This window comes from Struthio camelus, chromosome 22 (genome assembly GCF_040807025.1).
Source record: "Struthio camelus isolate bStrCam1 chromosome 22, bStrCam1.hap1, whole genome shotgun sequence".
Classification (NCBI taxonomy): domain Eukaryota; kingdom Metazoa; phylum Chordata; class Aves; order Struthioniformes; family Struthionidae; genus Struthio; species Struthio camelus.
In genome coordinates this window covers 7,815,825-7,956,453 of record NC_090963.1, presented here as the reverse complement: position 1 = coordinate 7,956,453, position 140,629 = coordinate 7,815,825, and the positions used below count along the sequence as shown (strand labels likewise).

The 140,629-nt window shown below is 54.2% G+C and overlaps 1 protein-coding gene and 1 long non-coding RNA gene across 11 annotated transcripts; one reads left to right on the top strand and one right to left on the bottom strand.

Annotated features, from left to right (window-relative positions):
- Window positions 1-58,581: 58,581 nt before the first annotated feature.
- Window positions 58,582-136,015, bottom strand: ETS1 (ETS proto-oncogene 1, transcription factor). Of its 10 annotated transcripts, none has more exons than XM_068916565.1 (10): window positions 135,922-136,015; window positions 129,911-129,993; window positions 127,610-127,754; window positions 83,320-83,439; window positions 82,434-82,634; window positions 78,873-78,950; window positions 77,918-78,166; window positions 73,974-74,234; window positions 62,504-62,622; window positions 58,582-61,983 (listed from the first exon to the last, which is right to left on the bottom strand). In XM_068916565.1, the coding sequence occupies exons 1-10, from the start codon at window positions 135,986-135,988 to the stop codon at window positions 61,768-61,770; spliced, it is 1,539 nt and encodes a 512-aa protein (XP_068772666.1). In that variant the 5' UTR covers window positions 135,989-136,015; the 3' UTR covers window positions 58,582-61,767. The 10 variants fall into 10 exon arrangements, with proteins under 10 accessions (XP_068772666.1, XP_068772667.1, XP_068772668.1 ...); XM_068916566.1 differs by having other exon boundaries at window positions 127,610-127,751; window positions 135,922-136,003; XM_068916567.1 differs by having other exon boundaries at window positions 135,943-136,003.
- Window positions 105,728-116,648, top strand: LOC138061888 (uncharacterized). Its single transcript, XR_011135886.1, has 2 exons — window positions 105,728-105,868; window positions 107,306-116,648. It is a non-coding gene; the product is annotated as an uncharacterized lncRNA (long non-coding RNA).
- Window positions 136,016-140,629: the final 4,614 nt, after the last annotated feature.

The window sequence follows — 140,629 nt, the reverse complement described above, 5'->3', positions numbered from 1 at the left end:
CCCTATTTATTTAGTGTTTTTGCTTTTACATTATTTTTCAGGCAGGAAACTCTTATTCAACGGACTTTGCATCCTTCCTCCCACCTTCGGGCATCACTGCAGCACGCAGCTGCGGACGACGAGGCGAGGACAAAGCAAAAACCAGGGAGATCTTCAGCTTTTGCCAAAATCTTCACCACTGAAAATGAGACAAAAAAAAAAAAACCTAGAAATAACTGCTTTTTCCTTGCGCTGTCCTGCTCAGCAGACGTCGAGCTGGAGCAGCACGAGCCTCTTTTGAGAAAAATCTCCGTCTCCCCCTGGCACGCCAGGCCCTACAGCAGCTCTTGAGGACAGGAAGGGGGAGAAGGTCAAGGGAAGGGATTAAGCAAACGATCCCGCACCAGCGGGGAAGGTGCTGATAGATAACAACAAAGCCCAAAGCGAGCCAGAAGCGGGTCAGGGCAAGAAGTAGTTTCTCTCCCGGTAACAAATGCGTCTGGCCCGTTTCCACGCTGAGATCGTATATCTGCCTCGATCCTCGCCGTAATGCTTTGCAGGCCGCGGGGATATTATCATACCCCAAGGCTGAACCCTCCAGGGAGAGCGCGGCGAGGCGATGCAAGCGCGCCGGAGCGAGCGCGGCCGCCCGCCCGGGCACCGAGAGATGGCGCTGACAGCCCACCGTCCGGCAGAAAAATCCAAATTATTATCGGGCCGCCGCGGAGGCGGGTGCTCAGCGCCGGGGCGTTTTTAGCCCTTCTCGGCGGGTGGATGCGGCACTTTCCCGCGCTCGTCGCACCGTCCCCAAAGGTCCCAGGAGCTACCGGGCCAGGGGGGCTTTCAGGTCAGAAGGTCCCGGATAGAGGCGGTTCTCATTAAGTTAAATGGAGGGAACTGGCTTTTTCCTGCTAAAGAAAGCACGGTTACTTTGCTGCAACTCAGGGGTTTTGAGCGGGGATGAAAAACGCTCGCTGCACACAGGTGGGAACGCGGGGTATTTCTCCGCTTGGAAGTCGTCCACCTAAAGGAAAGGGTGGACTGATGGACGGGCAAAGTAGCTCCCGCTGTTACCTGCACGGCCGGAGCTGGATACGGGCTCCTTCCCATGCTGGGTGCCTGGAGCTGAGCTCCTGGAGACCGTGCTAACGGAAATCAGCCTCCAGGGCAGTTTGGGGCGGACAAAACGTGCCACTTTTAGCGGTCGGAGCCCTCAGCTGCCCAGCAGAAAAAAGACACGCTGGTAAAACGTGTTGGGCACAGATTGGAGGAGTGGAAACCTGGTGCCCCTGAGCTCAGGTGCTTTCATTCATCATGACACAGGCAAGATTTGTTGTTGCTCTAGCTGTAGGCACACCTGAGGCGTTGCTAAGACATAGGAAGTCATCTGCTCCTGTTTTTTGCTGGTTTCATCCCTAATAATCTCACGTCTCCTGGGCTCAGCTTGGGACACTTCAGGCTGTGAGCGAGCCTGGGCTGCCCAGACTCACACGCAGCCGTCGCGGGCCGGGTGCGTTAATCGACTCCCGGCAGTTTCGCAGACGTGTTTGCGGTGCACTCTAAGAAACCTTCCTGAGCGCGTTTTCAGAGAAAAACCCAAAATTTACTCCGGGTTGCAAGGCAAGTGTGATAAGCAGGCGACTGCAGGTAAAAGCCAGTCCCGTTTGCTTCAGCTCACTTTTCCTCAACATCTTAAAGCGTTTCTGGTACTAGATATGAGTCACTGGAAATCCCCACTGTCTAGTGATGCTCTTCCTCTGGGGCTCTTCTTCAAAACACCACTTAGCGACCAATGATGTGATTTTGAGTGCGATACCACAGAGTCCATGCTCAGTCTTTCCAGCACACTCAATTTTTGGGAAATAAGAGGAAAGACACAGAGAGTACCTATCTGGGGCAGAAAAACGCGTGTGCTACCGATGGGCAGGTTTGCAGAGAGCCCAGCTCCCTCTCGTATCTCTGCAGTTCAGCTATTAATGGCCTGAGCTATGTTCGCAGTTAGAAACTCCTTATATCTTTCTTCGGGAACCAGCATGGGAGAAAGTGGTGGATACGTTTCATGCTGGCATCTGGACAGGGTTAAAATTCTCAGGATTTCCCAAGAAATCCTGCGCTGAAATAGGCAGCCTATCTCCAGATGAGCAGGGCCGACCGCTGCAAGGGGCGAAGTTGGGGGTCTCCTGCCTACGTAGGTGCTGCAGCGTCGTGGAGGAGCACAGCTGCAACACCAGGATGCCGTGATTTAGAGCAAAATCCCTGAAATCAGTAGGGTTGACTAGCAGGCAGTCTAAACCGGTCAGTGAAATGCATCTATTTTAATCTGAGTCTGAATTCTCATTTTTGATGGGTAAATGTGAAGGAGTCAAAGGCTTGGATTGATTTTTAAATGTATGCACATTTTGGACAAAGGCATCATAAATAAGATTGAGAAGGGAAAATCCCAAACTGATATGTCTGTGGGAAAAATAGCCAGAAACAAGTGTTCCTTTGTGTCAAAGGCCTTGGGGAATATCAAGGCTAGAGAAAATTTGGGCATTGATAAAAAAGCAGCAAAATTCATGTTCTGCATACAGTGACATACGACCTGGCAGAAAAATCAAATCTTACAGGTGCCACATCCACACAAACCAGTAATGAGCCAAAAAAACAACAAGCCCTTGACTATGAGGGAAATCTAGCCCCAGATGGAGCATGCCGTTTCATACACAGGTACCTTTCCTTGGCAGAGCCGGGCAATAATTTTGCCCCTGGATTCGAGCACTCAAGCAGCAGGAATAGCAGGTGCCCAACTTCTCAAAATTAGAGCCTTTCTCTCTCCGTTGGCTGGTATTGAAGGGAAATTTGGTTTCCCTCCCCGGAGGACACCAGGCCTCTATTGCAGTTCATCACCTTGGTTCCACCTTCTCCATCTGGCCACCACAGTTGCCTCTGCAAAGCATGCAGGCTACTCGCGGGTCCCGCTTCATGGGCATCCTCACCTTAAATCCTCAGCAGCATGCCACAACTTAGAGAACTTGTTGCAGACGGTCTGTGGATTGACCTGCGAGTCGTCAGGCCCATAAATAACAGGCTGCGAGACGTCTCGGGTTTCCAGCAGCAGGTTTGGGATGGGTGTGATTGATAACCCGAGGAAGGAGGGAGGACACTGGGGTGAGGGGAGGTTTATGGCAGCTAGAGAGACGTCCAAGCTGCTCGCACCACCGAGGAGGTTCGTTGTCCCCTATGCTTGTCATGGGACGTGAGGTATATATGAAGCTGAGCAGGAGTGAGGGGGAGCTCTTCTTCAGCTCCTTCAAAGGAATTGCTGTGGCAGCCCTACCTCAACACGATGTTCGGTGGCTTCGGCTCAAAGCTGTGGCACCTCAGAGGAACCTTTTATTTTTCTCTCCCTGTTCTTCACAGAGACCAAAAGAAACCTGAATAAGTCAAGTTTCTCACAAGAGTTTGGAAAGGTCAAGAAAGAGGAGGTTTTTATTGCGTTAAGACAGATTGGATAAAGATGTAAACACAGGTGATTTCTTTCAAGTATTTAGATTGTCCAAAGGCCTAATTGGATTCAGAGCTCTGTTGAACTTGGTGCTGGACACCCACATGTGAAGGGCCAGCTTGAGAAGACCCAGTTGCACTACAACATCATTTCAGAGTCTGGTTCCAGACACTTTCTGAGGGATCAAGATTAGAAGGGCTGCTTTGCATCAGGAGACACAGTGACAGAAAGCAAGTGAAGGTGTGGGGAACTGCAGATTATTTAATTTTCTCTGTGCCTTTGAGTGTGGCTGCCTCTAGCAGGAGAACTTTCTAAGTGGCAAAGAGAGCTCTGGCAGGAGGATTTGATGGATCGAAAGATGGTTACAAGGCCATTTTGGAAAGAGCGTTTCAGGCATAACAGGCAAGGCAAGAGAAGGTGCAGAGATATTAGTACACTTCGTACCACCCTTACCTGGTGAGGGCCTGGGGTTGGAATAAGCTTTGAGGCACCTCAATAGGCAGGGAGCAGGTAGACATGACACCTCGGCAGGGTCTGCAGAGAGAAAGCAGACCACACCACCAGAGGCTACCATTGACCATATGCTTATTGTGGAAAGGAGAACAAAACGTCAGCTTCAGGAAAGATGTGAGCAGTAACAACAAGCTCCCTTCACCCTACACCATCTAACTAATTTCCCTAAAGCATCTGCCCAAGATAAGGTTCTGAGCTAGATAGATATGCATCTGCTAATGTTCTTGTGCTCCAACGTCAGGGCCAATTAAGTTTCATCTTTAAACACATCTTTCCTACTCAACACGGTGCTCGTGTGCATTCAACTAGAAGCAATGGGCTATGCGGTCAAGGTCATTGTCCCTTCCATCTAAGGATCTCAAAGCACTTGATGAAACTTCACTCACTGCCTGTCTCTGCGGTAGGTAAATTTATAATGTTATTTTAATGCCACGAACCTAATTTATCAGGATAAATTACAGTGGGAGATAAAGAGCATTTTTATCCATATGGATAAAAATAAAAAAATCCATATTGCCCCATTATCTGGCATTGGTTAAGCTTCTGCTTGTATGAGTTTATTTGGCTAATTTTGCTCCTTTTTTTTTTTTAAATGAAATGTTATTTATTTATAGCGAAACGCCAACTTTGAAGCCAGAGCCAAGCATTTGGGGAGCTGTTCAGATAGGGCTCTTGAAAAGGAGAACTATGTCCGTTTCAGATGTTTTCAGAAGTTTTTGTTTAAAGGCAGTGAGAACTATGACATTTCTCCCAGTGAGCGATCCCTCCCCTCGGCATTTCTATAGGCCGTGGGCAGAGCAGATGTCTGGAGAGCTTGGAGAAGAAGTAGTGACAAGCGTGTGTGCAGGGGGGAAAGGCGTTTGGGGAGGGGAAGAGATGAAAGGGGATGTTAGACAGGACGCCTCAAAGGACCAACTCTCTGCTTTAGTCAAGTGCTCCTTGTTACCATACAGAGAGCCTCAGCACCCTGCGTGCTCCCCGGGGCCTGGGATGGGAATACTGGAGGTGCTCCAAGGTGGCCAGAAGATGTTTGTCTTCCCAAGCACGGCCTGATGCCTCAGCCATCCTTCCCCAGTCAGGAAGAAGCTGGGCCACCTCTTCTTTGCGGTCTTCCTCAGAGAGCGTTGAGCCCATCTGCTCTCGAAGCCAACAGGAGGCTCTTATGAAGCAGAGGCATGAGGGACAAGAGACATTATGCAGCCCTCTGGCGCAGCCAGATGCCATTCGTTGCTAAAAATGGCTTTTTACAACGGAAACTACCAAACTAAGTAATTTAAAGCTTTTATTTTATTTATTTATTTTTTTTACTATGGGTCATCAAATGACTGCGAAAGAGTTGAAAACTAGGCAGCTTCCCATGGATGCGAGGAAGCAAACTCAGGGAAATGAGTGAAAAAACACAGTATAGTCTAATTTAGCTGATCGGAAATGAAAGCCACAGGGAGAACACCCCATGGAGTGGTCATAGGCTTTCCCCGCTCCAAAACGCCCATACCAGACCTCCAATTTAAAGACAAAGAATAGGACAGAAGAAATATAAAGAAAACAAAGGTAAGTTTGCTGCATCTGCTCATTTTCATTTGAATCCACGCAGAATCAGACATGTTTTCTGAATTTTGAAAACTAAAAATAGAAGGCACTGTCATTCTCCTTCCTCCTCTTCTTGAAAATAAAAAATTGATCCTGAAATCTCCCTTAATTATTGCAAACCTGCAAGTTTCAAAGGCAGGTCTCTTTTGTTCTAGTAAATTGATATTTTAGGATCATAACTGTGCAAATGTATAGATTTTAGCTTGATACCACTCAATTCTGTAAATCAGGGCTCTCCATCAAAATCAGTAGCATTTATACCGCTAAAAGATCAATGTGCACGCACTTAAACCTAAGACCAGACCTACTCACACTATAGCTGCTGCTAAGGAGGAGGGTGAAGACAAGAAAGAGGGAAAGAAATCATTAGGAAAGGCAGGCTGGCAAAACTTTATTGCCTTTTATCCCCTAGTTTTCAGAAATTAAACTTGTGCCAGAACTCTAAAACTGGTTCAAATTGTCACAGATGAGAACTCTTTCCCTGTTGAGTGCTTCACTTCCAGTGGACAAGCAGAGGTGAAGGCAACCTCGGTAGTCCTTTCTGAGCAGGTTCCTCCACAGAGGATGAAAGAGAGAATTGAGACCACTAGGAGGACAGCCTGACTGTCTTTTAGAGGTGGTTTTCTATCACCTTATTTCACGTCCATTTGCAAGGACCTCAGCTGAGAAGGTGGTAGCTTCCATCCTAGGTGCATGCCCATACCTACTGTCTCAAGGCCACCACTTGAGCTCTCCAGCAAAACTCACAAATGCCCACAGCACATACCATGGCAGGGAAACCCAGGGCTTCAGGCTGTTGTTAGCAGCCTTTTCCATTCCCAAGCCATGAACTGGGACCAGGCTTCGCCTGCCCACCCAATTTTGAGGTGACACAGTGGTGGCCTTCATGCTTGGGAGGACTGATGGCCTGTGGGAGGCTATTTCTGGCAGCTTGTCCAACAAACAGGCCATCTGAGTGTCTGTGAGAAGCTCTTTGCTAGAAACTGCCAGATTTTTGACTGAGAGACGAGGGGATTATTGAAATACTTGCTTTCTCTGTGGCTCCTGCTTTGGTGTCTGAATTACATCATGCCCTCTAGCCTTGTGATAAGGCAAGAGGCAAAGACCATGACAGAGAGCCTTTGATAGCGTGGGGGACTCTGGCCCGCTGCCAAAGATGATTACAAGTGGGACATACCTTAATCTACTTACATTTGCCAAGCAATTCCTGGAGAGTGATATAACTTCCTCCACCGAGAGAGGCTCATGCGAGGCTGAAACAGAGACAAACTGGGACCCTATCTCTGAGAGCAGCGATTGTTCGCAGGAGGAGAAAGGAGAAGGAGGGAGCGAGCATCCTCCCAGCCATGCTTACGAAGCAGGCTGGACAGACGGGACATTATGATCGATCTCCTGGAAAACAAGGCGCTGCGCTGCTGTGAATGCAAGCACAAATTGCATGGTGCTTCCCCCCACCCCCCGAGAGCTTTAGAGAGGGGCAAGCAGCGCGCACACCCATATGGCTAACTAAGCCCCGGCTGAGGTATGCTAAAGCTCATAGGGCATTTATTGGGCTGCGTGGCACTGTTCTCATCATTGTGAACCAGGAGGCAGAGACGGAGAGAGCGAGCTCTGTCATTTCACTTACCAAGAAAGATGCAGAGCAATGTTTTCCAGGGGAGACGCATCTGCTACCAGCAGTGCCCTCACCAGTTCTGGAGCGCTTGGTGGTGGTGGGGGGGTGTATTCAGTACTCAAGCCAGTTTTATCCCAGCTATTTTAGCCTCTGCAACCTTCTGCTCTGCGTACCCAGACTAAGGTCCTGTCTCCTGGCCATAAAGATTTCCTTGCAGACAAGCAGGGACCCACAGCAGTGGGCTGGCCTGGGCCTTAGTCCTAGACATGGGCTAGGGTGGATTTCAGTCCTAGCAAGAGAAGCACTTTACTCTCACTGAGATTTTGATTGCTTTCAGGTGTCCCTGAACAAGCTGCTCCTCTGGCCAGCCACAAACCGAGTTTATGCACCCCAGAGCCTTGCAGAGCTTTTCTGGTTTCCTTGCAGACACACTTCTGCCAAATTATCTGTGGTCATTTGCAGCTCCTGCTCTCCTTCCCTTCCCTGATACTGCCAGGGACTAGGCAGCTTAGACCAATGTTTCCAGGTGCTGCTGCTCTCTCAAAGCCCACAGCTTGAGCCCAGCTGGGCATCCCTGCCAGGCCACCCAGAAATGCCCACTTCTCCAGGGCAATCAGCTAGCAGCACCTCAGATCTGGCCTGTTAACAGCCAGCAAGAGCCTTTGAAAGCCAAAGCAGAGCAAAGCAGCATGCTGGCCATGGGCAGAGATGTGCAATCACAGCCTCTTTGAGGAGGCATTCCCTGTTGGAGCCTGCCTCACTGATGCCCTGGTCCTGCAGGGCATCTTGGTCATTGCAGCCCCACACACAGTAGATTAACACACTGCCTGCCCCAGCAAGACCCTACCTTCACTCCTCAGCAGCCACCTGAGGCAAGAGAACATTGCAAGATGAAAGGCTATTTTTTTTTTCCCCCAAGGGATAGAAGTTGCTCAAGTCAGGAGTAAGCCTCTTTCTTCTGGGAGACCACACACATCTGAGCTAATTTCAAGAGGAAAAGAGGGTAGATTGAGCTTCCTCACCAAAGGCCTTCCTGCAATGTCACTATTTTGGATAGGACAAGATGCCTAGCTCCCCCTCAGCTCTGCACTTGCAGAGCAACATCCTGTACACCCTGCCTAAGAGCCAGCCCCAAAAAGCAGAGAGAGCAACATCAGCCTGGCAATTAATTGCTGCTGTCCCTAATTCTGGTCCTCAGACTAGATCAGAGGTCCCTCATAAGCTATGCCCTGGTACAGCATCTGCTGAAGCTAGAATCACACTCCTAAATAGCATAGCTTTCCCTCCAGCCCTCCCAAAAACAGCCCTCCCCCCAACCATCCCTCTCCCAGGGAAAGGGCAACACCTACCTTATACAGCCCCGGGCCCTCCCATTCCCACACCTCGGAGGAGACGGGGCAGTCCGCACCAGCTGGCCCCTTCCCCTTCCCAGCTCGCCCAGCAGGTCCGTGCCCTGCAGCAGCAGCTGCCAGCAAAGCCGCCCCGAGCTGGGGTTGTCCGCGGGAACGAAGGGCTCGGTGTGACCCTCAGCATCCCCCCCGGCGATACGGGCAGAGTGTCAAACCCGGAGTGTTTTCGCCTGCCGTGTTTGTAAACAGTTTGCTCGGTGAAGCATGCCAGCATCTCGGCTCTTTGCCTGCCACCTTTGGCATGCTCAGCGCGGGCAGGAATGGGGGCTCTGGTCCCTTTTGAAGTGCAAATCTCAGCTCACCCTTCACTCCGGAGCCATTAGCAATGTGTCCGTAATACACTAAGATCTCCAGTTGTCCCCCTGGCAATCTGAAAGCTATTAGCACGCTCGAGAAAGGGAGGTAAATGAAAATGTGTTTGCCAGTTTCACCAGATGTGAGGCCAGTGTCATGGATAGATTTTATTATTCTATAAATACCAGGGGCAGAAGGTTGTTATTAGCCACTCGGTAATTAATACAATGTGCAATAGCCTCAGACACGGCCCGCCACTTAATGTCCAATTAATAGCGTGCTGCCCTCCCGAGCGTGTGTTAAACTCCCCAGATGTTGCCCAAAGTTGTAAGAAATGTAGGCATCGTGCAGAAGCATCCCGGAATGAAACCTCGAGCTCAGAAGATGAGTTTATCGGAAAACAGATGATGTTAAAGACTGCAGACATCAAAGTCTGCATGAGCACATTTCTGCACATATTCGCTATGCATGCAAAGAATGCCTAATGCGAATTCAGAAACCAGAAATCTGTGTATTAAGAGAGAGCTAAGTGAACAAATCCCAGATTTGCAGTTACCCACTGCATGCTAATAAGCTGCTTTCATGCACTATTAGCAAGCAGAAAGCCCCAGCACATCTGCACACCCAAGGACGCTGCCTTCCTAGGCAGAAAGGCACTGCTCTCTGCAGCACAAGATGTGAAAACGTTCTACTAACTCTCACTGATGCTGTTGAAAAAGCACTGAAATCATTTTATTAATGGGCGCTGTTGCTCCTTTTCCAGCAAGCCAGAAATATCTAAGGTTAGATACTTGGAACAGTGCTCAACAAAACAAGGAATTATGGGTTTTCAGAGCCAGCCAATAAGTTATTTGAGATTTGGACCTTAGGATGCTAGTGCAAAGGTGGCTGGGTTAGCGCTAAGCTCCTGATGAGACGGGTTAATTCAGGGCTGGGTCAAGGAGCTTACGAATGGTATGCGAAGGGAAAGCTATTCCCACAGCAGGTCAAAAGTGTTCTTGTGGAAAACTGGGTAAGTATCTGGCCCTGATATGGAAAGTCATGAGCTTTAAGCACTGGCTGTATAGAAAAGCCTAGTGTGGAGCGTGAGAAATTTATTATTTAGTGCATTTGCCTGCAATAGCTGGGGACCAGAAACAGTGACCCAGCAAGGCACCTCCTGTCCTATATTACTGCACCCTTGAGACTATAATGGTCAGAAGGAAGGATTTCAGGAAAACTAGGTGTGAATTGCAGCCGTACGATGTCAGCATTTTCCCTAACACAGGGCATCGAAGCGCCCGGCCGTGGTCGGTAGAAAGGCGGCAAGGTGGGAGCTCTCAGCGAGGAAACGGCCGGCAAAACCTCTGCGGCCGCTGCTTCCAACCCAGCACGCAATAAAAGTGTGTGCATGCACCTCTGCGATCCAGAATAAATCTGGAAAGGACCGGCTGTCCTGGCCGGGTGCCTCTGCCCCGACCCGTCTGCCTTTTCCTTGTCTAGGATGAATAACGCCGGCCAGGGAGCCGACGGTGGCCGGTGCGAGGGAGCCCTCGCGAAACGCCTACCGGCTGCCTCTCCAAGCCGCCGGCGCCCGGGTCGCTTGGCAGAGCGCAGCTGCGCAGCCCAGCAAGTCGACAGCCGGAGGCTTTTACAGCTCGGGCTGCAAAGGCACGCGGGCGCGTTCCCGCAGCCAGCCCTCCTTTATCCGCCCAGGATCGTGCTGGCTCCCGGAGCAGGGCTGCGCGTGCCAAGCGGCTGCCGCTGCTCCACCTGGACCCCAAAGCGCCTTACGGAGTCAGCGGGAGACGAGCGCCCTCCGCCAGCCCGTGGTCACGGCCCCTCGGCAACGTTGTGTGCCAAGCCAGCTACTTTTCCAGCAAATTTGGGTCTAATGCAGCTCTTTGCTTGAGGGAGCAAATACGGCCCTAAAGTTGGTGGCTTGGAGCTTAGCACCTACCTGTATCATCCAAGTCTCTTGTCTGCTTAAGTGCCCTCGATGTTTTTGCATCACCTGCCCCTCGTAGAGATTCTCTGCCTGCAAAGATCAACTCCGAATGGTTTAACTTAGCTTAAGGGCAAGGAAAGAGCACAGGGGGCCTTATAATGGTTTGTAGTGAAACGACTATAAAATCGCTAGCCTAGGAGGCCGAGAAACCTGCCAAGCACCCGCATGCACGCTGCTCTGCGCACGGCCGGTGCGAGGGGCAAAGGCCAGCTCGCAGGTTGTGCAGCCCCCGGGGATGGCTCTGGGCTCTGGCCTCCTGGTCCGAAGACGGGGGAGAGAATAAGCCGAAATGCAACGAGCTCAAGTGATTTATTTTATTGCATGTGTGTAAAAGAGCCTTGGCGCTTGCAGAACAGGTCACCGCCAACTTCAGGCTAGCCAGGCTATACCCTGGTGTAAAATGAAATGGATGAACAAGAACATTTTTCCATAATAACAGAAAGAGAGATGCAAACGATACTCCTCTCACATCCATCTCTAATTCCCTGACCTTTGAGCAGTCTGGCAGCCGGCCCCTGAGATGAGTAGAGGTGATAAAATCGCTTGCCAAACCCTCGTTTTCCAGCTCCATCTGGGCTCTCCAGCAGCAAGCCCTTGCATCCCCCCGCAAGACTGAAAGTTTTAGCTCTGAACTTCTCTGAAAACATATGCCAGAAGGAGACTGGGGCATCAAGTGACTGCAGAAGAGCACGTAGACCCGTGTATGCTACAGCCTTTGTGTGCACATGGGTGCAAGGAGGCAAAGGTCCATGGCTGCAGACGCAGCTCTTCTGCCCACTAACCTGAGATGTGTCAGACTCGACTTTTCTCCTCTTGCGGTTCCTCCAGGTTTGGTTCCCCTTGGCGTGACGGTGACCCCCTCTGCATTCAGCACAGCTTTCTCCCTTGCACGGGGTATTTGGGAGGCTGATGCAGGATGTGTCAGGGCGCTGCGGTCTGGAGGGCACAGGGCGCCTCAGGGTTTGGGGTCAACGTCATCTGCAAACGGCGGTTTGGAAATCTCAGCCGAGGCCGTCAAGAAAACGGAGGACTTTCCCAAGCCTTCTGGGGAATCCGTGTTGTTTCTTGCTGTGCTTGGACAGCATTGAGCGCAATGAGATTTTAGTCCAGAGCTCAGAGATGCTACTCCAACGGATAATAAATAGCCTGCTCATTATCCCGCCTGCAGTTAGCCTCATTACTTTTGGCTGACTCCAGTGACGGACCGTTTCGGCTGTTTTCCCCTATGTAAAAGGCAGGTGGTGCTTTGCCATGAGCCCTTCACTAATTTATATTTCTTCTTTCCCATCCTCCTGTGGTTTGCACAAGCGTGCGGGGAACCTCCTCGCAGCTTTGCTGCACCCAGGGCAGAGCCTTGCTCCAAGCCCCTGCTCTCCCTTGAGCATCTTCATGGTTTAACACAGCGTTAACATAAGCCAGTAGCTGGCAAACGCTTTCCCTTGGCTTTTCCCGTCTGGAGGCTGCTGCAGGGCCGAGACATCGCGCAGCTCCTTCGGGAAACAGCATACGGCTCCCATGAGAGGAGCAGACCGCCGAGAGGGAAGGCAGGCGCTGTGGTGCCGCAGGGTTATCTTCTCGCCCGGTTTCTCCTGTCCTCCGAACATATGTGCCGTCACACATCTCTGGAAAATATGTGAGTGGGTGAGCTTGGACTCGGCTCTCTCCCAGATGCGATGTTGCACAGCCCACATCACAAAACCATCAGCCGCCGCTTGACGGGGCTGCCAGCAGCCCCCATCCCTTTATCAGAGGCCCAGAAATGTCCAGATGATCGCTTCTCTCCCCTAAAACCTCCTATGTGCTCTCATTTGCAAGCAGGAAATATGTTGGCAAAAGGGTTGGACCAGAGGGTGGGAGGTAAAAAAAAAAAAAAGAAGAAACAGGGGAAGGAGAAGCGAAGCTCTGTCCTTCAAAAGGAGAACATGCAAGAGACACATCTGGGGGCTGCTGGGGGGGGGGGGTTGATATCCTCAGGGGTGAAACATGGCAGCCTGAAAGGCCTAGCTAGCCGAGCTCAAGTCCCCCAGGCCACCAAACCAGGCTGGTCCTTGCTGGCGGTGAGAGGTCCACCTTGCCCAGCTCCCTGCCATGTCCCTCCTCTTGGCAGGTCCGAACCCTCCTCTTCTGCCAGGGAGGGTCCCCAGGTAGGATGAGAAACACGGACTCCAATGGAGAGTTTTGCTTTGGGAGGAACATGAAATTTATCCCATTTTCCAAGCGTCGCTGCCTCGGGGCTGCTTTGTGCCGCCGTGGCCAGCAGCATCCTCCCCGACCCCTTGTGCAGCACGAGTAGACTCACACCTTGTCCAGAGCAGGCCATTTATTGCAAAATTTCTGCTTCAGAGATGTTTCTCTTCTGGATCTGTATACCACCTAACCCTTCTTTTAAGGGCTGTTGCTTAATACTAAGCGCTCTGACAAATAAGCCCGTTTGCATCTGCGACTGGGGAAGGCTTTTCTAAGCCCAAAGCGTCATCTGAATTCGACAGGCAACAGCTGGGAAGCATTTCACCAGCCCCAAAGATTGTTCGAATGTAAAGAGCTATTTCCCTGCAAACAACCGAGTGTAATTCTTAGGAAAACCATCTGAGTCCTTGGCCTTGGCTCAAAACACATTAGAGAATCAAAAGCATTTATTTTATCCCATTTTTTCTCCGGAGCTTTGTTCAATACTATCCAGAGCAAGTAGGCTTAATAGACTTTGTTTTGTGACTGCAGACACCTCTCATAGCTTTGCTTTTTCATCACATATGAGCTTAGATATTAATCATCTGAAATCTGGTTAGTAACAGGGTCTAATTCACTATTCCTATATTTGCATTTTGTCCTCTGTTTCTTAATTAATTTAGTGTGCCATGGCTTATAAATCATTAAATTCATTAGCTGTTAGTATTTCACTTTGCCACCAAAAAACTCAAAATGCCATGCAAGCATATAAAACCCACCGGGGGGGTATTGTGTGGCCTGTAAGGTGCTCAAATTTGGTAAGAAGTGGCAGGTTTTTGCGGAGGCTGGTGGGGTGGAGGAAGGAAACGTCACAATTTCAGATTGAACTTAGTTCTGACCAAATTTGGCAAAATCATCTAAACAATCCGCTCTCTGTCTTACCGTTTTCTGAAACGGTGTTTGTATTTTTTTTTTCCCCTTACATCTCCGGTCCTCATGCTCCAAAAATGGGAATTGTAAGCACCCAGGTTTGAAGGGGGTATGAAAGCCACGCTGATCCTAAGGACTCTTCCTCCTGGGCATCCCTGAGTGCTTCCAGGGCTAAAAGCTCTGCAGCACTAGGTACAAGTGGTCCTAAAGTCTAGTCTTCCCAAATCTCCCATATTTCCTAAAAAGCAGAGTTGTGTTCATTTTGGAGGATAAAGCAGGATCGCGTTGCTAACCAGGGCCTGCAGGTAACAGATGCTGTTATTAACGGATTTTTCCTGCACAAACCTGGATTCAAACAGTATCAGATGAGTCAGCTCTGCATGTGATCTGAGTTCAGTGGGATTTTTTTTCCAGTGCAACACCGTCTTTTGAGACATCGAACACCTTGTCGCTTCCTAAAGCAGGCAGTCTCAATTTTACCTTTCATAAATCAAAAGTCCCAAACTTTGAATATGGGACTCACTAAAATCTATTGCTTTGAAGCAGATCTGAGTTTGGGGGTTGGTTGGGTTTCTTTTCCCCTCCATTTGTCCAGAAAATTATTATTTTTTAACAAACTCATTGCCTACCAAAAGTCAAATTTTCTTTAAATGTCAAAAACAGGATGTTCTTGACAATTTCAAGGCATTCTAAAAGCTTTTTTTTTCTCTTTTCTTTTCTTTTTTTTTTTTGAAACAGGAAACTTGTTCAAAAGCCCTTTTCTGTGAACAGTTTCAGTTTTGACAAAACTAGTGCTTTCTGACTTTTTTTTTGTAAATGCCACCCCCCCCCCCCCAAAAAAAAAAAAACCTCCACCAGGCAGCTCTGCACTGAAGGTGGGATCCGTACACTGTGCCCGGCACGTTCTGGTGGCCACTTAACGAAGGCCCTGGCCAGGCTAAAGTGCCCACGGAATAGGAGGTGGTTGACATGGGGGGATGGAGACAAGGTCCGGACGAGTGAGTGAAGTGGCTGGAAAGTAGGGCATGACACCTATTGCAGCCCAGATGTTTTCCACAGCACCACCAGGTTGGGGCAGATAGCCTAAACTTCCACCTGAAGGAAGATGAACGTCTGGGGCTGCTGGGCCAACACACCAACCCAAACTCTTCTGGCAGTGGGGACCTCTGGGAGTAGTTGCGTTGGAGATTCCTGAGCTCTGAGCCTGACGTGCACTACACGAAGCATTGGACATGTAACCTGGCCAGCTGTCCTGCGCTGGGCATAGAGCCTCACAGTTGTGTTGGTGCACCTGAAGCACTGTTTCTTGGTATGGAGCAACTCAAAATGAAGCTGCTCTGAAGAGAGGAGATCAAATCCCTTTCTCCAGCCTGCTGTGCACAGGCTTCTTTTCACTCATCCACTTTCTTCACCCCACTTTGGTCCATATGAAAGACCTTGCTCCAGCTGCATAGGCGGTGGGGGGACCAGGGACTGCAGGAGGGGCAGTGGTGGACAGCGGAGCAATTCTAGTGCAACACCTCGCTACTCAAAAGGCTGCTTTCTCAATGAGGAACTGAAACAGTATTTGCAAGTCAAATTCTTTCCCTCTTTGCACACAGAGGGAAATGTGTTGAAGGCAGGTCAAAGGGGCTAAAAGAATAATTGGGGGGTTTCCTGGTAGACTAAAACATAGGACCTCTTGCACAGGGCAGGAAGATGGCCAATGCTTCATTTCACCCTTGCTCTTATTGCTTATTTTACTGCTAACTGTGATGTTGGAACATGTCACTTCCTTGAATGCCCTTGCATCCAGTCTCCTGGTACACAATTCACAGATTGTTTTGAGAGCCAAGGTGATGTTCAGGCCTTGGGCTGCTTCAGTTTTGATGAAGTAGCACTTTCTGACCATTTTTTAAAAAATGCCAGCCAAAAAAAAAGATCTGAATCAGTGCTCCTGCAACCGCATCCTCCATGTCTGACCTTTCCACCGAGAACCTGGGGGCCAGGTAACTGCAAAGACCTTGAGCTGTCCCCGACACGCGCGCCCAGATGATCTTTTGGAGCATCTCTCAGATAGATCTCAATGAATCTGCCCTGGCAGCTTAAGAGATTTAGCCCGTGGCATATTTGGCCCCGGAGCTGGAGGAGAAGCCATCCCAACCTGCTGCGCGCAGGAGCATCTGCTTTGTGGCGATGCTGAAAAAGGCTGTGTTTGTGTAGTATCTGTTACAGCCCTTTAACCTCCCAATGGATAACTCTCAGCTGGCCTGCATGTGGGATTCATTAACCCAGCTGCAGATGGGATCCCTTTCCAAAGAGTTCTCCTCCTTTCCTAGCCTGGGTCACGGGAGCCGGCTGTTGGTGGAGCCAGGACATCTCCAGGACAGCAGTACCCCCAGGCAGTGTTCGGGTGAGGGCTTGTCCAGGGCTTTTGTCTGTCAGGTGAAATGCAGGCGCTATGAAGGACCGGAGCAAGAGCTCACGTGAGAGTTGAGGTGCGGAGCATCTGTATGCTGGCTCTTTGTGGTGGAGGGTGAATGCTACCCCTGCTTGCCCCAGTGCGACAAGTCACCTGACGCCAGCAAGGCGTGCCCTGCCCTTAGGGTGCAGCAGTCTGGCAAAGGGATAGCATGGCCTGGTCACACGTCTTTGCCAAATCTTCTGGGTAAAGGAAAGCAATATTCGGGGCTATTATTCCTTTATTTGCTTAGAAATGGGATCAACAAATCTGGCCTGGTTTCAAACCATCACCGCCTTGCTCAGCTTGTATCTGGTCTTCAAGAGGAAGAACACCTAGCTTTTCCAATGTGGAAAACCTCGACTGAGGAGGAGCCGATGCTCCTTGAGGTGTCCCCCCCGGAGGAAGCAACGCTACCCAGGACAGACCAGAGACTGCTGCTAAATGTGGCTTGAACTTTGCATCTGCGTGGCCACAGGACACCAGGAGATCCTAGCTCTGTCAAGCTTCAGTGTCACCCCTTGTCCTTGGGACCACAATAAGCCAACAAGCAGCAGCATGACCCCCAAACTAATAAGAAATGGAAAGGTTAAACCATCATTCGATATCAAGTCTGTATTATTGGGTGGTCTGAAAGTTATGGGTTTAATGTGATGCATGCACAATATTTTGTATTTGTCTTCTATATTTTTGCCAGGCTTTTGTGGTGACTTGCAAGAGAATTCATTGTCAGAAAGAATGTAATGAAATATTCATTCCTTCTGTTAAGGAAATTCAGAAAAAAGCAGAAAGAAGGAACCAAATGTGAGATCAAGACAGGAGGATGTGTCCCGCTCTTTACATTCGCATTTCTGTAACCCAGAGCAGGAGAGCAGGGCACGGAGAAGTCTACATCTTCACCATCACACTGAAGACCTTGCATCCTAAGCAAGGTCTTAAATAGCATAAGCAGGATGCGGGCTCTGATGGGAGAGACGAGAAATCCCTTCTTAATCTAAGAGGAAGAGAAGTGTGGGCTTATTTGCATTTTAGCAAAAGAGAGCATTGCAGCAAGAGATATGTCTTCATGGGCTACATGTGCCCTGCTAGGCAGATGCACGCTGCAGCCATAAGCGGCAGCCTGGTCCTCACCTGTCATGGTGAGATCTCAAAGCTTTTTTAGGACCCTTCTTCCCATCCTAACGAGCTGCCTTGTCCATTCCCAAAGTGGAAACGGTGCTCATCTCCATGCATTTACCTCGGGCAGTGCTATTGCTAAGTGCACTGAACGGACAAATTAATGCCTGAACTCTTCCCGTCAAAACGTTCCACAGGAGTGCAAAGCACTAATAAAATTGTTCCCCATATGGGATTTTCAGCCTCCTTTTTCCTTGTCTTTCATCTAATTTGATTAACTTAGCTCATTTCCTGTTCTCCCTGTGATCTAGCTTATGAGATGGGCAATCACAGGTTTTATTGCCGCCTGATTAGCATCAGTAAATGACAGCAGGGAGTTTTGCAAGCCCGACCTCGGCCCTGCTCAGCGGCTCCATTGGCTGCTGCCGCGTCCTCTGGGTGCCCTGACGCAGCCCCGGTTGCATCTCCTTAAGCGAGTACCAGGAGAGGAAGCAGCCCAAGATGTCACGGCCAGGTTTGGGGCTCCTGGGCCACCCATAGAGCGTGGGATCCTTTCCAGAGATCCTGTTTACTGTCCCAGAACAGCAATGCCCTTGAGCAGATCCATTCCCGGCAGCGATTAAAGCTGTAATCCCCATGATTAGTAATAGATGGCTAGTTTGGATCGCTCCCGCATTTATTATATCAGATAGCAAACCGCCACAAATAACACGCTGATGGCTTGGACAGACCTCAACTTTTCTCCAGCCATCCTGCTTTTTCGGGGGGTCACCCGCGCCGGTTTTGCACTGCTTCGTGCGCAGGATCTCCACGCCACCCCGCATACGGAGGAAGCGAACTGGGCACCTGTGCGCTCAGCCCGGTTATCTGCTGCGACCTTACTGTTTAAATACCTCTAAGCTTTGGAAAATAAATATGCTGGGAGAGTCGGGCTTTTCTCAGCTCGCCGCCTGGCAGCCCTCCTAAAACATCCAGGAGTTCTCGCGCAGCTATTTAGCATAATATTTGACACTTCCCGCGCGCCTTTCATCCTGAAGTGCTTGACAAACCAAAGACCACCGCTGGAGTCCGGCCTCGTCTGGGAGAGCCTGGGTCTTCTTTAAGAAGTGGGCCAAGTTCTGGGAGGTTCGTGCGCGGTGCTGAGCACCCTCCGTCCCCATACGAATAAGTGAAATCTCAGCACGTTCAGCAGTGCAGCAATACGCTTGGAGCGTGCACGCTTCCCCTAAGCAGCAGCTTAGGAGGGGAAACATCCTTGCCTTGCCCGGCAGCGAGGATGTAGCTGGGATGTTGCATCCCGGCTGCAATGGGGCTGGGACCTCGCTAACAAAAGTCCTGCTTTGGGACAACCCTTGCAAGGATTTAGGGCCGGGGGCTGTGGTCCGAGGCGAGTGGGTTTTGATGGCGGGGGGCAGCCTGCATATGGAGAGGAGGGCAGGATCGGTGCCCGTCTCCTGTTTTCTCAAGCAGCGCGGTGCCTTTAGGAGGGGGAGACAGGGCAGCCCGGCTCCCCGCAGAGCTGTCTGCCCCCAGGAGAGCTCCCACTTGTTTATGTGCCGTCAGATCAGCCTCCGGTTTTGTTTGCCTCTTTTTGTCCGTCTGCGTGAATATTTGGCCCGTTAGTCACTCGATTAGCTCGCTCCGTGACGTGGTGCTGTTCCTGCTCCTCGGCTGCATGAGTGACACCTTGTAAACCTAAACATCCTCCCGGAGCTTGCAAACCTGCCGTCATCCCCGTGAGGCCTTTGACCGCTCTGAGTAAGCAGCCGAGGATGCGTTCGCACCACGCTTTCCCACAAGCGGCCTCGTGGAGGAGAAGTCCCTGCTTGTGCCACTGAGAAAGGACTGCGGACTCCAGCAGAGGGTCCCAGAGAGGGGCCCTCGCCTGGCTGAAATGCAGAATTAAACTGCCGGTCCAGCGCATGCATTTGCCCAAATGCCCCTTAAAGCGAACAGGGTAGCAGCTCTGCGGGTGGTATCAGCGGCCTCATAACGGCTTTGCATGCTCTGCCCTTTAAAACCCGCAAGGGCACCGCCGCCAGGCTTGCTGGGGCTGAGCATCCCCGGCACCGCCGGGCTTTGGGCTGCAGCGAATGGCATTTGCAAAACCTGCATCTGGCCCCCGGCGCCTGAAGCTCAGGGCTATGGTGACGTGTCCTTGGCCGGACCCCAAGCATTTAAGCTCCTCTTTCTACCTTCCTTCAGACGAGATGAAGAACCTCACCCCCCACACAAGGCATTTTTGCAAAGTTGAGCTCTTCCTGTTACACTGTTTATCAAGAAGCAGATAACACCTTAGATGTGGGCGATGAAACGCTCCCTTTCCCCATAATTAAATCTGACGCTCGGCAAACGCCCGTATCGCTCCCTTATGAAAATCCTCCAGCTCACGGGCAGGTCACGGCAGTCGCACAAAGAGCGCTCAGTGCGAAAGGCTCCGTTCACATGTTGCGCTTGGAACTCAATCCTTCCAGCTCGGGCAGACTTTCATCTTCTGTTTTCCTGAAAACCGCCACCAAGAGGCGATCGGCCCCAAAGCGTTCACTCTTTCAGCACCGGGCTGCCGAGAGGGATTTCCCGCGGGATGTAGGCTGGGAGAAGACAGCTCCGGGTGCAGCAGGACCTTGCAAACAGCCACGTGGGGATAGCTTTTGGCTCAGGGAGCTGCTGAGCTGTTCGATGCCTCTTTAGCCCCGCGGCAACCCTGAAAATTGGCCGCAGCCCCTGCCGGGCCCTGATTTTGGGGCAGGCAGCTTGCAAGGCGGCGCAATACGGGCTGAGCGGGCGCTGGGAGAGGGTTCAGCCGGGCTGAAGAGCCGTTGCCGCAAAGTTTGGCAGAGAAGGATGACGGCTCGCCGCTAATCGGATTGGCGATGTGGAATATGCAGTGGGTGCAAGAAGGCTTGCGAGCTGCCTGCCCGGCCCATGCCGAAGATAAAGGGAAGGCAATTATCCGATTATCAGCTAATGAAGTACAATGGAAATGGATAAGCCCTGCTCGGGAAGGCAAATGAGGCCGGCCGTGGAGTTTCTAGGGAGACAAAATTGTCGTGATCTCATTCAGCCCGACCGGGAGTTCACTAGCCACCTGACACGCTAACTTAGAAAGCAAGCTGCCTTTTTGGACTCGGTATCCTCAGCTGTGAGCCGTCTTGCAGATGTTTCCCCAAGCTAGATCTGCCCCGCGTCCTGTTTTCCCGTCTGCACGAGCATCCCAAGGCTGCCGCCTACGCGACGCCCAGGTTTCCCCGCTCTCCTGGGTCTCAACTCGAGATACCCCACCGCCCCTCGCAGCGGTGCGAGCCTGCATCCTCCGCAAACACCTGGCCCGCGGGGATGGGAGCTCTGTATGAGTGGTTCCACTTTGCATTTCGAAATACACATTTTTGGCTGAAAAACTCCAGGGCTGGGAGAAAGCTGGGAAGCGGCTTTAGACATCTGGGCTGAAATACAGGGTTATCTGACAAGTAACCCCTGTTTAGGCGAACCACCGTAGCTCTGCAGGTACCCGCTCACACACCCTTAATTCACAGTTAATGCAAGGTAGCACATCTCACTATGGCCTACACTAAAGAGGGAGATGCCAAACTGCGTTTCCTCCCCACACGCCCCAACAGCAAATCCTTTTCCCCTGCCGTGCAATCAGTACTCCAGCTCCCGTAACTCCAGTGGTGCGTCCAAGCTCGCGTGGCTCTAAGTCCTGCTCCAGAACTACAAAATAATGTTGGAGGTGTCCCGCTCAGAGGAAGGTTGTTAGTTCATCCAGGGGCACAGCGGCACTGTTTGCGCCGCAGCCCAGCGGTGCGCTTTTCATCCCGGCTTGTGGCAGCGAATCCACAGGTGCCTGGAAGAAGAGCCACCTATTTATTTTTTTTCTATTTTTTAAATCAATACACGTAATCGCTAAGCCTTGACTGGCCTCACAGCCTAAGCTAACCTCCTGGATGAATAGTGAGCCTGTTCAGGAAAAGCCTGAGAGCCGAAGCAGTGTTTGATGACTAAATGCGCGGCCCCAATTTGCAGGAGGAGCCGCAGCTGGCCGGCCACAGGGAGCTACCCGGAAAGGGCACCATGCCTGGTGGGAGATCTTCCTGGTGCCTTCACAGGGTGGGGACCCAAAGGCTGCGCTGAGGTTTTACAAGCTCATCGCTGCATGCAAAGCTGGGGAAAACCCCTCTGGAAGTGCGAAGGTTTGCAAAAAGCTTTCGCTGCCTTCAGACTCCGATGCCTTTCGAGAGCCTCCTTTGCCTTTTCAGTATCTCTGTTTGCCCTTTCGGTGATCTCCTGCCACCCGAACCCTGGTCTAGGACATCTCACCCCAGGCGGCCAGCCCTGCTTCTGGCCGAGCTGGGCAGCGCATCCGACCCCAGCGGTACCCGGCCTCACGCATCCTTCCATGCGGGTGAGGATGCTGCGATGGCTCGTCCGCGGCCTGGGAAGACGTCAAGGCTGGGTCATCCCTCCGCAACGCGTGCCTGAGTTATTCCTGCTGCGGGGACAGAAACGGCTGTAAACGCGTCTCAGCCAGGTGTGCCAGAGAGAGAGTTCCCGCAGACGGGTGAGACGCGGCGGCGTGTGCGTATACACCGTGGGGCTGGCGCTGCGGGCGATCTCCGGACGGAGACCGCGGTGCTCCACGGCCGGCTGCACCGCCGAGCTCCCCGGCTCGGGGTGGACACCCCGGGGAGCGCGCCGCACCTTCCCTCCTCCCATCCCCTTTCCAAATTGCCGCGTAAGCGGAAAAAATTAAGTGATCCAGCCCCAAGGAAACGAATGCTGGGCAGACGCAGGTACTCCCCCCGCATCTCCGCCAAAGGGCAGACGTCTGGCGAGGGGGGAGCCGGGCAGAGCTGATAACAGCACCGGAAACCCATCAGAGACACCCGGCCCGGACCCTCTGCATCTCGTCAAAATTACCTGCCAGGGGAGGCTCCGCTCCAGCCCTGCACCTTGTCAGCTCTTAAGCTAATGGGAACCAGCTGCCGGCGGGGGATAGCGAAGCATGAGTGAAAGGGGCCAGCGGGGGGAAGGAGCCATTCATAATTTTTGCTCTTTGCACGAGGCTTCGGTGGGAGCCGGAGGAGGCACGTCCGAAAGGCCCCGCAGCAGGGATGCTCAGGCCCCCGGGAGCTGAATTTTGCAGCCTGCCCAGCCGGCCAGCGAGCAGGCGCCGCGTGCCGTTTCTGCTGGGAAAGATGCCCCGTTGGTTTCCCCTTTTACCCTGAGCAGGTAAAATTTCCTGAACTACAGCCGAAAGCTGGGGAAAATGCTGTGCTAGAGCCAGGTCTGCATTTTGCAGACTCAAGGTCACGCTCTGGGGATAAACCTGAAGTTTTGGGGTACTTTGGCTGAGGCCCTCTGTGCCCAAACCTTGCTCCATAGCTCAAATCACTGCTCTGCACAAACTAGGACAAACTGGGGGAATTGGGCCCACAGGGAGGACCGCCTGCAAAAGCGGGTGGGGGTTGTAGGGTCTGCCTACCCTCCACACCGTGTCTTGTCCATCCGTCTGCCTTCTCCTTCCTTGCCAAACGTGGCCGCAGCGGCTGGCACAACCACAGGTGTCTCGGTCCCTCCCTGCCCTCCTCTCTGACCGCGTCCAAGGCCCCGGCCGCCTCTGGGAAATCTCTGCAGCACCCAAAGGCCCAGCTTTCCACCTGTCTGGGATATCAGACCCCCTTATCCTTGGGAACAGGGTCCCTGCGGAGGAGGGCGGCGAGGTAGGTGGGCGCTCAGGACAGGTTTCTGGGAAGAGCAGGATTGTTATGGAGTCAGCTCCATAATTGGGTTAGCCACGCTCATTTTCAGTAACAGGTTGCCGCTAACGAGTTTTAATTAAAACCATCTTCACGGTGTCAGCAAGTTGAAATAAAGGGCAGCTATTAATATTAGCGGTAATTCTCTCTGCTGGATCGGCAAGGCAGACGGCTGGTACGATGGGCCGTCTCCTGGCATTTCGGTTTCTAGGAAAATAAAGCAAAACGCTGAGCGCGCGGGGAGAAGGAAACCGTGGAGCAATTCCAGCATCCTCCAGAAACGGGAGTCCGTTCATCCTGCTCACCTCAGCACTGCGAGTCATGAGGCTCTCACGTACTCTGAATATGCAGACCCAGGAAGAGGGTCTGTAGCACATCTTGGCTCCCAGCATCATGCAAAACTGGTTGAGCTGAGGCGGCATGAGCACCTGCACAGCCCGTGCTGTAAGACAGGCAGATAAAGCTCCTTTTCTGACCATTTTTAGCTGAGCCTTCCCACTTCTGTCAACGTAGACACTTTCGCTCAGCTATTCAAAGCTTTGTCCAGCCTAATTTTAGAAACCACTTTCCACTGGTCCCACCACAAGGTTCCTCCAGTGCTTGAGCTCATGTGGGTGGGGGAGAAGGAGGAAGAAGTCTAATGTGGTCCTTTTTTCAACAAAATGCAAGTTTTAAGCCCTCTGAACCTCTGGAACAGATTTTCCTCTTGCTCTTTCCCAATCCTGGCACCACCCTAAGATTTCACAGCTCATTTCAGTTGAGCTTTGAGTACATCTTGAGTGTTTTAAAGACAGCTCTTTTATACTCCCTCCAGTTTCTAATGCACAAATGTAGCTGTAGGGTCCTTTCCTTAAAAGCGACTGGTGGCCTGAACACCAAAGGGCTGTGCCGAGCAACATGTCACCGCTGTATATGCTCTGCGGTGGACCTGGGGGGGGGGCTGCAGCACAGTCCCTTGCCACCTCATAGGGTCCACATTGGTCTAGTGGCTCCAGTCTTCCTGGCATGGCAGCTCCCTTCGCCTGCCCCATTCTTGAACTTTCTCGGCCCAAAAGGCGCCCGCCCAGGGAGGGCTTTCCTGCAGGAGTGTATAGAGCGTGTGACCCTAGATGCTCGTTTTGTCGAGGTTATCTGTCGTGAGGATGAAGATAAACAGCTCCTAATGAGGCCTTTTGGCCCGGGGCTGATGTGCTGGCTGCACACGTGGCTAATTTGGCTGACGCTAGGTGGTGATGACCTTCACGGGCTGGAGTGGGAGGATGTCAGCAGACTGTGTGGTATCAGCAGCGGGCAAAGGATGCTGCTTAATGTCAGTGGGTGCGGGAGAAGATCAAGTTGAAGGAAGTGTGAGCTTGACATGTCTGCTTCCTTCTTGTGGAGCTGCATAAATCCACCGTGACAGAGGTCCGGAGCACGGAAGTATCTTCTGGGCATGTAAAAGACCTCAGTCTTCTTCCTTGCAGCTCTCGCTGATAGTTGCACAATTTTCCTTTAGTCAGGCTCACAGGTCTTCCAGATAAAGTATTTTACTAACCAGGAAACAGAGTCTGGAACAATGCAGAAATTGCATTTTGTGGAAAATGCATTTCGAACTGGAGGGAGACTTTCAGCCCATGCCATTTTCCTATGCAACCCCCAACACAGGAAGAGCTGAAACACTCTGCTTCTCATTTTGGAAATGAAACGTTTCCATTTTATGTTGTAAATCAATGTTTCAAGGCCAAATGTCTTGCCGCTGTTGGCTTTTTGTCTCCCTCTTGTGACGGGTCTGGAAAGGCTTCAGCCAGTGCCTGGCTGGAAGGAGGCTGCTCCTGGCACGCAAGGTCTCAGCTCTCACTCTTCACTCTGCGCCAAGGAAGTGTTGTGATGAAATTGCTACAGTTTTTCCTTTAAGAGCATTAATGCATGAGGGAAGAGTGCAGAAAGGACTCGAATGAAAGGCAAGTGATGGCTGTACACGACGCACCGAACGCGACAAGTGTTAACTACAAGCCCGCCTTTCTATCGATTCCCGTTGGCTGCGAATGCACGCTTAGGCCTGGTATCTTTGTGGACTATGGTTTGGATTAAACATATTCTGTTTTCAAACGCGTTTGTTTTCTTCCTTACCTCCCTCCCCTAAGAGCAAACCTACGCTCTGCCTGCTGGTGTTGGATTAGACCAAAGACCCGTCTTCTCCGTGGCTTTGCGATGCTGTTCACGAAGAAGTGCACAGGCACGGCTCCTGCGAGCCCGCAGGCACGTGCATCGCTTGTCTGCTGCTGGGCCCAAGGATCCGACTGGAAAAAAATGGAATTTTTCAAAGAGCCGAAGCAGTTCTGTACTGATTTCCCAGGACAGAGAGAAGAAGAACCCCCCACTTTGGTGTTAAACGAGGGCAAAACCTGCCGGTAATCCCCCGGCAGCACGATATCTTTTAGCGCAGGGTTGGGAGCCAACGAAGGCGTCGGGTTTAGTCCGCCCGCGGTGCCTTTAAGACCTCGAAGCGCGGCGAAAGCGTCCCTTTTCCCAGCGCGGCTCCAACGCAGCGGCAATTGGAAGCAGATGTCGGCGGCGGCGCCGCGTTGCGCGGGGGCCAGCGGGGCACGGCGAGGGGCTGCGAGCGGCAGGGGCCGGGGCGAGCGGCAGCAGCCCCGCGCTCTCATCACCCGAGGGGGGTCTGCACCCGGCGTCCCGTTCCCCCCTCCCCTGCGCCCCACCGGCCGTGCGCGCCGCGAACGAGCTCCTAACCCGGACCAGATGGGAGGCGACGGCTGTTTTTCGGGCAGGGAGCGAGAGCGGGGGAGAAGGAGCGGGCGCACGCACGCACGCGCGCGGGGCTCTTAAAATAGACGGGCTGCAGAAAGAGAGGAGAGGCGCCCCGGGAGGGGAAGAAAAGGTGGGGAAGGACATCCTCGGAGGGATGCGCGCCGCCGGAGCTGAGCACCCGCTTCCCCGAGGGCGGTGGGCGCCGCGGGGAGGTGCTGCATCAGGCCCTCCGTCTGCAGCAGCCGCCGGCCGGCTCGCGGGATGCCAGCAGCTCCGATAAATCACGCCGGCTGGAGTCAGCGCGCGCCTCCTGCTCCTTTTCAGAAGGGCTTTTGTCTGCAGCTGGGACATGCCAAGCCGTCGGCTGCGGGGGAGGAGGGCTGGTACGGGCCAGCGTCTGGACGGTAATAACTCCGGGGCTTTTTCCACCCTGGGAACCACAGTTAATCCACTCTTGTTTCCAAAAACCCGACTTATCGGAGACTTGACAGTACCCAGGTCTGAGTTTGCGTTTTTTTCCCGCGCCTCCCTACTAGGCCAGCGGCCCCGAGCAGCTTCCCCGGGCCCATCCTGCCTCCGCGGGGCTCCACGGCACCAAGGTTGTGGCGTTGCTGAGATGCCAAAGTCTCCTGGCTCCGTTTGCACGCCGCTGGGACACTTGTCGGGTTGGCAGAAGTGACATCTTGCTGCATAGGATGCCAGGTTCTCGGCTCCTCTTACAGCAAAAGCCCCCGAAACAGCGTGGTGAAGTTTCCTCTTTTCGCCTTTTTGTGCAGCAAAAAGGAAACACAGCGCGCGCCGCTGTGTCACTGCAGTGGCTGATCTCTGATCGACACCGCCCATTTCATGGGCACCCACCTGCCAGCAGGAGAAGCTGCTATTTTTGCAGTATTTGCAATGTTTCTGGTAGGCTGGTTCGGGGGGATACGGCGCGCTGCCTGCCGCGCTGGCTCTGCGGGAACTTCATCCTGGGACCCCCTAGTTCAAAGGCGTCCTTTAATCTGACGTGCAATGAAAATCCAATCCTTACCTAGCAATAGGTCAAAAAGCACCTTATAGAAGACTATCTCCTTATTTTCTGTGCTACCGAAAGGGAAAGTGACATGACCCGGGCCGTACAGAAGCCAGTGGCAAAGCCCAGCCCTGGCTCAGGGACACCCCAGTGGGAAAAAAAGGTAAAAGGAAGGTTTTTGCATTGCTAGACTCTTGCCTGGGGCCAACTGGACGTTGAGGCCCACGAAGTGGTGGCAGAGAGGCTTTTTTTCCCCCAATACCTGCCTTGGCCTTTTTTTCTGCTGACGTGCTCCCTGCACAAGGAGAGCCCGGCTTGTTCCCCTTGGCGAGCTGGTGACTCGACTCTCTGCTCGCAGAAATTGCCCGGCCTCCCTTGCCAAAGCGGCCTCAGAAAAGCACAAAATCATTGAATTAGCCAAGCTAATCAGGTGAGCGTCTGACGCACCTCATTCATCTTTCCTCCGAGGCTGAGCCCGGGAGACCCAAAAACGGGATTAACCGCAGCGATAAACAAAAGATCCCAGACGGCCGGGAGATTTGTGGCTTTTCCCCTGATCTGAACTCCGGGATGCGCAGTCCAACATTTGTTTTTTATTTTTGAATAATAGGAAGCGCTGGAACTGGGGTTTTCTGCCACACTTTAGCAACCGATTAAAATACCAGAGATGGGATGGGAAGACGGACCTCTCCCCTACCACTGGGGCTGGCCAAAGACACCACAGGCGGCCCAAGAAGGTCCAGATATGCTAGTTCATGTTAACGGTAGGTAATGTGGTGCCTTCTCCCCTCTTCTAGGGATCTCCCTTATCCCTCCTGCCTGGATCTCCCTCTCCGGAGAGCATACGGGACCTCTCTTTTGGGTTATGCAGAGTGCAGGGCGGTGATTGAAACAGGAGAGCATCACGAAGCTTTCGCAGCCTGCAAGCAGACGCCCTTGGCCACAGCCATATATCACGCTGGATCTAGCCTCTGCGGATGATCCATCACTTACGGGAGTCCTCTCTGCTCACAGCATCCCCCTGACGGGTTGCAGACACACGGCTAAATCCTTTGCTGCCTCCTCCAGGCCCCCAGCCAGCTGCCTTCGCTGGAGCCAGCAGAGTCCGGGTTTCTCCTGGGGGTCCCAGCACCCACAAGGGCTCAGTCAGGACTTCTGCTGGGGCGGCCAGACACGGCCCCAGGGAGCCAGCTTCATGCAACATCCCCAAAGCGGGCTGCCAGGGGAGAGTTTGGGGACAGGCACCGTCTGGTTGGTACCCAGGGGCCACCACGCTGCTTGGGAGCCCAGGGAGAGGTCTGGGTGCTTCCGCAAGGCGGATGGCCGATGGTAACGCCACCATGAAACGCAAGGGGGTCCAAGGAGTTGACGTGTTGCACAGCATCCCCCTTTGAAATGCTAGTGTCGCTTCCTTGGGTTTTGCCTCCTGAGAGCTGGTGTAAGGCAGCACAGTCCAGAAAACACAGCTCGGAGTCCCCTGGGGAGAGCGCCTCAGTTTACCCAGCTGTAGCATGGGTGTAACACGGGACAGAGGTCACACGCAAGCAGCAACCCCTTCACCAGCGCTATGCAAGGTCTCAGAGCAGGCAGCAGGTGACACGGGAGCGCCGTTACCCATCCTTTCCCCTCTGAAATTTTCCAGGACATTGAAATATTTGTCTTTTAGGCATTTTGGATTCTGCAGAAATGGCATTTTCTGTTACAACAAAGCCTTCCTTCGCAAACGTTCCCACCATGCATTACTGTTTCCTAGTTCATCTGGGGATTTTTGGAGCTGCAGAGCTACTGTCTGCATCGAGAGTAAGAGGCAAAAAAGCACCGAGCCCCCGGTTGCTCCGTGTCTGGAGGATGTCACGTCAACTGGAAATGCATTCCCAGGCCTCTTCTGCCTTGCTTATGTTTCGGGAAGAAGTGGAAGCTCTTGGCTGGGATTATAAGAAGTGGGAGAGATAAGGATTCAAAACCCACCAGCTGGGTGAAAATTTTCTAGCAGCCCTTTTTCTCCTTCTTTCTATTTGGCCTTCTCTCCCCGGATGAAATACGTTCCTCCATCTGACATTTCCTACGCAGCAATCCACACCCACGGTTTGACAAATAGCAATTAATCTCCTCAGTTCCGTGTTTTTAAGGAAAGCTTTTTTGCTGGATATTTTTAAATGATCCATTAAAAAAAAAAAAGAAAAAGAATCCCACATGGACAACAAGCAGCATTTTTCCATTTTCCTGGCGATTAACTCCTACAAAATCTTCTGAAAGCTGCAGCCTTGTTCCTAAGGCTGCTAATGCAGCACCAGGCACAAGCACTAAATGCTGGAAATACATTTTTCTGAGGAGGTGGGCTCTTTTTTTTGCTTCCACTTTGGAGATGGGCTTTAAAACTTACAACGTTCCCAAATGCCATCCTTTGCTGCCCCGGAGCAGGAAGGTGGCATTTTGTGTGGGCATTTTGGGGCTAATTTGGACCTTACCAGCCCTCGGTTGGGCACCTTCAGCCCAAATCACCTCCCCTGGAGAGGCAGGGAGATGCGACCCTCAGCATCCCATCTCCACCATGTAACACTTCTTTTTGGTAAAAACAGGGCTTCCTAGCAAGGAAAATCAAAGGGAGCCTGTGGAGGGGGCTCAATTTGGGCTACTGGATGGAGGGAGCTAGGATGCCCTAAATTTGGTCCACAAGGGTTTGGATGGAAACGCGGTCCTCAAGAGGTGCGGAGGTGATCCGAGGTGCCGTGGCGAGGAGGAGAAGCCACCAGTCCCGCCGGGCAGCAGGGTGCGGAGATGCAAAGCCCCAAGGCGGTGAGGTTTGCTACAAGCCCGGATGAGGTTTTGCTCTTTTTCTTTTCTTCTTCTTTTGCATGCCCAAGTTTAACCCCGGTTTCGAGGGCACCTTGGCCCCGAAGCAGACCAAGGCTCTCCGTCCCTACAGCCACTAGATGGTGCCAAGAGAAAGAGCGTGCGTGCACCAGGGTGAGGAGGACGAGGGGTACTACCCACACCACCCAAAATCCCGCTCCGGGCAACCTCCGGGCATCCCCGCACGGCGCCGCAGGAGCTCAGCCCCGGCCGCGGCCGCTGCTGGGGGCCGGTTGCAGCATCCCGGGAAATCTCAGCCTCAGCGGAGCGACGGCAAAACACGGACGATCCCTTGAAGCTCCCCTGCTCTTCCAGTTTCTCCCTAATTCATCAGTGCCAGAGTAGCCTCCAAGCTGCTCCTACGCTGAATCCAATTCCCGGCTTTCCCTCAGCGTATCTCTCTGTCTTCGAGGGTCGTTTCTTGACGGCAACCCTGCTCCCGCTCGCAGTCGAAGGCTAAACGCCGCAGAAGTGCCTCACCAGCCAAAAATCCCACTCAAGAAAGCAGCCTCCTATTGCACGTCACGGCGGATTAACGACTTGGAGACCGAGGGTAAAAGCTCGGAGGGCGTAAAGAGGTAAAAGCGGAGCGAAATTTCTCCGTATCTGGCAGCTGGCTGGATTTGCCCGCCTATGCCACGTTGCACAGTTTGGTATGAGCGTCTCACGCGACTCAGTATTCCTCCCAAAAGTCTCAATTCCTGGAATCCGGTCACTGAGCATGGACAGCCGCTTGCTTTTTCTTTTTTTTTTTCCCTTTAATTTGGGATGCTGCCAGGCTCGGTTCCAAGGAAGAAACTATCAGATCCCGCTCGCTAGGGGAGCCGGCGCGTGGCCGCGTTGCCCAAACGCGCCGCGGTATTTCCGGCCTGTTTCCCCCAAGTGGCGAGGCGACTTCGAAAGCCAAATATCGCTGATTCGCGCAGGACGGAGAACTGCTGAATTCAGTTTGGTGCCTTCTCACCCTGGTTTTTTTTCCGTGCTGGGGTGGGGGGAAAAAAATCCCTCTATTAATAAGCGAGAGCGTCGCTTTTCCTGCGCCACGTTGCCTTTCCCCAAATTCCCGCAGGCCCGGGGCGCTGCCCTCCCGGACCAGAGTTATTCGCCGTTGTCCCTGCACGGCCCTGCTGCTCTCCTGCCCCTTTATCCCAGCCGCTCCGGCGCCACGCGCACCCTTCACCGGCGGGTCGGCAGCCCGAGATACTCTTGGCTTTATTAACGCCCCGCTCCAGGGCAACGCGAGCTCCTCCTGGAGCGATGCGGCCGACCGCCACGTCGGCCGGGCAGCAGGGACCTTCAGCGAGGAAGACGAAGGAGACAGAGGATGGAGGGCTGAGGTTTCGACGTGGTCGTGCTGGCCCAGCCACCGAGCACGGCCCCGGCTTGGGGGGCTCACGCAACACTTGGGCAGCGGGCAGGAACTGCTCAGTTTAGGTGAGAGCAAATATTCATATTCGGCCTTTCCAGCACGCCAGGGCCCGCGAAGCACCTTGGAAAGAGGTGGCAGCAGCGGGGCAGTTGGCAGCACTCACAGCTGCCTGCCGCTCCAGCTGCAACGAACCCCCTTGCAGAGAGGTGGCTTTTAAAAATAGGCAGAAGCAGGAATCGTCATTTTTTTCCCCCTCCCCAATTAAGTTCAGGCGTTTGGCCGCTATTGTTGCCTCGCGTTCGCCCTCAGCCAAGAAGTATTGTTTTCCAGGAGATAACACCCTCGGCGGCCGTTCGTAGGCGCGTAGCACCCGCCGGGGCCCTAAGGTGCCCTAGAATAACATCAGGTGCGGGTGGAAACTCAAGGCTCATGCTCATATTCACCCGGGGAGCTATTCCTTGTGGAATGCCTTGTTTTGCCAGGCAGGGTGGGAAAAGGCTGGAGGAGTCTTGTTCAATGTGTTCATTAATGACCTGGAGGAAGGCACAGAGCGTGCTCTCAGCAAGTTTGCTGATGATACTAAACTGGGGGGAGAGGCTAACACACCAGAAGGCTGTGCTGCCATTCAGAGGGACCTGGACAGGCTGGAGAGGTGGGCAGAGAAGAACCTCCTGAAGTTCAACAAAGGCAAGTGCAAGGTCCTGCACCTAGGAAGGAATAATCCCCTGCAGCAGGACAGGCTGGGGGTTGACGTGTTGGAAAGTAGCTCTGCCGAGAAGGACCTGGGAGTGCTGGTGGACAACAAGTTAAGCATGAGCCAGCAGTGTGCCCTTGTGGCCAAGAAGGCCAATGGTCTCCTGGGGTGCATTAGGCAGAGTGTTGCCAGCAGGTCGAGGGAGGTGATCCTGCCCCTCTCCTCAGCCCTGGGGAGGCCTCACCTGGAGGACTGTGTCCAGTTCTGGGCTCCCCAGGACAAGAGGGACATGGCACTCCTGGAGAGAGTCCAGCGGAGGGCTACCGAGATGATTAGAGGGCTGGAGCACCTCTCCTAGGAAGGAAGGCTGCGAGAGCTGGGCCTGTTCAGCCTGGAGAAGAGAAGACTGAGAGGCGATCTCATCAACGTGTACAAGTATGTGAAGGGGGAGTGTCGAGAGGATGAGGCCAGTCTCTTCTCCGTGGTGCCCAGCAACAGGACAAGAGGCAACGGGCAGAAACTGAACCACAGGAAGTTCCATCTGAACCTGAGAAAAAACTTCTTCACTGTGAGGGTGACAGAGCACTGGCACAGGTTGCCCAGAGAGGTTGTGGAGTCTCCTTCCCTGGAGATATTCAAAAGCCGTCTGGATGTGATCCTGGGCAATATGCTCTAGGTGACCCTGCTTGAGCAGGGAGGTTGGACTAGATGATCTCCAGAGGTCCCTTCCAACCTCAACCATCCTGCGAATCTGTGAGCAATACCGGCTGGAGGAGGCTCCTCCAGCATCTTCAGCCCTCTCACCGCTTGGGGTCACAGTGCCTGGGAAATAACCGCAGGGCAGGATGGAGGAGGAAAACGTTGCGCCGGCACCCAAGCTCCGGCGACACGGTGGCATCGGAGTCGGGGACAGAGCCAGGAGCCGTGGAAGCGGCACCAGGCTCGGAGAACCGCCGGAGAACCCGCGCTTTCCCGCGCCCGCCTTGCCGGAGCGCAAGCTCTTTGGGGTTCGCTGCCGCCTCCAGGGCGTCTTCGCTCCGTTTGCAGGCGCAGGCAATGGGCGGGCTAGGAAAGCCGTGAGAAAGGGCAATCACAGGGCTCAGCAACATTAATTCCCTTCGTTGTGTTTCAATAAAAGAGGAGGCGCTTCCCAAGCAGCAGCGAATCGCAGCCTTAAAAATTCTCGCGTTCGGACCGTTTTCTTTCTTAATGAGCTCAAAACCTTCCGAAACCAGATAATTATTGTGCCTCGTTTCCGGCCTCACCGAAAAGGCTGCGATGGTTTGATGCGCTGGGCTCAGCATCACAGGTTCGCCCTCAGCTCGGCACCTCCCTCCGTGGCCGTGCTTGCCGCCACCGAAACGCCGGGCGGCTCTTTTTATTCTCCCCGTCCCATCCGGTCAGGCAGAAACGCGATTGATTCAGGAATTGCCCAGAAGAGTCTTTTTATGAAGTCCGAGCAGGTAAATCAGCGGGTCACTCCAGGAACGGAAATAAAACCCTGCAATAAAACCCTGCAATAAATCAGAGGTACGCACAGAGACTCTGCCTTTCAAAGGCGCGAGGTCGCCGAACGATTTAAGGGCTTGCGTCCCACCAAAAATGTGCTCCCAGGTCCACACGGGTCTTTTTTTAAAAAAAAAAAAAAAATCCCTCCCGAAGTTGCCCCGGGAGGACGTCGGAGGCGCGAGCGGCAGTCGGTCGCCCAAGCCCGAGCGACTCGCATTGATCGCCGCTGCAAACCCCGCGCCCCGGAGCCGGCAGCCCAGGCGTTGAAAGAGGTCTGCCTGGCACACGCGCCTTCGGCAGCTCAGACACCGCCTTGCAGGTGATTTGCTGGCAGGAAAAAAAAGGGTGACAAAAGAAGAGGCACGAAGCGGGGTTGGGGTTGCAGCGGGGAGAAGGCTCGGCTGCAGGGAGGTCGCTCGGGCCGCGCCGCAGCGTCGGGGACGCTCCGCTCGGCCCGGAGGCGAAGCCAAGTTGCAAAAGCTGCAGAAGCGGGAAGCCTTGCCGTGCCCCCAGGCGCTTCGGGGTTTTTTGGTTTTTTTTTTTGTTTTTTTTTTTGTTTTTTTAAATCTGATCTCTTAACGTTTCACCTCTCCGCACATCAGATGCTGCAGATGCAGCAGAGAGATTGCTCTGGTCCTCTTGAGCTCAGAGCCTAAACCTCGCCACGCAGACACACAAAAAAGCCAAAGAGGAGCTCAAAGCTGAACATGCAGCCGCCCGCGGCCCAGAGGCTGCAATAAGCTTTCTGTAGGCAAGTCTGAATCCACCTGCAGAGTGAAGCCTTCAACGGCATTATTTTTCGCACGAGGGTCATAGGGAGGGTGAAAAAATAAATCGCTGCCAGGTGCCAGAAAAGAAAATGGGAGAAGACGAGAGAAGAGAGAGCGGCCACTTGCAGCACCCTCGCCCCGGGCATGGTGGGGCCGGTTGCATCCTGCGCTGGCCGGTGCCCAACCGTCCCTGCGGCTAGAAAGCTGCAGGAATCGGTCTTCAGCATCATCGGAGCCAAAAAAAAGGCACTCTGCAAGGGTTTCTTCAGCATCTTGGGAGGCAAAAAAAGCACTTTGCGAGGGTTGCCAGATGTGACAACCCCTATCGGGCAAGCAGGGACGGTCCCGGCAGCGAGGACGCCGTTTGGGTTTCCGAACGTCAGCAGCTGGGATGGGGATTTGGCGAAACAATCTGGGTTTTGCACAGAATCCAAACTGGCCTTCTCAGCAAATTTTGTATCCGGCGCACTATAGCCTAAGCCCATGAGGAGTCTGAGGTCCTCACTGGTCCTAGTCCATGAGCCTTAGGTCCTGCTCGGAGGGGAGCGCTCGAAAACACGGCTCGTGGCAGGTCTCGGTGATAATTTGCATTTACTAGAGAGCAATTTCCCACTGAAATTTTTTTTTCCCGCTCAGCCACAAGGTTTTTCGGTGCCGGGAAGCTATTTCAAAGGCCTCTGAAGGAAGGCGCTATCCGGGCTAAACAAAACACAGGTATCGTCTTGGCTGCTCCGCACGTTAAGCGGCAGTGTTTTAACGAAGCTCCGGTGTAATTGCATCCCTGCCCCGTGCCACCCTATCCCCACCGATCCCGCAAGCACAGGGTTAGCGGGTCCGAGCCCCGATTTTTACTTCCCTCCTCCAGCCCTAAACTTGCACCCCGTAAAAGGATTTCTCCCTGAGAAATGCAGTTACGGTTTTACTGATGAGGTCAGGACCTTTTTTCTTTTTTTTTTTTTTGCCTGTTTTATTGCCCTGCCGGGGAGCGAAGCTTTCCTTACGGGCAGATGTGTAACGCAATCCAAAAATAACAGCGCTGAAGGTCCCACCGCCCTCCCCGAGGGTGAGGTGGAGGGAATATCATCACCCCCATCTTTTTATACCTATATATATATATAAATATATATATAAATATAAATATATATATATATATTAGAGGGGTGTGTGTGTGTGTGTGGGTGTGTGTATATAAGGATCCTTGGTTATCCCAAAGCCGCTGTTCCCCCAGTGAGCTGGGCTAAAGAAACTCTCACTTAAGGAAAAGTGAAGCCAGGAGGGGAATTTCTTAAACTTGGCCACCGAAGAGCCTTTTGCATCGCTTGGGTCCGGGCTTCCTCGGCCCTCCCGTGTGCCCTTTGCTGGCCGCCTTGGAGGCACCAACAATTTCTCCTCTCCCAGCCCCGTTCAGCCCGATGAGCGGTGAGATCTGCTGCCGTAAAGGCAAAAACTCCCTGCGCTTTTCTGCCGGAAAAAGAAGAGAAAAGCTCTTGCTCGCCTTAGCAGCGTTTTGCCTTCGGCACGCCTGCGTACTCGGTGCTGGTTTTGCACCACGGCCCCATTTGGGGCAAGGAAGGGGATCGAAAACAGCCCCTTGCTGCAGCCCTGCTGGTCCTAACCGGGAGGGGGGACCCGGGGAGGGTCCCGGGCGCGGGAACAGGACCCAGGCTCGACAGGGACGGGCGCAGCACGAAAAGGTGCGTCCGCCTGCGCTGGCTGCGCCCGTGAGAAATTGCTATTTCTGGCCCCAAATCACTCCCCCCCACCCCCCGCAAGTGAGAAAGTTGCAGCAACATTATATATCCACACATATATATGTATATATCTGTATAGTGGGGTGTGTGGAGTGAGTGGTGGAGGGTCAGAACAAAACGTGAGCGTCTCCTGTGAAAAACCAGGCAGGATGTGACACACGGGGATGATTTCATTATATACGGCTTGTTTCATAAACAAACAAAAAAAAAACCCAACGTAAGCGGGGAGGGGGTTTAAGTCACTTCCCCCCCCCCGCTTCTCACCTCTGTTAGAAGGCTTGCGGTTGCCAGCGCAGCCAGGAAATGCAATATTTTGCCCCGGCAACCCAAATAAACACCGGCGTATGGTAGAAGCACAGCTCGGGGGAAGAGAAAGCCGCTGGGCGACAAGCCCTAGCCCAACGGGCGCTCCCTCCCCCTGCTGCGAGCCCATCACCCTGGCGTCTGGGCTTCGGCAGCCGCCTTTCCCGTCCGCGTTCCCTACAACTCCTTTCAAACTTTTGGGAGTTCAGACTCGGATGGTAGCATCCTTTCCTTTAAGCATGGAAAAAAAGGTCAGGGTTGGGGTTGGGAAGGAAAAGCAGGTTGGGCCGAGAGGCTGGTGGCCCGGGCGGCCGCCTCCGGCTTTTGAAATGGCTTTTCGGTTCTGAAATGAGCGGCCGGGCGCCCTTCGCTGCTTCAGAAGGCGCAGAACGAACGTCTCCAGCAGCCGGAAGCAACGCTCTTTCCATACGTGTGTTCCCCAAAAAGAACAACCAAAAAAAAGGGGGTGTGGGGGGGAAATTGGGGTTTTTTTATCCTGATTTGGGGCAAAAGCATAGTCAAGCTACTGAAATCTTTTCCCCCCCCCCCTTTTTTTTTTTCCCTCTTCTGCTTTTCTCGGAACAAAGCCACCTTTTTTCCAACCAAATCCAGCACAGCACAAACCACTAGAGGGCCCAAACCCAGCGTGAACGGGTACTCGCGCCTTCCCACGCGCCGCTTCCATGACCGCTGCCTTAGAAATGGCAGTGCTGTTGGGGTGTCCCCCCCACCCCTCTCCAAAAAACACCAAAAATATCATTTTACTAGCTAAGTAAATATTAAGAAGAAAAGGAGAAAAATATAAGAGGTACCGGTGGTCATCGGGAAGGATGCAGCAACTCCTTCAAGTTTATAACCTTGCCCCATCTGCAACGCACTTAGAGGTTTTATACCACGGTTGCAATTGCGAGTTGCTAATTCTTGCAAATGCAAATCTGCAATTTGGCTGTATTTGCATCTGCATAAAGCTGTTTTGCATCTGTGCAACCTGCTCTCCCTTTCTCCAAGGCACAAATTCAGCTGTTCAGGCTGTAACTGCCATTCCCCCTTGCGCCACGGTGAAATAGCGGGACGCCTTCGGGACAAGGCCTCGTTGCCTCCGATCGGCTGCAGCTGAGAACCGAGAATTGTCACTCACGGGTGCTTTCAATTGCTTTTCTCGATTCCCTCCGTGAACTGCTTTGGCTTTTCATTAAAAAAAAAAAAAAGTGGGGGGGAGAGTGAAAAATGGAGTATTTTTTTACGGAACTATTTCCTTGCAATATTTGGCTCCTGAATCTGGTTAAAAAAAAAAAAAAACACATACAAAAAAAATTTCAGCTGAAAATATAGCAGAAAGTCACTTTTCCTCCATGGAAGAGAAAGCTTGTCCCGGTTAGGGGTGCCAACGCAGCAGCACGGCATCGCACCGCGGAGGCTCCCGAGCGTGCGCCCGCCTCCGCACGGCCCCAAGAAATGATGCTGCTATTCCCAGCCCGGACTGGTCGCTCCCGAGCTGTCACAGCTAATTGAGATCTCTCTCAGCGCCCTGGTCTCTCCCCACCTCCTGTCTCCTCGGCCCCATCCGAAATTAACCCCGTCATTCGGCTAATCCTGAGCGGGCGAGAGGCATTAACGGCGAGCGGCTGCTCCTCGGGGACACCATTAAGGGAGAGGAGATGGGAAAAGCAGTCTTTAATAGGGGTGGTGATGAGGGGCGAGCTGGAGGAGAGTGGCAGCAGAAAGAGCTTTAGATAGCTTGGAGAAGGCGCCCTCCGCACGCTCAGAAACGTTCAGGCCCTAGGGAGCTGTGGGCATGGGCAACGGCGCATGGCCCCCTTCTCCGAATGGTTTTGAACCTTGGAATAGTCTGGGGATCAACCTCAAAGCTGCCCTAAATCCCATCAGAAATGCCACGTTTTCAGCCGACGTTTTCAGAAACCTGCCTAATATCACACTCTCCTCCTTCCGTCATTGCGGCCCCAGGAGGACAACCCATCGCTTGGGTCCCTCACCAAAAGAGGCAGCGCGCAGCGTGAGGCCCGCTGACTTTGAGGATGCTTTTGCGTGAGAGCTCAGCACCGAGCTTCGCGTTGCGTTTTGGCCGGGTCACGCCGCTCTTATCTGCACTTCAGGCTTGGGGTGGGTTAGTCAGAAAGTCCAATTTCATGGCCCAAGGCCCGCAGAGCAGAACGAGAGTCCCGGCGCATCTTCTCATCTGAAGAAGGGGGCTTGCACAGTCAACTTCCTCCTGCTCCCAGCAGTGGTGCTCGGGCACTTTGCCGTGAGGTGGCACGGCCTTGCAGAAGCCCCGGTGGACATGTGGATGCCCCACTATTCCCCCGACCCGTCCCACGTAGTGCCGCCCCTCTTTGAAAGGCCAGAATGGCGCATGGATGTCTAGGAGCACCTTTGAGGGTGAAGACGGCTCCCAGCCAAGCGGCTTTCCGAGCGTCCCCGCTGCTGACGTGCCGGACGGGTCCTGGGTGTGACGAGGCTGACGACAGCGGTCGGCGCTGCCTGCGTCTCCTCTCGCCTCTCCCGCTTCGGGCTTGGCAGCGCCTGCAAGGGCGTCTGAGGACCACGACACCCATTTGTCTTAAGAGCAGACAGGCCCCGCGCAGGAAGAGGCCAACGTCGCCTTCCAGCGATGCTCCTCCGGCGGTCACGAGCGGCGAAGACGCTTCCTGCCATTCTTCCCGCGCCGGCCAGCGCCCTGACCTTGCTTTCGCCACGGAGCGAGGACCGCGCGGTCGGCCGGCGGCGGCGGCAAACGGCGGCCGTGGACCTTCAACCCTCGGTTGAGCGGAGCCGGGCTGCGGGGCGCCTGGCCGCCCACTCCCTTGCAACCCCATAGCTCCGTGATGGGTATTCACAGTTGCGTTGGTTTGGGACCGCGGCGAGACGCAGGGTCCCGCGGCGCAAGAGCCACCGCAAAGCCCCGACGTAGCATCTCCAAAGGCAGCAGCAGCCGGAGGTGGGAGCGTCGGAGCCGCCCGCCGGCGGCCTTGGCCGCTCTCCGTCCCCTGCACTCGGCCTTGCCGGTTTTTTCCGCCCCCCGCCACCCCCCAACCTTTCGCCTATTGTTTGCCGGGGCCCGGCCCTGACCCCGTGTATTTATAAACCCCCCGCTTTCCGCCGCGGGTATTGTGCGCCGGGCAGACGCGGCGCGCGCCCCGCTTCCTGCCCGCCGCCGGCTCCGGGATGAGCCGGGGCTCGACTCCGCGCTTCCTCGCCTTCCTGTTTACGGCGCTCGGGAGGAGCCGGCCCCGCGGCCACTCCTCGGAGGCCTCTGCCAGCCGTGTCCCCCCCCCCAACCCCCAAAACCCCGGGAACTGCGACGTTTGCACCGGGCCCATCCCCAAAATCTGCTGCCCTGCTCTGCCCAGCAGCGGCGGCGGCGGCAGCGCCCGCTGCGGGCTGCCACGGCCGGAGCTGCCCTCTTCGCCTTGCTTTCAGCCGGGGGAAAAAAATCGACGTTTCGTAAGAAAAGGCGCGCCCGAAAAATAAATTCCCGACCCCTAAATTGCAATTTCCTACAGAAAAAAAAAAAAAAAACACCAGGAAATTTGCTCAGCGGAGGCGAGACTTCGCCGGCCGTTGCCACCGCGCTGCCCGGGGCAGCTCGAGGGAGGGCGCAGGCAGCCGCCGAGCCGCCACGGGAGCGCCTACGAGCCGAGCCGCTCACACCCCTGGAGTGGAGACAAGTAGGTGGTTTTTGGGGAACGGCTGACTCAGCCGCAGGTAGGCAGCTGAAGCAGGGCAAGGGCAGGCGCAAGTCAGGCTGCAAAAACGCGCCCGCGGCGCCTCGCGGCGCGCGAAAGCCCGCCGTAAAGTCCCGGCAGCGGGAATTGAACGAAGCAAAACAAAAACCTCCCCGGCGTTAATCTCTGCCCTGCAAAAGCCGGGTGGAGCCAGCCCGCCAGGAAGCCCCCGTCCAACGTCATTCATTAGTCAAGCGCTGGATAAATAATTATCTTTGCAGCTGGACGCAGCTTCCCCGCTCAGCAACCCCGTGGTCCAGGTGGGGCCACCGAGCCCAATGCCCAGTCATCGCCGCGGGGCCGCGGGAAGAGGTTTTTTCCCCCCCCGCCCCGCTTCGGACGTGCAAACGGCAGCGGGGCGAACAATAGCCTTGCGTCAGCCGCCCGCCAGCTGGGGCGGCCAGTGGGTCCCAAAACTCAGCGCTTGGTCTTTTTTCTCCCTTTCCAACTCGCCGGTTGGGCAGGATCCCCAACCAACTCCACCTGGAGCCCCCGATGCGCCAGCCCCGCGGCCCCGGCGGCCGTCACTTAACACTTATCCTTTATCTCGCTGTGACAGGCCAGGCCTGTAGATCTCCAGATGTTTCCTACCCGGAGCCAGGCCCAAGGTTAGCGGGGATTTGCGCTCGCGGGAGGCCCGGGGGCTGCATCACGGCCGGGGTGGCCCCTGGGCCGTCCGTTGGGAAGGGAGGTGCTGCCCAGGAACGCAAGTTTGGCCAAAAGAGAGAAGCAAAGCAAAAAAAAAAAAAAAAACAGAAAAAACCCATGCGTATCTATTTTTCGCGTGAAGCTCCCCTTAATCAAGACTGAGTAGCAAAACAAAAATCTCCCGCGCTTCCTTACTTTATCAGGCTGGTTTGCAGGGGGTTTTTTGGGGCGGTCATCGCGACCGGTTTCCTCCGCCGCCACCTCCCTCCGTAGCCCGTGCGGGGCCGGCTCAGAAACGCGGCGGCAGGGAATCGGGCTCGAAAAGGTAACTCGGGCGTTGCATCACGAGGGCAGGGCAGAGGCGGGTGGTGAAGGTCGCTAGTCCTCCGTTGTTGATGGGAGAAGTGCCACCACGTCCGGATGGCGGCACCCCATCGGAGCTGGCCTTTGCACGCCAACCCCAATCCCTCGGCTGCGGACCGCACCACGACGGCGAGCAAGCCTCAAAATTGCACCTGGTCTTCCCGCTCGGCCCCGTGTTTCACGGAGATTTGGGAAGCCAGAGACTGGCTGACGTTGGAGCCTGCTGCTTTTGGCGAAACCGGATCTCAGGAGGAAGATAAAAAATAGACTTTTGACAACGTCCAGACATCCCAGGTTGCCTTTACTGGCACAAAAGGGTTTCTGCTCGCCCTTCAAAAGTAGCTTTCATTTCGAATTTCGTTTTAATTCTAAAGCAAAACGTTGTAGGTGCCTGCAAATGGGGCAGCTTTAATGAAACGGAGCCTTGCCATCTGCAAGAAGCGTTCTGGGGGGTGTTGCGCAGAGCAGGTCTCTTGGGGTTTTGGCTGGCTTCTAAGTGAAGAGGAAATGTGACTTGGCCGAATTTTCAGCAGAGGGCAAATTTCCGATGTTAGGCGCTCTTGAAATAAACAGTTCCACCGAGATCAGGCTAAGACTAAGGTGATGCTTAAGTGAAGCAAGATAGAAAAAAATGTTTCTCGCGCCATTTTTCTTAACTGTTCCATGTTTGGAATTAAAAAAATGCAGAAGGAAAGCTATTTCTCGCAAGCTTTCTCGCAGCTAGGCATCATTTCTTGGTGGAAGAAACTGCGTGGGTTGATACCCTTTTCTCAAGGAACGTAGAGTTAGCGCTTACGGGAGCTTATGGCAGGTAAATATGTGCTTTTTCAGGACAAAATGAAAGGCAGGTGTCCATGGCACATGTCGTGTGAAGCAGGGAAACTACAGTAAAGTTGATGTGGCTGCAGTCAAGATCCAGCTGCCCCTATATTTCATCTCAGATGGTGGCTTCAGAAAGAGGTGGGAGACTCCTGTGACAGGTTTATGACAAGGATTTTCTTACAGGGTTAATTCTCCCTCTGACCGTGCCTGGCTGGGTCCCCTGTGCCAATGCTCTGCCACTTTCTGCTCTCCCCTTGATTTGGAGAAAGCAGAGTTCATACCTAGATCTGAACCTTAGAGTCAGGGGACTTGAACCTCATCTCTAGTAAATAAGGAGAAGCATGGAGAAGTGTCATGCCTTAGGGATATAACCGAAAAACAAGCCTGTCCGAGTCCAAAGGAGACTTCTGGAGGCCTTCAGGCCCCACGGGCCATCAAGCTCAGCTGGGTTCATGCTAAGCATCTGCACAAGACCTGAGACAAAGTGATAGGCCAAGGCCCTTCTTTTACTACCCGTTGCTGTGGGGTTAGTGGAGGCAACAAAGCCATAGCTGCAGGAAGTGAGATTTCCCTTTATTTGAATTCAGGCCACTCAGACGAAACACCCAGAGCTGTATTTTTTTATCTTGTGGGCATCTAGATGAGCTGATAGAGAAACACCAGCTCTGAGAGCTGTGTGCTCACTTGCTAAGGGTGGGGCTTGTCTCGCTTGACGTCTGCCCCCTAAAAATTAGATGTCTCCTTAGACCTAATCCCCTGGAGACCTGGGACACCATTAGATTTGAGCCATGAAACTATCTGGGTGCTTTGCCACCGCCGAGGTTGCAGAAGCGACTAGCGTTGGCCTCCTCCCGGTGAGCGTCAGCGGCCGGGGGGACGGCCGCCACAAGCCTCCGTGCCGGCCCACCCCGCACGCTTGTTATCCGACCTGCAACCTCCCCGCGTTTCCAAAGGAGACGCTACAAGCCCGCGACGAATCCCGCGGCCGTGCTACACCCACGTCAAGCGTTTGGGTTGAATCCGTCTTAGGGGAGATCCTCCCGCGTGCCGCATCCTCGCCGCGGGGGTTTGGGCTCGCTGGGAGCAAATCTCCCGGGAAAGCCTCTACAGGAGCCCGATTCCCGCTATCCGCTCTACGGCTACCCAAAGCCCTGGGATGCAGGGGAGGTAAATTAATCTCGCCGGCCTGCCGTGCTGCCCATCCCAACGCAGCAACCGCCCGAAACCGTGTCGCGCCCTCCCACGCGCGCTCCTCCGAGGCCGGGTTTATTGCTATGACTCAGGAAACCGGCACTTCGCAGCCACGCTGCCAGCAACCGTCGCTTGTGAATGCAGCAGTTTTTATTAGAAGCGGGGCCTCAGCTGCCCTGAAGCGCACAAGCCGCTGGGTTGTGCGCGCGGAGCAGGAGGAAAGCGAGTGCGTGAGACCCAAAAGCCATCGGTGAGACCCACCACCAGCACCCAGGCCTGATTCTCTTCCCCCAAAGAGTTTTTTCCCCGGGCTGGTGATCACATCATCCCATTGTGCAGCTGGGAAAACTGAGGCAAGGCAGAGAGCGGTGCCGGAGGGCAACATTTCTTCCCTCGTCACCTTTTTGGCTTGTTTTTTTTTTTTTTAAAGAAAGCAGCCTTAATTCTGCATATCTGTCCCAGGCCGGCGGCTCTCGCGGGAGACGATCTGGATGGTTTTTTCTCAGAGCGCAGGGCCGCCTGGCTCGTGCCTAACCGCGCTCCGCTCTCGTTGCCACCGCCGAGCTCCCCGCAGCAGCGTCGCCCAGAGCGCGCGCCTCGCCGTGCAGGGCCCCTTTACTGCTAGGTATACGAACACATACGTATTTTAAAGCCGTGCATGATATAGCTGTGTTGCTAACAGGACCTTCAAGATACCGTCCGAGGTACAGGGCCAGGGGGAAATTTGGGGCGGGCAGTGAGACCCGGCGGTGTCTCGCAGACCTGCGCGAAGCGGCATCGCCAAGGGCGGGCGCTTGGGCACTGGGGGCAACGGTGGGCTTTTTAGGGCAAATGTGCGTTCTTTGGCCCCAAACTAAATACCTCCTTTAATTGTTTTCTTTCATTCACCGTTGGTTTTGGTGGGGGCAGAAAGCGGTCCCTTGGGAACCGATGAGATTGTACTGAAAAGCAGACCCCGGCCCCTCCTCAAATTCACCCCAGCCTCTTGCGTGGCGTTTTGCTGAACCGTCCCGCTCCCCACCTCAGGAAAAATAAAAGTCCCTTCGCAGCCTACATTTAACAGGTAACACAAAAGGCAACGTTTCTGACCGTAACAGCCCTCCCAGCAAAGCCATCAAAACACCGATCCCTACCCTCTCCCCGCCGCCTTCTCCCTTTACACAATGGATGTGCATAATAAATATTATTTTTTAATGCATTTTCCGGCATTTAACATCCTGGTCTTGGTAGCAGCGGAGCCAGGCGTTGCTTTCCGGCAGATGGGAATCGCGGCCGCACCGAGAGCCATTATAAATCCATTAGGAGACTCTTTGCGGGGGGAAGGACGGGCGCTTTTCGCCGTGCTCCGCCGTCAGACGGCCCCTGCGGGCAGGGCGGCAGAAGAGAGGGCCGTTTCGTTTTGTCTTCCAGCACGTTGCGTGGATAGAAAACCGTTTTACAGCCGCCTTTTCTGCAGTTGCTAATCCGGAGGACAAGGCGCCCTTCCCACCCACGTGCTGATCCAAAAAGGCATCCTTTATCGGCGTGTTATTAACAACATTAATAACTTTTTGCTTTTTTTTCGCCCTTTCTTTATGCCGAGCTATTCCATCCCCCTTTTTTTTTTTTTCCAAACTTGACCCCAAAACGAGCCAAACTCTGATTTCACCCCGGCTTTCCGTCGCGCTTACCACAAGCCGGGGCTGTTTGCGCAGCTCGAAACACTTTCCCGCAGGAAAGGCTTTCTCACACCCAAATATACGGGGAAAATAAAGAGCAGCGTGGGACCACGTACGGCCACCGCTCGCCTGCAGGTCGGTGGCCGAGCTGGAATAAAACCTTGGTGGTTTCCCCGTCCCTCGAAGCCTTTTTGGCAGGATTAAGTCCTTTTCTAGAAGTGGGATATGTATAACCCAGAGAGATATTATAGGTTGGTTTGGAAACCGTAGTTTCCTATGCAGGTCGCTTTGATCATCTCACCAGTGCATTGTATCCTTAAAAGCTTATAAATATATTAACTCGGGGCTGCTAATCTAATTACATCTGGTTGCACTTCCACCTAATAAAATATTTGTCATGTTAAAGGCATGCGGGAGTTTTTCTTCAGCTTAACCGAATCACCCTGACGGGCTCCCGAAGAGATTCCCAGCAGCGTTGTTGCCAGCGGTAGGAAAAATCGGATTAGGCAAGATGACAGAAAGGTGCGGCTGGGCAATTTTGCGGGAGCGCTACGTGCCTGCGCCTGCGCCCCAGCCCCGCTGCCGTCCGTAACGCGGCGGAGCGCGGCCGCGAGGACCGGACGGCGAGGAGATGCGGGCTTTTGCCGTGCACCGAAACGCTTGGGTGCAAGGGGATTCGCCACTTTGGGCGTGATTTTTTTTTTACCCGTGCTTTGCCGTGCCCGGGAGGGCTCAAGCTCACCCCGCGGGTTTTTTCCTGTTTGTTTCTTCGCCTCTGGGTACGCTTGAGCCGTGTTTAACTGAACGAAGTAAAGGCAGCCTTCTGCATCTAAAGACAGCTTTTTTTCTTCTTCTTTGTCCATCTTTCCTTGTTTTTTAATGGTCTTAATAAAAAAGGAGATGTATTAGCTAACTCCAGCGCATGTGTTTTTAATAGCTCAATTTAATTAACATCTCCCAAACTGTCTTATTAAAACTAAATTAAATCCTTCTTGGAGATGGTTAATACATCGCACAGACTTGGTGCAGAGACAACTGCAGCTGTGGGAGGGCCGGAAAAAGGAGTTGAGCTTTTTCCTTGCTCACCTTTGCGGGGCCAGACCTGCTTCTCCCCCTGCTTCCCGGCTTGAAGCCATAACGCCGACTGCCCCGCCAGGGTAAATCAGTGCTCGTTCACTGCGGCCGGCATCCTTAGGTCCTCGCGGCTGCTTTGCTAAGCCCCAAAGGACGCGTCGCAAGCTTCCCAGTCACGCGCTTGCTTAGAGAGTAACGAATCCAAAATAGGAAAGGGCGGTTTTATTTGCAGCCTAGTGCGATCTCCAAACCACCTGGCCGAAAAACAGCGGGTTTGGTACGTGGGGACCGTTCTGTTTCTAGAAGCGTGATTTCACTGCAGGTCAGACAGCAGCCCCAAATGTGCCTGATTTCCCAGGGAACTGGAAATTCCTTGGGTCCTACAGCGGCTCCGAGAAATGAACCCCGTAGGCATTTTTCTGGGCCATGCCTGCCTTCCTCTGCTGTCCATACAGTCCGGGAAGGCTGGAGCAAGGCAGCACAGCGAGGGCCAAGTAGCTGCAGGCAGCGCAATAAAAAGGAATAAACGGAATAAAAACTGGTAACATAATGAATCACGCAGAATAATATTTGCCCTCGACCACCGAGGCCGGCGGGAGAAGGTGAGACCCCGCGGACGGGTGGGTGTCGCAACCGGCTGCAGCTATTGCTTTTACCGCGGAGCTGCAAAGACGCCCCAGGCGGCCTGGGGCACCCGTCGCGGTGGGCACGGTCAGCCCAAAGGGACAGCGTCCGTCCTGCAAAACATCTACGCTGAAGGCAGGTCGCCGTTTCGCTTTAAGAGCCCGAGGAGCCAGCCGAAGGTCGTTTTGCAATTCGGTTGACGGCGATTTTCCAGCCTCTGTGTCGGTTCCCGCTGACGTTAGCGGGGTTGTGTTACCTGGGAACGCGGTCCAAATGTGTCTTGAGCAACGCTGCTCAGCGAAGAGCTCGGCTCTTCCGCTTGCAGCTTCCGAGCAGGAGGGGCCGCGCTGGAGTCGGCGAGGGAGGCTGCAAAACAAGGGACGTTGCTAAGTGGAAGCAGAAGCCGGTTTGAATCGCCCAGCGCTGGAAAGCGGCTCTCATCGGTTCGCTCGCGGGCCTGACAGCGCCACGAATAGAGGTCCAGCCCGGCCAAGCCGAGCCCAGCCGCGCAGGCTGCAGCCCAGCATCGCTTCAGCCGGGGAGCTCCGGCCAGAAGGGTTAGGGAGGGCGATGTGGAAGCCGAGCGTCGCGCGTTTCCGACCCGCTGCTATTTCCTCTCTAGAAAGCGTCCTTAGACGCCCTCGCTTCTTGGAATTAAAAGCCTGTTTTCCCCTTTCGTGGTAATTCGCATCGCTTATCGCCTTGGGCGTGATGCGCGTTATCCTTCCACCATCGCAGGGAGGCTGGTTCCTGGGATGAAAGCTTTGCAAGGCGCGCTTAACAGAAATTCAGGCAAAATAGGAGGGGGGGAAAAAAAAAAAGAGTAGAAATCATAAATCGTTTTCATCCCTTTTTAGGACGCGGAAGACGGTTGCACGTGTCTGGCACCTCTGGGTTTGGGGCTGGTCCTTTTGGTTTCACCAGGCTGCCGTTTCTGAGCTCGGTTCGCCTTTTCGTTTTCAAATTGAATGTTTCTGCTAAAAGGAAATCTCGAACGACCCCTTCCAGGAAAACGGCAGATCAAACCCAGTTGTTGCTGTTTGTTTGTTTGTTTGTTTTAGCAAAAAGAAGAGAAACCGCTTAAATGCCCCCCCCCTCAAAAAAAAGGCAAAACAAAGCTACACAAAGAACCAAAAAAGGAATTTTAGGCACGCAAACTCATTTTGGGTTTTGACCCTACGAGCTCGTCGGAGGGATAACGCCATAATCTGAGCTTCGCGGGGAAAGCACCAGAAACCATCCAAGCGGGAGGTGCCAGATGTTCGACGGAAGCTCGCGGCCTTGCTGTGGCCGGCGGGAGCCTGGCCCCGAGGAAATGACCCCCCGAGTAAGATGCGTTGTCACCGCGATGTCTTAACGCCCGATGGCAGCTCACTGAGTAGGACGAGCTGAGCGAGGGCGGCAGCTGCTAAAAATACCAGGAGGCGGAAAAACTGGCTCCGCTCGTCCTTGCAATCCCCCCCTTCTCCTGCCAGGGCCACCAGGAACTTCAGCCCCACCTTCGGCTCCTGCTTTTGTCGAAAAACCATAGAGAAGCGCCTTCTGATACTGGTTTTGACTGGGGAAACTGAGGCACGGATGGGGGGGGGGGAGTTGCAGTCCCATTTTAGTGGCCGACCGATGCCAGGCCGAGATGCACCGCCGTGCACCCATCGCCTGCCTCCCCACATCCTCCCTCGGCCCCTGGGACCACGCGGTGGCTCGGGCTGCTGTGAAAGGCTTGGGGCGCTTGGCGCAAGCCGGGGTGATGCCCCAAGAAAACACCTGGGCCAGCTGTTCTGGATGGGCCCGAAGCCCACCCGGCCGGCGGCCAAAGTTCAGAGATGATCCTCGCAGAAGGCCGGACCGCGGGGTTATTAGCAAATCCGCAAGCGGAGGGAACTCCTCGAGGCCACCACGGGGTCTTAACACGAGGAGCACGAGCAAACCTCAGCTTTCGGCTCCTGCCGCGGGAAACGGGCTCCGGCTGCTGATTCCTCGCTCGGCACCGTCCCGGCATGGCCCCGTGCGTGCCTCAGTTTCCCTGCTTGTCTTAGGGAGATGCCAAAACTTCAGGTCTAGGCGAGCTTCCTAAAAGCGGCGTTTCCGCTCTGGATGCCATCTCTAGCATGGCGCATGATGTTCCTGCCACCAGACTAGCTTCAGCTGAGCAGGAATTTAAAGAAAAAAAGGAAACTGCGCCGTACCGCTCCTGCTGCACACCGGGACCTCTGCTAAAGGGATATTTCCCAGGAGATGAGGAGCTGGGGTGGTTTTGGAGAAGCCTGCAAGTGAAACGTCCCTCCAGGGACCAGCACGAGGCTGGGATGAGGACTGGGATCGTCATTGCATTTTTCCCATTTCTATACAATATCCAAGTTTTCTTCTGGTGGGAAAACCTGCAGCAAGAGAAGGCGGGTTGTTTAGGCGACCGGGTTTTTTTTCCTTCCCAATTGCAATTTGCTTCATATGGATGAAGATCCCTGATGCTTCTTTCGAAAGGCTCCGGTGACTCCAGCTGCTTACAGATACTTATTAGCGAGCAATCGTTTCGCTTTTTGGCACCATCCGGTAAAACTGGGGAGAGATTTATCTCCCCATCATGACCCTCCATTGATCGCTTCCTAAATACTGGAGAAAGGAGACCATTTAGCTGCCATTTCAGTGGAGCCTCATTAAGGGTTTAGCGTGTCCATCTCTCTTAAGTGCTCGTAGAGTCTCTGGGACCGCAATTAGTCTCTCCGCAAGCTTTTTCTGAGGTCATCTGCACAACACAGCTGCAAAACAGGGATGGATCCCTGTTCCCACCGTGGGGCTGGAGAGCACCTCTCCATGGAGGTACGCAACATGCCCGAGGGCGGAGAGGGGAGGATTTAAACCCTCCTCGCTGGGCCACCTCTCTTCTTCTCACGGCATTTCGGTTGACGAAACGATTGGGAAGACAAATTTGCATTTCAAGCAAGTAGCACCTCAACTAGCCGGGGCACTCGTGAGGTCCTCAGGATGGTGCAACCGTAACGTCGTCTCGACACCCTCTGCTCCGGGGTACCACCGGCCCCATCTACCCCACCGAAATCACTTGCAAGCTACTTCTCTCATGAGCTTGTCAACCACGCTATAGCAGTCGTTTCTCTGTCACCGGATCCTGCCTTATTCCTCCCCCCTGCAAAAAAGTGCAACCTTTGGTCTTGGAGTCACTCGCCGGGGGCGGGACGAGGCAGCCAGGGAGGTAGAGGAGGGAGGTTTGGGGCCAGCAGCTCTTCGGAGGCCTGAGGTTTCTGTTGTTGTTGTTTCTATTTTTACTCCCTTTATGTTTTTCCAATTTCGAAATTCCACTGAAAAAAAAAAAAAACCCAAACCAAAAAAAAGCAAAAAAGCCCTGCCTGGAATTTCTTTCATGCCCTGTTCTCAGCCTGCGTGTGTGTGTTTCCCAACGCGTTTTCAAGGGTTGCATTGACTCAGCGGGGACAAGAGCCAGCTCTGGTTTCTATTACCAGTGATTAATGCCAGGGAACATGTTCAGACTCCCAGAGCTTACGCGCCGGCTAGGGACCGAGGGAATTTGGGTACCAGCCCTGATAAAAATCCTTGATTCCTAACGGGCGGCTGCAAGAGGGGCAGCCGGGTTCACGTTACCGGCCGGCGTTTTGAAGTCGGCTCCCCGGGAGGGTGGGAGCGAGCGGCGCGCGGGCCGTCACGGCGGGAGCCGCGCCGGGGACCGCTCCAGTTCCCGGCGGCTGCCAAGGCTCTCCGCTTTTATGGGGCTTTGCCGGCGACTGCTTTGCGCTCGGGAGCAGGCTCCTGCTCTCCTTCGTGGGAAAGGCGCCGGCGCGCGGCGGCGAGAGCTTGGAACCGGCCGTCGTGAGACGAAACAGGTCGAGCGAGACGCGTTCCTCCTGCCCCGACGCTTTCCTCGGCTCTCCTCCGCTAAGTCCTCCGACGTCCCCCCTTCCGACGGGGAAGGCTGCGAAGTAAGCCTCTGTGCAAGCATCCTCCTGACCCCGCAGGTCTGCTCACAGCGGACTTAAGTGCTGGAAATCCATATTTTCATCCTTAATCCCCCCCTCCGTGTCTCCATCCAGCCATGTACGAAATGAGGATAACGCCGTTGGCGCTCTCCTGGGACGGGCTGCGAGAGGTGTCCCGCGGCATTAACCCCGAGGGGCACAAAAAGCATCTTCCTCTTCCAGCTGTGTCTAAGCTTTCCCCTGGGCAGCCCACGGCTCAGTGCCGGTTTTCCAGGCCTGGCAGCACCTGCCGTTAATCAGCGGTTAATGAAATGCATGGCAGAGGGGCCAGCTTTGCCTTTTCCCGGTGGGAAAACCCACCCTTATTCTCCCTCGCCCGCCGCCGGTTCCTGGAGACATCACCCGCATCCCAAAGGGACCGGCGGGTCCAAGCGCCACGGAGAGCCCAGCTGGGTGAAGCTTTCTGCTGGAGCAGCTCGGAGTTGGGTTAATCGGATTAGCGTGGTGAGGAAACAGCCGTGTTCCCCAAATACCTTCAAAAACAGATGTTTAAGTTGCGGCGCGTTAAAAAAAATAATGCCCCCTCTTCCAGGTAGCTTTAGCTGTCAGCGATTCAGAGGTGTAGCTGATCCTTTCACTCTTGACGATATAAATCCTTTCCTGGGACTTGGGTCAAGCTGGCCAAAGGCGATGGGCTGAGAGCTGCCCGGAGATGAGACCTGGGAGCAAGCACACGTGCAGCTGGAAACTCTTATACATTTTCCATATTGAGAGATTGGTGCAAATTTTTAAAGCTAAAACCCCATCCGAGTAACAAATATATGCCTTTCGCCCCAAACAGGGGCTAGCAGAGCTGCAAAAGGAGGGAAGAAAGCGGCCCTGTGCCGTGCCGGGGAAGCTGCCAGCCATCCCGTTTTTGCCTGCGACGCTGCGTTGAGGGAAGATCTCCAGGAATGCAAATTGCGCCTTTTCCAGCCTTCGCTTTCATTCACTGATTCAAAAGACCTGAAAGTTGGCAGAGCCTCGAGAACCCCCTCCGGGCTGTGGGTTGGATGCATCCCGGGGCTGCAAGCATCCGGAGCGGGAGCGGAGGGGAAGTTGGCACCGCGGTGGCCTCCTTGACTCTGTTCAAGGTCACGGTCCCTCGCGCTCGTCCTTTCTCCACCTCTGTCCCTGGAAAGCAACCGAATACTCTCTTCTCCTTCCTGATTTTGAGCTCGGCTTTCTCCCCGCTTCCCATGTGACCCGCGCGGCTCTCGTGAGCCGCACTTAGGAATTAACCTGGAGCTTTGTCCCAGTTAGGAAAGGGAGGAGATGACTCTTGCCTTCACTGGCGGTGGGTGCAAGCAGTGACTTTGGCCAAGCCTCGCAGCCGATATTCCTGCATAATAACACATGCAAACACATGGTTCCCGCTGACTTCGGCGAGACCTCTCGTCTACTTCCCGCCACGGCCCTCATGGAGAGAGAGAAAGTGATGGGAAAGTTATTTCCCAGGGAGCCCAGCTGGCTGAGGCAATATCTTCAGGCATGGAACAATGCTTGGAAGGGGAAAAGGAGGAAAAAATAGCCTCAGATGACGGCGTATGGACTTCTCCAAGCAGCAGCAATGCATAGTTTGTGGTGGAAATGTCCTAGAGTTATTTCCTACAGTGATCTGGTTTAGTTTAGAAAGCCCCACTGGCTGGCGGGTTGAGATCTTCACAGCTCCCAGCCTGTTTGCGGGACTTTCATTCACTTCCCGCTGGCTGTTCTGCTCTGTGCCCTGCTTTTCCCAAAGGAGGAGATCGGCCTCCCTCCTCCCTGTTTCATTTTCCAAGGGGTGTTCCTAAAACCTCGTCTGCTGGTGGCCGAGAGCTCATCCGCTGGAGAACGCTGTGGGGTTTGGCACCTGGAGATGCAGGATGCTAGATCCCTGCAATTCTGCATCTTTGCTCCAAAACGATGCATCTTTTGCCCATAGATAGTGCGTCTTTTGCCTCAGTGGATCCTGCTCCTTTGAAGCCACTGATCCAGCATCCAGGAGAGCCCATGACTGTCCCCGTGGTTTCCTATCCCAGCTGCATTCCCATATTGGGGCTTCAGGACAGCGTCAGGGATCAACGGCCAAGGGCGTTTCGGTGGCTGCAGCGGGGGGAGATGAATCTTAGGGAGCAGCTTTGGCTGGTGGAAAAGGAGGACACGCACAGCTCGGGCCTCTCTGTGCCACCCAAGCCCAAAGAGAAAAGTGAATCAACATCTCCGTCTTACTGTTTCTCCAGGGACTCTCAGCATTTTAGGGAGAAAATAGGGAAGGCAAGACCTGAATTCCCATTTGCCAGCACTTCTACTTGGAACATGCACGAGTGGTGCTTTTTGAACCAAAAGCCCTTGCAGATTGTCTTCATGGCTTGTAAAAAGCGCACATGAGAAGACCTCCGGCACTTTTCCCAGTTGCATCTCCAGTGTGCAGCAGCTTTCACCAGCGCTGATAGACCAGCCCGGCCTAGAGCCACCGAGCCAGCGTCTCCAGCCGGATAACTCCCCTAATCGCCCAAAGCTCCAGCGATCAGCTCTGTCAGAGGGGCAGTGAGGATATTAAAACTCCCCGTGGAAAGAGCAAGAAGGCAGGCGATAAACCGAGAGGAGAGACGACTGCGCTCTCGCCCCCTGGTTCGCCGTGGTAGGAAAATCTGTGCCTCTCTCTGGCTCAGACCCCCCCCGCCCCAGCACTCGTCACATCAACGGAAGAAAACAGGGAGGGAAAACGTCACCGTCCAGGCCCAAAGCAAGGGACGAGCTGGGCACGTCGGTTTTTGAAATAGGAGTCTTTGCCGCGGGGCCCTAAATTTGGGGCTCCCGCTTTGAATTCCCTTGACCAGCCCTGCTTTTCGCAGCCAGCGTCCCCGGCAAAGCCATCCCCCTCGGAGCTAGCTCAGCGCCTGGAAGTTGGTTGGTCAGAAACTACAACTCTTTTTTTTCCTTTCCCCAAGAGCAGAAATTTCCTCTGTTTATTTCTGTAGTTATAGAAACGCAAAAGGAAGCGGGCTGCGGCTGGAAAGGACTGCCGGAGAACGTCGTCGGCAAAGCGGGGAATACCACGGCCGTGCAAAAAGCACCACGTTTCGGCCGGAAACCGAGGGCAAAGCGGCTTCGCCGTACGGAAACTAATGTAGCCTCTAACGCCTGCCCAGAGCTCGGAAAGGCTCCGGCGACAACGAGAGGAGGCGGCGAGCCAGCGGCAGCCCTCGTCCGCCACGGGCGCGCGGGGGGCTGCCGCCGGCCCCGGAGCCGACGCTGCCTTTGGGATTCGTGCAAGCCAGTGCACGCGGACCAGCTGGCTGCTGACTCGGAGCAAGTTTTGCTTGTGCGGTTAGGCGTGCTGCAATCACAAACCCAAACTGTTTATTAAACTAATTTGGCTAAAACGTGCAACTTCTGGAAGCGGCCGGGGGGGGGGTTATGGTTTTTCCCCCTCCCCTCGACAAAGCCGGATGCTCACGACGGGGGAATTGAATGCGCCAGCTGCCGAGATTTCTAAACGCGGACGCAAAACTTTATTTGTTCTGTTTCTGTTTATCATTTCCATAAGCGACCTGTTAGGGATTGCACAGTCTTCGCTGCTAATTTTAACGGCGAGCGATTGCACGGCTCCCCCGGCCGCGTTCGGGAATGCTACTACGGCAATCGCTCCGGGACAGAGACCGCCTTGGCTCTATCTTTGCACACCCAGCACAGTAGAGAGGGAAAAGGCAATGCAATACGTGTTGGGATTAATACCGGACGAGACTTTACCCGGGCTTCCCGGTTCATTTGTTGCAACTAGAGCAACTATTCGGGGAAAAAGCAAAACGAAAGCCCGCGCTGGCTCGATTTAGTTTTTTGCAGTGGCGAAGATGCGGCCGCCCTCCGGAGCGTATCCCTCCAGCGGTTATCGAACGTCGCCGGGAAACTCGAGTTCCTCCTTTCCGGTTTCAGTCGCCGCTGAGCCTGGCCGCGTGTTTCTGCTGCCGGCTCGCCGCGGAGCCGCGCGTTCCTCCCCAGCCAAATTCCCCTTCCCCGCGGAGGCACTCGGCCCGCGAGCCAGACAAGCCATTTTCGTTCCTTACGGAGGGAGATAGACAAAGTTTTCGGAGGCTCATTCCAAGCGTTTTCCTAGCTCGGCTCTGAATCGCGTCCAATTTTGCAGCTCCCCCGCTCCGGCTGTAAATACCGGGACTCCTGGAGGCCAAAAGCCATCATGGTGCTGCCAGCCAACACCGTGATGTGACTCTCCGCTCCCGGTTAATATTCCCCTGTTTATTCACCCACGGAGCTGATTGATTAATTTTCTTGGCAGTGCCAGAGCGGACACTCCTAGTCAGATGCTTTTCCTTGCCGGCGCTGAAAGCCGACCTCTGCTTACTGGGCTTACTGGGAAAAGACGACTGATCTCACCCGCTTACCAAAACGCTGCAAGCCCCGCCGCAGCCTGGATAAAAATGGGATGCCCGGAGCAAAGCTCCACTAGGAACCGTTTCCAGCGACGTTCAGGACCTGTCGGCTGGCCGGTTTGGAGCCCATTAAGAGTCGGGGCCGTTTCATTCGGATTTCGCGCCTGGGCTCCGCCAAATACCTGCTCACAACTACATCGACCCATCAGTCAGCAATATTGCCCTCTTAGGGGATTTTCATTCAGTCTCTGGGCGAGTACATGCCATCCCAAGAGCCTGCTGATAAGGTCAAGTTTTACCGACTAAGGCAAAAGCTTGTCTGCTACTAACACATCTGGGGGGTAACACTTGCATTAAACTTCATTCATAAATGAAGTTGGAGCTTCATTTATAATTTAGCAACCCATATGGTTTTAACTATGGGAAAACAATTTTTTAGTGATTTGGGGGAAAACGTTTACACGGGCCAAGAAAAGCAGTTGTCACTGAAACCCCAAAGCTGAGGAAGAAGCTTCACCTGCTTACCCATGTCGGCAGTGTTCAAGGCCATCAAAAGCCCTCGTGGACCTGCTTAAGATTCGCAGGTTGCTTTCACACCCTCGCCTAGAGGCGGTACGAGAACCCCCCACCGAGCCACAAATCCATCTTCGGTACGGATGACACATCACAAATATGGCCCCTTAAGACAAAATCAGGCATTCGGCTGCTTCTTTTCACACGCACCACTTCCCACGTGGTGGCTCAGGGAGAGCTAGCGCACCGCCGGCGGCCGCGTGCTTCTCCCTAGGCGCAGGGTTGACTGCTGTAGACCTCCAGCTCTCCAGCTGTTGGCTGCTCTCTGGCTGTTTTTTGCAGTAATCAGGGCACAGAGCAAGGGAAGAGGAAGGTGCTGGTGGTGGACTCAGGCGGTTGTGAACTTCCCACCCCTAAGGCCCCATTGGACAGACCTGGGAGCCTGCAGCCCACGTGAGGCACCGCATTTTAGGACTGGATATGTGTTGTCACAGCTCCCTCATCACGGCAAGCCCAGGAGAACGTTGCCCCTTGGAGATGGAAAGGATCTCAGGTTCATGGACACCTTGTCCAGCAGCACGCTTTGGTAGCAGTCATGAAAGGTGGGGCAGAAAAAGAGGCAACAGGGTGGCCACACCGTGTAAGAGTATATTTTAGGGCACCGGCGTGCTATTCCTGGTCCCTCAGTGTGGTGTCCACAGTACAAAGCCGTGGTGCTGTCTTTTGGCTCGCAGCCTTCATGGCGCTCCCTGTGTCTCTCAAAGCAATCCAAGCTCACTTTGGAAAACCAAAGATCAAGAAAAAAAAAATCCGCCCTCCCCAATGCTTCTGTATTTTTGTTGCCCATTTCTTCAGTAAATATTATCAAAAAGGTGGACGTATTTCTCTCCTGGCAAGGGCAGCGCATGCAGAGCGGAGCCCTGAGAGCCTCCGAGCTGCTGAAATCTTTATTGCGTGGCAATTAATATTTGGGGGCAGGTACCCAAAATATACAAGCTGGCGACTAACGGAGATGAAGTAATCCATGGAAACGCTGCAACAGAGCATTGCTGGCAGAGGGGCACGGCGCTGCTCTCCACCCTCCTTGGACCTCCTGGGAAGCCCAGGGTGGAGAGGAGAGCCCCGCATTGCCGGAGGGGCTGCAGCCACTGCTGGCGCCTTGCTTGCGCGTTTTTAAAAATCTCCAAGATTCAAGCGAGTCAAAATTCAAGGATGGCAAGAACTTTCCTGGCACGCGATGGGGTTTTCTAAGAGCGCGATGAGTTTTCTCGCGGAGCGGGGACCTGGGGTTTTGGAGCAGTATGTTGCCCCGCGGGTTGTGCCACGGTGTCCTGAGCCCTTTTTGCAGCTGCAGGTGCTTCGCAGGTGGAAGCTATTTTGCATTATGCTGGGCAAAGAGGTCCCTTGGGTGCAGCCAGGGCTGGGTGTCCCCGCGCCGTGGGGCCCCGGGGTGGCTTTGGCAGGTGGCAGCCTGCTGAAATCGCTCGGGAAGCTGTTGGCAGCCGGGATGAATTCGAGCAGATTTGACACCGTGGGATCTAAATCTCTTGGCGCTGCCCAGCGAAGAGCTTGGCGCCGGCTCTAAATAGGTCAGCGGTGACCGCGATTTCCACATTGGACTGGGAAACGGGCTGTGGGGTTTACGCTTATACCCTCAGACAGGGCCAAAGAGATCTCTGTTGTAGGAGCCACGTCGCCGGCTGCTCCTCGCGAGCGAGAACCAAGTCTTCGGATCCCTATAGGGTCTTGGTAAAGACTCTGCAAAGCCCCTTGACATAAACCGTTGCTTTGCATGACCCGCGGGGGCCAGGACGGCGACTAGCACGGCGAACGGCCCACGTATCAATATATAATGCAGCAAGCAACCCCTCCGAGGGGAAAAAAAATTAAAAATATATATATATATATACACATATACATATATACATATATATATACACACACCCAGGCAGGCCAGGCGCTGTTTCTCGCGGCCAGGTGGAAAGGCGCCGTGCCAGGCGGGCTCGAGCCGGCCGCTCTCCCAGCCCTTCCCGCGCTGCCCTCCGCTTTGCCTTCTTTTTTTTTTTTGGCTTTTCCCCACGGAAAACGAGCGCCGCGGCGTTCCCGGTGATTTACGGAGGGCTCGGCTCCATCGAGGTCTTTCCACTCGCCCGGGCCGGGCGGCGGCGAAGGCGTTTGCCGGGGGTGGCAGGGGGGAGGACGGAGGCAGAGGGGGGAAGAGGAGCGTGAGCTGGCGGGCGGATTGGAAACAGATGTCGGAGGGGCCGACGGGCGCTCCGCCGCGGCGGCCGGATTTCGCTTTTGCGCGTCACGAAGGTCAGAGAGCGCCCCCAGGTCTGCTTTTATCGCCCCAAAACGGCGGCGATGCTGATGGCCTCCTCTTCCCCGGCGGCCCCGGTCCCCCCCTGCCAAGGAAAGGCTTGAGGGCACCTGGCTGGGGGGGATTTGAGCATCCTAGACGAGGTCTCGACCCCAGCTGGTGCCCGCTGCGTATCATCTCCCTAATACCCTTCCCTCTATGAAATGCTTGCTTTTCACCCTAAAATCGGAGGGCAGCCTGAAAAAGACCCTGCTCCGGGGTATATCTTCCGTGCAAAACCGGGCGCGAGCCTTAGGGCCCGGGAACGATGCTCGAGGCGGTGTAAAACCCACTGGGAAAAAGATAAGGCCGAAGAAGGAACGAAAAAAAAAATTGGTATCTATATCTATACGCCTATCTATATCTACACACATATATAATCTCTCTCTATATATGCATATAAAGATCTGAAGCGCTGTATGGATCTGATTTGATGGCTTATTAGGAGCCCAGATTTGTTCTCGCGACACGTCGCGGCCCGAGGTCTCCAGCGGGAAGTTGCAACGGCAATGGGAATCCCCGCTGGCATCTTCACCCCGCCAAGCGGGAGAGGTGCCGGCCGTTTGCAGAGCCGGCAGTTTGCAAAATAAATAAATAAGTAAGTAAATAAATAAATAGATAGAAATTTTAAAAAAGGAAAAAAAAAAATCACACGGGAAAAGCTTTCAGTTGCGATCCGGGATGAAACGACGCTTCGAAACGGGGACAAAGCCGCTGAGCGGCGCCGCTCCGCGGGGAGGCAGCGGGAAAAACGAAAGGGTCTCCCCCCCACACCCCCCCCGACCCCGGGTAACGTCCCCTCCTTCCTTCCCGTTTCGGAAAGTTTCCGCACTTTTTGAGCAAACGCTGCCAACCTCCTTACACGGCGTTACGGGAACGGCATCGCCCAGCGCGCCTCAGCCCGCAGCGACAAAGAAGCACGCCGACACCGAGCGCTAGGAATTATTCTTCTTTTAATTTCACATGGTTTAAAATACGATATGAAATAAGGCTACAGTATATAAAAAACTCTCCAGCAAAATGATGTGCCAGCATCAGCAATTAAAACAAAACCAATCCCCTCCTCCTTTAAGAATTCGACGTAGGAGGGACTTTGTTGTTTTTGTATCCTTTAAAAAAACAAAAAAAAACAAAAAAAATACACAACACACGGACACACACACACATCGCTACATCTCTAAGCTACCTCAGCTCAGTTTTTTTTTTTTAAAAAGCACCTGCTTTTTCCATTTTTTTTTTTTAAATCTTGCTTTTAAATTTTTTTTCCACTTTTAAAAAATATAAATTATATGAAAATACAAGTTGGAAAATAGTCGAACAGCACAATATAACAATCTCTTTTTTTTTCCTTCTTCTTCTACTAGGTTTATCAGCTTTTTTTTTTTTTTGGAAAAAAAAAAAGAAAAGAAAGGAACCCCATGTGTAAAAACACAACAGAACAAAAAGACATGTCATTCAATTCTTTTTTTTTTCCCCCCCCTTTTTTTTTTTTTTTTTAAACTGAGGCAGTTAATTCCTGGAGATATTCTGTTATAACGTATACGTATACATAGATTTATCATTTCTTTAAACCTCTTTGGAAACGTAGCCGACGGCTCGACCGACGTTTAAACACAGACCCCACCGAACCCCGTGGGCAGGCGCGCGGGACCGACGGCCGACGGGTTTCCCGCGGCATCCAAACTCGGAGGCGCCCGCCGGGACCCGTTCTCGGAGCGGATGCGGCCTGGGGAATAGATGAGAAAGCGAAATCTGCAGAGAGTTTTAAGCGTTTTTTTTTTGGGGGGGGGGGGGGGGTTGGGGTTTTTTTTTTTGGTTTTTTTGGCCCTGCTTTGCTGCTTCTGCCGAGTGCCGCCCTCGCCGCCGGTGGCTGCCGAGCGCCTGGGAAGGCGCCGCGGTCCTCCCTCCTGCGAGAGCCACCGGGCCCCTACGGCGCCGCTCACGCCAAAACTCGCCCCCCCGTCCCCGTCCCCGGCGCCCGCCAGCATCCGCCGAGGGCGACGCCGCAGCCCGCGCCGAGAAGGCAGCCGGCGCCCACGGGCGCCCGTCGGCGCTCGCGGGCCACGCGACAGCCGGTGCGGGCGGCCGCTGGCGGCGTTGGGGTGCCGAAGTCAACGGGCGCCGTGGGAAAAAAAAAGGTGGAAAAAGCCCCCCCCACCCCCCCCCAAAAAAAAGCAAGCGGCGAAAGCACGAGCAAAGCACGGCGGCGAATCTCCAGTGTATAAAGAGCGCGCGGCCCCCCCCCCCCGCTCCCCGCCGCCGTCGGGGATGGCACTCGGGCGAGGAACGGGGCAAACCGTGATGCTACCCGAAATCGCCACGCTACCCCTCCTCTGCCCGTGGCTTCTCCCGTCCGCCAGCCGGGGTACCAGGGCGCCAGCGCTGGCCGGGCCCGGGCGACACGGCACCCGCCGCTTCCTTCCACCGTCCTGGCCTTTCCCTGCCCGCCGCCTCCTAAACCCGGCGGCGTTACGTGCAAGCCCCCCAGCCCCGGCAGCGAGCAGCCCAGCTGCCCCGAGCTACAAGCGCCGTCGGCTCCCACCGCTTCGCCCCCCCCCGCCTCGCGCTCCCACGCCTTGGGGTTTTTAACCCGGGTATTTAACCGCCCGATCCTCCTGCTCGCTGAGCGCCCCGTCCCGTCCCCCCCCGGCTGCTTCGGGCGTACGGCGGTGAAGACTGAGCTGCTCAAAACGGGGAGGAAAAAGCGTTTCCCCGAACGCTTCTCGGCTTACTTGCAGCTTTTCAATGGTTTTCCTGATTTTTTTTTTTTCTCCCCCCTGCAATCGACTTATTTTGCATTTACCGGGTTGAAAATAGGGAAATTTCTCCCTTTTTTCTCCCCCTTCCTTCCCCCCCTCCACCCCCCCAAAAAAAAGTTCTTCCAAGCACCAAAACGCTCCTCGGGGGGCGGGGGGAGAAAAAAAAAATCCTATTTGGAAAACGCGAAGGACGTTTGCAGCGCGCGCGCGCTGACGCGTTTCGGGAAAGGCGTTTCGGGCACAAAACGCAGCTGTCCACCTCCCCCCCCCCAAAAAAAAAAGGAAGAAAAAAAAAAAGGACCTATTTTTAACAACAACAACAACAAAAAAAAGCACTTTCAGAAATTTCAACCAGCTTTATCAGCAAATGACAGAGCAAAGCATCCGGGACTCCAAGCGAGGGCGGCACACCCAGCCAGCAGCACTAGTAGCCGGTTAGGAATTAAATTTTCCTTCACATACGATTCGGAGATCATGAGTCACAGCGCGACACTTCTCCAGTGGGGTCTATATAAACCGATTTTTTTTTTTTTTTCCTTTCCCCCTCACTGCGATAAAACTCTCTGCCGGCATAACAGAAACGAACACGCACAATATTGCAATACTGAGACCATCTTAGAGCTTAAGACTATTTAAAAAAAAAAAAACAAAAAAAATACTGGCACAAAATTCAATAAAATAAAATTTTAACTTTTTTTTTTTTTTAAGAAAAAAAAGAAGTCTTGATCCCTCCTAGCAAAAAATCTGTCTCCTGTAGAAAAGACGAGCACAGACAGAAAGGCAACGTAACAAGAACCACAAACGGTTCTTCTTCTTCTTCTCTATTGTCCCTCCCCAAAACAGGAAGTTTCACCCACTTTTGTTTTCCCTATCCCGCCCCCCTCCCCAAAAAAGTTTAAACTCCTCAAATCCCTAGGAATATTGTCACTTCCTGAACTGTCTGTTGTGCTACGAACACAGTAACCGAAGGGATCCGTTGGTTAACGCTTGTTCTAAACAGCAAGGGATGGGGAGGGTTTGGGGGTTTGGTTGGTTTGTTTTTTAAAGTGAGCTATGTTTTTCTGGCTTCCTTAAAGCTCAGAATTTCATCCCAAAAAAAGCCTGTCTTGGAGCTTTCCAGAAAAAAAAAAAAAAAAAACTCTCTCCGAACCAAATTTTTTTTTGGTTTCAGGCAAAAAAGGTTTTGACTCTTCCGCCACCCTCTCTGCCAACATCCTCAAAGCATCGAATCTGAGTTGCTCTTTAAAAAAATAATAACAAAAATGAACAAACAAACAAACAAAAAAACAGGTTTTTAAAAAAAAAAAAAAAAAAAGTGTCCCGTCGACTCTGCAGAAGGACGCAAGGCGACGGCCGGCCGGCTTCACTCGTCGGCGTCCGGCTTGACGTCCAGCATGGCGTGGAGCTCCTCGGGCGTGTAGCCCAGCAGGCTCTGCAGGTCGCAGACGAAACGGTAGACGTAGCGCTTGCCGGCCGTCTTGTGGATGATGTTCTTGTCGTAGTAGTAGCGCAGGCCGCGGCTCAGCTTCTCGTAGTTCATCTTGGGCTTGTTTTTCCTCTTGCCCCACCGCCTGGCCACCTGCGAGAGGGGTGGGGAAGAGTCAAGCGAGGCCGCGCGCGCCGGGAAAGCATTCGTCCTCCGGATGGATTCGGGCCGCGAGCGCTAAAGCTTAGCACGTCTAACCTCCGCTCAGCGGCAGGACCTGCCCTCGGGAAGAGCGGGGAGGACTCCTCCGCGAGGATGTGGAGGGCAGGGAAGGGAGCGGATGGGACATGCGTGGGAAGCCCCACCTCTTGTCTGCAAACATCTTGCGCCTCTGCGAAGAGCGCTGGCACGACGCCGCCTCTTACGCTATTTCATCTGCTCCCCTTCGACTTTGCGCCTGGATCATGCCTCCTAGGTATCACTGCAGCCCAATTAATAGCTGCTCTTTAACGAGAGCTCAGTTAGGCTCTAAATCATTGTTTTCCTCTACACGTAGACAGGACAACAATGATGTGACTGGCCAAATCGCAGCCACGAAGGGAGGGCAGGAGGGTTGGCCACACAAGTATCTCAGCAGCGTTTGGGCTGCGCGTTTAATGCTAGGGCACTCTACCTCATCCGGGTCGGAAAGCTTGAATTCCCAGCCATCGCCCGTCCAGCTGATGAAGGATTGACAAGACTTGTCGGTGAGCAGTTCCAGCAGGAATTGCCACAGTTGGATGGGTCCGCTGCCTAGAAATGCAAAGGAGACAGAAGACATTAACGCCAGGAAAGGAATGGCCCCCTCTGGCCCAACCCAGGCTCTCGCAGGGGAAAAAATTCATACGCAAAAAAGACATGCATTCATTAACGCTGAGTTTTGCCGGCAGCTCTGCCACGTCCCTGGTGCAAGAAGGTCTGCCACCCTTTCATCTGCCTTGCGCTGGAAACCTGGGGTTTCAGATTTCCTCCGTGGCTAACCCAAGGGGCTCCATCAGTCAGTCTTTATAAGAACAAATGGTGCTCACTGAAAACAAGACAAAAATAAAAGCCCTTCCACTATCAAAAAAATCATCAGCGGCCAAAGGGCAAGATCTGGGCTGAGATGACAGCTTGAGAGTTAAATCCTGCAGGTAAAAGAGCTTCCTATTTGCAGTAAGAGCTGAATATTCATGCACTGGAATGCTTCGCTCAGAGTTACATAAATAGGATTATTTTTCTGGCATCCAAACAGTGAGGAGTCATTGTTTTGGCACAGGAGCACCACCATTTCCTACGTGCCAAAAAGCTCCTGGCCATCGCATGAACTCCAGCACACTCCTGCTTCCCGACCTTGACTCTTTGCTCCGTGACTGTTTACTGAGATAAAGGGGACCCAGGTATGAAAATTATTTGGCCGCTTTCCAGGGCATGTTGCTGCAGGAACGGACTACATCAGCTCACCGGGATCAGCGGGTTGCCGGAGTGCAGCAAGGCAGGGGCTGGCTAGTTTGGCAGGCTGACAGCCTCGCGTGCTGGGCGGGAGGGAGGTCTCCTAGCTCAGGACTGGCAGACCTTTCCATCACTCTCTTTAAACGCACCTTCTGGCTGGGGAATCCAGCAAGCCCCAGCTCTCCGGTAGAGCAGTTCCTCCACCCTAAGCGCGCTTTTGCATGACAGAAGAGCTGGCACAGGCCAACCAGTCCTTAGCGGGCCATAAGCAAATTCCCTGCGGCTGCTGGTTCTCTGAATCCAGCCAGAGAGCCAAGAGCCGGTGTGAAGCCTCCCTTGCCACGTACATTCAAGTCATGACCAGCCTCTCTTTACAATGCTGTGGCCTCCATATTTCACACGGGTCAACATTTTGGCCAACAGCAATTTGTCAAGCGTGCTAAGAAACACCTCCAAATGTGCTGCGGTCCAAAGCCTCCCAAGGACACTGATTGCCCTAACCCCACCCAACACAACCCAGGGTCATTCAGAGCCATAGGAGCCAGGCTCTAGCATCAAAACCACCAGCTGAAGAGGTAATTTCAAAACACAACTCCATTGACTTTGTGTCTTGCCTCGAGGTCCGGAGCCCTGCACATTTAAGCACGGCTCATGCACGGTACCCGGAGCACTACCTTGAGGGACTGTGGCTTTGCAGCCTGGTTTTGGCTAGGTTAACGCTCTACACTGAGCGATTTCAAAATACTTATCGCTTCCTTGCACTGGTGTCCCAATCAAAGCTAAAAGAGAAGCCCTCAAGCCAAAACCTCTTTGATGAGCAACTTTCAAATGTGGCCGCGCCCGAAACATTGTGCTCAGCTCTGGGCAACAGCTTTCGGGAAAGGTTTTGACATATTTAAATGGAGCTTAGAAAATATCGGTAATAACAAATGCAACAACAACAATAAAAATAATAATAATCAGAGCCAGAGGTCAGAGGAAATGATTTCCCATGACAAGAACTGTACAGCCTGGATTAGACAGCAGGGGCAAAGCCGCCTGCTGACAGCGATGAGTACGAGCGTCAAGTAGGGAAAAGAGTTATTGACGCAGGAAAAGGGATGGAGAACAGCGTATTTCCATAAATGACAAGGAAGGCTGCCAGATCCGTGGCTGAGGGACAGCCCACGGAGGGAAGAGAGGGGTGTTCCCTCTTTCCCCCACTGTTTAGAAGAAGTCCACGCTGGGCAAGCTGCAGGGAAGCTGGAAATGAGAGCGCTGGCTCAGGCAGAGCCGTGCCGGCCCCGGGAACCCCTGCGCCCCGTCCAGCCCTCCCCGAGCAGCCTAACGCCGGCTACCCCCGAGGAACCGCTCCAGAGCATCTTGGGCCCGGGGTCCTCGGCCAAGCCACGGGACGCAAGCGATCCCTGTCGGTCCGCCGGCCTCTCGCGCCCGCGTCCGCATCGCGTTCGGCACGGCAGAACCCCAACCCCTGACCCGCAACGCCACCGCGCCGCCGGCAAAGTTTAGACCTATTCATCGCAATAGCGAGGAGCTTTAAATGCAGGGAAACCTTGCGGGTGCCGGAGGTAAAAGGCTCCTTCAGCCTCCTGAGGCCTCCAAAAAGGGGTCGCGGGTGCGTTTACACAGGGCACCGATTTCTCCCCGTCCCGTCCGGCTTTACACCCATCCCCTATGGGCAGCAGAGCGGCCAGCGCCCAAGTCAGGCTAACAGAGAAACAGCTCTAGGCCACAAGATTGAAGCAAGACCACAATTGTCACCTCTCATTGATTTCCCTCCTTCCTAGCCAAAAGAACAAGGATTTTTTTTTTTCCTACTCCCTCCCCAAAGTCAAACGGATGGAAATTTATGGTCTGGGAGCCAGGTTTGGCCCTCAGAACATCCCCAGGCCACCCCAGCTTTGCTGGAGGCTTGCAGGGTTTCAAAGGCTTGCTGAGAAAAGCGTCCTTCACCCCGAGCCAAGTGGCCGGGGCAGTTCAACGCTTTGTGCTCGCGTGCTTGGCTGCCAGCTGGCATGGAGAGGTGTCGGGAAACCCAGCAATTTATCACCCTCTCTTTGAAAAGGTGGCAGGCTGCTGCCACTGCGCGGAGCGCCGTTCGGCCGGGTGTTTCAGGACTTGGGAGGAAGCAGTGTCATTCGGTGGCTTGTGCCTTGGAACAGGGATTCCCGAGGTCTATTCCTAGCCGCCTGTGGGCCTCGCGTAAAACCCCAAATTCCTCCGCGTTGGACAAGTAATTATGTCAAGAATGTGTTTACTGCAGAGCTCATGAGCATGTTTCGGCTCCTATAAACACACACCCTGCTAGCGGGGAAGGCAGCGGAGGCCCTGCAGATGGGCTGCTGCTGGGGCATGACTCCGAAACGTCAGCGAGACAGGCGCTGCACAAGATGGCAGGAACCAACCCCTGCACATGCCCGAGCCTGCGCGCCTGAGAGCACCTCTGCGGAGACCACAGGAGCCGCTCCACCTCTCCGGCGGTTGAAAGAAGCCCAAATGGTTGGGGCAGGGGCACTGGGGGCAAGCGGAGGGGATCCATGCTTGGTCTAGTCTGGCCAGCACAGCTGTGATCAGTGCTGGGAGAGATATCTTCAGCCACGAGTTTCTTTTGCATTGCTTAAAAGAGCGTTTCTCTGCCACCCAAGCCCTCTGCTCGCACAGAGGAGTCCACCCACCTAGTGGTCCTCAGCGTTCACATCGCATCTCCGAAGCTGTGGGGGCAACCACAACGTTTCTGGGCCCGTCTGTGGGCTCTGAACTGCCACCTGGGAGCTGAGCCTGTTTTTCCACCACTTCTGTCTCATCCCTTCCACTCATCCCCGGACCGAGGCTGGAATTCCCCACCGAGGCGCCTGGTCCACATCACATCTCGGTGTAAACACGCGCAGTCCCACCAGCTCCACCAAAGTCAGCGTAGCCAGGCTGCTGTAGGTCAGCCCACGATCTCCTGTCTTTGCTACCTTCAGAAACAACGGCCGCCAGCGTTTTCTTTACCAACGGGGTTAACTCCAACCTCATCTGGAAAAGGCTTCCTTCCTGGTGTCGGTAGCTGCCTTCGAAACGAGACGCCGGCTCTCCCTTCCGTTTCTTCCTACAATCCCCACCAGGTCCTCAGCGGACGGAAGCGAACGGGAGCCCACGGAAAGCCTCTCCCCGCACCCTCCCGGGCTGCAGCGTGACCCTCTCGGGCCACCCCACCACGCCTGGGTATCGGCATTTGCAGCCGCCGGCGTCGGGAGCAAGGGCACAAGCCGCCCTTTATGGCGCCGGTCCCAACTTATGTATCCAGGGGCTTCCCAGAGCCCGGGCCGGGCCGGGCGGCAGCCCCCGCCGGCCCTGTCCCCGCGCGCTCGCAGGAGACAAGGCGAGGACTGAGAAGGCGGCCGGCCGCCCCGCCGCGACCTCCGGCACAGCGCGGGAGGCTGCTAAGAATAGCGCCCGCCGGAGGGGCCGGCCGGCGAAACGGGCCTCACAAAGGGGTCCCTGTCTCGCCTCGGAGCCACTGAAGAGGGTCCTTCAGCGGGGCCCGCTGGGCAGCGTCACCCTGCAGGAATGCTCCGGCGTCACGGGGAAAATATGCCTCTTAAGCCTGATTACGGCTAGGCGGGCCACAGTGGGAACCCTGTCCGAGCGAAGCCGCCGCGCGGGAGCGAGCCTGCACGCTCCTCGGCGGGCATTGCACCAGGGGTTTCTGCAGGCCACCGAGTTTGGCGCAAACCACCCCATGCTCACCTAGTCCTCCCTTACGGAACCTGCTCAGTCCTCCCGGAGAAGCGCCTGGCCACAATCTAAGGCACTATACCGCCCTAGGAGATGCTGTACCACCTCCTTACCCCGCCCCGGGCTGCGGAGGGACTGGAAACCAAACTACACACTCTGCAAAATTCCTCCGGCCTCTTTGCAAGAAGTGCTTTGCAAGCCTCAGCTTTTAAACCGAAACCGAGGCTGGGCAAGTCAGCTCTGCCAAGCTAAACGTTCCCCACGGAGTCAAATGAATGTGGCGTTTGTGACTCTCCAGCTTAAAATTCAGGCCTGGAGAAGCACCTTGCCCACCCGCTGTCAGCCCCGTCAGAAGTGACTCCAAAACCCCGGTGACACAGAAGCGTTGGCCACGACGGGATGCGCTGCCGCGATTCGGGGCGGCGCCTCATTTTTATAAGGCTTTATAGGAGCCTCACTAATAAGGAGGAACTTCTGGTGTCCTAAAGGGTTGGCGGGGAGCGGGCAGGGAACAAATGAGACCAAGAGGACAAAATAGGTAGGGCAGGTCAGGTAGGTCTGAGCTGGAAGAAAATGCAGCCTTGCATTTGTTTGCCTGCCACCGGTCCCCGAGCAGAGACACCTTGCAGCAAGGGGGGCTGCCACAGGGCACCACACCACGCTACCTGGCCCTCCTTCAAGCCCTTTTTCACCCTGGTGCAACACACCCACGCTGGCCACTTTCACTAGCAGTGACGTTGGTACCACCCAGCATGTGCAGATAGGCGCCTGCATTGTGCTTGGGAAGGCCCGGCACCAAACACGTCATCCCCCCCCACCCCCCCTTGAGCTGGCTTGACACCCCCACCCCTCCCAACGGCCTCCGTTTGAAAGAAGAAAAACAGAAAAAAAAACTACAAAAAACCCGAGCGTGGCGCACCTAGTCTTTTCACTATGTGGTTTGTGGTTCCAACCAAACAAAACAATTGGGCATAGCAACATCTCCAAAACAGCCTCTGCCTCTGTCACGTGCCCAAGCCCCCCTTCGACAGCACTGCAGCGGTGGAGGTTCAGCAGGAGCCTTGGCCACACCGGGCGAGCACGGGGAACAGGGAAGGTGTAGCTCAACTTCATCGCTTCTTTGTCACACCAACCCCTCTTGCCTTCTCCTCATCTCTTGCTGAGACTGGCTGAGTTAGTCACGCTGTAGAGAGGTGCCAGGTTGCACGGGTAGGGAGGACAGCAGTGAAGCTTGGATCAAAGTGTCTTTGAAGAGCAGACATGAAGAAAGTGTCCTCAAAGGACCCAGAAAGCACCCTTCCTTAGCGTGCCACCTGCTTTTGGCCATGGTTACAGACAGGATGGCAGCCAGATGGGCCACTCTGTGCCAGTTTAGCTTTTCTTACACATCTCCCCTGTTGCAAGGATGTGCTGGGAAGACTGCTCTCGTTCATGTGGCATCTGGTAGAGCAAAAGGGTCCTTGGGAACTTTCCACCTCCTTCATGAAGGTGATCCTGCAGGCACAGTTCAGCCCCAGCACAGCAAGGCTCACGGGAGCTGCCACGCGAGGGTCTGATTCATCGCTCGAAGAAGGACCAAGCAGCACTTGCCGCTTCGGCAGCAACGCCGGGCTGCAGAGAACCTGCTCCGGCGGCTGCAGCAGCTCTTGTAAGAGCTGAGCTGCAGTCACGGTTGGGCAGCGTTGCGTGGGGCTGATTTCACTGTCATTTGCACATGTCTGGCAGGTGGACCGTGAGCCACTGAAGCAGCCCTGAGCCCCACCCTCGAGCCTCCCACCTTGCGATAAGAAAAGCGCCGCTTCGCTTGTAGAGCCGAGGGGCTCTCAGCACTGGAGGCAGAAAGCGGGCAGGGGAAACCGCTGAGTAGTCACCCTGCAAGGGCAGGTAAAGCTTATGACCCCGAACCAGTGAGCTGACACCATCACCTGCATGTCACACGTTCTGGAGGTGCTGCTATGTTTCTTCGCACCGTTGGGGCAGCTGACTGCATCTCTGAATTCCCCTGACCAAGACACAAGAGCCTGCGGACGCCCATACGCCAGGCAGCTCAGAGTCACCTCCGGCAAGCTTCTCCACCTCGGAGAGCAGGGCGCAGGCCTGATGTTTCTAGGAAAGCAACTGCACAGGTTCTGGAGGTCAAGGACCCCCGAGCCTCCAGAGCGTGACAGGAGAGGAGCTGGGAACACTGCTGCTAGCAGGCTTTCGGGTGCCGGTGACAGACAGCGCGCTTCCTTCCCCACAGCACACCTGGGGAGCTCGCTGCCTGGAAGCTTCAGGCCAGCAGCGTAGGCAACGAGAAGAGGGGAAGAAGCACACGAGCTCTCTCAAGAGACCCTTTCTTTGGCGCTGACTTTACTTTCTTGCGAAACGGCAGCTGCACGCTTTCACTTTTGTGCCACAGATAAGCATCGCGCAGAAACAGGGGCTCGTCAAAGGGGTGCACCGTAGGCTGGGACGATCTGGTGGGGGGCAACGGGCTCATCAGGCGCATTTGGGAGTCATCTGCATGGTACCGGGGAGGTTGGTAGCAAGGCTCAGGGCTGGACCTGGCTTGGGCAAAACCCTTTGCTACGCTGAAACACTTTTGGGTGCTCAGGCGAGATGCTCGGAGAGGTCAGCTATTCCCTGTGCTACTTTCTGTCTTCTTTAAGGGCAGCATGATAATGAAGATAACATCAATCTGTCGCTAAGAGAGACATTCAGGTCATGTGTGACACTAGCTGGGGGGGGGGGCATTAACCCTTTAGGTGCCGGGCTCGCCTATAAAGGCATCAGTAACTTTTTAACCAGGCCCAGACCAAAGGACAGCACTCCAACTGCAATATCGGCCCTGCAGAGAGGAGGTCACGGTTCGGTTCCCCGAGCGGTGGCAGATCCGCTTGCAAGCCACTTTGTCTCTCTTGTCCCTCTTACCTCTGCTCTGCTCCGTCTATTCAGCTCTTTAGAGCAGCAGCTCGGCACACCAGCCCCGCCGCCGGGGTTCTAGGTATTGCGGCGATGCAGATAACGCTGCGAGATGGAAAGCCCCAGCCTGCACAGAAGATGTTGAGGTCCTACACGCCGCAGAGCAAACAAACACCACAGCTCGCCTATAAACCCACGCAAGTGCCTCGGGGTGCTCAAGAAAAGCTGAAAACAATTCAGCCCAGCGTGGCAACTGCAAACAACCACAGGGCCAGAGGGAGGATTTGAACCTCCTCTGGACCTGCATGACTAGGAGGACAGCAGCAGAAGTAGGTCAGAGCGGTGGAAAAATAAAAATAGGGCAGAAAGGACAAAGAGCAGTGCGGTCGACCTGCCCTCTCTACGGGCAGGACACTTCTCTGCCCCAGGCTGTCAGCGTTTATCTGCGCAACGTGGAGTATCACAAAGGATGCGGGTGGTTGGGGCACCTGTAGGAGCCAGCAGCTTGCAGGATCCAGCTCTGACACAGTCAAAGGCAGGACTGCAGGTGGCACAGAGGCAACGCTGAGCTGTTTAAGCCAGCTGGGCTCCAGGGCTGAGGTATCTGGGTCTGCGTGTTAGGTGTCTGTGACAGCATGGCACCTAGCACCAGCCACCCGCCCACACCAAACACCACACTGCTGCATGAACAAGGGAGTTTGAAACTAGCTCAAGTAAGCCAGCGTGAGCTTTAGCACATCTGCCTGCAGAGCAGACGCATCCCAACGTACCACTTGCCTAATTTTAATAGATGCGCTCTGTCTCCGTTCCCTAGGTCACTTCAAAACTGCAAAATCTTGCTTAACGTAAGATTCAAACTGGTCCCAAAACCAGAGGTGTCCAGAGACCGCCCTTCCTGCGGGTCCCCGCGGCTATGGAAACTGAAGTTCACCAACTCCTGAGCAGTTACATTTCTCCTTCAAAATAGATAAGAAAATTGCATCAACCTCTATCTGAGCAACCATGGCAACTTGTTAAATTAGGTCAAGATGTGGGGGCAGATAACGCAGCTTTGAAAAGCTGCTCGCGAGCTGGGTGAAGAACACATCAAACACAACTGGAGCTTCCGCCAAAATGCACCTTCTCACCAAAGCATGCGCCTCCTAGGGCAGATACCATCAGAGCTCTGCCACGGCTGTGATAAAGCACAGTGCCACCTCCCAGGGCCACCAGCAAAACAGGCCCTCGGTAACAAAACCTGAACAATGTTGTCAAGCTCCTAAAGCCAACACAGAGAGCCCTGGAGAAAAAGGATGCCGTGACCGTCCAAGGCTTCGCTCTTCCACCTCTGCTCTGCACATCCTAAAATGGCACACTGAGGCACCTCGGGTTATCTGTTGGGTGCTCCACCGGTTGGTGACCAGATGCCTGGGGTTGGACATGCCCTCACCTGGGTGAAGAATGGAAACCAGGGGTCCTGGCTGCTTTGGGACCCAGTGCTGGTAATCCCCTGGTCTACTCACTAGGCTCCACCTCCTCACCAGAGCTGGAAACACAGACTAGACTTGTAGTTCCTCTGCTCTAGCCAGTAGACAGCACTTCCTCCCCTGAGCAAAGTAAAAGCAAAGTGAAGAACCAAGGAGCTCTGCCCGAGAGTCCTCACGCCCCTCGCTCAGCTGCACCGAGAGAGAGGTCCAGCACTTCTCCCCCAGCCATTCTGGATATCTTTTGCAGAACGACCCTAATCCAAAGCCGTGCTGAGGGGGCCCAGTTCTCCTATGGTTTCTATCGTGTTATCCCTCGCTCTCACTGTTACCTGTTTTCACAGCAACCTGGCTTCACTTTGCTCCCGTCCTGCGCTCCCTTGGCACAGGCAGGGGTAGCAGCAGAAAATACAAGGTGCTGACCAGCCAGTAGGCTTTAAAAACGGGCAGATGACATCTCTGGAGTCAAACGTCTGCAGAGCTCATCTGTTCAAAGATCTTTCCCAAAGGTCAGCGCAGGCTGTGGCTGTTTCAGTACCGAGCGAGCAAGCGTCACTCCAGCCCAAGGATTTCCCAGTGGTCGGTGATTCTGGAAGCCTCCAATGAAAAAAATAAGGCGCTCCCAAATATTGATCACTCAGAAATACTTGGGCCAAGGGATATCTTCCCAGCTCCAAATGGGGCTTGCAATGAGGCAAGGGAAAATGTTATGCAGCGCAAAGCGCTTGGAGCTGTGCTCTGGCACGGCATTAACTGAAGTCTCACTTTCCTGGTGGCAGGAGTCCAAGGACACTCTTTGGGGTGATAATGCTCCTTGGCAAAGCCCCAGGGTCCAGCCACTGACTTCGGCTCCGCGCTCGCGGAGGCAGCCGGGAACGCTGCCTCTCCATAGGGGGGCTGTTCTTTTTAATGAGGTGGAGCAAAAGCGGAGCGCATCGTCCAGCGACCCAGCTCTGAAAATAAAGCCCCCAGTTTTGCCGGTGCCTCCGTGCCTCAGTTCCCCTACCCGCTAAAAGGCGAGCAACGCTCCTGCCCAGGCGCCGGGTACCCAAAACACTTTCGCAGGCCTCAGTGAAAGGCGTTATCAGGAGAAAAGAGGAAGAAAAAGTGTAACTAGTGCTCGCGGGTCTCTTTTCTTAGGAACATCAACTTCCGTCAAACGGTGGAGCAACGGTGTGTCCCGGGGCACAGCCCCTCCTACCGCTCATGCCTCTCTTTGCCACATCCTCCGGCCAAGAACCATCCCGGAATGGCAGAGCACTCTTTTATTTTGCATAGGCCTAGTTGAAACAGTCTCATTCAGCAGGCCCGGCTGAGCCGTCTTTCTAACTACAGCTATAGTAACAAACCACTTCCTTTTTTACACGTAGCTCCTAAAATTATCTCTCCACCTCTCCTCCCCTCTGCATCTCCCCCTGACAAAAAAAAAAAAAAAAAAAAAACAGTTATCAGCCCGAAGATGAGCCGAGCGTGGGAGGAGATTTCAGGGACAGTCACACCTCAGGATCTGCTCTGAACCTTTTGATGATCTTTATCTGCACAAACTATTTCCACCACTTGGCTCCTCCGGGCCACAACCCTGCTACCAAGCAGGTCAGGAGGGATCAGCATTTACAAGAGAAGGGGGACTGGCAGGAGGCTGCCCTGCAAATTTTACCTATAGTGCGGGGAACAGACACGGGCACAGAGGAACGGGAAAGCATCCTCCCAGCACTAGCTTGAAGCTCCGCTGCACCAGGTCTCTCTCCGGGGAGACAGGAGACAGCCAGCTTGCTGAAGGGCTGAGAGCTGTCATATAAAGAGCTGGAGTCTCCACGGCCTCACACCTTCTCATCTCTCCCCGTTGCAGGCGATGGAAAATGTTCGGGTCAGCTTTGGCACTGTCCCACCCTTGCCTCACACAACTGCAAAGAGCAAAACAAGGTGCTTCCTCCGAGCCAAAAGGGGATGAGATCATTTTGCATCACACGCAGCAATGCTGGAAATGCAGCTGCTCCCGCCTGAGATCAGAGACCGCAAGCAAGCGGCCAGCAAAGTTGCATAAAAGTAGTGGAGAGGGAAGTGAGGGCTCTCCAGTACCTTGCGCTCTCAGCAACACAAAGCAGACGTCAGTCCCTACGAGGCTCAACTGGGAGGCATCCAGGTATAAGTGAAAACGCAAGGCATTAGCAACAGGGGAGAGCCATCAGCAAAAGGCACCAGATCAGCTGGAGATCTCATATAAGTGGCTGACGAGATGAGCCTAAAATCCTGCACTCTGCCAGATCCTAGATCCTCCACGAGTTTCGGGGTGCCCACGCTTGAAGAAAACACACAGCTGAGCGCTCACAGGCGTGCCTGCGCTAGACCCATATGCCCGTGGCTCATCCCAGGGCCAGGAGCACCCCAAAAGCCCTCACTCGTTGACTTTTGGACTGGCGATGCCAACCCGGGGCAACCCAGAGACCGTGGAGGCTCTGCAGAAGGAGGTGTGAACATGGATGCTACCCTCACCGCACCTCCCCAGGAGCTTACAGCCCTCAAGGGCTGCCGGCACCACCCAAGACGCTCAGCAGAGAAGCTGTTTCATGCGGAGCGTGACCCTACCTGTGTAGCCAGCAAGGGCAGCAGCAGGAATGACAGGCTTGTCTTTGTTCATATCGGTCCGATCTCGAACATAGTCCTTGAAGGTGCCCTTGGGCTTGTGGTTGGGCAAGGCGGCGGGGTAGTCCTCCGAGTCAAAGCTGTCGTAGGAGGGGACGCGCTGAAGGCTCTGGAAGGAGGACTGGCTGCTCCAGGACTGCGTCAGGCGGTCGCAGCTGTCGTAGCTCTCTATGCTCTCAAAGGAGTCCTGGCCGCCCAGTTTACCTGGCGAGAAGGAAGGGGCACGTGAGACGCGCCTGGCGCCGGCAGGGGGACGCTGCAACGCGGCGCGGCCATGAGAAGGACGCTTCGCCCGCCCGCCACGCAGGCGGCCCGCAGCCAGGCAAACGTTGCCGTCCCGCTACGCTTCACCTCCGCGCAAACTCAAAATTAAGTCCTAAAGCTGGGATACTTGGACTGCCTTCATAATTTAGAGCAGGGCTAGCCGAGCCCTGGAGAAGTCACCGTTGCAGAGCAAGGCAGATAGAGCCAGGAGAAAAAGCCAGGAGTCCTGACTGTCCACCCAAGACAGCTGCCTGAGGCTGACTGGAAACTGTCCTCTGCTTCGAGACATAATCCATTTTAGCCAGATAGCCATGGCTCAGTTCAGGTGCCTTAACACGGGCCTCTAGTGCGCTCTAGGGCAGCCCATTTGGCCTCTAGCACCTGCCGCAGAAAGACACGGGTCTCCCATGAGTTGCCTCTGCCAACCCTACGTAAATGCTGCTCAGGCATACTCAGGGCCATCGGACACCCAGCGCCTTCACTTTTCCTGTTTCCTACAAAACTATACAACAGCCTTTTATTGCCATATGTTACAACCAGCTTCCCCCCCCCCCCCAAATCCCCAAACAGCAGCTGACTTGATGGAGGAGGAGAGCCAAAGGCTGAGAGCTCAAACAGCTATTTTTCCAGTTCTGGTAAGGTGAGCACAGCTGGGTTGTATCAAGGCTACTCTCTGGGGTATTTTTAGTAAAGACTAGAATACAAAAGGCCAGATCCTCACCAGTGCTATGGTGATTTACACCCGCTAGAGACAGCGTAACATACCCACTGTACTTAAATGACCAGAGAGCTAAAAAAGGATCCCAAGAACAAACTGAAATTGCGCTCTCTGATCTCCCTTTACGCTGCCGATTGCTCAACATCTTTACTGACAAACGAAGAGCGTAACAGGATCATTCAAGTTCACTAATTTCCCAAACCGGGCTAAAAACAGCTGCTGGGATTGTGCAAGAACTCCTGGAGAAATTTCCATTGGCAGAGCTACCCGCGGCTTGGGCCCAGCTAGTAAATCACGGGGGAACGGGAACGTGGAACAACGCTGGCACGCTCCCCCAAATAGTTGTTGTGTTGTAGTTTGAAGAGCACTTGCTGCAAAATGACTTTAACTACTGTGGGTGCAGAGCGGGGCCGAAGCCGGCTCTCTCCCGATTCCTGGCCTGAGCTACAGGCATCTCCCTGTCCCTCCGAAGACGACGCACGTGAACTGCTCGCACGAGCCAGCACTGACTTCTTTCAAATCTGGGATGCCCAAATTCCCCTTAAAATGATGCCACGAGGCTTAACGCGGTCCAGCGCCCGACGTTTCCCCTCAAAAGCTTTCTGGCTTACTCATAACGGGTTCCAACTTCAAATGTTTCTACCGATAATATCCGTGCTTCTAACTCTTTTTTTTTTTCTCTCTTAGTTATTTGAGAATTGCACAAAATACAGTTCAATTACTTCCCAAATCCTGCAACGAGAAAATACACTGCTTTGTGCACCTTAACTGACTTAACCGCTTCCCCGAGACGTCCTGGGGCGCAAGTTCCTCTAGAAAAGGAATGGAAAATCTCCCAGAGGAACAGCCTCGGCGTCAAGAGACGCAACTTTTGTCATCTCACTGAAAACTCACCTAAACTTGACCTAGCTGTGAGCCTTTGAAAATCCCGCCTTGCACCTCCTAAGTAGAAACTTGGTAAGAGTTTGGCAGCTACGTTTTCCAAAGAGACGCCTTCGCTGATAAGGCAGAGGGGGGAAAAAACTCCCAAGGAACCACAGAACTAACTCCTAACGCCTGCACAAAGAAAGGCAGAACGGGACTGCCTGCAAAACCTGCAGCCTGACCTTCCTGCTTCTGAAGTGTTTGACTTTGCGGCTGATTAATCTTTTAATACAGTTACTTGGTGTGGAAGGTAAAAATGCATGTAAATATAAATAAGCTGGACTCTGGTTTATATTAAGGCTCCTTTATATCACTCTGGGAGGATTTATACCACCCAAAGGCCCTTCCACATTGCTAAAATGAGTGTTCGTGTAAGCAAGACCGTAGCCTGTTGCATTTCTTAAATCACAACCAGCGCTAAAGTGTTTGCTAACACTCGTGGCCCTGGGTCCCCAGTGCAAAGTTAAGGTCTCTTACTTCTCTCTCCTCGAGCCTTTTTAGGCTTGCCAGAGAGAACAGGCTCAAGGTACAATTGCAAAAGCAGGCCTGAATCATTGCATTTCAATGAGAATTATTATGAAATCACCTACATGAAAGAAAAGGTCAAGAAAAGGGAAGGACACAAATGAAAGATAGCCAGAAAAACAACCCCAGAAGAAGGAGCTTACCTAAAATTATAACACAGCTGCCCTTTTGGCTCGCCGTATCGTCACCTCTCTCATATTAACGCTCAGCTAGCAGAAGCCGGGGGAATCATACAAATAACAACTTTCCTGTCATTAGCTCTCCCAGCTCGGAAAAAAGAATGAGAAGCTTAAAATGAGCTCCACCGAGCGCTGCACGTGCGATGCAGGCCGGCAAAGGGGCTCCGGCTTGCACGGGGAACCAACGCAGCCTCCGCTCTCGGTGCTGTATGAATGGGTTTAAACATTCAACATCAAACCTGGCTCACAGCAACACGCTCCTATAATGAATTTTAGGAACGAGGGCACCTGGATTCTATTCAGGGCCCGATGGCAGGCCCGTCAGATCTCCTCCCTGTGCCTCGGGTCCCCTACCTGGAATCTGGAGATAATGATACCCCTTTGGATGTGGCTTTGAGTGCTACGAATTAAAACTTTTTGCTTTGAATAGATACCGTGAGTCAGATCCTCAGCCTCGCTTTAAGCAATGCAATTACCATGTAGTTGGGCATCTGGGCCCCATGTGTTCAGAATTCAATAATATTAATTGAAAAGGCATTTGGGCTCAGATCCTCCAAAGTGTTTAGGTGTTTAACTCCCACCAGCTCAAACAGGAATTATGTATCTATCATTCTTTCGAGATGTAGGATCGTAGCCCAAGAATTCAGGGGGTTATTCGGCTCTGTCACTGACCCAACACCTGCGTCTCCTAACAAAGCATAGGGCTTGAGTTCAATGGAAGAGATGATCAGGTCAAGGAAACAGCCATCCAAATCAATGGAGATAATGGATAAAGACTTCAGATCATCATGTGTAAAAGCTTTCAGAGCCTTGGGCAATAATTCCTGACGAGAACTTGGGAAGGATTTGTGGGTTTTTGCCTGGTCTCCTAGGAAAATGAGATTTATACAACCACACAGCAGCCTGTCCTCCCTAGTAACTTCTGAGCCTACTTCAACTTCACTCAAGTTCAACATCAAAGTAGAGAGCCAGAAATGTTACATTTTTGCAGATGTTGTAAAAACAGGCAGCCGAGCAGAGGAGAGAAATACCCTCTTAATGTTTTCCCCCCGAGAAAAAGGCAGGGAGGGCTCAAAGCCATCAAGGAATCTATCTGGGAGGTTCAACCCCACGGGATACAAACACTGGGAAACAGCCGTGCCGTAGCGCGGCTCCCCGCTGGGCTCAGTCCCCGCGAGGGACCATCTCCTGCAGAGGGAAATGCAGCGCCTGTACACGCTGATATGGGTAGAGACAGCAAGAACCCAAGCAGCACCCCGGGAGAAGCCTGACTTTACCTCGACTGGCACGTCCCATGCACATGTTATCTGGCGTTACCACTTCTTGCTTGATCGTGAAGTAGTCCGTCTGCAGGGAGTCCGTCTGCACGGGGTCCCGCAGGATGACCGAGGGATAGTCGTTCTCGTACTTGAGGGACAGGAGCTCTTCGGAGCTGATGGGATGGAGCGTCTGGTAGGACTCGGTGATGAAGCTGGGCTCGGAGAACTCTGAGGGAGGCACGCACTGCGCGTGCTCGATGCCATAACCTGCCGGCAGAGCGGGAACGTCAGGACGCAGCCCGAACGAGGCCGGCTCGAAGAAAGTCATAGTGTTGCTCACTCCCCTTCAAGTCTCCCACAGCACACTGAGCTCTCAGATGCATCTCTCCTACAGAAAATCTCCAAACCAATGGCAATGGGGTCCAGACTGATCATCCATCTCTTTCCTTGCCAAGTTCCCACCTAGCAATCCAGAATGATTCCCTTTCCCTTTGCCCCCTCTTTTTATTTTTTTTAATAAGTTCCCAAATTGAAAACTTTCCCACCATTCTGGGGTGCTGAGCAGGTTTCTTTCCAGACCTGCTGAGCTACAGCTTCAAACAAACACTGCTTGCAAAGTCAGGTAACGACTTCTCAGGGCAGCCACCGAAACATAAGGACGGCTTCTAAAAACGTCGGCCCAAAATACCAGACAAAAGTGACATTTGCTCTGAGTTTGCAGATATCCTGAATCAACCCCTCTAAGCACGTACCACACACACTTACTGTCACTGGAGGTTAACTCTGAAACTCATTGATAAATGCTACCAGGATCGTTTCACTACGAAGAGCAGAAGACAGAGGAGGAAAGACCAAGTCACATGCTTTGCAAGCTCTGCCACGACAGGGCGACAACTGCGTGGTGCGGTCCTCACTTGATGCAGACAAACCTATGCTAGGTGACACTTTGCCGTCCTGAAGCACTGGGACTTACTAATGAAGTAGTCTGAAGTATAGCGGGATTCTGGATATGCTGCATTCACTCCATTTGCTGCGTATGGTTTCACCTCTTCTGCAAAGAGAAAAGGAAGCAAATGTCACATGTCCGTAGGCACTGGGCGCTTCGCAAAACTTTCAGTAACGCAGAGAGGTCTGAACTTCCTACAATTCTCCTCTCCAGTTTAAACTGGGACTTCCAAAGGAAGAGAAATGAGTTGAGTGCCGAAATCCCACTGAAGCAAGCGCCCAACGCACTTGGCCTCCTTTGGGAATTCTCGTTTCAGGCCTGGCCAAACAAACAAAACATGGCAAACCAAACCAAAAAAAACCAAGCAAACAAACAAAAACGCATAAAACAACAACAACAAAAAACCCCTCAAGCCCTTTCTCAATCAGAGGCTCCAGGTGGTTTTGAAATATTAGTTACATAATTTCCTTGCTTCCTTTAACTTTTGTTGTCTTTCATTCTTTTGATGATTGTTTATCAAGGTTACTCGTATGAGCTCATGAAAAACCCCAGCGCGCAGGGACAGTTGTTTTCCTGAAAAAGCCCCTATTTTTAGGCTTTTTACCTGACACCTGGTGAGGGCAGAGGATCCTACGCCCAGACAAGCTTTGCTGCGCTGCCCATTGACCAACTCCTGACACGGACTCAACGCTGCACGCGTATACACGCAGCTCTAGACAGGCGTGATTCACTAAGAGCGAGTAAGCAGCACATCAAAGCACAGATTTTCCGCTTTCCACGGCGTTTTCCCCGCACCTTGGCACTCCGGCGCTTGGCGCTGAGTTTGCCTTCCCATTTAGTAGCCCCACTGTCGCTCCCCTGGCCGCTTTTTCCATTAGCACCTTACTCATTCGGGCTCCAGTTCCCGCACGGCAGGCGGGCAGAGATACCGGCATGGGAGATTTTATTTTCTTTGCAGAGGGTAGCAAAAATAAATAAATAAATAAATAAATAAACAAACCCAGACAACGCCGGGGTCTGTTTATTTCTGCTGAGGCTTAAGAGACACTAACCAAAGATAACGCACGTTCGCTCGCAAGGAGCCTAATTTTGGCCTTCTCTCCTGGGGATTGCAGGGTGGAAAATATGCTCTAACAAAAGGAGGGTTTGTGCAAACAGAGAGACCTAATGAGAAATGCGCTTTTCCTCTCCCCACGGAGTCTGCCGAGGGGCAGGGTGGGTGACCACAGAGAAAGAGAGCAACCTTCAGCTATGCTTACAGTCAAGTGGAGGGCACTGCTGACTGCTGGTAACTGAGGAGGCTATTTTAGGAAGAAATTTGGAAAAAAATATGCCTGAAAATACCCAAATCCATGCAGGGAAAAGTTGCCCGTCTCCTGCCGTTTTTAAACCCTGAGCAGCCTGTGGTGCATGAGTCACTCTCTCGGAAAGAGCTCACAAGGGAGGCATGTTAATAGGAGGGACACTGAGGTCACAGCCTGTCCCAGCATGACCTGACGCCAGCGGTGGGACAGCTATAGGTAAAGCCAACCTCTTGGTTAACAGCCAGACATCGGGGTTAACAGCTACTCCCAGCCTCCACGACACCAAGTGATGCTGGTGGGCAGCTGGCAAGGATGGAAGAGATGGGGAGTGACGAGTTGGACCCTCACCCTTATCCGTGAGCCTGAGGAAACCTTCATCTCTTTATGCGTCGCGCCCCCGACTGCAAAGTGGACAGGACCATCCTGTGCATCGAGAGACGTGGCAGGGACTGTTTGACACGTTATGCTTGTGCAGCACCCAGCACAACAGAACCCAGACCTCGTCTGGGGATTTGAGATGTAATACCAGCAAGACGAGTCTCATGACTTAGAGAGGACAGGAATTAGTTCTAGGGGTGAAGCTGTTATTTCTTGGAAGCTCTTTTCAGTTAATCTCCAAACGCTTCACAGAAATTGCACCTCTGTGAAACGTGTTAAGCAGCCACCATGGAAGCTAGATCTCAGGTAGCTTATGCAAGAAGTGACAAAAGTCACTAGTAACACTGGATACAGAACGCAGATTTCTTGGTTCCCCGGGCTGGGTCAACCGTGCTGAGACAAAGAAATTCCGTTTTATTCTTCTTCACTCTTTTGAGATAAAAGTTGCAACTTTTGAGTCCAGAGCCTGACAGGCACAAAGGTTTCCACCTTCTTTTGTAAAAGCTCCTATCTGTCAAAGAGCTTACACATACGTGACTGCAGCATCTCAACACCCACATGCGTCAGTGGGTGCTATAACATAAGGAAATACGATCCTTACTTTACAGCTAGCAAGTTCAGCTTGCAACTTTACAGCAGCACCAAGTTCATTTCCATGTCTTGGGGGATCTGCAGAACGTGGCTGGGAACTACAGAAACGGGAGCAAACCCAGATCTCTGATGCCTTGGCAAGCGCCTGCAGCACAAGGCACCCCGCTCCAGCAGGTTACGGCACGAGCACAAGAAGAGTAACGGGCAGGCAGAGCTGTGTTACAAGCCGTGGCATATAGCAAGGAGAAATCAAATTGACCCACGTCATCTTGCTTTCATTACACTGCTTGCTTTGCTGTTGATATAAGCGCTCAATAAAAATAATGCAAAAAGAGAAGAACCAAACAGATGATACAGACTCCAACAAGGAGCAGAAAAACAGCCCGTCACAGGCCCTGGGAAGAACCATGTTTACCTTCTGCAAACCACAGGTACCAGTAAAATTAGTAATCGGTAATTTAACATCCATTTGTCAATGGTTTCCTGGAAGGTATAACTTTGCTCCCCCTCCCCTTCCTGCCACCAAGGCAGGCCAAGTGACAGGCACACACGGTCACTATGCAGTGCAAGGGATGTTCCCGGAAAGCAAAGAGCTCCGCACAAAACCAAGCCAGAGAGGGAGCCCAGATTTGCTGCCACTCCTGTGCGTGACTCAGTTAAAGGTCTCAGATTTTTCAGCTGCTCTTTAGAAACCTTCCCAGGTTGCAAGCGGTGCGTGGGCATCCTTCAGCCAGACACTATAAAAATCAACACCTAAAATCAACATCCCCCAAGATCAACGAAAGTGAATGCCCTCAAATGCTAGCAGGCAGGGACTGGCAGAGACTGCAGCTCCCTGTGGGGGACACAGCCACCCTTCACTAAATGCTATTACACCTTTTGGGACAGAAACCACAGAAAAGCAGCTTTCAATCGCAACTGGGTGGGATTTTGTTGATGCTGTCCCGCTGGAGGAAGTAGTAAAATTCACAACGGGAGCTGAATGAACCGACAAAGAACGCTTCGGAAAATCCCACCATGAGTTTCCAGGCAGGCAAAATGTCCCTGCCCGCTGTGTATTCCTGCCAGAGACCAGCATAAACACCCTTCCTCTTTCAAGGAGTGCCAGGATTTGCGTTAGCCACCACTGGTTGGGATGCCCGTTTGAAGTCCTACTGGGAAGACAGAGACTCTCAAAGCTGCCCTTGCTGCTATCACGGCCCAAAGCGAACACCTCATTGCAGAGCCGCACTGTGAGCCAAGCTCTTTGGAAAGGCCCACAACCAGACTAGCCAAAACCACAGGAGCAATTCACCCCGGAGACAGCAGGACTCACCTTTCTGCAGGATCTCCAAGTGTTCCCAGAGGATCTCTCCCACAAAGTCAGGCGCTAGCTCCAGGAAGCACTCCTTGCCCAGGGCGCAGAGGGCCGCTCCGTTCATGCAGAACTTCTGGAAATCCACACCCTTGAGGCTAAACTCGTTCATCGCCCACATCACCCAGTCCCGCACGTGCGTCTCCGTCCACTGCTGGGGATCTGCACCAAGGGGTTGCGGAAGAGACCCACTGATGAGTAACCACAAGACATCCTCCCAGGAAAACAGGACGCAAACAAGCCTACAGCTATACCGGTGGATAAGCCACCTGCACAGCTTCATCCCTTAAAGACGGACAGTCCTTTGGAGTAAGCGTGGGATAAAGTGGGGAAACACTGTACCTTCCCCTTTGCCAGTTCTCTTTGTCCCTGCCTTTGGACAACTTGTAACAGCCCTATCTGCAGACATGTTTAATATGAGGAACGAGCTTTGGATTTGCTTCGGAGCTTTTAAAATCCCACTCGTTCTCTGACCCCCTTCTCCCACCCGCTTCTTCATCTTGCATGGTTTCTCCCTGTTATCAGCCTCTTGTAAAGCATCCCAGCTGCTTCTCCGTATCGTGGACATGACGAGGTCCTTTCAGATAGAGGTCCCCGAGCTGTCTCCAAAGGAGCAGCTCACCAAAATGACAAGAGCGGTCATGCAGCAGAGGTTATCTCAGCCAGGCACCATCTGAAAGATTGTGCCTGTATGTCCAGACTTTTCCAGCTGAAGCTGCCGGGAAACAAGGCAGTACTACATGAGGAGAATCAATGAAAGAGGCGGCAGATTTGGAGACGGGGATCCTGGCAGGGGGAAACGTTCTCTGTATCTGCCACGGCTGCTCAGTGGGGCGCTGTGCCTTACCTTTGGGGATTCCCAGCCGCTGCTGCTCTTTTGCAAAGCCACTGAAGGTGGCCTTCAATGCCTGAGACATCATTTCTTTGCTGCTGGGGGTTAACAAAGGCACGTCTGCACATTCCATGTCTGAAAGAAGCAGGAAAGAAAAACGGCCATAAGGACACGGGCCTGGGAAAGACAACACGACTCCTCAAGCATCAGAAGTACTCCTTAACTACGTTGTCCATTTAACTGCCGGAAAAAAAGAACAATCCTTTTTTTTTTTCTCTTGAAAGTTTCCCACCCAGAGTCTCTTGCCCTAAACCTGCTATTAATTGCAAGCCCATGAGCAGACTTCTTAAGCACAGGGGAAAGGACCATATGCTTACAATAAGCCTGGGCTGAAGTGTTTCACCACGCTGGGGCTGGAGGACATAGACAGGCCTTGCCTGGTGAGCCCAGTTACATGATGCGCACGGTCTCCCTCCAAGCCAACCATGGCCACGCTACTGGAAACTTGACAGTCATATCAGAGACCACCACAGTCATCGACCTGCTCAGCCCCATACGCCCAGCATCTCTGAATTACCGCCCTCGCTCCGGGGTGGCCATGCCAAAGCAAGGGGAGAACATAATTTTAAAAGGATCCCAGGCAATCCTGGAAAAAGTAAGTTCACGGCAGGATGAGGCATGATGAAGAACGGGCAGAAAATCCATCCGAGGAGGGAGGCAAAACAAAGAGCTGGAAAATCCCACACTAGCCCAGAGTTACATAACGGGCGGCCAGCAGAGCGGAGCGCCGCGATTTGGTGTGAGTCACCGCACAACGCTCAGCCGCCCCCATGGGAGAGCCGCGGGCCAGGCCGAGCGCCGGGGCCTTGGAGCAAGGCCTGGCGAGAAGCAAAGGTCTTGCTCCCTTTCTTTCTTTTTTTACTTTTTTTTTCTTTTTTTTCCCCCAATTATTATTTGGAAGGGAGTAGACATTTGCAGCCTAAGAGTTTCGTAAACCGCTTAAAAAAAAAAAATTCCCCTCAATCTGAACAAAGGTTTGGCTCTTTTTCATGTATTTTAAGCATTCCTGAAAAACGTCTTTTGTGGAGAAGGCCCCTCCTAAAATCACCATCTCAAATGACTGAACTTTGTCAGTCTCACTGTAAAGCTCAAAGTGCTTCCACCTGAGCGTAGGAGCTGGCGTGACTATAGCCTGTTGGACATTTTTCAATGAAAACTGTTCTCAGTGGAAAACAAGACAACTTGCACGTGCTTTTTCGGTGTTTTCATGACTGTCTGGATGTGGGCACCGAAATGCAAAGAATCCTCTTTTTTTGGTGTTTGCATGACTGTCTGGATGTGGGCACCGAAATGCAAAGAATCCTCTTTTTTTGGTGTTTGCATGACTTGTCTGGATGTGGGCATCGAAATGCAAAGAATCCTCTTTTTTTGGTGTTCTCATGACTGTCTGGATGTGGGCATCAAAACGCAAATAATTCCCTTTTTATTTTATTTTTTTGGTGGGAATCCTAGCCACCTTTGCTTGCCGTAACTCTACGTCACAGATGTGAATATAGGCTCTGATTTAATAACCCATTATACCTGCAAAACGTTGGCCAGGGCCTACTTCGAGAAGAGCTACTGCCCCGGTGGCCCAGGGCTGGGGACAGCTCTGCAGGCACTGAGTAGAGGTTGTCCGCGCCTGCCCGGACTTCACGGTCCACCCAGCTCCTCCTCAGCCAAACTCAAGCCCAAAGGGCGCAATGGGGTGCACATCCAGGGGCCGGGTGAGCAGACGCTGTCGCAGAGGCAGGCTGAAGGGCTACTTCTGAGCCCGCAGAGCACAGGAACGCTCCCAGGAGCCCACGTTGAGTCCTGCCGCGCAGGGCAAGGACGAGCCCTCTGCAAAGCAACCCCAGGCCAGCGGCTGACCCCAGCGCAATTCCATCTCCAAACTAAAAAAGCCTCTTTTCTGCCTCCATCTTGGCGCCTTCCAGCTATTGCGCTGGGGTAACAGATACGCCGAATCTCTCTATTTTCAGCTCCCTTTCCATCAGTCACCAAGCCACTCAGGTGACGATTTGCACGATTCTTTGCTCAGGTAGCACCAGTCACGCTGCACAGCTCTCTCCCCGACTCCAGGCCTCTCGGGGCCTGATTCCTCTCCCTAACCGCCACATAAATCAGGGAATTGCCTGCTGCAGTGGAAGTATCTGGACCATCAAAAGCAAAGAACACAGTCAAGGGCTATTTGGCAAATTACACTTCATTATTTACTGGATTTGGCCGGAGAGGGCATGGAAAAATGAGCAGGCACCCTAGATATCTCTGTTCTCCATCTGCCGCTCGGAGATAACGCTGGGAGAAAGTGGTTCAGTGCCCCTTTCCCTTCATCCTCATGTTACATTTTAATGCTTTGCTTTTCTGCGCTCTGTGGTTACAGGGACCACCCAGGAATCACTCCCCTCCGCCGGCTGGTTAAACGGCAGTTCACTGCTCCCCGTCGCTATGGGAAGATGAGTCAGAGGCAGCCTAAGAAAACGCTTCTACCCCTGTTTTACATTGAATCACTCACGAAAACCTCTGCGAAGATGACTTCCTTCGGCAAGCCACCAAGAGACCCAGGGGGAGGCGAGGTGCCTGGCCGTGCAAAAGTGTATTTGTTTATTTATTTATTTATTTTTTTAAATCTTTGCAGGACAAGAAAGGGAGTATCTATCACCAATCACTCCTATTCCGCCCTGCAAGCCCCCGGCGGCTGGGCTTGCACATAACCCAGCACATGAGTTTTGCAGTAGCAGGGGATAGGGTTTCCGTTTAGCAAGGTGAACGCTGAGCTCTGCGCAAACAAAACGTCAAAACACGGAATCCTTAAAAGCGATTCCCAGGCAGAGGTCACTAGAGAAGAAAACGGTCTGTCTTCGGATCCAAAAAAAAAAGGAAAAAAAAATGCATTTGCAAAGTGCTAAAGGAGGGTGGTTGCTTCTTGTTGTTGTTTAACGCCAAAACGCAGCAAAACCTGCATTTCAGGACTTCCCATTCCAAATAGTTTGCACTCGGCAAACTTAGAACCGAAGCATCGGCGACACTTTTCTTGTTAGACCAGCAGCTACTAGTTCAAATTTCTTTAGAACGAAACACGGCGAAAAGCCCCAAGCCTGCAAACGCTTGCAGAAGCCTAATTTTAGTCAGCAGTGTCCCACATCTATATACGAGGTCACACGTGTACAATTAAATGCGTTTATAAAGCTCTGCCTACGTGTTTGTGGACAAGTCCTAGCTGAGTGATCTGGAGGAGATTTTGGGGAGCGGGGGGGGAGAAACGGTTTATCTCTCAGTTCTGCCTCCTCCGGTTTCGAGATACCAAAGCTACCTAAACACCTTTTTTTTATTATTATTATTTTTTGTCAATCCCCGCCGGCCCGGGGAGCATGTGGGGCCTTATCCCGCTCTGCGCGACGTGACTTTGCTGGGGTCAGGGGAGTCTCCTGCCGGGTACCCAGCAGGAGGACGGAGCCCTAGTGCCGCCCTCCCTCGCCTGCCGACAAATCGCTTGCCTGCAGTTTGGGGTGCCCAGAGGTCAGAGCCGAGCAGAGCTGCAGTAACAAAAGCAGACCAGGCTCAGCTTCCCCGGTTTCAGCTTTCACTGTCATCTGAAACCCGTTTCCAAGATTTTAATCAAATCTTGCGCAAATAAAATGTCCCCCCTTTTGCGTACCTCCTGCTGTCCCCAAAGCACACCCACACGCACACCCGCACACACACACACACACACACACACACACAACGCCTTGGAAGGAATGCATGGGAAAGCGCGTTAACCCGGACCAAAACCAGCTGCTACACCTAAGCTTCGTTCGGAAATTTCAGGTTTGAAGCCGAAAAGCAAGCGCAGCAGCGAGGGCCGCCGGGACCGCCGATGGGGATCCCAGGCTTGGCTGGCTGTATAGTTTTTACGACGCCCATTAAAACCTCATCGACGCAGCTTCCACGTGCAGGCTTTCGCCGAGATGCCGTGCCTACAGTCGCTGCCGTCGCACCGACAGGGAACTGCATTCGATGTTCCCCCCGGGGAGACCAGGCAGGGTCTTCTGGTTTGATTTTTGAACGCTAACAGGAGTCGCAGTCGCTCTGGAAAATTATGTCTCCACCATCGTCTCCAGCATCTGTAGAGCAGAGATTCGCCTTACGCAGCGGGAAGGTGGAGAAGGACCTCTGTTCAGCTGGCTGTAGCTTTCCAAAGCAATGGGGGATTTGGGGGCTCGGTTTGAGACATCTCACCCAGAGACCAGGCTTCTCGAAACCCTGTTTTTCCTCCAGTTCTCTTAGATCCCTGGAGACCAGACTTCAGAAGGACAAAAGGAGAACGATCCGGCCAATGTCACGGGCCATCGCTTCGTGCCTTGCGGTGCTTCCACAGAGTGGGTCCTACCCAAAATCCGCTCTCGCAGTTGCGCTAGGCATTGTACAAACAAGCGGCCACGGAGCCTGGGAGAACCGGCAGGCAAATGGCCAGAGAGGCCAAGATCACCGAGTTCATCTCGCAGCCCCGCTCGCACGCTGCTCTCGCCAGGCTTCGCGTTTATAAACTATTTCTACGCATTTGATATTTTTAAAGGACTGCGATTTACAAACTTTAGGGATTTTGACCTTAAAATGCAAAGGACTCCACCGCACGCCAAAACATTAGCATCTGACTGCATAAGCAAAACAAATGACATTAAAAAAAATAAAAAAAGGACGCTCTGAGCGGGAGGATAGGAGCAAAGTCATTTTTCTCCCAAGTTTCCACTCAAAGTCAATGCCCCGTTAAAGCTCGCCTTAGTCACTCACTTTGTTTCCCATCAAAAGCCCCAGTGTGTCCTTGTCCGGTCCCCGCTATTTTGCACAGAAGCCTGCGTGTAAATGGATGTCCGGCAGGTCAGAGTGGAGCCAGCTGACCCCACAACCCCCTCATGCCCTTGCTCTGATGGATGGCTACCAAGGTCAGGAACCCAGCACGCTGTTGTCTCAGGTAAAAGCATGCTCCCTGCCCAGCCTCCTCTTCCTCCCCTTCCAAGGCTGAGACTAAACCCACAGGCTGCTGGGGGGTTGATATCATGGGGAGGTCAAGGACCCGGTGGCTTGAAGGACAGAGACACGCTCGGGAGAAGATGCATGTTGGCTTCAAACCAGACCATTTGCAGACAGCCAAGGAAACAATCTCTCTAGGAGGACCGCGCGCCCAAGGGGGAAGACTGCACGAACTTGTGCAGTCCAACTCGAGGTGTCCACGGTCTCGGGCAGGAGCTCAGACTCCTCACCGCGGCACGTCTGCGATGGCGGGAGACGGATCTCAGAGGGTCCGCAAGAAGGGAATCGCCTCCGCGCTGAGGCAAGGACTTGCTGTCCTACCCTCTTCTCACGTGCCTCCAAAGAGCCCGCGACCACCAAGCAGCGGAGGAGCAAAACAGACACTTGTCTCCCCAGCCCAGCTGGTGTCGAGCCTGATGCTGCCCGAGCTCGTCCCCACCTCGCGCCGAGGCTCCTCTGCCCCAGCGTTCACCAGGAGCCAAACCAGGGCAGAGTTAGTGACGGGGCCAGGATGAAACACGGAGGATTTTCCAAGCCCCCCAGCTGGCAGGGTTCAGACGCCGAGAAACCTTTCTCATGAAAAGGGCAGGCTGCAGAGCGGGGGGACGGCAGCTAAGACCCTTCCCACGCTCCCCGACGGAGCAGCCTCAGCCCGGGCACCTCGGAGGCACCATCGCGCGCTGGCCCCCGAGGCACCTCCGCTCATCCCAGGGCAGCCTTGCCTTTCCCAGGTGCCCTGCGCCGCACAAGGGCAGCAACGCCCGGGCAGATAAACCCAGCTGAGCCCCAGTTATTTAGGCAGGATTAGGCAAAAATTTGTCTGCACTTTTGAACTGTTTTCACAAGCCTAGCCTCTCACTCCCACGCAGGAAGCCGGAGAGGAGCCGGCCTGTTCCAATTAGGGCTCCTCGGACTGAAAGGGCAGGGAAACTCATGGGGGAGGAAAGGGAAAGCGGGGCAGAAGGCTGGAAAAAGGCATCAGGGAAAAAACTGGGATGCAAGGGCGGGCGCGGAGAAAGGAAGAGCGCAGGGAGAGGCGTACGGCCGCGGCGGAGACCGCAGGGCAGGTAGGGAGGAGAGCTTTGCTACCCCTTCCTGCAAGAAGCCTTCAGGAACCCTCCCTGCTTCTCTCTCTCCCAGGAGCGGCACGAAAGGGACAGACGTTTGCTCTTCTCATTTAAAATAAATATGTTTCTTCCCTTCTTGGGAAAAAAAAAAAAAGAAAGAAAAGAAAAAGAAAAGAAAAATAACTCTTTCTTTTTTCCTTCAAGCAGTGAAAAATAAATACTCAGAGATGAAAGCTGGGCTTCAAGAGAAAAACAAGAGAGGAAACCGAAAGCCCACACTGCTTAGCGCTGCAGAAAGCACAACAAAGCCGGCTTTCTTCCGGCATTCAGCAGCTTTCTTATGGAGATGCGGCGTGTCATGGGGGCAGAGTCCTGCCACCAAAGAAAGGGCCTGAAAACTCTCTTCCCTAACTGCAGATAAAAGGATTTCGTCCAAGCGCGGACCCTCTGCGCTTACAGCATCACAGCGAGTGAGGAACGGGAAAGGTTAAGACGAGGGAGGGATTCAGCGGTTAGGATGCTCCCGCTGCTCGGCCTCGGGCTTTGGGATAAACTGCTTTAGCCCTCTGTAAAACGGAGACCCTCTTGCGTGGGTGCAGGCGGCCCTCCTACTTGCAGAGTCGCTTCCCCTGGGCCCGTCTCCTCCCATGCCGTAACACCGGCGCGGGGGGTTATTCTCAAGGGTCCTTATATCGAAGGGGACCTAGAGCCACCAAAAGGCGAGGGAGGGGGCGTCTAGCTTTGATTTGGCTCCGGGTTTTTTGCAGGCAGCCCTTGATCGGCCCGGTGCGGTCTGCAAGCTGGCACAGGAGCAGGCAGCAGCACGGGCAGGCGAAAGGATGCTTCACCCACCACCCACATGCCACCGCACACCCAGGCGGGCCCTGCTTCTCCACCCGAGCCGGCTTGCTGGGTTCGTCCAGGCTTCTTTCCATCCTCTTTCTCTCTTCTGGCTTTATAGCGTGGGTGTTGGACTCGGATCCTGGGAAAACAGCATCCCTTTTAGTCACAGGAGTTTGCAGGGGAACAGCAGCCCGGTGGTCAGCTCCCTCGATCCTCCTCGGCTTTTGTGGGGGCGAGTAAGACAGGCGGGCTAACGAAACCCCTGGGTCACAGCTAAGCAAAACCACAGGGCTTAAGGCAACGTTTGCTGCAGTTGTGGGAAAGCTTCGCCAGCTCCGCAGGGGCTGGCGACCGGCCCTGCAGTTTGACTGCCGCAGCTTCACCTCTGCTGGGGGGGGGGGGGGGCCAAGAGATGCCACCCAGCACGAGCCCAGGAGGGATCCTGCATGAGCTGAGCTTCCAGACTCCATGGAAACAAAGAGCGCATTTTGGGGGGAAAAGTGAGCATTTTGGACACGACAAGATCCACTAGCAACCTCTGGCGAGTTGGCTACTCCTCCCTCACCCTCATCTTCACTCTGCAGCCCAGGGAAACCCCCATATTTTGAAAGAGGTTGCCGGGAGCTAAGACACTCCCACCAAGAGCGCTGAGAAAAGCCAGGCAGAAGAGCAAAGCGGCAGGACCAGACGCACGGGGCTGAACGCTGAGCCCCGTCTCGCAGCGGTTTGGAGCGAGGCTTCCCTCGGCGGAGACGGGCGATCAGTACTTCCTATCTCGGCTGCTGCAAGGAGCCCAGACGGAGAAACGCAGGCACGGAGGAGATGCAGGCTCCTCTGGGGCTGGGGAACGCGGCCACGGTTTGACGACGTTCATCAAAACTATGCAAAGCAGCCAGGGGAGGCAGCAAAAAGACTTTTTTCCATCGAGATGAAGCAACGGCAGAGGTTAGGCCATGCCTACCAGGCAGGCGCGTTTCAGCGGTTTAGTTACAGCAGTTCTGTTAACCCAATACAAGCCCCCTGCAAAGGCAAGCGCTCCCAAATTGGCTCAGAAACGGCTTCTGCTGATTCAGATTCCGCAGCATCGCAATTAAAAACTCGTGCAAGCCCTAGTCTAACCCGACCGCACGGTACGGGTCTAGTTAAACGGGTGCAAACCCTGCGCGTGTTGGCGTGTAGGCTAGACTTACAGGTCAGCACTCTGGAGGTAGCCAGATCAGGAGGTTGCTAGGAGGCTGGAGCCAACACAGAGACAGCGATGAATAATCTCCGCATGCCCAAACCACTCCCGCCTGGGAGTCGAAGCCTCTGATTTCAGCGGTCAGGTCCTTATCGCCCTTCACCCTCCTGTTTGCCCAGGCAAACATCACATGAGCCAGGGCGTCCCCTCTGAAGATAGGATTAGCATCTCACTTTCCGGCTTGTTTGCTTCCAATCCCGCCTTCGCCGCGATGGAAGGACGCTCCCCGCCTCTCGCGAACCTAACGCTCTCCTCCGCGACGTGCTTCCCCTGCGATAATTCGCTCTAATCCCCACTAACCACTTTGCTAAATAGCTCTAATCCCCATGCACAGGCGCGCGCGCGCGCGCACACACACACGCTCGCTAATGGGAGCGCGAGGTGGGCCCAGCAAAGCCTGTAATGGACACCCAGCCCCGACTGAAAGGAGGTCAAGTGTAAATAGCAAGTACGGGTCATGCTTGTGTCAGCTGCCCCGCATCAGCGCTCCAGCTCCGCGAGATGCTCCTCCACAAACAAGCGGCTAAAACCCAGCTTCTCACACCCCGAGCCCCAGCAGCACAGCTCAAATTGCTCAAGAGCGATGAGAAAAAAAACCTCCAAAAATCCAGCGATTCCGACTGAACAAACAACCAGATATTCATTTGCTTCCTGGAACGGCGCCCGAGGTATTCGAACGGCTCACGCCTGCACCCAGAAGCCTCTTGAAATTCCTCGCTCTCTTCTGGTGAGGCTGCAAACCCTGTAAGACCAACCGTCCTGCCTTAATGGCCCTTGAGGTTTACGTAGCCACAAGAGCACGGCTTGAGCCCTTCCAAGGCAAACCCATCGCTGGGCTCTGGTACTACTCCAAGGAGGAGACAGAGGTCCACATCTTCCACCCCAGGCACTTCCCACCGCAGCCAGTCCCCACTGCGAGGGGGAGCCGGCAGGCACCCGCAACCCTGCCCCACTCCTGTCTTCCCACCACTTGCAACAGCAACATTTCTTTCCAGCCAGGTTAAAAACAGGAATTCAGTTGTTCTCGCCTCAGATCTCTGGCTGGCAGCGTCATCCCTAACGTCTTCGGTGAACAAGTGATGCAAGCAGAGGACTTGTCCCTGGAGGAAGATGCGCCCCGGTATGACGACCCATTCTTACGCTGGACTGCCAAAGTGCGCATAGGATGCTATCGAGGTAAATCTGAACTACTGTAATCACACCCGAGCAGCTCAGGTCTCTCCTCCAGATATTAATCTCCATCCCCTCCACCCGCCAAAGATAAGGACAAACATGTGCAATGGGGATTTGGCTCCATCGCCTCCAACTGCTGCCCCTCTCTCTGCTCCAGGGAGGCCGAAGCGCTGCCAAGCAGCACATGATAGCCTCCCAAAAGAGGGAGGGCAGAGATTTTGCAAGTCAGGGATAAGGTTAATCGGCAGTACATTGTGTGAGAAAGATGCTGTCAGGTTTGGAAGTGTGAAAAGGAAAGGCCGAGATCTCTTGGCAGAGCAGTCTCCCAGCAGTGGGGATAAGGGCCAAGGACTGTTCAGTCATGTTTAGCTCTTTCATCACCCTAGAAATGGATTGCAGCCTCCCTAAGTCTGCTCAAACATATCTGAAGAACATACCATGCCAGCACATTTTTTAAGTAGCCATACACGACTTTACAACTCGAGATGGTTTCACTGCATACCCGTGGTCCCATGAAATGACTCTGTACCCAAACTGAACACCGGATCAGTCATTTGCAGCGTCCATCACCACGACATGACACGCTTCTTATGTGGATAAGATGTTCCCTGCTCCTGGGAGTCCATTACCAGACTGGTCCCAGAAAGCAGCCTTAATTCTCTTTGCATCAGGCGGGGATTAGAGATGCAGAGGCCGAGCCAAATCCCTCCTTTTCCTCTCCTCTCCAGTGCGTCCACCCCAAGCCCAGCCTGGAATTCCCCAGTCTTCACTTGATTTTCAGCCCAAGTCCTTCGCAAACTGATCTTTCTGTGTCTTGGCATTAGCACTGGCCCCCCGGCTGAATCAATGCCACGTCATGCCAGACACGTGGGTACCACATGGCAGCACACAGCCTGAAGTGCCCTCAAGCCAGGAGGATGTTTAACCCCAAACTATCTCCCGCTGCATCAAAGCCACTCAACTCCACTCCCAGCTCCTCCTGCCAGCTCTCTTCTCCATAAACCCAGAAGGTTTGCTAAAGCGGGAAGGGCTAGACCTGCTAGGGAGAGCACCTTGGTCGTGTCCATACAGTAAGTGCCTAAAGGTCATGAGTGGACAACGCCGAGCACCCCGTGCTCAAGCCCAGGACATCTCCGTGGGACGCAGAAAGCACAAAGCCAGCGACGTAGAAGCGACCGAGCTCACCGGTGGCCAGGAAGGGAGGCTCGGCAGCGCAGGGTCACCTCCCGAGCACGCACGCTGCCCCCGGGGCTGGAAGGTACGGGGGCGAAGCTTGCCACATCGCGCTGCAGCTGCAGATTCCTGCCGCTCCCCACCTCCGCAACCTCCGCGGCCAACCCTTTGCTTCAGGGCAACGCCAGCGAGATGCACAGCCAAGAGTGCGATAAACGGTTGCTCAATGGGACAGTGCAAGTTGCAGCGTATCACATCCCCCGTGGATCGCACAGGGATCCCGACTGCGTCACCCCTTCCCTTCTGCCCAGCGACCTGCCACGGCGTGGGAGGAGGACTCCCACGCACGCGACAGCGGGAGCGCCCCCGTCCACTGCCCTGCCTTATCAGGTCGAGCTGCCCAGCTTTCTTTGCAATTCCAGAAGGAGAAGAGATTAGTATATTTAGGTTTGAAATCAAACAAATAATTGCACAGGCTTTTGCAAACAGATCAGGGTTGGAAGGTCAGAGTGCGGCTGGTAAATCTCAGCGCTGTTTGCTCTGACTAAATACTATTAGACCAAGGATAATCAATCGCTTTAATCAACAGAATTATTTATAACTCTTTAGAACAAATAGTCAACTCTGCGAGCTGCTGCCAAGGGATCGCAGGTAGAGTAACGATCCGCATACCTTTAATTCCCCTGCACTATCCGTGCATTTACTCCTTTGCATCACCGGATTTACGGCCGACGAAGATTTGCACTTGCAAGTATCCTGACCTCGCCTCTCTGAAGGCATCTTTCCTCCCTCGCAGTGGCTCACAAATTCACACGGTAGCTCCCTGCAGCTTAAATCAAAACCAGAGCAGCTCACGGTACTCGCTGCTCACGCCAAGGTGTCTTCCCTATGCTAGCTGCACCTCTCAGTGCAACATCCCCAACAGGGCAGGAGAACCAGCCAGCCAGACCTGAGGAGAGTCTACGGACGGTCAAAGCAAGGTTGCCTCCTTCGTGCCTGAGCGAGCCCCTTCTCCTGAACGCCTCAGGTCCTGCACCAGGAGCACCGGGCACCCGTCTGGGTGGCGACTCCACTAAAGCCACCCCATCGCCTGTGACGGGGCTGGTCCTGAGCCCCGGATGCCACCTGGGTGAGCCTCACCGATGAGCACCAGCAGCCCACAATCACAGCAAGCACCCCGCTCTCCTGTGCCATCCCCCAGGCCAAGAGATGCTGCACGAGCGCGACGCCCACTCCCGGCACATTAAACATTTCCACTGGCCAGGCCTGACGCAGGCCTGCTTGATACGGCAACAGATGATTCCCAGCAGCTACGAACGGGGGAATTTTTTAGCTGGCATGAAAGCCATGCAAAGGAACGTACTGTTGGCGCCCAAGGGTCAGCTTTGCATCGGCCTCCAGGCGGGGAGAGGGCGAGGAACAAGGCCACGTTTCCTCACGTGGCTGCTCCTTGATGCTCCTCAGAGAGCTGCCATCTTCTGGAGGTGACCTTCCCTCACTATCAGCCACAAGAGCAACCAAGGGCACAATAAATCCCCTCAGGTTAACACAGGAAGCATGAATCCGGCCCCACTTGCTCCGTGCCTCAGTTTCCCCATCTGTACAACGGGCGTAAGAGCACAGCAAGCGGACAGTAAAGCAACAAGCTGCTCTGCTCCTCCAGCGCTGGAGGCCAGAGAAGGCCCTCAGAGGAATCTGGGAACCAATAATCTGCAGCCCACGCTGCACCAAGCGCCTAAGAAACGCTGGTGCCAAACCAGCTCTGTTTCACAACATCCCATGAATTATTCTCTTTCTGGTATTACTATTTTTAAGCAGACGAGGAAACAAAGGCAAGGACCAAGGGGATTTTCCCAAGTGCAAAACGCCCTGACGCGAAGCCTCCTCGGTCCCTCTCCCGCGCCGCGTTTCAGACAGCAGCTCGGCGAGAAGCGCGAGTGCCCCCCGAAAGCCCGCGCGGAGGCGAGGCCGCGCTCGCCGGCTCCGGGGCTCCGCCACGCACCCTCCGGCTCGCCGCGCCCCCAGCGACGACCCCCCCCGCCGACGTCGGGCAGCGTGGGAAGGGTCTTAGCTCCCGTCCCCCCCCGCTCTTCAGCTCCGGCTATCTAGGAAACTTCCCACGGGCGAAGGACAAAACCGAAACCGCGGGAGGAGGAAGAGGAGGAGGAAGGTGGGAACGAGCTGGGGAAGGCAGCCAGGGCCGGGCTGAGCCGTCCCAGCAGCCTCCGTCATCCCGGCCGACCAGCCAAGGGCATCGCGCGCCGGGTCGTCCGGGATGGGGATTATGTCACCTATTGGCCTCAGCCCGGAGCGGCGGCGGAGCGGAGCGGCTGGGGGTGCTCGGAGGCGGCGGGGGGCTCGCAGCCCTCGCGTCCCGCGCGCGGCAGCCGGAAGCTATTAAGGAATTACAGGCTCTCTGGCCCCGAGCCTTCCCCAGCAGAAGCGCCTGGGAGCAGATGGTGAAAGGGGCTGATTGAATTCGGCTGCTCGGCCCAAGAGGAGCCGCGCACGGGGGAAAAAGGGGGGGGGGGGGTCGGCGGCAGCTTATTCGGGAGCCCGGAGGAAGCCCGGGAAGCTTCAGCAGGAGCTCGGCTGGATAGCGCGGGGCAAACGCCAGGCGGACCGTCCTCGGAGCGACGGTTTCCCCGAGACGCGTCGGCCGCCCGGAATCGGTCCCCGCGGGCGCAGAGAGGGCCGGGCCGGCTGCGCCCCGCCGATGAGTAACCCAAGGGCCGCGGGCAGCGCCTCCTTCCTCGCCCGGCGGAGGAGCCGCGCGCCCAATTAGTCAGCCGATTAGGCGGCGCGCTGAGCTGGACGGGCTGGCTGGCGCGCAGCTGCTCCAAGGCATGCTATCCTTCCCCTCTGCTTTTCTTCCCTCTCCCTCCCCCCCCCCAACCCTTTAATTAATTAATTAATTAATTATTTCTAAGCTATCCAGCGACCCGGCTCTAGCTTTCGGTTAGCCCGGGCGACCGGCAGCCAGCGAGCTCGCGAGGACGCCGGGGAAAGAGGGAGCCCGACGATGCCAAGCGGCTCGGACCGGCGCCCGGAGGGATGCTCCAACCCCGTTGTGCCCCCCCGGGAGCCACTTCGGCTGCTGGATCGTCCCCCCCCTCCCAAAATCCTCCATACAGCCGAAAGCGGTGGGGGGGGGGGGTGACACCCGGCTGGGTCGAAAAGCTTCGGAGTTGGCTTCGAACGCTTTGATTTTTTTTTTCTTTTTAAATAAAATAAAGGCACCAAACTTCACGTTTTGCACTCCACCTTTTTTTTTTTTTCTTAACTTTTCAGTGGAAAAAGCCAGAAGCGCTCTGCTTTGCAAAAGTTGCTCCTTACGATGCTTCAGGTTTCGGTAAACAATTTCTGAAACCTGAAAGGTGATTTTTTTTAAAAAAAAAAAAAAGAAAAGAAACACACAACCACTTGCTGCTTTTCAACTCGCAGAACATTGACCAAAACGAAGCGGTTTTGCACAAACACATGCACACACATACCGGGGGGGGGGGGGGGGGGGGGGAACGGCTTTCAAGTGGGTCGAAAAGCCACATTTTGATTATTGTGATAGATGGAGCTGACAGGAAGGAAAAAAATAATAATAATTGAAAGAAATAAAAAAGAAACCAACAACCTCCTAAGCGCTTCCCAGGGCCTGCTGCAGTTTCTGGGGCCCGGCGGCCGCAGGAGACCTCCCGGCGCGTCCCCCGGCCGCCAGCGTCGCTGCCTCCGCGCCGCGGGCACGGAGAGGTGAAGCGATTGGTGCGGACCCACGGCCGCTTCGGGCCCTCCTTTGCCGTCCCCGCGGCTCCCCGGACGTCTTGAGGCTGAGCACGGGATGCTGTCGGCGGCCACCGAGCAGTCCCCGCTGGCTCCTTTCCCCCCCACCAACCCCACCATCCATGGCTCCCCTTCCCCGGGACCCGGCGAAACCCAGCAGGAGGGGACACGCGACCCCACCAGCCCTTCGGAGAAAGCCTGGATCTACATCCAATATTTTAAGAGATTTTTTTTTTGGGGGGGGGGGGGGGGGGGGAGCGCGGCGGCGGCGGCGGGGGGAGTTGCTCAGCTTTTGACTCAGAGTCTGGCTTCGTTCATCAAACCCACATTCCCAACCGTGCCATCACCCTCCGGGAAAGCGCGACAACATCCATAGTCCATGTGGAGCCAATTTAAAATCCCCTCCACGTCCGAAAACGCGGTTCGTTCACCAACGAGCTACGAACGCCGAGCTGAGCTTGGCGAGCCGGCTTGCAGCTCCGCAGCCCTCCCAGCAACACGGCCTTCGCGGACCTCCGGGAGACCTTCAGGAAAGGTCTCCGGTGTCCTACAGGAGAGCGCCAACAAGCAGTTCCCCACGCAAACCCAGCCGGGACGCTGGGGCGGTGGAGAGGGATGAGCGAGCAGGGCTCAACCCACCACAGAGGCACCTGCTGCACTCCGAACAACAACGTTTTCCGGGCAGCAGGCGCCCGAGGTGGAGATCTCTGCCTCTTCCGGCGTCAGAGGAGACGTGACGCGGCCAGAGCCGGGGCTGAGCCGCGACGGCCGTTCCCGTCACGTTGCCCGCGGCCGTCCCCGCTCGAAATCACAGCCGCGGCCACGTCCGCGCGGGAGGTCTCCAGAGACCGGAGGTGACCGGGAGACCCCAGGCGTGACGGCAAGCGTTGGCCGCGAGCGGCTCGGGGCTGGGCTCACAGCCGGACGGAGCGCCAACACCCGGCCGGTCCCAGCCCGCCGCCGCCAGCCCAGGGCTCGCGCTGACCTCTGCTCTTAAGCTCTCTCTAGGGCCAGGCGTCAAATTTTCGCCGGTTGAGCAAGGGGAGGAGGGGAAAAAAAAAAAAAAAAAGGAAAAAAAGGAAAAAAAAAAAGAAAAAAGGTGCAGTTTCACCTCCCGGTTGAGAAAGAGGCGCGCGGCGGCCAAGCGCGCCGGGTTTGCTTCCTGCCCGGCGCTAAGCAAGCCCAAAGTCACTCCTCGCTCCGAGCCGCTCGGCGAGCGAACGGAAGAGCCCGGGTCGCTTCCGGACGCGAGCGGCCACGTAGCTGCGCCCTCGCCTACACGCGGCCAGCCTTGCAGAGACGGTCACGTTTCGGCAGGCGGACGGCGAGCGGTGGTACGGACCTCGGCTCAGCGTCGCCGGCCCGGCTCAACGCGAGGGGACCGACGGCAGCCCCGGACGCCGGCTTGCCGAGGGTCACCTTAGCGGGCGGCACAACCGGAGAGCTGCTGGGTCCGGAGCCATCTCACGCTTTTACGACCGCTAGCGGCAAAAGCGAACTCCACACGAAGCCAGCGCAGCCGTTTCAAGCTAAAATAAAGCCTCTTTAGGGACTCAAGCGGCCCCCCGAATTCCACTGCACCTGGGAAAAATGTAGGAGCTTGCAAGAGAATCAATAAATATTTATTGTTTAACCAGCAGTATTTTGACTGGAGATGTAAGCATGGCCTGATGCCAGGGAAACCAGAGCCTTCTTGGCCAGCACTGCAAACAAATTTTTTTCTGTATCTAGTTGGAAGATTATAAACTGCACAGTGAAGAGGGGGGAAAAAAAAACAACAAGAAAGGCAACACAAGGCAGTGAGCAGCTTAGTCACGGAAGAGGAACAAAAGAGCTGAGATGCATAACTATGTGGCGGGTAAAAGAAAAGGGATGCAGGCCCAGCTTTTGGCCGCGGGACAACCGCACAGTTTATATCAGCTGAAGATTTGTCCCACTGGCTCCTGCAGCGATGAGGCTTTACGCCGGATCAGAGCGTACATCCCGGGCTTCGGCAGAGCAAGGCCGATTCACACAAGCTGCAAACCGGCCCGTAACTCGCCACTGCAAACTTGGGAAGTCAGGGCTTGACCTAAGGCGGCACAGCCTTGCATCCGGAAGCAAGACCCCGGTTTCCTTGGGGACCCCCACACTCCACGGTGCAATGAGTAGGCAGTACCTGGCTCCAGGGGCGCTTCGCTGCTCAAGTCAAGCAGACCATCTCATCCTTCTTCCCAGAGCAAAGCTTGCAGCCTGTACGATGCCGGCTGCTCCATCCCTTGGACCCACTCCAGGGATAGCAACGGCACCTGCTTTCCTGAAGTCATGCAATTCGCTCACCTGCGGCAGTTCATGGGTCAACGCAAGTACCAGCTGGTGGTGCAAGAAGGAAAAGACCCTCTTTCCTGGTGTGGGACAAACGCACCTGGGTTTGTTCTTCTCTTCCCTTCCAAAAATCCTAGCTCATACCGCACAACTGAAAACAGCCATTGCGGATGACGGATCCACAAAGTGACATCACTGAGCAATTTTCAGACAAAAGGCTGGTCTTACTCACACCGACCTCTTCCCCAAGTGCCTGAGTCGTGCCTACTCTCATCAAAACAGTAACCGCTGGAGGACAGCAAGTCACCTTCGATTCTGCCTCCAGCATCACACTGGCATCTCGAGGTCTAACAGCAAGACTTGAATCACTGCAGATAAACGGGTGCTCACTTTGGCTGCCTGAGCCCGTCATAGCTTGCAAAGCCCAGAGGCTCTGGGCCGGGCCACCACCAGCAGAAGCAGGTGGAGCTCCGTGACCCAGAGCAGCCGTAGTCACAGCGGGTCGGCCCCGGGCACAGGCGGGCTGAGCCCTCCTGAGCCACCAGGGCAGCACGTGGGTCACTGCAAACTAAGGACAGATCTGCACCTTCTCCTCCCGCTCCGATTAAAGGCGCTCGCTTCTCGGCTCGCTCGCCCAGCCGGGGGGCTACCACCCGGGCCTTTAACTCCGCGCAGAAAGCGGCACCTTGGCGACGCGCGGCCCCTTCCCAAAACCCTGACGACAGCCACCGTTGCACCCTCACAGCAGCGCGCTCGAAAGCTGACTCCCTGCTAAGCCTCAGCCTGGCGCGGTCCCGCCGGCGAGCGCGCGCGCGCGCGTGCCCCGGCGACGTGCCGCCTGCCTGCCAGCGATCCGCTGTGGATTTGGGACGGCGGGATGCCATGCAACTTGCCCGCCGAGTCCCTTTGCAGAGCTCAAGCGCGGCGTTCCAGCACGAGAGCGCGACATCCCTTCGTTTTATAAGGCCTATCAAAGCATAGCACGCCGTAATTACATGGCAAATTAGAGGCCACGTCATGTAACTACGCTGTAATTACACAGCTGTTACATGGTTTGGGGAGTTTATGATGAAAACAAGGAGAAGGAACGGGGCCTTTGCTCCTTTTTCTTGGAAATACCCGTCTGCTCTCCGCACCCAAGTTAAAAAGACCCCAGTTAGTCAGCGTATCCCTGTAGGAGCACGTGGAAGAAGGACATACAGAGTAACAACAACCACCACCTCTAGCTAAGTTTGCATTTACCAGTTTGCATCGCTTGCCCTCTTCCCAGCGCTTTTCACAGCTTTGCCCCTTGAGCAGCCAGAAGCTGCCGCTAAAAAAAGGTGGAGTTCACGAAAACCAGGGGCAGGCAGCCCCCTCCCTCCCCGGGGAATGATCATTCCCCCATCCCAGGTGGATACCACAGTGATGGGCATTTTGTAAGTGGATAGAAAGGTAATTGCTCTTTTTCAGTTCAAATTCTCACCTCCTCCACAGGCAATCAGCATCAAAAATGCCACAGGAGCCCGAAGCCCTCAATTTATTAGATTCCCCCTCCTGTTGGTCGATGATTCATCCCTGCACACAAGTATCCACAACCACAGAAGGGCTCTCACCCTTCCTGTTAAGGTAGGAGCGAAAGCTTTCTCTCTGCGCTCAGAAAGAAGCCAGATGCAGCCTGGCCCGAAATCCACTGCCCTGAAACGGCTTCACCTTTCAGGACTGGCTCCCTTGCCCAAACTGCAAAAATTTCCAAGCAAATACTCCTGCGTTTTGCATGTGTACCGCCCGTACCCACGTGAAAACACAAGCCACCAAGACTAACCTCCTAAAAGCACTAGGGAAACTGAGTCACCTAGAAACAGCAGCTGGCACAGCTATAGGGAGCAGCCCGGAGTCCGACGGCTGTGCAAGGGTCACACAGGATCAGACCTACCTCTGCAGAAGAGGAGCTGATCCGAGTTACGGCGCAGTACTCCCGCGGCCCCAACCAGCTCAGAGAACAACCCCTTTCCCAGGGATGCTCTTGCTTCTGGTAGGGGCCCTACGCTCAGCCCTGACGCGTTGCCTTTCTGCACTGAAAGGTGAGACCCCAGCACGCGGCATTTATGATTCTGGGTGAGAGCCAGGATTCACTGCAAATCACCAGTGCTCTGGTGGTTCACCTGTTTTGGTTTGGTTTTTTTTAATTTTTCCTCCCCCCCTAGGAAGTGGGATGTGAAAGGAGAGAAAGAATAAATACTCCCAGGGCCCAAAGAGCAACCGGGAGCTATTTACTTGACTCCCCCAGAATGGGATGCTCCTACCGTGACCCTATGCTGCGTACGCGTACCAAAACCTGGGACTGAAGGTATGTTTGGAAACTTATGCTCCCTAGACGAGACAGAGGGAAGGATGCTGGGGAGACCTGGCAGCCCGACGTCGCCAGTCCAGTCTCAAAGCTCCTGGGCCCTCATTGCACGAGCTGTTCCTCTCTTCTCTGCCTCCCATGCCGAACTTGAAAATCCCATCCAAAGACTGTTTTGAGGACGCATCCAGACCCGTAAAGCACCTTGCCCGCTTCCCTGTAGCAAAGGGCAAAGAGACAAGCGACCTGGCTGTGGAAAGGGGAAGCCACATGATGCAGGCAGGTCCTACAGCCGAATACCGCGCTGCGCCCTGGCCGTTCACTTCCCCCGACCCTGCAGCAAGCACAGCAGGAGAAATCTTGCTTCAGCCCCGAACCCACGTTGTCCCAAGCCGTACACAGGGGCAAGGGCTCTGCCGGATAAAACTACACCCCTGGGACGCCTCCCACGCGCAGGCCAGGGGAAAGAGCGCGCCTGTCTCCCAGCTGGCCGTAGGATGCACGCGGGAAACACTGCAACGCAAGAGCCCTTCCGCCTCCCAGCAGCCGGCATTTCTACGCCGCGTCTACCCGGACCAATTCCTCTTTTCACGCCAGGCAGAAGCAAGGCCGGCCCCGGGGGCGCGCCGACGGCGGAGGGAAGCAGAGCGGGAGCGGATGCGAGGGGACGCGCGGAGCCCGGCATCGCTGCCTCCGCATCAGGACCTGCCTCCGCATCAGGACCTGCCTTTCGAGCCATTTTACGGTACCTTGTGGGAAGCCCCGGGGCAGCAAGTCAGCGGCTTCATTAGCAAGAAATGTAGTTATCTCTCAGCACTTCAGAGTGCCAATTACAGGCTGCCAGCTTCCAGCAAGGGCTGCGGAGCTGCTTTTAACCCTGACCACAGAGAACAAACAGATCCTTGCAGAACCCAAGGAAACAAATTGATTTGCAGAGGGCAGCATTTACCAGAGGCAACATTAAGTTCTTGTTAGGGTGGATTTTCAGGGTGGATTTTCACATTGTTTGAGGTTTTTACTTCAACGGATAAACTTTTGCCCGTTTGCAACAAAAACGCTGGCAAGCTAACTCCCACCAACCCACTGCTGAATCAGTCATACATCTGGAATCAAAGCCGACGTTATCATATACTGTCAGGCCATTACACTGAAAACCCACTCAAACACGACTTGCGTATCACAGGAGACGCCCACCACCGTGGTATCCTGGCTCCTGAACTGCTCACCTCACTCACACCTTCTGGTTGGCAACAGTGGGGGGATTTGACTTTGGAAGCTTCGCGTGACTTCACATCCCTTTCAGGTTATTTTTAAACCCTTTGGACACACTACAAATCCCATCTAACTTTTCCGCCTGGAAGCCGCCTGCACCCGTGGGTGGGAGCAGGCTTTTATTTCAGAAGAGAGCGGGCGATGTTACGGTGCAGCCAAAGCATCTCTGCAGTTTTACAGGGCATAAGGCACCGGGCACATTAAAGGTTTTGCACAATTGAAAACCTACGTGACACTCCTCCCTGCGTGAGGTTAACCCCGTGGATACTGTAAGGGCACCGCAAGCAAATCCAGCCCAGCGGCTGGAAGCAAGAAGATGCAACAGGTCAGGATTAGTAAGGAAGGATGGAATTGCCGACTTTCTTCTGGGCTCGTACGCAAACCTGACTAACCGTGGCCAAACCCGGCACCAGATGACTGCTTGCTGCCATGTAAATAAACGAGCAGCTGGACCCCGAGTGTCCTCAGCGAGGCTGCGACCCTCTTCAAAAAGAAGAAAAAAATGGGCACGTTCGGTGGCAGATTCAGCAAAGAGACCAAGGGATGGGTAAGCCCTAGCCACAGCCCTAAGCAGGCACAAGTAGGGAGGCACACTCAGGTCGCAGGGCATCCTAAGCGAGCATCTATACTGCCTCGCTCAACATTACATCCAGCCCAGCAAGAAAGCTTCAGCATTCTCTCAGAAAGTTACGGGGGAAATGAGGTTAAGCCAGCTAATTGACAACATTGACCTTTTTGGCTCGCAGTGTTAGTACAACCACCAAAACAGAAGCAACTGCAACTCAAGTCGATAGGGAGTCAGCTCTTTTTTTACCTTTCTGGTTTTGTTTTTCGACGCTCTTCCTGCCAAAGTTTAAACCTTGGGTCAACTCTAAAAATTGCTTGCTGACACAAGCTGCAAAAGAAGGGCTATCAGAGAGAGAAGCAAATGAGCTTAAGGCAGAGCAGGACGCAGAGTCCTGCCCTCACTTTAGGCGAAAGGCAATTACGTTATCCAGTGCTCCTGCCCGGGTGAGCTCTGCACCCCTAAACAACAAAGACGCCTCAGTAGCATGCCCTCAACCCGCACCAGGAGATGTTTAAAATTAAACAGATATTCTGGTCCGAATTGAGAAACAAACAAACCCCACATCCTCCCAACCCTGCCCCCAATGAACCAGGTGTTTCTCCCTATCGCGTTTACTTCCCAGGCGAGCAAAAAGACAGCAGTCACGACCTGAAGCACAGGATTAAGTCTCCAGTAAATGTTCTTTTAACCAAAGTCGCAGTAAATAGGTCCTTAACTCCGCTGGAGTCAGCGGGACGCTTTCCTTTAACCCGCATAGGTGCTTTTGAGAGTTATTCTCCGCATCCCTGTGCACCGTTAGGCATCGCGTTTCCAGCGCTGGCCCTTCAGAGCCCACACCTGAAAGTCGGGACCAGCTTAGCTGTCAGATGGACAGAGCACCCGCAGCTTCCTCCTGAAACAGCTAAAACCAAGTGCTCAGGCTACGTCTCTGCAGGCAGGGAGACGGACCCCGGGGAAGACGCTCGCCATCCACGCACTGGAACCGCTGCAGCCGTTTGGGGGCAGACCCCCCCCCCATCCCCGCTAACCCACGCGTGTGCTGACACGCTGGAGCTCCCCGCACACAAGCCGGTCCTCCGCAAGCTGCTCTCTGAGCTCCGAGCGCTACCCACCGCGCTGCTCCGGCCCCCCTCTTGCACTCCGGCACTCAGCTGTCATTTTATTTCCCACATGCAGCTTGAAATCCTATCAACAGGCAGGGGAACAGCCCCCCTTCGGGCTTTCCTAGAAACTCGGTAACTGGCAAAGTAGTGCACGACTGCAACTTTCTTTCTTTAATCCACTGCAATCTCACTGTGCAAAACCCAAGAACAACCCCCTTCAACTCAGCGGGAATTACCGCAGGGCGCGGGGAAGCAACGGGGCTGCACTGAACCCTCCCTCGTTCCTCCGGGCGAAAAAAGTTTTTCCCTGCAGGCCCCCCTGTGATGGAGGGACCATCCTCTGCCTCAGCAGGAGCTGGGCAGAAGCGAGTTTAGTGCTCGGGGTCAACAGGCAGCCGGACAACATTAGGATGCAAACAACAGCCCTTCTTATGGTAAAGGCTCAGCTATTAGCGTTAACCACAGACGGCAGGAGCTAAACTTATCGCTATCACAGCAAAGAAAAAAAAAAAGAAAAAAGAAAAAGAAAAAACACGCCTCGTTTCAGTAAAACATCTCCCGTGGTAACTTCAGCACCTTTCCTCCAGCAATTTCTCCAGCCCTTGAGCGGCCGAAAAAAAAAAAAAAAAAAAATCACAGCAGCAGCGGGCTTCTCTGGTTTAAACGCGGGTAAGTTCGTAGCGTGCCCAGGAGGTACCACTCCGGTTTTGTTTGCCGCACTGCTTGGGCCACCCCAAGGCAGGGAACACGCCCGGCGGAGAGGGGGACGGGGCAGCACGGGCGGCCCTGCAAGGAGCGCGGCTCGCGGACCCCGCGGCGCGCACCGCTGCCCGCCCGCGGCACTTGCCTCCGTCCCCGCTAAGCAGGCCAGAGGCACCGGGGCAGGGCGGCCGGGGTGCGCGACGGTTAGTTAAGAGCAGAGGGAAGGGGGGGGGGGAAGAAAAAAGTCTTCAAACTGCCCCCGAAAGCAAGTTTGCCTCCTGCCCCGGCCGCCCTAAGCCGCGACTTGCGAGGTCCGGCCGCTGCGCTCCGTTTTTCCTCTGCTTTTCCAAAGGGAAAAAACAACCAACCAAACAAAAAAGAAACACCCGAGCAAATAGTTGTCGTGCTCCCCCCCCCCCACACACACACCGCCTTGCAACACAGCTGGAAAAAGACGGGGCCGGGGTTGGGGGGGGGGGGGGAGAAGGGATTCAGGCGGCTTCTCCCCAGGACGGGGAGAGGGAAGCCCCCCCCCGAGGCGCTTACCGGGGGAGGGGAAGAGCTCGATGTCCACCTTCTCCGTCTTGATGATGGTCAGGGTGGGCTTGAGGTCCACCGCCGCCTTCATGGCTGCGGCCGGGCGCGGGGCGTCGGGGCCGGCTGGCTGCGCCCCGCCGTGCGCGGAGCGGGGCGCCCGGGCGCCTCCCTCCCTCCCTTCCTCCCTCCCTCCTCGCCGCCGCCGCCTTGCGCGCTCCCTCCTTCCGCGCTCGCTCCCTCGCTCCCTCCTCTCCGCCTTGCGCGCTCCTGCCTCTCGCCTCCTCTCCTCCTTCCGCGCTCCCTCGCTCCTGCCTCTCCTCCTCCTCCACCCCCCACTCCTCTCCCCTCCCCGCCTTCCGCGCTCCCTCCTCTCTTCCGCGCTCCCCCGCTCCGCCTCGCCCGGCCCCGCGCAGCGAGGGGAGGGACCCGGCTGCCCCCGCCCCGGGGCGGCCCCGGCCCCGGCCAGCGCCGAGCCGCGCAGCGCAGCAGCCCGCCGGCGCAGGCGGTTGCGCTTTGCGCCCCGCGCGGTTCCCACGCGGCCGCGCACGGCCGCTCCCGGCGGCGGCGCTCAGCCTCCGCGCCCGCGGCAGCCCCCTGCGGCTCACCGGCGCGCTCAGCCCCCTGCCAGCGCGCTGGGGAGTTTGGGCCGGCCGGGGCAGGGCTGCCCACTCGCGCGACCGGCAGCGCGGGTGGCTCAGGGTGTGCCCGGGCGTGGGGCGAGTGGCAGGCGGGCGGGAAAAAGGTTTGGGATGTGACTGGCTGAGAGGCGTTTGAAAGATGCGAGATCGGTATCGTGCCAGCGAGGCACGAACTTAACTGAACAGAAGAATATCGGTTTTCACATAAAATATGTTTTATTATATTTAGGTAGCAAAAAACTTGAGACCACAAACGGCAGAACAGAAAGGAGATTATGACTCACAGATGGCAATTTACCGGTACGAGTGTAAAAAAAAAAAAAAAAAAGTCATTAGCAACCAGCTTTTGTGGTTCTCGCTCAGAAAGTCTAACAGTCTCTGACACGCTGGCAGAGCCCGGGCTGTTCTGATCAAAGATGGACTCAAATGAACGTCCCAGCTGTAAGCGGAGGGAATACAGCAGCAGGGTGAGTCACCCTCCGCCGTTCAAGGTTGCCTGCTAACCGATAGGATGAAGCAGGGTCCCGCTTGCAGATATGGTAGAAACCCTCTAACCCTGCTTAAAGATCAGCTGCACATGCAAACTCTGCAGCTCAGAATTATTTCTAGCTTGCTTCAGTGGTGCTTTGCTCATTCGCCTAAAGCATATTTTTAGAAGAAATGTTCATGCAGCTAAAAGAAGCTGTGGAGTTCAGGGGCTAGAAATGAAGAGTCTGATTCTCACACGAAAGGCCAGTTGTACAAAGTCTGATAGCTCAAGACGCAGACAGGAGGAAGTTCGAAAGCTGTCAAAGCAGGGTCGGCAGTTAGCTCCAACCGAAAGTTTGTCTTTCAGGTGTCTCACCCATTTATATGCAATTGTGTTTCCCATTTGCCATCCTTTTGCAAGTTCAGGACCACACTCCTGTGGAAAACCTGGTCCTCCAGCAAAAGAGTAGGATGCATGATTGACTGCGTGATTGACCAAAGGGAAGCCTCTCGACCTCTCTCCACCTTTAGTGCTCCACTAATTCCCGTGTGCATCGAAAAGCACGCTGAGCTGCGCTCAGTGTGAAAGGCAGGGCACAAGGGCTACACATCCTTGTTTAAAACCTAGCGTATGAACCAACCTGGAAATCTGAAAGTGAAAAGAAAGAATGGTTGTAAGGAGAAAACTCGGTTCCCGTTGCCTCTCCCTGTACAAGGTAACGGGCTTGCACCTGTCCTTCAGTTTTGTTTCTTCCCCTCTTTGCAATCAAGTGCGTGATGGGCAGCAGTGACTGAAAGAAGGGACTCTAGAGAGAGGTTTTCGCAGAACATTTCCAGGTCAAAATCAAAAGCGGATTCAGAAGAAACAGCTGCCTTTCTGCGCGGTTCCTTCCAGAGGCGGCTCGGGAAGAGAAACGCGATGCAGCTATCCCAGCCTGACAATCTTTCCCTTCCTACGCTCCGCTTGGAGGGCTGCAAACTCCGGGTCTCCGCGCGGGCGAGCGTCCACGCTGCGATCGGGGGCGTCCGCGGGAGAGTGTGTGCGTGCGTGCGCGCGCTGCGGCAGGGGGGGACCCGTCGCACAGCTGGCTGCAGACTTTTGGCTGCGAGGCTGAAGCCGTCAGAACGCACCTGCGGTCCCAACCGTATTGAAATGACCCGACCGTTCCCCCGACGCGGCGCTGCTCGATAATCCGCCCCGCTCAGAACGAGCGCTGCCTCCTGCAGCAAACCACAAGCCCGAGGCTGAAAGAGCAGACGAGGCACGCACCGAGGCCGCGACGTCTTGCCCGAGCGGGCGCTGACGGGGCCGAGCTGGTGACCTCTCGCAGGAGAACGTTCTCGCGAGCGGAGATGGTCCAGGCTGGAGCAGAGGAGCAGCCGGCGGGACCCGGAGACCGTCAGTGAGGGACAGGACTAGAAAGCGACACCAGAGGAGGCTTTGCCTTTGCTCTCGTGGGCCGATGCACTTGGCTTGGACTCTCCTGCTAGTGTTACAGTCTTAAGGACTGGCTAAAGTCCAGTGCACCTGTAATGAGGCTCCTTCTCTTCTGGACTAGTGCAAAGACTCTAATAAAGATGTTTCTAGCAGCTTGCATGTTTTTTATTAGGAAAGAGCTACACACTCTTGGCATCCCAGCTCAGTCCTGTTCCTGCAAAGCTGATGACATTAAGTCACAGCTTGGTGCAGCGTGGCTGCGGCGAGGCTTCGGGCTCCTCCGTTCTTCCCATGCCCCCCTCGGCCCCCCTAAACTTCTGTTTCAGCTTGCTCATGCAGCCCCTTCCTGCAGGAAAACTAGACGCGCTTCCAAAAGTAGCATTGAGGCAAACCCCGCAAAGTGGAGGAAGGGAGGGGGGAAAGGACTGAGAGCCTGCAGGCAGAAAGTTCCTCCCAGGACAGCTGAATCTCTGCTTCAAACTGCCCTCAGTGCTAGCTGCTGCCTTAATTTGTGTTCGCTTCAGAGCCTGCAACATGAAAGCCCTGGCGCTGAACTCCAGCTGAGCCGCTCAATGGCTCAGTGTTCGCAGAAGGCATGGAAGGAATCCATTGATTAGTTTCTTCAGCTGGGATGTGACCATTTGGAGTCCAAGACCTGCCAAACATGAGTTCGCCTCAGCAACTGGTTCCTATTTGCCGCTCACAGTCTTTAGAAAAAAAAAATCTTTCCTCTCGAACATCCAAGTCTCACCCTCCTTTTTCCATTCCCTCGCTCCCTCTGCCATTATTCAACGTTAATATCTCGTAAGGCTCTCCCCTGTGGTGGGAGGATGCCGAGTTGCGGAGAACGGCCCTCCTGCCATTAATATAGTCAAAAGATTGGGCTGCTGATGGGAGATAACCATCTGCCCTCCCTCCACAATGCAGCCTGACTGTTTTCCGACAGTTTGGAACAAAGAAAGGACAGGCAATAATGCCACATTGTTCCCAGGGCCGCTGCCTAACCCTGGGTTTGGTTTAAACGAGGAAGAAGAATTATTAATGTCCCATTGAGGAAAGGTAGGCAGAGACCGGAGCCCTCGCCGTGATTTCTGAGCTCTCTGCGTCGCCAGCGCTGCTTTTCTGTGCCCTCTCTGCTCGCTGGGGCCGGCCCTTTCAGTGCGCCGGGGCCAAGCGCAGACCCGGGACAGCCCTTTTGCGAGCTGGCAGCCGCTGGCTCTCCTCCAGATGTTATATAGCTGTCGCAGCTCCTCCTCGCCCTCCAGTCCCCCTCCTTTCCATGCAGACGTAAGAGCAGTCTCAGAATCAGGTATTGCTGGTAGGCCGAAGACAGCCCTTGCCTAGCGCCGCTGCCACCAAAACGCGGCCACCTCTCGGGGTGAAACACAACGGCGACGTAATAACGCGGAGCGACACCACCCAGCTGCTATGGGCAGGAAATGAAGAACACCATAGCCAATTAAAACTGCAGGGGGATATTTATGGCAGAACGTAATTAGCCAAATTGGAGCCTTCCCCAAAACCGCCATGGGATTTTTTAATGACCGCGAGTGGCCAAGGGCTTCAGTTTGATGTTTTGTCAAGTAAACAATATCCAGAGGGCATGAGACAAAAATCAGGAGCAAAGGGGAAAGAAAAGCGTCGTGCAATTCCAGGGAGAAACGGAGACATGAAAGGATTTATCGTAAGGGGGGTCATTGTTGGAAAGAGCAGCAGCCACCGCTCCAAGAAAGGAAAGAGCAGGGAGGTGGCTCTGGGTGTGGAGGTGGCCGGCTGCAATGAGAGGAAAGAGCAAGCAGCTGCCATGACCGTTCCCCAGGGAGATACCTTTCCTGGAATTTAAAATTATATGAGAAATTCTTTCAAGCGCCGTAATAGCTGGGAAGTAGTGGAGGGAGCTGTTTTACGCTGGTCAGAGGAGGCTAGGTTACTAACCCTGCTGACTACAGCCTCCCCTTTCTGGATAAGGGGCAGGCATGCAAATAGAGCCCATTAGACAGCACGGCCTGAGGGTGCCCCCGTTTTGTCCGCGGGGAAGGCACTCTGTTCCCAGAGCTTTGATACGGGCTGCTCTCAGGTCTAAGGGCTCGTGGCCAGGAGCTGGTGACCATCATGAAAGCGGTGGCCTCTCCATCACCCAGATTGCTGTGGCCTCCGGGACGCCCTTCCTGCGGCAGGGGACTCGGGCCGGAGTCACGGAGGGTCCCCCGTCTGCCGCGCTGTCTGCCTTCGGAGCGAGCCTCTTCTGTTCACGCCGCGGAGCCGCAGACTGCGGGCCCCAGTTCAGCCCCGAGCAGCCAAGGCAGCGCTGCCACAATAAAGTCCTCTGATTGCCCTCCAGGCGAGAGCAGAGGAAGCCGCCTCCGAGCCTCCGAGCCTCCTGCTCTCATTAGCTTCCCAGCAGAGATGGCTCACAAAAGCATCTTTGTGGCCAGCTAGGCGTTAGGAAATCCAGCGCACGCAGATCACCGCGTGGCTGTGACGGAGTGACAGCTCCGCTCGGCACGCCGTGGGGACCTCAATCAGCAGCCTCCCAAGCCACTTCAGCATCTTCAAGCGTCTCCGGCGATTGGTTTCCCAGGGATCCCCTGCTGATTCCTAACCTGATTAGCTAATCTGGGCTCGAGCAATGTAATTCTGCCTTGAATTTCGTTGGCGGGGGGTGCTGTCACTCACTCGTTACCCTGCTGGAAGAACTGCCTGGATGGAAAATGTTTGTAAGCTGTTCTGCGGCACTGTTTGCTCTCAGTACATTTTCCCTCTCCTCCTCGAGTAACAGCACTGAATTCTTGGTAAACACAACCAGAGGACTTCTGCTATTTAACTCTCGACATTCAGAATTACTCGGCGCGCACGCGGCCACTTCTCCTCCCGCGGGACCGGTACACAGCAAACCTTATCTGTCGGACCTCTCCCCTTTGGCCAGGTCTATCGGGCAGCCTCCCTCACAACAGAAACAAACAGAGTCAGCTCAGACCTGAGCAACGCATCTCGGCTTGTGTCTTCACCCTCGGCATTCACCGATCTCTGGTGACAGAGGTTACTGAACTGGTTTACGATGACCCTGAGATCCCCTCCCCTGGAAACAGGTGAGGGATCACGAAGGAGAGTCTGTGTTATTCACAGCCTCTTCCTTCATCCCACCCTGCAGGTCTCTTCTTCCCCGGGAAAAAGTGTGTGTGTGTGTGGGGGGGGGGGGGGGTTATAGTCTCAAATATAGCAACGCTACCACGTGCAATGGGATCATGGCTAGTTCCCCGATAAAGCAGATCTCCTCGACAGCTAGGTGCTATTCAACAGCCCTTCCCTACTTTTTCAATCCTGAAAAACGAAAAATCACGTCAAGAGGTACCCTCTAACAGCCACACTTCATTTTTCTGAAGGCGCCGGGAACCAGACAAGCACCTTCCAGGGAAGCTGAATCCAATGTCCATCTCTAGTACGCAAATTCACAGCCTAAGAAATGGCAGCCAGCAGAAAAGCACTGCTGCACACAGCCAGTTGGAAGTGGTCAGCGCAGGGAAACGAAACGCTTGGGCGCAATGGCCCCAAGGTTAGCTCCGTGGCTAGGACAGAGAGGCTCAAGAGATGGAAGTTTAATTCCGGGTCAATATTTCCACAGGGCCTCTTACAAACCTCTGTGCAACAATCCTACATCTGTAACGGAATGACATTTTCTTGCTTCACCAGAGGGTCAGGAGCGTCAGCTCAGCGGTCCCTAAGGAAAAGCCTGGCCTACAAGCAACGGGGACCTGTGGGTGTCCAGCTGGAGGGAGACTTTGAGGGGACAGCTCAGAAAAGAGGGAACTGGGATTCCCATCACTCATCACGCAGCACCCGGGCAAACACGGACACCCTGTCCACGATGGCCAAGACCCCTCCGGCCTGAGGTACCCCCCAGCCACGCAGATCACGAGAGACAACCTGTAATTCGGAGAAGGGCGCCGTTAGCCCATGTACACCATGCCCAGAGCAGGCCAACGGCGTAGCGCGAGGACTGCAGGATGGGGGCCGCCCTGCCAACGAAAGCCCTAAAACCGCCGGCCCCGGATACGCTCCGCTGGCAGGGACGCTCCTTCGGCACGCTCGCACCACCCGTACGAAGAAGGATTCGTCTATGCATGCGTTTCAAAGAGAAAAACCCTCGCCCGGCGCTGGAAACCTCCTCACTTCCAATTGTCTCCACTTGGCAGCCTTGCCTGATAGTGAATAAACGACAGAGAAATATTCCGCTCTACACGTGTTTGGGTTTTTCGGGGTGGTTTTCTTGGACAGCGATCCTGGCTCTCCAACAATACCCGTCTTGTTCAGCCCTGCACTACAGAGCAGGCTTGAATAGATCTGTCTAAAATTATAAGCGGGCAGCCCCTGGGCTCCAAGAGATCACAGGCCACATGCTGAGGCTGAACAAAGCCTCTGCTATTTCCTAACAATTAGCCCAGCTAAAAGGACATCTATCTCCTTCTATTAGAGCCACCACGTGCCTCCCAGTCAGTCCATTGTAAAGCTAATTAAATAACACGCCTCTCTCCCCATGAGGGTCTCCTGATTAGTTTGCCTCAGTCCTAAATCCTTGCTGGTGTAAATGGCCAAGAGACAGCTGGTCGGTAGGGGCCTCCGACTCCAGTGGAAATATCGTCACCCATTATATAGCTATCATCATCACCAGTTATTTCTTCTTTTTTTTTTTTTTTAATTATCTTCTGAAAGCTGTTGAATGGAGATCTAGAGATACAAGGGGTTCAGCACACAAACTGCTTTGCTTCCCCGTCCACTTCCCGACCGCCTACAGCAAGAGTTGTGAAAATAGCTGCCTTTTTTTTTTTTTTTTGCTTTGCTAGTAGTCAGAAGAAAAGAGTATATGTAAATATTTTTTCTAAATGTGTTCCGGGTTGATGCAAACCAGGCTTTTTTCACACTCTTCTCAGTGGGCTAAAACAGCGAAAAGAAAATAAAAACAATGAGAATCGTGTGTCATTCAACCTGAGCTAAAACTTTCCATTTTCCCACTTTTCAAATGGAAGGAAATTTCAAAACGGAAAAAAAAAAAAAAAGTCCATTAAACATAATCCTTTAACAAACCCACTTTTCACCCAGTTTGCTCAGTTTTTCAAGGAAGTTTTGGGTGGGAGGGGTGGCCCTTGGAGGCAGACGCGCTAAAACGAACCTGCAGTTTTAGCTGGGACGCCTACCTCATGTTCTAGCACCAAAAGTGAGATGAAACAAAATACGCCTCTCTGCATTTTAACGTGGTACTTGAAGGTTCCTTCCAAGTCGAAAATTATTTCTGGCAAGTCAAGAAAATTCATTCAGATGATGGACCAAACACCGGGGGAGCTGGGTGAAACGGCCGGAGCGATGTTCTGGTGAGGCCGGGGGCATGCCCCAGTGCGACCCGCCGTCTCTCCCCGGAGGGGGTCGATGCGGATGCTTTGCTAAGCCCAACCTGCACCTGCTCCAGCCAAAAGAAGCGAGTGGCTTTGCTCTCCATCAACCCATCGCGACTCTCCGGGGCGAGTTACGTTTGTACGCGAGCCAAAGCCTGGCCACCGCGGTAAGCGAACGGCCTCGCACAACAGCGCAAGCCTGCTAAATCACTCCAGATGTTCAACACCTTTCCCCCACCACATCTCACACGCTCCCCAGACCCGGAAGAAATACAGTTTCCTTCTGCCAAGTCTACAGTCAGTAATAGTTGCGAATATCCCTTTTGCCCCCTTTAAATCATTATTTTCCACCCTTGGCCATTTAAATCATTATTTTCACACAAAGAGAGCATGGCTGGAAACCTGGAAGGTGGGTCAACAGACTAACGAGCTGATTTCCTGTGGACCTGCCGTTCCAGCCCTGAAACAGCTGGACCTGCCGCTACAGCCAGTGCTCCTTCCACCCAGGGAAAGCAGGAAGACCCCAGTCCTCGGCTCTCATCGTGGGGAGACCACGGAAGGAAGGACCCGGAGGAGGAGGCAGAGCTTGGTTATGTGCTGATGGGAACAGGGGGAAGCGGACCTGAAGCTTGCTCCTGTTTTGCAAACCCATGAGTCTCCCTCGCTGCTCACAGCCATCCTGGGCAGCAGCTGCAGTTGGAGCCTGGGTGGGAAAATGCTGCGAAGCTTTAGAAATGCGTCGGAGCTTGCCAGGAAATACATTAATTAGTGTGCATGTATGCCTGTGCATAGGGCTTTATAGTAAAAGCACAAGGAATAAGTCGCTGCCCATCGCTATTGACATCGTACGTCCTCTAGGCTCAGGCAACGCAGACTTTTACATCAAATTATAGGGGAGTATCGACCAGGGCCAGGTAAAAATATCATTAACAGATGCCACATGACTTGCCCGAAGGCCTACAAGGGGCTAGTACAAGAGTCGAGCCCACATCACAGTTTGAATATAACCAAAGAGCTCAGCTCCTTGACCGCTTTCAGACCCAAACAGCCAGGTCTGGCTGCTTCATTCATCTCAACGGACAAAAAAAGGCAAGAGCCAAAAAAAAAAGATGTCTTGTATTAGCTGACTGCCCCCCCTCACCCAGCTAGTGCCCTTTATCCCGAAGCGATGGGAATGGCTCCACAAGCCACTTGATTAATAAGAGCCCAGGGGGGAAAAATCGTTTATATAACCTCCTCTTCTCTAAACTTCCTAAGTGCTTTAGAAAGTGGCTGCCCTGGAAACCCAAACTGGAAACGAAAAATATTATCTCTTCCATTTATAAACATCTCCAGTGCTAATGAAGTGAGGAGCAGCAGCGACGGGGAGGGGAGCGTCGAGATGCACTTGGCAGGCGTGGGAGAGCCCTGATAAAACCGCTTGGTTTCAGGTGGGCGTGGAGCGGAAAGTCCTCCCGCCGTGACACCCTGCCACCCTACCTCGCTCCCTAAAGCGCTGGAAGGCCACGGGGCAGGGATTTCAGGACAGACCGATCGTTATGGAAGTAACCGAGAGACGGACGGGCTGCCTGACTAGGTGCAAAAGCAGCGGGAGGGAAGGTAGGACAAGAAGCGTCAAGACAAGAGCGGATTTACCAAAGCTTAAAAATCGGCTCCCTTTGCGTGAAGCTTTAGCTCAAATGAAGCGTCACGTCCCGACAGTTGGAAAACAGGGAGTGAATATCGCTACTTACTATCCATGCGTGCTCATGGCACAAATTGCACAGAGCAGGGCTCCTCGTGGTGCCGGCAGGTCACAGGGAGCTGCTCAGCTCTTTCTAGGGGAGCGTCTGTCTGCTTAAACTGACCTGGTCTAAATAACCACAAAGAGTGACCCAGATTAAACCCGGGGCTTCAACTGCTCTCTGCCTTGCAGCCGCCTAGGTACACGTCTGAATTTCACAGATATTGTTCTGCAGATTGTTCCAATGTATTTCTCCCTTTTCTTCTCACGTTGGCACTTCCCACGGAGATTTGCTTTCGCATCAGCATAGCCCACACCAGAAAATGCTGAGTTTTGGCTGGAAATGTTTGGATTTTGTTTTGACAAAATACTGGTTTCTGCAGAGCGATCAGTCACTTTTGGCAGCATCAAAAAAAAAAAAAAAAAAGCCAAAGAGCAGCATTTTGTCAAAAACGGGGACCAAGCTGACGGCCAGCCTGGAGCTCAGCACCAAGTGCAAAGCAAGGCAGGCTACCGCGCTGCCTCGTTACCTTGTCGTTATGATTACCGTACAGCACGGGAAACTGTTACTACTTGCACGTAGTAGCCGTTAGCCTGGACAGAAAGACAACAAAAGCTGCCAGACAAAGGAAGCATCTGGTCTCAGAGGGTTAGCTCGTAACTAGATGCAAAGCAGGGAAAGAGGAGGCTCAATTATCTCCAGAGACGTTTCACAGCGGGTAGAGATACCCCCAGGTTGCAGCACGGGGAAGAGCTGGTCCAGGGCTAAGATGCCAGGTTGATTTCCATCACTCCCTTCCGTAATTATTCAGCCTCCTGAGGTTGAAAGCTCCCGAGTGCAGGCTCTTCTGCGAGACGTCTGGAACGGACCAAGTCAGAAATTTTCCATGAACGGTCTCCCTTGGGGCGTTTCATCCTTTTTTTTCCTATTCCACCTCAACGCTGACATAAGTCTGGCAAGAGCGAGTGCCCTCTGGCCCCCTTGAACTTAGGATGTGGAGAGCGAATCATGAAAAGCATTATCTCAATTCCTGGCCCCAGATAAACAGTTGCTGATTTAGGGAGAAGTCGTCGGGGTCAGTTCTTCTTCAGATCAAACCTCCCCTTCGAGGGAGCAGTTTATTTTGCCGCTTTCCACTTGCACTGCCGAAAACAGGAATACCGCCGAGAGTTTCGGCTGTGCTGCGCCCCGCCGCGCACGCAGCGTGTGCCATGTCAGCGGGCTCGCTTCCCTTTCCGGGAAGGGAAGTCCTGCCGTGAACTCCTGATTTTATATTATCTCGCCTGTCGGGGCGCGCGGGCCCGCTGCCCCGCGCTGGCCCCTCACGTGCCACCTCCAGCCTGCATCCCGAGCTTTTCCCGCACCCCACGCGAGTCATTCGCAGGCCAACGAATCTCCCGCTGCAGCTCTCCCGTGGCTCCTCGGCTTGCTCTCGGATAGGGAAACCATCTTCCCGACGTACACGCGCGAGCTCATTAGCCCAGCCGGCTGCCAGAGCGGCAGCCTCCCTTCCCGTGACCCAGCTGCAAAGAGAGCAACTGTATTTAATCCATTGTGAAATCGCCAACAATTGACCCGCTGCAATTTTTCAAAGCCTATTGATACAAAACCCCACAGGGGAAGGCCCGTCCGGTGGGCTGTGTAAACGTGAGCACGTGTTGAGCGGACTATACTTAGCTTCAAGGGAACAGCCACGCTAGCGGCTGGGTATCGCTTAAGATTTCTCTCTCTTTTTTTCTAAATATTGAGCTCTTGTAAAAACCCTGTTCTCCGGAGACTTCCAGCCACTAGGCTGACCTCAATGAATTAAGCATTGCAATAAAATGTGTAATGAATTAATCATCTGCATCTTCAACGTGAGAAACTGCTACTCAGTGGCTCAGGGACAGCCTTTTGAACGATTTAGGCATCTAACTGCAATGGAAATCAATGGGGTTTAGGGGCCTAAAGACTTTCTGCTGAAGTAGCTTTAAGTGATGTAGCCAAGGTCTTTCAAATCCCAGCTGTTAGACCCCGTAATCTCAGCCAGGTCGCCTAAATCCTCTGTTCTTATCCCTGAGAATCCTTCCTCCGTAAAAAGATCACAGATGCTGGAGAACACCTTCCCGGCCCGAGAGCTCAGGTGCACGAAGCTGCCCCGCGCTCCGGCAAGGAAGGAGGATGTGGCATAATAGCGACCAAGAGCTCTAGGGCCCTTCCAAATCCGATGGTGAGATTTGCTGCAGAGCAGGAAAGAAGAGGAGCCGCTCATCCACAGGCTGGAGAGGTGCTACGGGAGCAGGGAGAGAGCACAGACCCCAGGTCTCCCCCTGGGAGCTCTGGACAAGGTGAGAGGCTTCATGTGCGCAAAACAGGGTCTAGGAAACAAGGCACGGAAAGCACATCCCGTTCGAGAAAGCTCAGATCCAGCTCTCCTCTGAAAAGGAGGAAGCGTTCCCGCTCACGTGGGCAGATCAGCCCTACTTCCATTCAGTTTTAGCAACAGAGCGGAGGGAGTCAACCCCCGTAGAGCACTTTCAGGGGGCACAGGGGCTAACTCTGTCCCTGCTACTGTGCGACTCTGAGCATGCTATTTCTCCTTCCTGCTTTTCATCTGGTTGGCGAAGAAAATAAACTCTCTGAGCTGCACGTGGCACAAAGACAGTCCCATCCTCCTGGAGGTGTCTGAGCATTAGCAGTAACAACAGAAAACCAGACCATCCTAAGAACGCTTGCCCCTCGCCCCAAACGTTTTCCAGCATGGTTTCTCAGCCTCAAGTGATGCAAATAGCTGAGATAAGGTACAGATAAAGTATCTGAGTTCTCAAGGGCTTATCTGAGCTGAACACCAACTCCAAAATTTCTGCGATTCGCCCTGTGGGACTATCTCCATGGAACTTGATTTCCATCTGAGACTTCAACCTCCAGAAGCTGCAGTAACAGCTCCTGTTCAAATGCATTCTTGAGATAGCGAGGTGGGACACGGCAGGTCTGCAGCTCTCGCCTATCACATACTATCTGGGGATTTGCCTTCTGGTGGGATTTGCAAGAGCCTGGCTGATGGCTCAAGGAACCGGTGACGGCACCTTTCACCACAAACGCTTACACTATAACAGATGAGTTTAAAAAAACCTCCTTCGACAGTGTCATTGGAAAGATCACTTTCCCTTGGCTACTAAGGGCTTCATGCTGGACCTCCCTTACGGCTGTCTTCTCTCCCAGTGACTGCTAGCGATGGAAGGCTTGCAGCAAAAGCGCCGGGTTAGGGTGCAAAAGCGTGCAGCTGTGAACTCGGTCACAGACCGTCATCGCGGCCATCGCGCTAGGATGAGGGTTTCCAAAGCAGCCCGCATGCCTGGATGCAACGAGGAGCTGGGCACCAAACCCATCTGGGCTTCTCTGAAAGTCTCAGCCTGGCGGGACGTAAAGGAAGCTAGCAGCGCATTAATTGTACGAAGGAGCTCTGATGAAATAGAGCCAGGTTTGCAATAACAGACAATTTCTAATATTCATTTACAGTAATAAACACGCAATGCTTAGAGAGCCAGCCTTCCAGAAACACAGATAGCCACAGTGGTCTTAAAATGTGGGAGTCCTACTGAGTATCCATTTATAGTATGCAACTCAAAGACTGCGAAAGGAGCCAGGAGAGGTCCAAAGCCAGGCTTAGAGACAGTAAATTGACATCTCCTTGCACAGTTGGTACAAAGAGCCTGTTACCTCACTTGCAACAGCGCTAAAGCTATTCTTTGTCCTGCAGGAGCATCAGTGGTCCCCCCTCTTACAGCCAGATCCCGTCTGCTGGCTGCTCTACAAACACAGGGGAAGAGAAAGCAGGAAGAGTTCCTTCCCAAAGAGCTTGCAACCACATCATCGGTAATCTAATAATTCATATCCCTAATGCACATCTAAAGAGGATGGGGAAGAAAGCTCCCTGCAAAACTGTGCCGAGCCCTGCAGAAACCTCCCCCAAATCTCCCTGATTCCAGCAGAGAAGGACTGCTGCTTCTGTAGCTGTTGGGAACCAACAAGCAGCGTTCTCAAGCAAGAATAACGATGCAAATCTATCAGAACGCTCATAAACCATAGAAAAAAAAGGTTTCATTTCCTACTAAAAATTCCCAGCGACTTGTTCCCAAAGGGCCGGCATGCCAGAGGGCTGCTGCAGAAAGCTGGCTCCCCTTCTGCATCGGCACTGCGCTCTGGCTAGCGACCAGCGAGCAGGGGAAAATGCGTGGGCAGGCTAAGCGCTTTCTCCAGCTCCCCGGCGCTCAGCTGTGTTGGCAGCACCAGGGTTAACCGCGAAGGCGCCCTGTAATGCAATGATTTCTGGTTTATTTCAGCAGGGGAAGTGTGTCCCGGCCTGATTAGCCCAATGGTTTCCTCTTTTCCCATAACCTCCAGACCCCCATGGCCTAAGTGTTTACTTTCTGAAATAAAAAATCTGCTAGTGTTTTTCTTTTTTCGGGGCATGTGTATTTTGGGAGGATTCGGGGGGAGGAAAGTGGAAAGGGGGGGGGGAGTTGAATGGGATGGGAGGCCGGCGTACACCTCCCTTCTCTCTCCCACCCCTCACCCCCAGCTCCTTTCCAGCTGCGAGCTCTGAGCCGAGACTTCTGGCTTCAACGTGAGAGAGAGAGAAAAACGCATTAATGAGAGAGTTCAGTCTCTTGCCTCAGCGGCTATAAACACAGTGAACATCTGGAGGGAGAGAGAGGTGCTCCACGCTGCCAGGAGCTGAAAGAAACAGGCTGTTTGCAAGGTCCCAGCTCCCCCCCTCCGCCTGCCCCGCACGGATGCACGCCGCTCTCCAAGCGGCACCCGGCCACCTCTTCCCATCCAGAGAGAAAAGGAAGGTGGTCGGCCTCGCTTAACGCTGCCCGCCCTGCTCCGGGCCGGCGTTAGCCGCAGAGCCTACCTAATGCCGGCCGCGTGCGTCCCAAGCCCCCAGTGCCCCCACGAGCGAGCGCTCCTGGCTCCCAGCGCCGGTCTGGGGCTAAAGGAGGTTGGGAAAGCTCCCGAAAGCATCCGCGCTTTGCGTGGCCTGTCGGAAGCTGGCGTTCGGTGGAGCAGGATAGCCTCCTCCTCCAGAAAAAGGAAAGAAACGGGTATATCCAGAGGATGATTCACTCCATCCCTCTAGAGGGATCGGTCCTGCTCCGAGACCAAAACGAGGCGTCTCCTGCAGCCATCCTTAAGGGCACTGTGGAAGCATGAGCGGTCCCTTTCGTCCCTGGCTCTGCCTCGAGCTGTTCCTGCCCCCGTGGCATCCTGCAGCTGCCCGTGCTGCAGCTCATCCCTCCCTCCTGCCACCCTCGTTATCCTACCGGAAGCCCCTAGCGACTCTGGCATCACCTAAAAACAGGCACCGTCCTTGCAGTGTTCGGCCGGCCTCGTGCAGGACCAGCAGCCTGCTCACGGCAGGGTTCCTCCCCGCGCAGCGCCTGCTCCCCGGCTGACCCGAGCCCGCAGCTCCTGCCTCCAGCGCAAGTGGGAAAGGAGCTCAGCGCTCGTTCTCTGGTGATGACCCAACATGCAGGCATCTCCCTTGGGTTTTGCCTTTCAGAGGCGAGACAGGGATTTTTTTTTTTTCCAGAGTCGGGCAGGGAACTAATAGAAAAGTGAAAGCTTGGATTTTTTTTTTTGTCATTCTCTTGCTTCGGGGCAGATAAACCTTTCCAGGGCCGGCGTGCAGGTTACTTTGGGGGATGCAGAGGGAGCGTAACCAGCTTTCACAGGGTGGCCTTCACCTGCTGAGACAGCTAGGGTCCGTTCAGATCAGACGCTGAGCTCAGCTCCCCGTGCTACGAAGGGCAAGCCAGTAGCTGCTCAGCATCCTGTAGAAGGCACCCTTGGCCCCCGGCGAAAGGGCCAAAAGGGACCCGGACACCACAGGCCACCCACGGTTTCACAGTTCCTCCACAAGGCGCGGAGGCACCTTTCCTCTTCGCTGCTGGCTCGCGTTCCCAACGGAGAAAAACGAGCGCCCGTGGCGAGTAGGTGCGACCGGACTGCAAGCGGAGCCAACGAAGCACCCAAGGACTGCCGGGAAGAAAAAGGGTCAAAGCAACCCATTCCGGGCGGGCTGGAAACGGCGCCAGACCCCAGGGGACAGCGGAGCCCGGCACAAAGGGCTCACGCCTTCGCCGCGGCCGCAGCAGGTTGGGCAGAGGCGGCGGATTTTGCGCGCCGCTCTTGTCGCGCCGTGGAGCGCGTTAGCATCCACCGGCCCGGCTCTCGCTCGTCCCTCGCCGGGGCAGCCGGAGCCTGTGTTTTTTTTCTGGAGCGGCTCTTTTCCCCTCCGTGTCCTACCTACCCAGCCTCCTGCTCTGTTTTCCTTCACCTTTCTCTACATCCTCCCTTGCCCGCTCCTCATTTATTAAGGAGGGAGAGGACAGGCTGGCCGGTCCAGGAGAGCCATCACGTTGGGTCTCCCGGCCGGCGGCGAGCAGATGTGCAAAGACGCCCATTCATCTCTGCGGAGAGCGTGCGGGGGAGGCAGCGGCGCTGGGGGAAGGGGGAAGTGTTGGAGGAGGCTGAGAAAAGGAAGGAGGCCGCAGTTAAAAATAGGATAAAAGGACATGAAAAAATGTAAGGTTTTTTTTTTTTTAATGTGTGTGTGTGTGTGTGTGTGTGTGTGTGTGTGTGTGTGTGTTTTTTTTTTTTCCCTTAAGCTTCACTTGGAAAATGTGCTGCAGCTGGAGAAGCCATCGGGCTCAGCCCGGACGGCTTTCGCCTTCCCCCTCTCTCTCCCCCCCTCCGCAAACCCCCTGTCTCCGAGCGTGGGCCTGGAAGACAGCCCAGAAAACGCTCACAGAAACAACTTTCCTCCGGGGAACTCCACTAGGGACCAGGCAGGGAGAAAGAGCAGGTCGCGCGGCCAAAGAGGCAGCAACGTGGGGAAAAGCAGGGAGGGTTCGTCGCAGATGCAGGCAGGCCATCCCCGTGGGATTTCGGATGGCCGGCCAGCCTGAGCCAAGAGCTGGGCTTGGAGAGCCGATCGGCGCCAAAATTAGCGGGGTGGGGGCAAAGGCCACCGGCACGGGGCGATGCAGTGCCATGCAATGCTTTGCCGCAGACGAGAGCCTCGTTTTTCTGCCAAGTCCAGCACAACGCTGCTGTGGCTCGGCCCCCAGGGACCCCAGGTAAGACGCCCACAAAGTACCACGGGGCTGCATGCGGGTTTGCTGCATTAGGGACATGCCGTCCCCGAGCTGAAAAGCCCCAAACGTTCTGGGCTGAGAGGTGGCACCAAGCTAACGTGCCCAGATGGCATCTGGACCCTCAGCGGGTACCTCAGGTCTCTCTGCACCATGCACCCCCACGGCACCTGGCCTGAACTGGGTGTCGCAGGTCAGCTCAAGGCGATGCCTTTTATTCGTGACAGTGTCTTGGTGCGGGGAGTCTAACCGAAATCAGCTTTCACAGTGGCACTAGCCAGGGATGCAGAATCAAACCCATTGCGCTGCTTTTCTCCTCTAGAGAACTTCAATGTCATGTCTTGCTATGCAAATCCCCAAGCCAATCCCATTTTCCTCAGCGAGAGCGGGATCGCTCCCGCAAGTGCTCTCGCACTGTCCGAAAGGCTGAGAGCATCTTCAGTCCAGACGTACTAATTCAGCTCAGCAACAGTCGTAGAAACTTCTTCATCTAGAGTCATTTCATCCTTCTCTTGCCATTAAAAACAGTTTTATCTCCCCTATCACTACAGAAAACAAATCAATTCGTAGTGGAAAGGGCTGTCAAAATGACCTTGGCTCAAAAAGGCAGTGCAGCAAGCACTATGTCAGTGCCAAAATCGTACTATTGCTATCACATCTTTCCCTCCGCTTCATTTTTGTGCCTAACCTTCCGGATACCAAACAAACGAGGCACCCACGGCATCTTCCAACCTGCCTAAGACGCCTGGGTGGCAGGAGGGAGAAGTCTGCTCTGCTACCGGCCGGCACAAGGCCTCAGTTTTCGCCATGAATGGGTGGGCAGCAAGTTTCTGAGCTCTTATCTTAAGCGAGCCACTTTGTGCCGGTAGCTGGTAGCAATTTCCGGGCCCGTGCGGCCACGTCTCCCTGAGGAACAGGCTTGTTACCCTTTCGCCGAGCCCTGGATAGCCAGTGTAGGCACAGCGAAGAACTCAGATGCTATTACCAGATGGTAATAGTAGGATACTGCTACCCCAGGGATTAAATATATTTAGCCAGATAGGCAAGGACAGGAGGCAGCCAGCTGCTTCCTCCACAGCACGACAAAGCCAACCCTGCTTCCTAGCTAAGAAACGGCCTGAGCTGCTCTCCTGGGATCCAACAACCCCGCGGCGCCCAAGCTCCCTTCAGCGCTTCTGCCCACATCGACATCCTGGCGCGAGGCGCGACTTTCGGCGTCCCGCAGCCGCCAGCAGCCCCGCCACGTAGCTCTTCCTCCGAACCTCACGGCAGACACACAGCACCCTCAACTTCGGGCCGCCGGACAGCTCGATTAATGTGCAATGGCCTCTGCGCGCCTATTCCCATCTATCCAAGGAGATGGAGCTAGCTTCCATAAACGGGCAGTAGCTGCGCTCTTGCAGTTATTTTCCTACATCTTTGGGATGCGTCCCTTACTTGCTCCGGACGCGATCTGGGCTGATTCTCTGGGCAGGAACGCTATGCGCTGCAGATTGTGGTAGCAAACTAACAAATGAAACTGAATATATTCCTTTTGCAAATTTTCTACCTTAAAAAAAATTACAAAAAAAAGAAATCTCTCTTCCTAACCAAATCTTGTCTGTACGATTAAGCTAGATCCAAGTCCGGCTTTCCTTATCCATAGCACCGAATAATCTTATCTGACTTCAAGCACAGTGTAAATAAACTCACCCAAGCTTCAAAGGCAACGTATCTTCTCTAAATGCAAGCAACTCTAAAACTTTTAGAAGTGTTGTGGGTTTCTATTGTGAGAGGATATATTCACACTTGCATTTTTCCTTGTTGACTTGTTTCTTTCACCAACACCAAGACCATGAAAACCAAAATAGCCTCCAGTGCATCAGGAGAATAGATGACAGATGAATGGTTCTAATGTGCACCGAAGCACAAAGGAGAAATGAAAGAACGTTCCTAGCAGTATATACAAATGAGAGTTTCCTCTCATTTAAAATTAGAAAATGCTCTAGACTGAAGAAACGACAGCACAAAGAAGAAAATCAGAGAAAGAGTACCTTGCCTTGCAACCGGAAGAACTGAAAAGTAATTCTTAGGTACTGAAAGAGGCTTAGAGGCCTATCCTACCAGCACCAATGTCTTGAAAGTTTGATCTAAACCTGTTGAAGTCAAAGACAGCTTTTTCACTGACTTTACTGAGGTTTGAACCAGGCTCCAATCTTTGCAGCAAGAGATTTCGCAGACCCAGTATGGGGTAATGAAGATCTGGGTTGTAGATATGTTGGTCCCTGGAGAGAGCACTTTCACAGAAAAGGGGAGAGGGTAGGGAAAAATGCAAAGAGAACTTTCCAGGCCCAGATTTGCAAAATGTTTGAGTAAATCCAAATGCTACAAGGGCAGATTTCATCAGAGCAGAGTTGACATCATGCTGAGAGAGGTCACCCACAGGAGTTGAGCAAATAGCTGAAATAAGAACGGCTGGGAATAGACATCAGAGTTTTGCTCCAACCACAGGCACAGCTCTCTGTGTCCATCTCTGGCTAACACGCAAGTGCTCACCAAAGGAAAAAAAACTGAAATGCCTGAACATTTGCCAAGGAGAGATTTCAAACTGCACATTTGACCACAATAGTCACTGGTTCTGCTGATCTCTTTAGCTGCAAAGAGTCTCTAAACATCAGGGCTTTTCCCCTCCCAAGGGGCCGATGCGCATAACTAACGAGCCGGGAACAAGTCACAGAAGACCAGCACATGCCATGCAAAAGCTTACATGGGATTTAAGTGCTTCATGATAGGCTTATGTGGGAGTTAAGCGAAACATAAACTTCATATTGGCCCTTTGCAAAGGTCACATTCATGCAACTTGAGCTCTTTTACTCAGTTGTGTAGTTGGCCTGTGCCACAGTGTACCTCAGCCCTCTCTTTTGCCATGGTACATAGGGGGAACAGAGCCCTGGAGGCACAGCTTCCTCAAGCCACTATCAAGCCCAGACCTGCTTGCTGCGGACAGGGGAAGCCTCCAAATCATAAGCGTCAGTGAATATTACACACTCCGTGGTGGAAACAGGGCTTGCCCCAAGGTCCAAAGCTCTTAGCTGAAGCCTAATCTCTGAGTAACCCTTCTCCATCCCCCTCGCAAGCATGAGTACCAACTGCCTACTCCGAGATCTGCACTGAGTCAGTTGGTTATACAAGAAGCAGCCCAAACTGCACGTTCAGCTTCGAGATTCACGGGCTGAACAACGTGCAGGCCAAGAATTAGTCACTGGCGATTTTGTAATGACTTTCAAATTATGAATACATTTGAGAATGTTATCATCTAGTCAAAATCAATGAATTGCCCTAACCGTGCAGCACGTTACAACCATGCATGTTCCACCGAGCTCCAGCTGAGGTTATTCTGCAGTGCCTGAACACCCCCCTAGCACCACTGGGAGCAAGAGAACAGAGCTGAGCTACAGGGGCAACAGACCCAGAAGGCAGACCCAAGAAAGTTCTTGTAACAGCCGAATTCAAACTCAGGAGTCCCGGGCTCCCCGCCATGCTCCATGGAGGCCACACTGCCTTCCAAAAGCAATCTGCAAGAAGTCAGTCCAGCTAAAGGCTGTGCTAATGCTATTAGGAAAGCTGGAAACGCTGAGGATGCAACCAGCTGCTGGGCAGATCTGGCTTGCTCCTGCGCACGTTATCCTCTCAGCGACCCAGTGTCTGTCAAGGACCCACGGAGAAGCCTTGCTGTAACCACGACTGCAATTCCTATTCCATAAGGGACATGGCACGCGATCACACCCAGCAGAAGTTGCCACCCGAAAGAGCAGAGAGACCTTCTCCCAGCCAGGCACCCACGCAACAGGGGGGAGGAACAAAACCGCCGCCCTTCAGCACTCGCCGCATCACTTCCATCGCTCCGGCCAGAGCAGACTCTTTAGTTAGGCTAAGCAGCGTTAAGGCTTATTCTGCTTCGTAGCCCCGGCTCCACTGAGGGAGACCCTCACACAGCGTTGGCCAGAGGAGAGCAGTGAGACAGGCACAGACCTGCTTTCCAGGGGTGATACTACGTTAGACTCTCTGCAGCTGCTGAAGCTAGAGGACGAAACGCTCCTAACGCACAGCCTTTACCGCCTGCCTTATGTTAAGTCAGGCCTAGAGAAGAAAGTAAATGTAGAGCGTGGTAGGAAAAATGAGACAAGGAGGACATGAGCAGGTGTTGTACAATAAGCAAGAGCATCTCGCTTATCGCTCAGCAGATACACCCACAGAGCAGGGCTTCAAAGGCACCAGAGCTCATCTTCCCATTTAAACACACCGCCCGAGTCCACCAGCAAGGGAAAGCAGATGCCTTCCCTGCTCACCAGCTCAAGTCCTCCTCCTCCCCTGTTTTTTGCAGAAAGGAGGTCCTACCTGTGCTGTAGTGCTCCAAGCCGGTGGGCACTTCCTGAATGGCAGACTCATCCCAGCCTGGGTAGCATGTCCTCTGCTGGCAGCAGGTGGATTGAAACCCGCAGGTCATCCAGGGATCTTCATAGGAGCTGGCAGCGCCTTGCTTCTGAGCACAAGGGGGAGAGAAAAACATCAGGTTAGCAGGAAAGCGAACGCAGAAACACCCGCCCCAGCAGCAGGTCTCAGAGGCAGCCCTTCTCACGGAAAATTACAAAACGTGCATTTTCATCCCCATTCAAATGCAAAACAACAACAAAAAGAAGCGATAGTTTGCATTTTGGTTTCCAAAAGCCAAGCCAAGTAACACAAGGCGGAGGGAAACAAAACCTCAGCCCAACGCAGGCGGCTCTGGGAACAGCAAGCTCAGCTCCGCGGACCTGAGAAATTTGGACCCGGCAGCAGATCATAACCACCGCCCTGGCTCCGCTTGGCCCATCACTCGTCAGCTCCCATCCCCGAGGACAGCCCTCCTCTGCCGGCGGCCAGCCAAAAAGCCCTGTGCCGGCCGCAGTCAGCCTGTGGCCAAGGCTGGGGGCATCACGGCTCCCCCGGGACGCCCGGCTCCGGCCCGACCGCCGAGCACCAGCAGAGGGAGAAAGCGGCTCACGGCTCTTCTTCGCTCCTCTCCCACCTTTTTTCAAGGGAAGGCCTGAAAGCGGGACAGGCAATTTCTCGCCAACGCCTTTCCCGTGGGGAACAACCTCTGGCTGCGTCTCTCCGGCCCGTTCGCATCCCTCCGCAACGGGGCGGCTCTGGAGAAAACGCTCTTTGTTGCAACTATTCCTTTTATCCCATGCAATTATTTCCTAGACTCTGAGGCCAATGGAAGGAGTGTGTATACACGCATATAGAGCTTATATATAATACGCATACATAGCATACGTTATACACACGCACATACATATATTATATATAACCAGAAATGACAAGCTGCTTTTCTAATAAGCATATTTGTTTATATACGCACATTATATCGCATATAAAATATTCTTTTATACATAAATACATGAGAATATATAAAAATAACCCCCGGGTATCAGTTTCATTACGTTCTTATATATGTGAAGAATACACATATGCATATTTTATGTACATATACACACACACACAATATGTTATATAGATTTATATATACATTATGTATTTTATATGTGTGTGTATATGAGAAATGCAAGTGTAAACTATACCTATATAAAAAGAAATATTTTAGATGATTTTATATATATATATTCACATACACACACACATATATATATTTTGTGTGTGTGTGTGTGTGTGTGTGTGTGTGTGTGTGTGTGTGTGTGTATTCACACGCATAAACTCAGGATATTATTTTCACTCAATTCCTAGCATTTTTTTCCAGGGAAAATAATTTTTCTTCATTTCCAATTAACACTTCAAGTGCCGAGTCCGTGCTTGGCGCTGTTTAAAGGAGAGGCATTGAGCCGTGCGAGAAATCCTTCTGGTCTGCAAGTGGACTTTTACTCGTAATTTGGTGAAAAATCCACTTTGCAGCAAGCCCTCTGTCTCCCATAACGTCTCACCTCGGAGCTGCAGCTTTCCTCCGACCTCGTCTAGGGCCTGAAACAGCAGCCATCGCTTCTTTGCATAAATGCCCATTCATGTGATTTGTCTGCGTATGGGGTCATATAGAAATACAAGATGCTCTGAGACGCTCGGGAGCGGGGAAGGCTGCCCCGGCGCTGCCAGCGTCTGCCCCGGCGTGCCCGGGGCGGCCAGCAGCAGCCCGCGAGCGGCTCTTCTGCAGACAGCCGGACCCCCCAGCCACGCACGCACTTAGATTCCCATATACGTTACCCACCGCCGGCTGCCTCGGGAGAGGAAGCCCAGAAGACGTCCGAGACCTCCGGCCTCACGAACCGACCCTTTCCCAACGCTGCCTTTCGTTGGCATCCGTTCAGGGCAGTCCCCGGGCAAGGCCAGCACGGGAGGAGGAGGCGGCGCTGCGATCGTGACCCTAACGATCCTCCGCTGACGACGACGAGCGCAGGACGCCCCACGCAGCGACCCTGCTTCCAGCCCGGGCTGGCAGGCTCAAGGGGTTCAGCTAAGCTCTGGGTAAACCCTCGCTATCTGGATGCTGCTCTGAAGCAGCTGAAACCTTGGGGACTATTTGGCGTCGGACACCCAGCGGTAGCTACGAACGGGCTGGCAATGGCGCAGCAACCGGAGAGAAGAACGCGCTCTCCACCGGCTTAATAAATAATAATCAGAATAAATTAACCCAATCTCCTTTCTTACCATCACTCCAGGGCGAGCCAGAGGGTAAGGGGCAGGACTGCCGACGGCTGCGTCCATATAGTAGCTCATCATCTCGGAGGGGCCTGCGGAAACGGAGACGGACGTTAGGGGCCCGGCTGCAGAAGCCTGGCGCGACATAAAAGTCTCGGCTAAACCCCCTGCAAAACCTACGCCTTGTCACGGCCATGGAGAGGTAGGACCAGACTATCACCTTTTAATTACTTTAAACTGGAAAAGGTAAGAGGGAAAAAAAAAAAAATCTGCATTAAAAGCCGGTTTTGTGACCGAGCGCGCGTGTGTATTAACAACGCAAACCCGTCAGCGTAGACTGTGATGGGGGCCTGACGATGGTGACCGCGTTATCAACTGGAAGCTGACGGAGCCACTCAGAGCGTGGATGAGATCATGTTTCCTTTGCTGCAGAACGGGTGAGAAATAATTTCCTTTTTTTTTTTTTTTTGGGAACAAAAAAGCCAGGTTGTTGACATCAGCACTATTCCTGTAAAAGTTTCTTCAAAACCAATTTGTTTCGGCAGAAAACTTCTCCATTTTTCAAGAGCGATCTTCTGGAGGAAGTCGGCTCCCTGGATGAGCTTACGTCCCCACCGCTATAGCCCTCCCTTGAGCCCCCGGTTCCTACTCCCGCCTAATCTGCAGCGTGGCAAGCGTCCGTCTCGGCCCGTAGGAGCAGGCCAACGTTGCGCGTGTCGTTCCAGGCGCGGCATGCCCTGCCCGGAGCAAGTCTTTCTACCGGCGCCGCTCACTAGATGGGATCTTTAGTTATCTGCTGGCCTGTTCGTGCGGCCGAGGCGAAGGAGCCGAAATCCACCCCTTTTCTCCACCGGGTAGATGTTTCTCCTTCGCATCGCGCCCTGGAGTAGCTCTCGGAGGTTTTCGGACCCGCTCCGGGCCACCTCCTCGGCTTCCTCCCGGCCCACGGGGACGGGGAAGCGCGCACCGGCCAGGGGAGAGGGTCTCAGCAGAGCCTCCGGACAGCGTCTCCCCACCGTCTTGCGTGACTGCCGGCCAAGCGTGAAACGCCTCTGTCTGTGTACGCGTATGAAATCATCGTCATCGTTTCCTGCTTATTACTACCAACTCTTGCTCTAGCAAAAGAGCTGTTTGCTCCCACAACAAGGTGAAGGGAGGCAAAGAAACCACCGGGTTGACCCGGCTGTTTTGGCACCGCACCCTCGCGCCCGAGAGCAAAGAGCTACAGCCTCAGCGCGGCGGTACCCGTGAGCAGCCCTTTTCTCTTTTTTTTTTTTTTCCTGCTTTGCAGCTTGTGCAACAAGCAGTCGGGTTTTGTTGTTGTTGTTGGTTGGGGTTTTTTGTTGTTGTTGTTTTTTTTGACCAAGGCACCTAAGTCGCGTCGCTTCTTGCGAGCTGCTTTCACGCCTCGCCGACCATCGTTTGCATTTTTCACAGGCTGCCTGAGCTGCACCTTCCAGCAAAGTACCGCACGGTAGCGCCCAAAGCGGCGCGCGCGTGCGCTTTGCTCGCCGCAGAAGCCCTAAACCCGTCCCGACACCCAAGACAAGGCTTCACGCCAGGAAGAACAGCGATGAGATTGCCACCGAGCGGCACCGGCGACCCCCTTCCTGAGCATCTTCCTTACTTCTTTCCTGGGAGGGTGACAGAGCACTGGAGCAGGTTGCCCAGAGAGGTCGTGGAGTCTCCTTCCCTGGAGATACTCAAAACCCGTCTGGATGTGATCCTGGGAAACATGCTCGAGAGGACCCTGCTGGAGCAGGGAGGTTGGACTAGATGATCTCCAGAGGTCCCTTCCAACCTCAACCATCCTGTGATTCTGCGATTCCTGGGAACGGGGAGCTATCGCCTCCAGCCCAGGGGTTCAGGGCAAGGGCTGTTTGCCTCTCTACTCATTTCTACTCCCTCTCTGGCAAGCTGCGCTCCGAGAAAGCATCCAGCGGGCAAAGAGGGCTCGGAGATACCGTGCAACCGAAGCTTCTCTGAGCTGTGGCTGCCCAAGGCAGGTCCGACCGACACCAGCTCCTCCCAAAGGCCCACACGGCTTTTGCCGGCGACGAGGCTGCAGCGGCGGGACAGAGGGACGCCGGCGCTGGGCTGCGGGAGGGACCGAGAAGACCAGCGCCGCTAGAAGAAGGCAGGGCAGGTGGGCAGGTTGTGTGCGGAGACATGCACGCACCGAGTCACGCTCGGGGAAGAGAGGTACTAGCAGGGCTAGCAACGGGAGGCGCGATGACTTCAGCGAGGGAGCTCTGGAGCGCTTCGGGCCGGGCTAATTTTAACCCAACTTCCACCACTTCCCATAGGAAACTACTTCACGGCCCGATACATCTCTCACTGTCAGCAGGTTTCCCTGATGTTCAAGGCGATATTTTTCTTCGCTTTGGCTTCCTCTACTATGAGCCTAAATAGTTCCTCTCCTCCCCTTGGAGGCCGTTAGGGAGCTTTAATGACCGCTCAGGAGCTTGCAGCCAAACCAAGGTCTGTCCCAGCGATCGCGTTCGGCGCGTCAGGTAACTCGGCCAATATTGGGGGAACGAGTGCAGATTTACACGGAGATAATCAAGAAGCGCGGCTTGCGGAGAACTGCTCATGAATAAAAGCAGGATCAGAACCATGTGGTAAAATCCTTAATGACTGAACAGCTTGACTTCGGGCTTATTGTTTGCTGTTATTATTTCAGTCTTATTGTGAAAACATGTGTGGGAGAAACAGCGGGTTTTTTTAGGGCTTGATCAAACACCAGCCAAAGCTATTAGACTCTTGGGTCACTCCTCAGCTAAATTAAAATCTTCGTTTCATCTCTCCTCTTTTACAAGAGGTGGTTTTTAATTAACTACCAACTTCGGTGTAAAAAGGGAAGAGTTATTCTTTTCCCCCCATGATTAACGCCCACACCTTTGCGGACGTTAGGAAGGCGTTTACAAAGTGTATATTAAAACAAGACTAACTTTGTCTACTGTATTTATGAAGACCCTTCACCCTGCACTGATCCCTCTTGTCTTTTTTTCAAAGCCCGGGGCTTACACTGCTCCCCAGTTTCTGGGTCGCAGGGCCGTGCTCAGCCTCTGCCCATCCCATACCCATCGGTCCCAGGCTGGCATCTCACTTAGAGGGTCACACGAGGGTACCAGGCTTGGGACAGCCGCACAGTAGGATCTGGGTGCTTTTCTCCATCCCAACAGACCAAGGAGGTTCCCCTTCCGCAGGCTTAGGTGGGAAGGGCAAGAAGCAAGGGCAAGCCGGCAAGAAGGGGCAACGCTCGCAACCCCATCGAAACAGTTCTGTCTGCGAGAACCTGGATGAAGCCTTCAAAAACTGTCCACCTCCAACGCAACCACCCTCCGTGGGCTGCCGCGCTGGCAGCTCGCTGGCCCAAAGCTGCTTAGTGATAGTCATTTTATTTTTGCATCAAGTAATAATTTATCATCTTCGAGGGGGTGGGGAAAATAGCTCGTGGAAATGACATTCTTCCGCAAGGTTTTAACCCGCGAAGTGCTGGCATTTTCCAGGCTGCCTGCCAATATAATTCCCAGGAGAAAAACCAGTGTTTGTAGATGTGCTGGTACATTAAAAACTCATTCAGTTCATCAAACCCTGGCATCAACTTTAAAATAAAAGGAGCATCCCTAATGCAGGGATACGAGCAGTACGAAAGAGCATGCTTCACTTGCTGCAGCGAAGGCTGTTTGCAACACATGCTTTTTAACAGATTGGCCACCGGCTGTCTCCATTTCCCATCACGGGAATTCACATTTAGTGTGATTTCAAAAGTTTGCAGCAAGCGCACAGATAATACCTAATCTACCGAAGGGAAGCCAGGAAGAACGGTAAATAATGATGCGATGGCAAACACAGCAAGAGCCCTTCTGCACCCTCCGCAAATACTCCAAGGGATGAAATGACTTGGCTAAGGTCACACAGAGAAAGCGAGGGAGAGAGGTCGAGTACCGGAGCCTCTAAGCCGCTATCTTAAACGACCCGGCAGCGACTGCCGTTGGATCAGCGGTGCTTTGAGGAGGTTGTCCACACCGTTTCTGGGGACGGCGTGGCCAGGGGCGGCAGGGAGGGGGCTGCCGGTCCGCACATCGCTTTCCGCTTTAACGCCGTGCCCCTTTTCTCAGCCGCTGCCAGCGCTGAAGCAGATTTGACGGTGCCTTAAGGGCCTTCCACCTTCCCAGAGAGACAGCAGCAGGATGGTTAAGGTTTGGACCAGGCAGATATGTGCATGCACACACAAGCCCTCGATCCCTGAGCTTGGGAGTAAACCCGACTTAGACTTTGCCTTTACCCAACTCATTAGTCGGTGGGGAAAAAAAAAAATACTAGCCATCGCTATTTTATCATTAAGCTTAAAGTAATGCCACCACCACCAGCACCGTCAAGTCTATAGCAAACCGACACCTGGAGGTCATGCCAAGGACGCAGGTTTAGGTGAGACACTAAACCAGAGCGGCCGTTGCCATTAAATCACGCCGCTCTCTGGGATCATAACAGCTATTTGCAATAGCAGGAAGACGTGAACGGGAGGGAGGGGGTAATTAGGTCATCTGCTATTTCACTCACGTATTTCCCTCCGTGAAGGCACAGGCTTAAAACACAACACCACGCACCAGCTCCTCAAGCAGGGCAAAGCAGCGGGGCTGGGGGGAAGAGCCGGACCCGCTTCTCGCTAGGCGGTGAAAGATCCCCTGCCCCAGGGCAGCCCGCGCATCCCTCTCGCGTAAAGCACAACCCAGCCCAGGGCAAGCCAGGGCTTTCCTGCGGATGCAAGGCCCGGCTTTACTTTCGTGTTTCGCTACAGGTTTCCTGCAGGGCAGGTGATGCCGGCGCGCCGATGCACAGGGGCACGCAGACGGACGCAGGCGCTGGACGCGCAGCGCGCTTCCATCACAATCCAAGCCGCCGGACGCGCGTCGCCGCTCCCTGCTGCCCCAGGTGAAAATGTCCGGGTAGCCCAAAATATCCCGGCTTGCGGGAAAATTGTTTACGTGACGTTCGGGGGCAAGATAAAAACCCGGCCGAGTTAGAGGCAGCGCCAGCGGTCTGTAACCAGGAAACCGCGCTGGAGCCAGCCCACAGCCCCCAGAGGTGTCAGTTGACAGCACTGGATGGGAAGTCGATGGTAACTGCAATACCAAACGAGTGGCCACATGCAAAGCGATAATTTAGAGACTAATAGGGACGTGGAAGGCCTTGACCGTGCTTCGCGGGCGCTCACAGCTCCTCCTGGCTTTTTCGGCTGGGTGAGAGAAGCAGGATCGTGCCCTTCCCGGGCAGCGGCAGCGGCGTATCCGCAAACCCCTGCGGCTGCCGCCCGTCGGGGCTCCCAGCTCCGGCTGCTCCCAAAAGCAAACGCTGGCGCTCGTGGCATTTTCTGCCCTTCGGAGGATACCGTCGCTCTTAAAAACGAAGGGAGGTGCAGCAAGCAGTCGGCCAAAGGCAGAAAGCAGCCCCAGCGGCCGGGGCTGAAAGGCAGCCCGTGCACGGGGAGCGAGCATCTGGCCCTGGGCACCTCGCTTCTCCCCCGGCCGAACCAGCCAGCATCCCAAAAGCAGCAACGCAAAACATACAATGAACTGCAAACTCAACCGACGGCGATAACGCCAAGAAGCAGCAGCCTTCTAGCCCGAGGTGAGGAAAACCATAATGTTCCCCTGAGCATGCACACAAACTTCAGATGCTCTATATACAAAAGGGATTTTTTGGGGGGGCGGGGAGGGGGGGAGGTGGGGGGGGGGGGAAACGCAGCAGCTCAGCTATTTACAAAATCCCGCCGCGCTGCCAGCAAACACGCGAATCGATCGCTGCGTGCAGCTCCCCATGGGGAGAGGAAAAAGTAAATCATCGGCAAAACAAATCGGAGGTGTCCTCAAAAACGAGCGCAGGTACCTGCAGCCCACGCGCGAGTTCAGAAAGAGCCTCTCCCCGCCGTCACTTACTACTTCTCGGAAAGACCCGGGGAGGAGGCGGGGGGGGGGGGAAAGGTTACGTCCTCCACCACGGCTGGCCACACTTGCCTCCGATCTCTTCCCAACTACCTGGTGCTGTCCTCCGCGCCGGAGCTGGAGAGGATGGGAATGCCATAGCGTGCGCGGCAGGGCCGCCTATTCAAAGGCAGGGGGAGTGGTCAGCCCCGCATGCAGGGCGGTGGGAAAGGCGAGCTCCCACGCCGCCGCCGAAAGCCACCTCTGCGGATGGCACGCCGGACCCTGCCGGTCCAGGCGGGGGGACCCCCGCCCCCCCACCCCGCTCCCCGGAGGCTAGCTGGGCCAGCGGCCTCGGCCCCGCTCCTGCCGCGGATATTGCCGCACGGCGAGCGCCAGCCGGTTGGGCCCCGCACAGTCCTCGGGAGGTGGGAATTAGTCTTTCCGTGGAAGTGTGAAAAGAAAAGAAAAAAAAGGGGGGGGGGGGAAAAAAAAGGCAAAAGGCACGGCGAGCACAGCCAGGGCGAGGTTTAGCCGGCGACCTGACGCCTCAACGCCGGCTCCGCCGCTGCCGCTCCCTGGAGGTGCCTGACCCCAGAAACCGCGGTTTCTTCCTAAAAAGCCCTCTGGGCACCTCTGAGCGTCCCGCTCGCGTGCTCTGCTGGCTGCAGGGGGGCTTTTCGGTGCCTCCCTCGCCCCCGCGCCGTCGGGGAGCCGTGGTGGCCGCTGGCTTTCTCCCCAAAGCAGGGAGGCTGCGGCGATCGCCCCCTTACTTAAAGGCAGCATCTCGGAGCGAGCGCTGGGAGCTGCTGGCTCCGTCCCCTCCTCTGACCGCGGCGGCCGGTCCCCGCTCACAGCGTCCCCCTTGGTGCGGGGGCCGGCGGCGGCGGGGGTCTCCGGCGAGGCCGTGCCGGAGACGGACGGCCAGAGCGGTCCCCACCGGGCCCGCCGGCGGGCAAAGGGACAGGGGCCGGAGGAGCAGGTTGCGTGCCGAGGATGTCAGTGTAAAGTCGCTACCGGGCTCTGGGGGAGCAGGGCCTGGGGTTCGCCCCTGCCAGCGCCGGCGGCCTTGCCCGGCCCCAGGCAAGGCCGCCGGCGCCTCCAGCCCCAGCGCTGCTCCCCCCAGCCTGGGCACGGGAGGAAGCGCCCGTCTCGCCTCCCTCGCTCTCCCCGCCGGCGAGGCTGCCTTTTCCTCCAGGAGAGGGCTCCAGGCTGAAAATGCGCTCCGGCTCGAGCCGGAGATCCGAGTCACGACGGCGGCGTGAGCGGCGGGGCTGCCTGAGCATCCGGGAGCAGCCCCCGGGAGCAGAGGTGAAGCGCCGGGGGGCCCCAGCCCCGCTCACGACCCGCCGCCCGGCCGGCACGCAGCAGCCGGCGTTTCGCCGTGAGCTCTGAGACCCAGAAAGCCCAAGCGAGGAGGTGGATTTTCCCCCCACCCCGGGTTGGCTGCAAGCGCTGAGCAGCTCCCTGCTCCGCTCCGGATGCGCCCGGTCCTACGGAGCCCAGCGGCTCTCTCCGGGCTCTCGCTGTCCCCTCGGTGCCGGCAGCCCGAACACCGAGGCTCACCCCCGTCCTGCGCCGAGGCAACAAGTCCGCTTACGGAGAGAACGGCAGGCTTGGAGCAGCCGCTCTGGTTTCCCCTGGAAACCCTAATAGTGAACTTGAATACACCAGTGACAGTGGGGACACAGCCGCGGGGTTCAGCCCTTCTTACCCAGACGGAGTGACACGGTGATGCTCTGCTCGCCTGAACGTGCGCAGAAGCGGCCGGTTGGCAGGAAAGTTTGCAGCATCTTCTCCGTACAAAAATGCAGCCTGTACATCTACGTATTGTCACCGGAAATCCAGGCTGAGGCGTTGGTCAGTCTAGGGGCAGAAGTAACTCCTGGGGACCTCCTGGCCCGCTCCAAACGCTGGACGCTCCCAGCCAAGCAGACGATTGCAAAGCGCAGACCAAAACAGCATTTGCAGAAGCTATTAAGTGAATAATTCCTGCCAGCACCGGCTCCTAGTGCATCCACTGCTGCCAAATGCTTCCTAGAGAAATTAAATATGCAAAACTGTAGCGCTCACAGGCGTAAAGGACTCTCCAGTTCTTCGCCTCCCAGCCCAGGAGACACTGATTGCTCAGATGCGTATAGTGACAGATACAGAACCAGTATTTACGCGCATAAAACTATTAACAGGGACTTTGAGGATTTTCTCAAGCTCCTAAGCGCAAAGCGAATTTCCATTTTAGCCCTTGCCTTAGCTGGGAAACACATGGCGACAGGTGGCATGAATACACGTTACCTGTTGAACTTGCAGCCATAAGGCGCAGATCCCGCTTGTAGCTGTTTTAACTCAGGAAATTATTTGCAGGGTTCCATCTTCTCGGGAAGGTTTCCAGCCTTCTGGGCTTCGGCACAAAGGCTCGGTCACGTCTGAGAGCCAAAGGAAGAGAATTCATCCAACAATCAATTTTTATCTGGGCAACTCTTCCCCAAGGCTGCAGGATAACCCTGCTGGCAGCTGCAAACAAGATGTCTTTCCCAGGGCTGGAGGGTTTGCTCTGGAGCAGACGGTTCTTCAGATGCACTATCCTATATATTAATAGCCGCTGTATACGGCTGTCCAATTGACCGTGCCTCTGCAAAATGGAGAGGCTTCTGGTTTGGCTGTTCTTGACGACACGGCACGGTGTCTGCTGGGCACGGATCGCCTCGCTCGTCTGGGGCAGGGCTTGCACGTGGACGCCTGATTTCAGGGTGGCCGCTGCCACATCGGTCACCTAAGCCAGTTGCCTCAGCTGGCAACAAAAACGTAGCTTTAATTGAGGGTGGTTTGTGGAAGTTGTCATGCAACTGTTGTGCAGAAAGAAGGACTTTCAGTTCCAGATGGCTTGAGTTTTCATTGCACTTGTAAAAAAAAAAATAAAATGATCCCTGAATGCTTAATCAAAGCAGTTATTAATGTTTCTGCCAAATCTGAAATGTGTCATGAATGTTTTCACGGGCTGCGCGCTCGTTGGCTGTTTGTATTTCAGTGGCACATAGTGAGCTCGAATGACATCCTGGCCCTCCTGGAAGGTGCTGGACATATACGTTAGCAGAAGCAGCACCTTTTCCGGTGAGTTAAGGCGTCTTTATCTCCATTTGGCAGGTAGAGGGATGGACGGAGAATGAGAGTAGCATCATGCTGAAGAAGGCTACAACTGGGGAGGATCACAGTCTGTATCGCAGAGCTGGGCAACGATCACCCGGGCAAAATCCACCTCAGCCAGAGTTACACTGACTGTCATCTGCCACAGTTCAGGCCCTGCAGGTCCCAGGTTGCTTTCCAGGGAAAGACCCTTCAGAGTGGTAATCCCCTTGAAGATTATAAGCCATTGAGGGTGATAAGATGAATGAAGACAGCGTCCACATCACTTTATGGACCTGTAAGTATCATCATTCCCGTATGACACTGGAAAAACAGAGCAGGAGCTGGTAAAGTCACCATGAGCACCTGATCCTGTCTCCTTTCGGCTGGTGCTACGTGGTGGCCCCAGTGCCAGGGAGTAAAGCATGGGGAAACCTGACTTGGAGGGTTGTAGCGATTCCCAGGCGCTACTTGCACTGTGAAAAGATGATACAGCCAGATCAAGGTGTACAAAAAGCTGTCGTTATTTGAGCGCGTGGAAGTGGTCACCATTGAAGGTGAGCAAATTTGGCCTCCTTGCTGCCTGGATTCAACGCATCAGCAGCCATGGGAAGCAAACGGATCCAGAAAGTGAGCAGAGTCCAAAAATAAACCTCCCAATGCTTGTAAATGTTACGGCAGGTTCACCCCGGCCGCAGCAGCATTCCCTCCTGACCCTCCTCAAAATGAAGACGATGGTGCATCGCGTGTGCCACAGATGCTTCAGCAGTGGCCCATGAAGAGCCGCGCACATCTGGCCGCCAGCTGCGGAGGCTTTCCGTCGCTGGCTAGCCTCGAAAGCAAACGGGAGTCGCCACCGGAGCTCGCCCCTTCTGGCCCAGCAGGCAGAGAAAGGGACGGAGACCTGATTAATAATTACCCCCGTTGCCTCCTGGTGCAGGACCCGAGGACAGCCACAAGCCCCGTCCGAGTCAAGGGGAAACGTGTCCCCTAGAGCCACGGGATGGGGTTTTGCCAGTCCTGGGTCAGGCAGGAGCTCAGACCCCCAGTCTCGGGTACATGCAATGGGCACAGGATATAAGCTAAAAAGAAAGGCGATTCTGGGGACATCCTGAACGCTAAAACTGGTCCACACATGACTGCTGTGAGGCTATATTAGGTTAGAAGCTGCTACAGTTAAATCTCCTTCATGTGGCCTGAGTTAACTGCTATAAACTTGCTCATACGTGGTTTATCTTGCTTCACTAAGGGGCACAAGAACTGTGCAGCAAGCGGCTTTAAATAACCTCGGGGTCTGAAGATGTGAGAACGGTTCGGGTGTGACAGGATGGGTGGAAAAATCCCTTCGTTCTACTTTGAGCACTGATTTTTAATACAGCCTCCCTCTCTACATATGATTATAAATATATATATATATATTTATTTTTTTATATTTATATACACATATACATGATAAAACCAAAAATAGCACTAACTCCCGTCAAAATTTTCATTCTGGAAGAGGAAGTGAGAAATTTCCACTCAGCTCTAAGTATGATGTTAAGCAACATCTCTAAGGAAGTTCTAGCCATAACATTACCCATCTGAGCCCATAAGATGCAAATTTGTAAATCTTGCCTTGCAAGCACAAACAATAATTAGTTTTCTAAGAGCCGACATAGAGATTACCCTTCCAATCTCC

Bases quoted from the DNA above. Each gene is read 5' to 3' on its own strand.
- ETS1 (XM_068916565.1), bottom strand. From the start codon at position 135,988: ATGGCATTCCCATCCTCTCCAGCTCCGGCGCGGAGGACAGCACCAGGT. The intron at 78,167-78,872 runs GTAAGTCCCAGT...CTCTGCCGGCAG, and splicing joins TACTTCAGACTACTTCATTA to GTTATGGCATCGAGCACGCG. The intron at 62,623-73,973 runs GTAGGGTCACGC...TTGCATTTCTAG, and splicing joins TGCCCTTGCTGGCTACACAG to GCAGCGGACCCATCCAACTG.